Consider the following 110,000-nt stretch of genomic DNA (forward strand, 5'->3'; position numbering starts at 1 on the left):
TCTAACTCTGCTGAAATGCTGGGCATGCTGCTGTAACTAACCACAGAAATATGTGGTTTAGATGGAGCAGTGGGAACCAACAGGATAAATAAAAGCTTCCTTGCAGAGGACAAGGGCTGAGAGTAATTAAACACCAGTTCTATATCTGGATGCTTCACTAGGAAATATTTTTTTAGGCAAGTCTCACTATAGAAGGTTTTACGGCACATTTACAGTATGCCTTTCACTTTTAGCTATTGCACAGCTGTTGCATCTCATCATGGCACCCAGCTTGTCTAGCTGTGGAACAAAGAAAAGGCAACTTGCCCAACCATCCCTTAGGACAATCGGAGAAGTGTTTGTCTCCAGGCTTCCACATGAAAATCCATCCATGTGTTACAACTTCTACTGTACAGAGTCATAGCTGGAAGTTCTTGATGCTTGCTCTGAGTTTCTGTGCTCTTCACTCAGTGCAGCTGTTGCTGCATCTGGCACAGCTGTAGCATGAGCTGCCCTCATGCTTGTATCTGCTTGATGGACTGACTTCCTACTGGTGCAAGAAAGGTAACTTTTGAAGGGAGAGTAGTTTTGTGTCTGCTGTGACTTGTTTATATACATACATTCTGTTGAACTGTAAACTCTGAAATGCCAGGGTTGACTACTTTTTTTATTCCTATTTGACTCAAAGAGATTGATATTGATGTAAATTAAAACAAACAAAACCTCTTCTGTGGAATCGTTTGTAACTCACATGTCCTAGAAGGCAGGTTGAACTCTTTCTTTCATCTCCAGCCTTGAAATAGAATTGTTTTGGCCCGGAAGTAACAGGAACGGAGCTGTTTCTCCATAGAAGTGGTGTTGGACTGCAGTCTTGTCTTTTCCCTTGCTATCAGAAAGGCAGTGAAGCTTACAGTGAAATTACATACAGTTCTGTTGCTGGGGTTTTAAAATTGCTTTAGGAGGACAATGCTTAAAATTTAACTTTCAGGATTAGCTGAACTACGAGATGGGTAAAGGGTGAGTTTTGCTTTGAAGCACCTTAAGGGTAACTGTGAAGAATACAGAACTTGTCCCATGGCAGCAGAACATTGCATAACTTCGTGTCTAGTGGATTTAAATTAATCTCATCCATCTTACATACAAAGTTCCTAGTGATCTAAAGCTGACAACCTAAAAGAAGTGCTTTAAAGCACACTGTAGCTTTCATACTTATAAAGAGTTGACACACAGCATAATTTAGCATAACATCAGATCCATCCAAACTTCAGTGCAATTATAAAAATTTGATGGAAGTGTTCAACCTTGGAACATTTTTGTCAATCACTTGGTCAAAATTCACTGTTAGGTAAATGACACATTGATACTGTGGTAAATTTTGTTTAAGCAACATGAGGGTCTTGATGGAAGAATGTCTTATCTTCAGAAACAAAACACATTTCCAGTTTAATATATGACTTGTTTTCCTAGGCTAGACTTGGTGTTAAATTAGTTTTAGTCATCACTTGTTTTGACACTTCTGCCTCATTTTTGTACACCACTTCCCAAAAATGCTTCATTTTGGCAGTAGATGTATTTTCAGACCTCTAGATCTGAATGTTTTGAATTTCCAGTAATGACTACAGAATTATCTCATATGTTTGTACTTGTTTGTATCTTTTTATTGAGCTCTAGATCTACTTTTCCTTGACTAAGGCTTAAATTTTCTATCATTCAGAGTTGGACACAGCATATAAAATCAGTTTGGCAATCTGCTATGGATGTTGTTTCACTTTAAATATCTCAGTGCTGAGCTATTTTCTAGCTTTTTATTTTCTTCCTGCAGAATCAGTTTGATTTTACTGTCTTTGCTGTAAAGGGCAGGGAGCAGTTAAACCTTTCATAGGCTTTGTTTGAGTCTCTTGGACAATATTCTGTTTGACTACACAGTAAGAGTTTGTGGGGTTTTATTTCTTCTAGGAAGAGGTACTGTTCCTCTGTATGGAATAGTACAAAAGATTTGGCTATTCATTTCTTTCACCCTAAATATCAGCTATAATGTAACCCTGGCCTTGCAGACTTGCTTACAGATGGAAAGCAAATCCTTCTCCTGTAATTTATGGTTAAAGGTGAATGTTTCTTAACAGGTGCTCACAGCTTGGGTTTAAGCTTGCTTTGACAGAACCTGTGTGCCAGGTGAAGGGTTGTTTACCTGAAATCCCAAAAGCACAGAGGATGGAGACAGCAGAGAAGAAAGCTCTTTTTGTGACAGATCAAGCCTGGTGTAGCTGTGGGTTTGTCAGGAGGAGATCCTCAGCTACTCTGAAGTGTCCTCTCCCAGGGAGTGTCATTTGTCACCTCAGCAGTGCCTGAAGCAAAGGTTGCAGTGTGGAGGCTGCCATGAATACCAAGTGTTTTCCATCCATTCTAATGCTTTATCTCCCACAGAAATCCAAATCCCTGTTAAAACACAGACAGGCTACTGCTGCTCAGTGTAGGAGAACATTATCTGCTCTCCAACAGGAACAAGAGCCAGCTTGAATCTCCCATTTTAAAAAGCTGTGAGAATGCAATATTTTGAGCATGACAAAAATCTGGGGTTTAGGCAGGGTAATGTTTTGAAGTGTTTGTACAGCTATTTGTTAACAGCAGAAATGAAGACAAACCTAAAAGTTTTTCAGCAAGCACACAGGAGAATTTTTAGACGAGGTCGAAGACTTGCAAAAATGGTCAGTCATAGACCACTGTTAGAACACAACATAGTTAAGGTTGGAATAAATGGACCTAAAAGGCATGGGAAGGGATGCTGGATACATAATTTTGCCCTGCACCAAGGCCCATCAATTCCTGAGAAGTGATGAACAGGACAGGAAATGATGAACAGGACAATGAAACCAGCATCAATGCAAGGATTTTTTTTTTTTACCACTATCTGCAAGGGAAGATTTAAGCCCGTGGGAAGTGAAAGGGGCATTCCTGAGAGGCAGGCAGAGCTGTGGAGGGACTTGGGTGGTGTTTTTGTCCAGCTTACTAAAGGGACACCGAGCAGCTCTAGAGGCCAGCAGGTGAAGTATTCACTCTCCTTGCCTTTCCCCATGTTTGTCATTCACCTGTTGTATTTTTGACAAATACACAATCATATTACAAAAATGAATCAATATTCTCCTCTGGATTCTTCTGAAGTAAGCTGGCTTGCATTCCAAGAAGCACTTCTGCCTTTACCAGGCTGGGTTTCCCCAACACCTCAGTGCAGCAGAAATTCCCATGCAAATCTACAGCCCTCTATTCTTTCAAGCTGTTTTTCTTCACACTTTTGGGAGGGAAAAAATTTGATATACAACACTATTAGGGTTTTTTGTTGTTTTTATAAAATTTTTCAAGATATCACAAAATTACACACACTAAAAGCTTAAATCTGCACATTTTCCAATGAAAAATTGAAATATCTTAAATTTATTACTCGTATATACAATTTCAATCCAAATTTACATTCGCATTTTCATGGGTAGCAAAAGGCATGGATCAAACACAGGTTTGAGATGTGTCACTTCAGCATATTTATAGGATATTTACTTCAAATCTTGGTATGTGTTCATTAAAATTTATTTAGAACAGGCCACTGACAAAAGGCTGGATTTTGTGCTGAAATGGTATAAACTGTGGGGAAAGTCACTGCTACCATCCACTCCTTTCAGTGCAAACATCCATAATTTGTTTCAGTGAGATTCACAGCACAATGATTGAAAAATTAACAGATCCATTATAACCTCTGTGAGCTGTTAGTTTAAAGCTCCATCTATGGCTGTGCAGTCAGTTTAAGGCATCTGTGCTAGACATCACTTTATAACTTTTTAAAAGTTAACGGAAGTGATTCTGCAGTTAACTAACCAAAAAGCTGGAATTCCTCTCACCTACCCCAGAAGAGAAGTTTTTCACTTCGTTCTTCTTGAGTTTTTAAAAACAAAGTAGTGAAGTTAATAAGATATGACAGATTATAAACATCCCCCTCTTTCAGCTACAAAAGTGGATTTGTATTTGAGTAACTTACATTCAGTGAAATTGTCTTTAGACCTGTTTGAAATCATCGAGGTTTAGCAAGCACAATTTAAGCAGAACTTCATTCAGATATTGAAAAACAAAGTAAATTAAAATTAAAATTTACAAGGCATACTTTGTTTCCCTCCAAACTTATTAATTACTTTAAATACGGAGAACAAAAATTCAAAATTATGCCTCTCCTGCTACACTTCATAATCATAAGAGAATTCAAATGAAGACATCTCTCAAGCCCAGAGTATGAATAGTTGGGTATTTTAACAATCTGCACAAACTGTAGATACTGAATGTTAATTTAAGACACTACGAAATCAAAAGCTCAATTTTCCCCTGTAATTTTCTGTTGTTTGAGTTATTAAAGAACCAGCACTGAAGGAAATACCTGCAAAACTATCCCAGTTACATCCACTCAAACTCCATACTTAATAAAATACTAACTATGGAGACCCTGAAAAAAATAGAAACTCTATCTTTAAATAGAATCCAGAAATGCAGTTTCATATACAGCTGCATGCTCTCAAATGCGCTTTTGCAGAAAAACATACTTTTTGATAGTTAGCCTTGAAAGCAAACCTGCCACATAGATCCTTCCTTTCCATTTAATACTCTACATATAATGTAATCTTTTTTGCTTTGGTAAAATACAAATATGGGGAAATATGGGTAAGGAAAGCACAGTAAATAACATGGGTATACATCATACCTTTTTTTAAGAAATCTGAGCTGAAATGTAAGGCATCCCTCGAAGTATTTTTTTGCATATGCAAGGAATGCAGTTCTTTGTAAACAAAAGCTTGAGGAAAGCAATACTGAAGCCAAAGAATCTTCCCTAGCATCCTTCCAATGATCCCATAACCAAGAGCAACTCTCCTAGGACAAGTTTTTGGAACTATATCCCGTGAAAAAGAGCATCCCATCCTTTGTCTTTCCATACATTTTTAATCACGTAGTAGAGACTGCCTCGCCTTGAAGATCTCCAGATTAGGGGAGTGATGCCAAAGTTGATTCTCAAGGGCACGAGCTCATCCAAAGTCTACTTTTCTGGTACATCACTTTCTATAGATTTTGTGGCTTGCACAGTATTCCCACAGGAAATACTTCCCAGTGCCTGGGACTGACAGGCAGCAGCGGGTTTGGTGGTGGGAAGGGTTTTAGAAGAGTTGGGCTGATGTCTGCGATGCCCTGAATCCTCACCTGGTCTCCTCCTTCCAGATTCTTCACCAATAGGAGGCTGAAAAGAAACATGGGGGACCTGTTAGGTGTTTTGTCATAAAACCAGGTATTTTTTGCCTCTCCACAGACTTGTAGGACTGAAAGGATCAGGCTCTTTGAATTTATCAGGCTGCCGTTTCATGAAATCAAGCACTGCTCTCAGATTAGCTTGCAGTGAAAATATTAGTACACCAAATATAATTTAAAACAGGCATTGAAACTTACATCCACCCTGAAGTCCTCCAGTCTCTTAAATTTACTCAGGTATTCTTGCAGTTTGGGGTCAACAGCTGGAGTCTTGTGCTGAGAATATTTTAGGTAAGCCCAAAATTTTTCCAGTCCATACAACTGACCTAGTAAGAGAAAAAGATAATTTTACCTCTTGACAAAGGTCAAATTTAATTATAAACTTGATTATTCACTGGTAACTATATTTTTGAGAGAACTGAAGATAAAAAGAATATGAATAAAAGCTGTTCTTGGTTAGTTAAGAAGTCAATGCCAAGGAACTGGGATTATCTTCAACTAATGTTACTGCAGTGTGAGCAGTGACAGGCCTGTGATAATTACCAGCTTCATAGTCCCTCTTTGTTTCTTGTTGGAAATCCTCAAATATTTCTTTCCTGAATTTCTTTTCCAGGCCATAGCTGTAAAATCTGAACAAGCATTCCAAGCCGTACCTGGAAGAGAACAGCGAGGCACAAAAATCCATCTTGTCTCTTTGGCTCAGAGAAACAGAGGTGGGGAAACTGGGTGGAAGGAAGGGAATTATATCCAAGAGGTAAACAGCAACGACAATTTCATCTGTGGCCATTTTTCTGGTATTTTTGTAAGGCAAGAACCAGTTTGAACAAGTAAAATGAGTTTAAGAATGTCTTCTCCTACAGAAGAAAGAATCTGAGGAGTGTTAGTACAGAACTTACTTGTCATGGTCAACAAGTTAGAGGATTTTGTAGAATTCAGAACTGAATACAGGTCAGGAAATGCTGCACAGTCATTCAACTGCAAAGCACAATTATATAATGATTTTTTGCTATTAAAGTAACTTATACACACGGTATTTTAAAGATTTACAAAAAGTCAGAGGTGGTACAAAAAATGTTCACTGCAGATGTATGTACATTTCACTGTCATTGAAAGGGATGGTAAGGCCTCAGGAAAAAATACCTGTAGTGTTCTTTTGCATCCTCTAGAGCAAGCTGTTTGAATTCTTCATACATTTTCTTGTTGAAGTGGTCTCTCAGAAAAAAGGACCAGAAGCGAAAAAGTGTGTTCATTTCTTGGGACTGGCCAATTCCCAACCGTTTCCTCTCTGGAAGAAAATAAAGAAAGGGAAAAATAAAACCACTATTTTAATTTTTCACCAGAATATTTTAAAGTGCCTTGTCTTTAGTAAAAAAACACACCAGATCTTCTGGTAACTTCAGTTTAAATTTGAGGGTGATTTTTTGGTCAGGGAATGTTAAATGGAAAGCAGGGTTCCTGAAACAGAGGAAGCAAGCAAATTTTGCTTGCCTTTCCCAAGAAAAATTAAAGATGAGGAACAACAGGAAGAAAACTGTATCAGACAACATGTGAAAGCTTCTAAAAATTTTAGGAAGTGCATGGAGCAGCTTACCTGTTAAACACCTCCGCCGGTATTTATGGTACACCTGCTGAGTAAAGCCATTTTCCTTTAACAGTTCATGAGATGGATGCTGGAATTTGGGAAGAGAATTTGGAGTACAGCCATAACCTGCCAGTGGGGCTCCTTCTGAAGGTGAGGCATTGGAACTGCTGGAGAAAAAACCCAACATATTTCTGCCCTGTAAACAGCTTTTCTGCAGAATCGGTTCTCACCTGCCCTGACCTGTGCAAGAGCTAACGTACGGTCACCTGGGGACTGCTGCAGTGCACCTGGGTTTGGGTGCACTTCAAGAAAATCAGATTTTGTGCCAATATGTCAAAAATAAACCAGCTTTGGACAATGATCATTAAACATTACCATTCTGCTTGATTTTAAATGACCACCGAAGTGAACATCAGTGCCTCAAGTAACATTACTGCTGCTGTATCATGGATCAGACAACACTGTGAACACCAATCAGCCTAGCTTGTTTCCAGACATACTGCATTTCATATTTTTGTCTCTCTTGATCAGTCTTTTCTTGCTTCCATTGTATTTATAAATTGCCTTTTATAGCCTGCTTCTCCATTAGTAGTGAGAACTACCTGCAACTAAATTTTCAATAACAGCAACAGCATTTACCTCACAGAGGAAGTTCTTGGCCTGTGGTCTCTGGAATCCATCACCCAACCAACATGGCATTCCAAGGGAGGATTTGTACTGTGGCGTGTTTTTCTTTTTCTTGGAGCCTAAGAAAGTAAATGAAGGATTTATTTCCCTATTTTGACTTCACTCATTCTCGCCCATTTAAAACAGAGACCTAAAAGTTTTCTGTTATCTAACAAGTTATAAAGTCACAAGACCACAGCTTCATAACCTGAAGATTAGTCTTGTCTAACTAATCAAAAATCTTAAGCACCACAGTTTTGTCAGTAAGGACTTTCAAGGAAGAAGACTCGAAAATCCTTTAATAGAAATAAAACACTGAATATGGTAAATATTTTAGAGTTAAGCAATAGGAGTAGAAGCATTTAATTTTTTGCCATTTAATTCTTGATAAACTGTATGCACAAATGTGAATTTTGCAGGCTTTTGCTGTTTTGTTTTTTTTTTTAAGTATGTTTTTCCATTTACCTTTACATCAAAGGATCGTGCTTCTTTAACAACAGGGTAGAACCTGGGTGTTTTGTTGGGATCCTGGAGCCTTGGGGTGCGAGGTGTTCGTGGGGTGAAGCCAGGGTGGAAATGGGGGGAATCTGGGACTGCTGTTGGCAGCGATCGAGCCATTCCTGCTGTTGGAAGTACTTCAGCACTTAGGAAATTACAGGCCAGCTCCTCTGCTAAATATGGAGGCAGGAAGGAGAAAGTGGGGTGGTTTTACTGAGCTACTTTAGAGGTGCTATTAGCATGTAACCCAGTAAATGTTAATAGTACCATGGTATCAGAAATAGCACAAGAGATAAGATTTGGATGTTGTGACTGCTCAGTAATGGTATGATACAAGCAGTAAATTCTTCTAATCTCATTTCCTTCCATGCCTGTATCCCATAAAAAATGCTGGTTTCTATAAAATGTTTCACACATTGTAAATTCCAAGTCAAACAAAGAGCACCTGATGCTGGTGGAGAGTGACAACAAAGCAGAACAAGTGCCAGCTTCTTGTCACTCAACAGAAACCACACTACCCATGAACAGTTGGCAATTTGAAAAATTAGCAAAGAAAGAGCCCCCTCAGACTGCTGACTGAACCAAAATTAAAATACTGCACAGGCAGAAAGAGTCAAAACACCTACAGATTTGTTCTTTATTACAGAGATTCTAAAAAACCAAATGCTTCCATACTTACCTTTCTGTAACCCTGGAGGTCTGGGAGGAACTTCTTGGGTTGGATCACGAGTTTCTGGTGCAAAACTAACAAATTCATCCTTATTAATGAGGTTCAGCTTCTTAAAGTTCTCAATCTCTTGCTGAATTAGAGAAAGCAAATTGTAAATGCAAAGCAGGGTAATAGATACCATCCAGGGAGACAGATGCATTTCATGAAGAGAAAATAAACTAGAACTGACACACAAGTATCCACATATCTGTCTCAGGTGGGACATGTGCATGCTGAGCATGAAAAATCTCATCAAATCATTGTCAAGTCCACAACAACAAAAAAGGAAATAATCTCTCTTGCAGTTTGCTATTTTTCACTGCTTCCTCATGTTTGCTGGTTTTCCTGGTCCATTCTAATCTGTATTCTAAATTCTACCTTTAATTCTTGCTCATATTCTGAACAACCATTTCCACCTTTGTCATCTTGCTTTTGTGCAGACATGCTCCATTTGTCCATGCACCTACTTCCCCCTCTTTGTGCACAGAGGAAGCCCCTTTCCCTCACCACTCAGTGTTTAGATAACTTAATTCTAACTATTGTTCCAACAAGCTACAAGGCCAACAGAACCTTTATATAAAACTACTTTAAAATGACTGTATTACATCATCTCATCTCTGGCAGGTACCCCCTTCCCCTCTGGGTAAAGGTTTGCAGTTATGAAACAAAGTACTCACAGAACAAGAAAACTTGAACTATCTCCAAAATGTTACAAAAAATATTCATTTAGTACTTTTGGTCAAGTGTGTGGGATGAAAAACTTGGGTTTGCTTTCAGCTGTAAAGAAAATTCAGCAGACCTACAAATGACTATCACTTTCCTGTAGCATTTTACAACTACATAGCAGAAGGCTGAAGTTAATTTGGAAACTGTTTGGACAGGCATGGTTTTCTAGTCAAAAACTAAAGAGAATTACCTTCATGAGGGTATCATTTTCACTCTGATCCATCCACAAATCCTGCTCGTAGTAGTACAAGCCATCGTTGATGACTTTAGCAAGTTCTGATGTAATTTTTGCACGGCACACACGGTTGCCAGCGTGATCTCCACAAGGGTGTTTTTTCACATATGGTGGTGTCTGTGTTACAATTAAAATCTTGTTTACATCCTGATCGTCAATTTCATAATCAGAATCGCTATCTGACCAATCAGTAAATTTATTTTTCCGACACTGATTTTGTTCCATCTCTTCATCAAACAAAAATTCAAGTTCTTCCTGTTCTTGTTCCTCCTGAGGTGGGGGTGGCTGGGGTTCATCTGGTATTTGATCAGGTACAGGAACAGTCTCCTAAGTTGGAAAAGGTTTATGGATTATGATTTTCCAAACTTCATTGCATTCTCAAGCATCACATATGTTAAGATGCTTAAACCTTGGTTTACAGTGTAACCTCAAAGTTTATTTTGCATTTGTTTATTTAAACATAACATAAAGGTTTTTTATTTTACCTTTAACTTGACAGTGGATGCACGATGCCTCTTCTTCACTTCTATCCAAGGTTCAGAGTCCAAATCTGGCAAACTTGTGGACAGTCCTTTAGACATTGTCTGAAAATTACTTGATTCAGCATTTTCCTTTGGACTCAGTGGGCTCCCCACTCTCGGAGAACTTGGTGCAGACTCTAGCAGTAGAAAACAGTAGCTCAGTTCCTGTTGTGGATTGCTTTGGTTTTATTTTGTTTGTTTTTCAAATCTTTCACTAGTCTTTTAACCACAGCTACCGTTTTTCTACCTCTCTGGATAAACATAACACTGATCAGATAATTTTTCATTTTTAAGAGACAGCTTTTCAAAGTCTACTCAACACTTCAAAATAAAATCAATTCTAAGAATTTATTTCCATGGAAAGTTTCTTAATGGAAACTTTCTTTCATAGCCTGTGAGATATTATGTGTTGCTGGGGAGAAAAAAAAGAGCAGCATCATTAGGATCGTGTTTTCTCCGTGTCATTCTCTAACTCTGTGGATGGGTGTCTGACTCCATCTTCATTCTTCCCATTTAATTTCAGCCAATGTTTTAGGAAAAGATTTCCTTGACAAGAGTTGTCAGCAAACAAATGCATCTCCCTATTAAAAATATGAATGAATTTCCCATCTGAAACAAGGATGCCCCAAACAAACTTCCAGCTGCCACAAAAATGAAGCAGAGTTTAGGACAAGTTTAATACTGCTGTTTCTAATTCCACAGGACTGTAGCCCACCATTCTATATTCTGAAGAATGGTTACAGCCATAACACACAAGAAACATTTTTATCTACTTCACATCAGCCACATGACTTGGCAAGTGCAAGGCTGGCAGGCAGAGCAGTTGAATAAACCATTACCAAAAATACAACTTCTATTATGAAATCAGTATCATGAGGCAAATTTCCTAAGCTAGACAGACAGCCCTAAACTTATGTTTCTGTAAAATAAATCCTTTACCAGTATGAGAGCCAAAAGTTTGGCCTGGTATGAATTCTGGACAGTTGATGAGCTGAGAAAAGTCAGTTGGAGGCAGGTTGCATGGAGGAGGACCTGGAATCGGCCACTTTTCTGGATCAACCCTTTTTCTTAGTTTCTGATCCACAGTTTCAACTTCGGTACTGTCCTTTAGGGCCTGTGTGACAAGCATATTGTAACATTAAAAACTATCAAAAAAGAAAAAAAAAAAAAAACAAACAAAAACAAACAAACAAAAAAAAACCCAAAACACCAACTTGGCCGCGTATAGCCTCTTTATAGAACCCTTATCATTACAAACAGAAACTTTTCTTAACTTCATAGCTCTGAAGCTATGGCACCATAGAATTAACCAAGCACCTTTTCAAACACATCCTTCTGAATGATTTTACCTCCAAAATGAGTGCAGCATTCGTAGTCAGAGCTTGCATCCGACGGAAACTGGCGATCAGCGACACAGGCAAAAATCCCTGTTGGTCCATCTTCCTCCTCAGGAAGAAGTCTCTCTCCAAATTTTCTGTGCTGAAATAATACTCACTGCAGAACAAAACATACAAACCTGAGCTTATTCTACAGTTAAAGAAAATCCTAAAGCAGCAACCTAGATTCCTTGTTAAAGGCTTCCATTAATAAAACAGAGTATTTTGACATCAACAAGACCATTCTTCAGCAGAAGACCCAGAGAGCAGCAAGCATGCTCGACAGGTTAAGACAGACTTATGACTCAGTACAGCACAGAGGGGTAAAAATCAAAGCCTTGTTACATTTGCACAACCCAAAACTACACTCCAGTTGTCCTTCACCCACCCCCTCCCTCGTTACTTACATGGACAGAAGGGAACAACATTGTCTTGGCCTCCATAGAAATGAAGGACAAGCACTGCTTACAGTCAGAGCATAAGTTGTGTCCCACACAGCAGTACCAGTTCATCCTGAACTGCATCTTTTATTGACCCAGTTTCCAGTGCATTGGAAGGCTTAATATCCTATCTGAGTGCTGAGGCACAGATAGATATCCTGAACCATCAAGCATGCTTGTGGGAAGATGAGAAAACAAAACCAGTCATGTTGTATTTGGCATGAAACTGTACCAAAAAGGCACAACAGCTCATGGAGGAAAAAAGCTTTAAAGAATGGATGATGTTGAAGGACAGGGACATTACAGGAATCTGGTAATACCACAGAGATGAGGGACAAACAGCAGAAAGACCAATTTTCAACAATGAAGCCGCTCTAGGAAATAATCCAGGTGTCAAGATACTTAGTGAAGACAAAAAGTAAGGAATTCAAATAATGATCTGTCACACAGAGCAAGGGAATGAGAAAAGGTCCTATGGAAAAGAATGGAAAATGCCCTCAATTTACATGACAACTGAAATCTAGGCCTTTCATAGAGCTTACACATCATAGCATGATTTTGCACAGTACATCCAAGGAATACTAACTCCTCATTCAGAAAAACACAAGTAGGGAAAGACTTCATGGGAAGCAGTTAAAACTGTATGACAAAAATAGAGGTAATGCAAAAAGAAAATGAGAGGGTATTAAAATGTTGAGGAAACAAGCTGCACATGCAAATTGAAATAAAGATCATTCTACTTTAAAAAATGAATAAAAAACCAAGTCTCTCCACTGAAGCTTAGATCAAGGCCAAAGTCTCCAAGAGCAGGGCACTCTGATGCCACCACTGACTCAAGCAGCACCTTGATACCATTTCTTTCTCTAAATTTTGTAGCTGAAGAAATTTGAAGGAAAAGCTGGCTCTATGAAACACACAGATCACACACTGAATATTCTGAGCTGGAAGGACCCACAAGGATCCTCGAGTCCAACTCCCAAGTGAACGGTCCTTGCAGGGATCAACCCTGAGACCTTGGCAGCATCAGCGCCGTGCTCTGACCAACACCCAGCTCCAAGACAATGAATTTAAAGTCTCAGTGCTGGACAAGACAGGACAAATGGAAACACTGCTATTAAATCAAAGCAAACAGAGAAGAGAACAAGGCTTTTGGAGAATCAAGCTCTTACTCAGAGCCAAGTATGATAAGTGAAGCAACTGGGCACAAAGAGATAGTTTCTTTCAAGAATATCCTGTCTACTGTTCTGAGCTGCTACGTTCCTTTTCCCCTCCCAGAAGATAAGCAAGCACAAATGCCATAAACCAACATTTAACTAGTGTTACCTTTACAATCATACAGTAAAGGTAAAATCCTGTAACGATTCACCTAGTTAAAAATTCCACAAGCAGAAATGGACAATGACTGAACTTGACTCAAACTGCCTCACTTGATGTCCATCACTCTAGAAAAAGGAATGTGAAAGACCATTAATGATAAATGAAGACAATGCACAAAGTTTGCTCCAAGTAGAGGGACAAACCTAAACACACACACCCCCTCCAGCTTTTTCCTCATTCCTTATTCTTGAATTGATACTTGAACTTTTATTTGTTTATTTTCTAAAGCAAAAGGACTTTTTAAATAGAGTTCTCCTGCACATTGCAGAATGAGGAGCTGCTAAGCACTGAAACTTTTCAGGTTGACAACTTCAGCCTGTGCTTAAAAACATAGAAGATACTTTTGTATGCAATCCAAATATTACTCTCTTGTACATCAAGCTGGTTCTTGAGATAAGCATAAATTGCTTGATAGCAATGTGTTTCTTCCTGTAATTACACATCCATTCAGTTGGACAGTGTCTAATATTTTCTCTATTAAGCAGGTAAACTTTTAAAATTTATTCACCCACTAGGATTGAATCTCACTTCTATAATATATCTTGATTTTTCCTGGACTCCCAATAGGAGCTCTGAGTCATAACGATTTTGTGTACCTTTATTCTGTATATACTTCCCTCTTTGGCATAGTCACTTTAATATTTTATAGCTACATCATGAAAGGCAGGCAAAGCCACCCCAAATTTAGAGGCTCATAACAGGTAACTGATGAATAAAGTCTGTTTCCCATCATTATTAAAAGAACAGAATAAATAAAAAACACTGGGTTTTTGGTTTTTTTTTGGTCTAGGGAGAATAAAACTAGTGAAGTTCTTTTCTAAATCTGCTCAGGAATCTCCCTCTCATGGAAAGCAAACTCCATAACCAAAAGCCTTAGGAGTTCACACCAGGCAAGCAACCAATGGCCGTGGTTATCCAGCCATGCCAAGTCTTCTACCAACACCTGCCAACCTCTCAGTGCCAAAAGGGAGTACAAATATACCCAGAAGTCAGATGTGACCAGTGCTGTAACTGACATTTTTCTCAGCAGAGGGGACATCACCATGTCCTACCTTAGCAGGTCTGGATTCTACACTGCATGCCCAGAAATCTGGCCAACAGTGGAGTGGCTGTGATCCTCCCCCACTTGTCTGAGGACAGTGAAGGCCGATTATCCTGACATGGGGGTACATGTCCACTGTCAGGTCTCATAGGGGCCTGGCAGCAAGAGCAAAAAAAAGACTGCAATAGAAGTTTTGAAGTTGATAGCCACATGTCAGATACTTTCTGCCCTTTAAAGAGGCTTTTCTCTTCCTTTTTGCGTCAACTGTAACAAAAGAAGCGAGAATAAAATAAGCAAGTTGCTGTATGGAACACGAGGGCAATCAAAAACCACCACAGAAGCATTGCAGAGAAATGCAAGTACAGAAGATGAAATATCTGCCAGTGGTGGAAACTGTCTCTTTAGAATGAACTAGTGCTTTCCAGGCCCTTTTTGACTTGTCTCCTGGTGATAATCAGTCTTCCAGATGGTTTCTCATTGCCTAATGGTATACACAAGAAAGTAAACAGTTCAGATCATTGAAAAATCAAGTATCATTGCAAAACTACTCTCTCTCTCTCTCAGTTACATGTTCCAGGTGAAACACACTGAAAACATCAAAGTAATGAGACTTCTCAAAGTGAAATTGAGAGCAAATAGGGGAAAACATCACCCAAGAAGAGCTTTATAGGCAAACAGACTAACAGTACTCAAAAGCACAAGCTCAGAGACATCCATATCTCAATTACATGACAACATAAAGAGGGCTGTGTACCATAAATAAAGCAGTTATACGAGTTAGAGCCAGGCTACAGCACAAGATGTAGAAACAGCTTCCTTAAAACTCCTCCCCATTACTCAAGTTTTTTCACCCACTAGTGAATAAATTCAAGCTGACACTAGTAATGGTCAAAGTTAACTCAAACAGTTGAGCTGCAGTGCCTTAATCTCCAACTTGACATGGATAATAAGGATTCAACACTGTTTGAAATGAGTTATTTTATCTTAACTAGACTTCTGAAAATATTTATACATTAAGCAATCTACGTACATTTGGTGTTTAATGTATTCCTTGAGAAGCGCTTCATCCACAGAATACATCTGCACTCCTGTTCCGTCACCATAGTAATAAATCACACCAGGGCTAAGCTCAGGCTGAAATACTTGGTCAATTCCTTCACCATACAGCTCTTGATAACCAACTGAATAGTCAAAGTTCACTTCAACATAGAAGAGAACATAAAACAGCATCAGAAAATGAAGACAGCAACATTATAAGCATAGTTTTCAAACTTTGTGCCAAGTATCTGTTGGATTAGCATACTGCTGGGGTTTCCTCTGCCTCGTCCTCTTCCTCTGCTTCTCCCCCTTCCTCTGCCTCTGGAGAACCCTCGGACGCTGCCGCCCTCGCTCCTCACGCTGCACACCTCGTCATGGTCGTCTCTCTTGTCTCTATCACGACGCCAATCTCCAAGAGAAGAAGAAAACACAAAATATCTGCAATCACGATGAAACATCCTGGTGCCTCTAAGCCCCTCATGCCACCAGAGTTCTCAGCCTGAACCTGAGCAACCTACAGCCTCAGCTATGCTGAGGTGGTCAGGGCTGAAGCTGCAGGAGAGGAGCAGGAAAGGTGTGCCAGCCCTGCCAGAGGGTGGGCCAGGCAGGAGGGGTCAGCAGCAAGGAGGTAATGGATGGCAGTCAATCCCAAATGCTTCTGAAGCAACTGGACACCCTGGTGCCAGCTCGGAGGTCACAGTAGCCATGATCAGCTCGGGGCAGGAGGGAATGATCACAATAGTTCAGTCTCCTCCTGTGGACAACTCTCACCACTACTGGAATGAGATGAGAGCCACGGAATTGCAGAATGGCTTGGGTTGGAAGGACTCTTAAACACCATCTGGTTCCAACCCCCCCCTGCCATGGGCAGGGACACCTTCCACTAGTCCAGGTTGCTCAGAGCTTCACTCAGCCTGCTGTTGAACACTTCCAGGGATGGGGCAACCACAGCTTTTCTGAGTAACCCTACTGGATCAAACTGAGGGCTCCTAAATTTAACAAAGGACTGACTAAAGATATGTATTAAAAATGGTATTAAAAATCTTGCTTTCGCAACGATTCTTAGTGAACCCTACACATGTAGGTTCATACACTCAAGTCCTGTCAAATATGACTCTGAATTTACAGAGAATATAATCTGTATGTGTGTGGTTTTCAGTCATTTGACCATCCTAATAAAAAACTGCTGAAGGAAGTGAGAACTGGTCAAAATCCTCCACCCACCCCTATCCATCCTTCAGACACATGCAGATCAAACTCTTTCATCCACATTCCTAAAATGACTTCATAAATTCCGTATCAGTAGCATCCAGTACTTATTGTAATGAGTAAACATTCAAACTGGGAATGTATATTGCAACTTTAAAACTTAAACCAACAACCTTCCACTCAGCCTAAGACTTCTGCCACCTAACCAGCTGTGCTCACAACACCTGAGGACCAGAAGCAGCACCAGTTGTGGTGTTAGTACAGCTTTTTGCATAGCTGTGCTGAGAAATAGGTCAGGGAGATGAGGGAATCAGTCCAGCATGAAGGAAAAAACAACATCAGCAGAACTGCCAAAGCAGAGTTCAAAGTGTAGCTCCACAAGCAGCTGCTCTGGTAGCAACAAGCTGTGGGAATAGCAGCAGAGCAGGACAGAGCAGACACCTTCTGAGGCTTTTTCCAAACTTTCTTCATTGTAAAATCGTGGGACAAGATGGTGTAGGGTGCTATGAAGAGGAATATAATACAATAATTATATTCCTGCTGGTCACTGGCAAATATAAACACCAGGCTTTACCTACTAAGATTCGACACAAACTGCCAGCTCATGTGATATTACACTTTATTTGCCACCAACAGCAAGACCCAGAGAGTGAGAACTACTTACTTCTTGCCTCATTCCTTCTGTTGTTATGAGGTATTAACTTGTTTGTTTCCAGCATAAACCTGGAGCTCGTTCGAGAGCCTGCTCTGTCTTGACTGTCTGACCTCACATCGTCCAAGTGAAGCGGCACCCATTTCTGCTTGTTACCTTGAAAAGTTAATATATTACTCTTTATTATACTAATACTCGAGGTTTCAGCTCCTGGAAAGACTCCATAGAATTTTCCTTGTAAAACTAGCAACAGTTAATTTCAAATTTTAAAAAGTGGGAGAAGCTTAACATGGAAATTTTAAGATATTACAAATGACTAAATAATTAATGCAGAAAATAAGAATTTTTGAAACTGAAATATAACCTCACCTAAGCTGCAAATATAAGAAATAAAGGTAAGCAGTTTATTTAATGGCTTTTCAGATGCTCCATAATGAAGAATTTACAGCTATGTCAGTGTTAAATACAGACTTTAAATTACTTGCTATATAATTTCACAACTTGTATATGAAACTTTGAGATGAAAAAAAAAAAACATATAAAATTAACCACCACAATAAAAATTTCAATCGCAAGTCATACAAATTTTCCTGAGAATTTAGCTGTGATAACGTACTTTCACCTCAAGATATTCAAAGTTCATTCACATGCATCAAAAATTACTAGCAAAGCTTCATTTTGTTTTAGTTTCAGGCTGACCTAAATTATCCACCAACAAGTTATTTAACTAGAATATTAATTGGTATTGTGGGATCTATTATTTTATGACTAAGAAATATAAGCAAGTACATAAAATGTTTTCTCTGCACTGGAGGGGAAAAGAAAAACATATTTTACCTGTGGAATGCCTTGCTCTTAGACTGAAAAAATTAAAAGCACTATAGGTTTTTTTAATATATCTATGTATATAGGAAGATTAATAAATCTGAACAGAAAAGGTCTTTAGGGTCTGGAAAAACACCATCAGGGAAGCCAGACAAAAAAGCAGCTGATCTTGAAACTCTGCTGTTTCTCCAGCTTATTCCAATCTCCTGACCAAATGAGGTTTGCTTCCCATTTTGAGTGTAACAAACTGGATCAAAAGGAAGTAAATAACCTGGTTTAATCCTCAAATGATCACTTCAATGGGCAAGCTAATAGTAGAGCATGAAAATGGAAGTGCTGGTGTATATGCAATAACACACACGCACACATATATATTAAATTAAATTAACACAGTGCTACCTATCGAGGGAAACAAAGATACCAGAGGCAGAAATGGCTTGTACAGCCATAATAAAATCCTCCAGAAATCCTCAGAGCTCCAAGGACCAATCAACAGAGCATGAGCTGCTTTTCCCCCAGAATTCCTACTTGACTGAACAGAAGGCTCCAAACCCTGAGGGAGGCAGGCTGGCTGAGGCTTCCATGCAGACACCAATATATTCTGTATTCACCCAGCAAATGCACATCATGAGAAGTTTTATTGAGTCACTCAACTGGAATCAATGCATCTGTATCAACAGTGACTTACTGCATTATACACAGTGCCTAAACTCACCTTTTTTCCTTTGGTTATTAGTTTGAGCTTCATCTTCACTAATGTTATCTGCTGGACCATCTGGCTTTGCCTCCGGATTGTCCTTGATTCCATTATTGCTTTTTTGATCAGATTTCTCCTCCTTTTCTCTTCTATTTGTTGGCTTCTTACTATGACTTACAGTCTTACACTGTAAGAGACACAGGTAATTATTTCTGGCAGTACAGCTGCTGATACCAGGAGGTGCACATTTCCTTCAGCTATTAAAATTCCTTTTTTATTACCTGTTCCCAGCCCCTTCAGCAGGGTGAACTTTAAAAATTGTCTTGTTTTGTAAAGTCCATTTTTAAATAGTTTTATATTCTGCTAGCATGGCAAGAGCATAAAATTAATTTTTAGATTAAGAAAGGTTTTGGTTTTTAACAGAAGACATAAAACAGTGGTGTGCACAACAAGGAGGGAGAGAGGAAGGAAAGGAAGGAAAGGAAGGAAAGGAAGGAAAGGAAGGAAAGGAAGGAAAGGAAGGAAAGGAAGGAAAGGAAGGAAAGGAAGGAAAGGAAGGAAAGGAAGGAAAGGAAGGAAAGGAAGGAAAGGAAGGAAAGGAAGGAAAGGAAGGAAAGGAAGGAAAGGAAGGAAAGGAAGGAAAGGAAGGAAAGGAAGGAAAGGAAGGAAAGGAAGGAAAGGAAGGAAAGGAAGGAAAGGAAGGAAAGGAAGGAAAGGAAGGAAAGGAAGGAAAGGAAGGAAAGGAAGGAAAGGAAGGAAAGGAAGGAAAGGAAGGAAAGGAAGGAAAGGAAGGAAAGGAAGGAAAGGAAGGAAAGGAAAGGAAGGAAAGGAAGGAAAGGAAGGAAAGGAAGGAAAGGAAGGAAAGGAAGGAAAGGAAGGAAAGGAAGGAAAGGAAGGAAAGGAAGGAAAGGAAGGAAAGGAAGGAAAGGAAGGAAAGGAAGGAAAGGAAGGAAAGGAAGGAAAGGAAGGAAAGGAAGGAAAGGAAGGAAAGGAAGGAAAGGAAGGAAAGGAAGGAAAGGAAGGAAAGGAAGGAAAGGTGCTGAAGCTCCTCTCCCATGAAGACAAGCTGAGAGCTGGGATTGTTCAGCCTGGAGAAAGGAATGCTTCAGGGAGACCTTTCCATGGCCCCTCAATGCTTAAATGGGGATTGCAAAATGGGGACAGACTTTTCAGCAGGGCCTGTAGCAATAGGACAAGGGGAAATGGCTTTAAAATAAAAGACTTTCAGACAAGGTACAGGAAGAAATTTGTCACGATGAGAGTGGTAAAACAGTGGCACAGGCTGCCCAGAGAGGTCGCTGGATGTCCCTGGGACATCCTGAGAAACATTCAAGGGCATGCTGGATGAAGCGGACTTGATCAAGTGGACGATGTCCCTTCAACTTGGGTTGGGGGGGGCTGGACTAGAAGACCTTTAAAGGTCTCTTCCAACCCAAATCATTCTATGATCAGATATAATTTTTACCTGCAACATGGGAAGTTTTGCAGACATTTCTGCTACAGTGAAAGAATTTTCCTATGTTGTGGAGACAGCTTTGAACCTTGCTGGAATACATACAGTAGATACTGCAGTACTGTGCTATAATGAATTAGAACACAAAGCCTTCCCCTAGACGAATAAACTAAGTTTAAGTACAAACCAAATGTTATTTTGTTTTACAGACACTACATGAATTTGGGCACTTTCAGCTATGAAATGCATGTTGTTGAACCCAAATGTTCTGGTTTCCCTGACCAAAAGCACCACGTGGATGCTGCTGCAGAGCTACTGCACCATGAAATGGCACCTCAGCATTTGCAATAATCTGTGCTCTCTTCTTGTTTTAAATAGCATCAGAGAGATCTAAAATACACTATGCACTTATCACCTGAGATAAAGTGAAAGGAGGATAATTTGACAGAATAGATGTTAGCTTAAAACCCAGAAGAGGAAAAATATATCAGAGGAATAAGATAACTAAGAATAACTAAATTGTATTCAGACAATGGGCACTCTCTCTGAGCCACAAGAGAAGGCAGCATGTTCACAACTCCAAAGGCCTTCTCATCTGTGCACAAACAGCTGAAAACAGCAGAAAAGGTAAATTAAACTTTTTTAAACAGCGGAGTTAAAAAATAAGGCACTATTTCATGCACATATCCATGGCACACCACTAACAAATTCCAGCACCAGTGCAGACAGTTAAGAACACACGAGTATCCTGAATTACTGACAAAACTTCTACTGAAATCCTACAACACCTAAAGCATATTCTGGGGGGAACAGTATGAAACAGATAAACCAACATCGTTAAGAAAAATAATCCTGAGGATTACAAAAGACACTTACTTCATTGTTTGCTATTTCGCTCGGGGTCGGCCAGCTTGCAATATCACCCAAATCATCAGCCTGCAAAGGTGACAAACACTTTATATTCCTTCCTTGACTTAGCCCTTTTTAACACGGGGAAAATGTCAGTCACAGCTCAGAGAGGCAGACTACCCCCAGAGCAGAGCTGTCAAAAGTAGCAATTTCTATAAAAAGAAATACTACAGAAACCAAACACTCAACATTTGAAGGAGTTTTGAGCTCACATCAGACAATTCTCAGATTCAATGCTGTCCTACACATATGTGATTAAAAGGTGTCTACTGCTCAAGGCTTTCAGTTTTTGGAAAATCTTGAGAGCTATTAACCAACCTAAAAGGGGTGGCTGTACAAAATTTTAGGAACTTAATGTTTCAATGAAAGGACTCAGTGTCTCTTGTAATGGTAACTTTATGCACATAAAGGACACTCATCACATAAGATGCAAAGAGGATTTTCAAAACCAATCAAGCATCCCTTGTGCTCAAGTGATGCTGTTTCTTTGCAGCCCCTTCATAGTTTTATGCAATCCCACTTATTTTTTAAACAATAATGCCTTCCTTTATCCCTTGTCCATACACCAATTTAGCAACTCTCCTAATTTTAATTTCCCTTTTTTTTTTTTGGTCTCTGTATTAAAAATTGTCTATTACCAAGGCATAATATAACACTTCTGGTTGGAGCTTCAAAATACCTTGTATCTATTTATTAGAGCAGTATCAGCTATTTATCATCCTGAATATTTACAGGCAAAAATACAAACCTTGCTGCTTTTTCTTGACCTGGGTTTTCCCGCTTTTATCACTTTAGTGGAGTTTTGTAGTTCTGAAAAGGAAGAAAAACATTTTCAAGTGAGAAATAAGGCTACACTTTAAATGAGTAATGCAGGTGTGTGTTAACAACCCTGCCATGGTCTATCATACTACACCAAAGTGTTTCTGAGGGCTTGACATCAAAGTCAATGAACAATTTTTTAGTGAATAAAGTCACTAATAGTACATGACACTGAAAACTCACACTCACAAGGGCAAATCCTCTTGCAAACCAGGCGTACAAGATGCTGCCTTACCCCATATTTAAGCTTTTCTTTTTTTTCAACTAAGAAGATTAAAGCTATGTCAAAATCCTGGTATTTTAACCTAACAAGTGGCAAAGAAAACCTCTGATACACATTTAATAAGTCCTCCTATTAAAAGCTATACTTATAAGGCAGAATCAATTAAATATGTAATTATGCAAGCAAGGGGAAACAACCATAAAAACAACTATATATTCACAAATTCCTAGTAAATTTCTTTTATAAGTAATTACTCAGATGCCAAATAGAGTTTAGCCATATAGCTCAAATTCAAGCCAAAGTAAAACAAAAACCAAAACAAACAAACAACAAAGGAAAATATGCAAAGAGAAAAACAGTACGTAGTTAAAACCTAAACATTATAATATTGATCCCATCTGATCTCCTGAGCAAGAGGAAACCATCTCTTAATTTCTTCTGTTAAGCCCTGGTTCTCCCCAGTGCATGTCTTCCCATAGAGATGGGAGTCACAACTATTCCTTGAAACCTCTCATTCGGTGTTTTATTGCATGACAAGCTTGAAACGCTGAACGTGTCTGAAATCACAAGTGGATTATTTTATACAGGGATAACATCACCTCCTCAGCCCTTATCTCTTTCACATCCAGTGACTAATCTCCCTTATCAGGGCTCCACACTGGGAACCCCACCCTTGTGCCCAGTGACTCTGGAAAGCCTCTCTGTCTGCTTCCTGGAATACACAGTGAACATTACAAGCACAAACTAATGCTTACTCCACATTCCAGCCTAAATTTTAATATAATTTATAGCCATATAAATGATGAGTTTCATATATATGCTTCATACAACTTGGACATCTCACCAGACACGAATCCAGTGAATCCTGACCACCACTAGCCAGCAGGTTTTTGCCTCTCCTACAGATCTGCTTTTTAAAATAAAGACAAAATACACATCTCAATTAACTTCAGACTGAGAGCTCTAAGAAACACGCAGTGACCATGTAACCCTAATTTTCACTTGCCACTCAGTAGTAAACTAATTGCCCTTTTACAAAACAAGACAAACAACTGCAGGGGTGGAGCAGCAAACAAATTTGTAATTCTCTCCAAAGGAACTGCCAATTAGCCATGCAGGTAAACTGAGTGGCCACAGCGTGGCTGTAAACACACATCTCTGTCCAATTACCTGACTGAAGCCCTTTTTCCACCTGACAGCACTTTTACTTAAATTGCTGCTGAAGAGCTGTTCTGCCAGAACTGCTGCTCTGTGTGTCAGCAGGGTGTAGCGAGGCACCCAGAAGTGCAACACTCATTGTTGCTGCACTGTCTTAGTCATGGGAAATAATTTATTCCAGGTGGCAGGAAAGGCTGTCTGAATGGAGCAGAATGAGACCCAACTTGTTTGAAAGAATCTCTCTTATCTGAATGGAGTAATCCAAGACTTGGAAGATGCATTTGCAAGCTAAACAAAAAGAAAATATTAGGCAATGCCTGGTGGATGATGCCCTTTTGGAACTCGAAGGGCTTGAGATCTCATCTCACTCTGTGCTTCCCCACCTCCACAAAGTTCCTTTTCCTCCCAAAAGAGCCACGCTCAAAACCAAATTTACAAATTTACCAACAGGTCCTTCCTGGCCAGCTCTCTGGGGCTTATCACGTGGGAGCTGGACTTCAGTGTGAAGCATGAAAGGGAAGATAAAGGGGAAGGAAAAACAAGAAAGAGGGTGGGAGAGTAAAAGAACATAACATGAGATCACTGAAAGGTTTTACCCAGGTCACATCTGTTCTGTTGTCATAAACAGGCCTAGAGCCACAAAACACCTGAAAAACCATCTGAACACAGGTGAAACACATGTTCAGGTAACAGCCCTCTGCCTAACATCACTCCAGGGCTTGATTTTAACCTCCCATAACAGTGCTGGGTACCTAGAAATGGCATCTTTAGTCAAAATACTATTTCACTTGTTAATTCCAACACAACTGCATTAAAAATGTTTTTTTCTGTGGTATGCTATGAGGAACTTGTTAATTAGTGGTGTGCTGTGTCGATGAAGGAATTCACTGATCTTCAATGATTTTATTTGCTGGGTTTCAGAGTTTTGAAGGTGTGGGAGAAATAAATAAAGTATGAATTTAAACTGCCTCAGAGACAAGGCAGTTTATTGGCAATGATCATCTTTCAATCACTGAACTCCATCCAGTGGAGATGGCATTCACATGAAAACAGAAATCAGCCTCCAAAGCCATTTTTGTTATGGTTCTTCCAAGTTTCCTAGCAGACCACATCCCAACAGGAGGTACTTCCTGCAGAAAGACAAGGCAGTACAAACGTGCCATGAGCAGCATGTCAAGATCAATGGAACAACAAGTCTGAAAAAGAAAAGATGAATTTTCGAACCACCAAAACTGCAGTAATCCTCTGGGACAACAGCAATAGAGAAGGAAAAGCAGATTGCATGGCTGAGGATCAAAGTTTGTACCTAAGATCTCTCACCAAACTACCCCTGATCACAATCACAATAGGGTCACAAGTAATAGGACTTCAAAAAGGATGGTTTGAAGCTCTGCAAATAAATAGCAAGTAATTTTTTCTGATGGAAAGGGAAGATGATATTACTAATTTTTTATGAAAGCAAAGTCTATTAACATAGGTGGAATGTATTCTAATTTTTGATACAAACACTGTTTATGCTATGAGGCTTTCTAGACAATATTCAGGTTTTATTTTTACTTGGACTGCACGTGTGTTCTCTTTTGTGAAGGAAATAGCAGCACATAAATACCAGAAGTGCTTCAGGGAGCAGATAAAATCACTCAGCTCTTCAAAACTTAATTGGAGCCTGTGTGTTGAACTTGTACAATATTTTTCTTTCAATGCTCCATTTGAAACTAGACAGTATATTGTATTTTTAAACAAGGTTGTTTTAACAGATGAAGTATTGCAAATGTAACAAAAATGATCCCTTGGAGAATATAATTAATTAAAATCCAGAGCATGGATTACAGCAAAGATTCTGCAAAACAATTTTAAAAATCCCAATTACTATCCTAACATTCTGCTCTACAGGAGTTCTAGAATTTTATAGCAAAAACTACATTAGGTTGTCAATCTCCATGATATTTGAACAATTAACCAAGGCAGCAAGTTATGACACTTGCACCCTTCCATCTATTTATGTTCAAAACCCATCAATACAGCAAACAATAGTGTGGGGGGGGGCAGAATCCACAAAACATGATTGATTCACCATGATGCTATTTATTTTCCTTAGATTTAATTTCTCAGTTCATTTTTTTTTCTTAGCTTCTTCACAGAAAACTGCAACCTGTGACTCAATTTCTACCAAAGTTTTCATGGTTAAATGTAGCACATGCCACAGCACAGGGAGGTGGGTTTCAGTTTCATAACAGGTCTCCAGTTTAGAAACAAAAACCCCAGACAAAAAACAGTCAAACAAAATTACACATGCTGTTATGTATAATTAAAATACAGGCAGCAGCTTTGTATGGATAATGTTTTTAACCCTTTTAGGGTTGGGGAAATTGTCAATGCTGAAACTTCTGATAAGGCTTTCAATAAGTTTTATATGCTACTATTAAAACACTCCATGAATTCTTAAGAACTAATGAGCACACCTGAATTAAATACACCCAAAAGATTCAATAATCAGATCATTTATCAATTTACTCATCTAAGGTTTGCTATTCATAGCAACACAGTGTATCTTCACTAAAGTGTACCTTTACAACCTGTTTTGCTATCAAGCTAAAGCAAATTGGTTTATACAATAGCACTACAGTGAAATGGTTCTGGTACCAAAATATCAAACAGATAAAATGTACTCTTTGATGCCCCAAAATAAACACAGTAAGCAGAAAATAAAAGAATGAAGTGTGCACTTATTTTAATTAACTATGTCATTCAAGCATACACTAATAGGCAAACCCACTTCAACCACTTCAGCAGCACAAGTATTTTGCTCCACTGAATATTTTGATGAATTTCATGAACAACTTTTGAATAATAATCTAATAAGTCATTAGAGACCCACATCAGCTATACAAATCACACGAAGACTTGAGAACCTGTCAGGATCAGAATCATGGAATCACCAAGGCTGGAAAAGACCTCCAAGATCATCAAGTCCAACCTTTAACCAAACACCACCCTGTCAACTAAACCCTGGCACTGAGTGATTTCTTGAACCCCTCCAGGGACTGACACTGCACACCTCCCTGGGCAGTGTGTTTCAAAGCTTAACCACTCTCTCAGGGGAACAATTCTTCCTGAACTAGAGAGAAGCCTATTAATTTTTATGACTTATACTACCAGAAAATGTAACATTGGCAGAAGTATTCGGCCCAAGCTTGTTACTGCAACAGATTATATTATGTCTCAGATTAAAGCGAGTTTAATGAAGGCTTGAGTCAAACCTGAACTGTGGTAACAAACACCCAGATGAAGCGAAGTTTAATGAAAGGCTTGGTCAAAAACACTGAACTGTGGTAACAAACACACCATGAAAAGTTCAGGTATGTTTGCATTGGGTGTTTGGTTCACTGCAGTGACTAAAACCCACTAAGGTATCTGAGACAAAAATATAATCAGTTGCAGTAACAAGGCTTGGGCCGAATTCTTCTGCCAAAATGTTACATTTTCCTGGTAGTATCAGGTGAAGTTAATAGTTTGTTTCAGTAACAAGAACAAGGTTTGCCTCTATCACAAACCAATCCCATGATAAATTGAAAGTCCAAAGATGACAGGCTGGAGCCAATTTTCTCAAGTCTGTAACTATCACTGAACATACCATAGGTGCACATCTCAGGAAGTTTTTAACAAATTATGCCAGGATCAACAAGTCTAGCCGGATCCAGTCACTGCTTTGATGTGAGATCCTTTTCCATTTTATTATTCTCTTTACGGATAGTTCCACATTCCATCACAGTAGTACTTTTGCTCATCCACTTATTATTTCACATGACTAATTTCCATACTACAACATTCAAGAGGGCCTAGTGTGACGGATGTTTCTTTGCCAACGTGCAATTAGTGTCTTCAAAATACATCCCTTGTTGCGGGTGGAGGCACATGGCAATTTCTTCCTTCAAATAGCCAGGAAGGATCAGCTGCTTTGCCTTTTACAAGGGTAAGAATGGTAGCTTCCTCACGGTGCTTCTGGTGGTGGCCAAACCAAAACACACACCCTGGTGTGTGTTCTTCACCAGTGCCACTGCCAGCAATGCTGACTCTCTTATTTGCTCAGTTACACACCTGGCCACCGAAAATTATGTTCTAGTACAACTCCTCAGCTTAATTATTAATTCCATAAATGGTAGGCACAACTTCTTGCAGGAGAAAAACAATGTTAGGCTCTCCAAATTCACAAAATGAAGTATGAATGCTTGCTGCCTCCTCCTTCCTTCTGCAGCTATTTGTGTCCTTTATCTTTGCTGGAAAAGCAAACTTTACAGAGGTGAAGCACTCACGGTGCTAACACAAAAAATGCAGCTTTCCCACTGCTTCTGATGTAGCAGTGTTGCTATTGCTGCCACAGCAAGGCAAACGAGTGACAAGGCCCCTTTCATGCACGAAGCAGACCACAAGCTTCTGCCCAGCCAGCTGGATTTTGGAAGCTGGGCACAAACAGGTACTTAGGAGCGCGTCAGTACACATAAACAAAACAGTACAGATAATAAAGATGGGTATATATATGTTGCCAAAAGTTCTGCTCTTCAGTCAAGTAGAGATTTTGTGGTCTGGAATGTGGTCTCCGTTTGTATGACCTGTACGCTTGAAACTGTAAATTATATATTTTTCTTTGTCAAGGAAGTACGTGTTTAATTCAAGGATAAAAGTGACTGTGAGATCACAAAAAAGGTTTGTCAGGTGCCCTTGGGAGCAAGTGCTGAGATTGAAATTCTCGGGAAGCACTGGTTGAAGTATTTCTTTTGAGGTCAGCAGTTTACTCGCAGCCAAGAACAATACTCCAAGAAGCTACAAACTTCTAGGAACTCTTTGCTAGCCTAAGCACAAAGCCTGGCAAATTCAAGTTACATCCTTGACGACCAGCTTTGTAAAGCCATATGCCCGTTCAGTCAGCGTGGTGCCCATAAAGCAGCTTTATCTTACACGTAGTGATTTAAGGCCAGGAAATTATCCCGTGGCTACTCTCCCTGTGTAAACACATCAAATCCCAACAGCGAGCGAACTGTCTGCTTTGGTCAGTGCTCAGAGCCTCCGCAAGCCCGTTCTGGAAACCAAACCCAGCTAACGGATCGTTCCGAGGGCCTTGCTACAGGAGTAGCCAAAAGAGAGCTGCGGCAAAGCGGCGTTCCTGAAGGAGGCTAACCGAGACGAGTGGGCGAGCAGCCTCCCTGCGAGCGCCGGGGTCCGGCCGGAGGTCACCGCCAGGCCGGGGCGGCCACTCGCGAGCCCCGGGCCCTGCGGCCAGCCCGGCGCTGCCGTCCCCGGCCGTGTCCCCCGCCCCGAGCGCTGCCTCCCGTGCCCATCTATGCCAAACCCAGCGCGCCCGGCCCGGCTCCAGCCGCGCCGCGCACGGGCCCGGCTCCGCGGCCGCCGACAAGCACGCGCTTTTCCTTCCTAAAAAAACACCAAAAAAACCGAAGCCGCCCCGCTGCCACCGAGGCGCCGCGCACACGCTCCCGGCCCCGCACCTGGCTCCTGCGGTCCCAGCCGCCCGTCCGGCCCCGCGGGCGGGGAAGGGCTGTCCCGCCGGGCTCTGCGCCGCGTCCACGCGTTCTCCTTGGGCGCCGGGGCTCCCCTGCTCCGGCCGCCCTCCTCCGCCACCTCCTCGCCGCGGGGCGAGCCGGGCTCAGGCTGCCGGGGCTCCTGGGCCGCCCCCCAGCCCCGCCGCTCCGACACCTGCGCCGCGGACATGCCCGGCCGTGCGCCCGCCGGAGGGGCCGCAGCCGGGGCGGCCGAGGCGAGGAGCCCGCGGCGGGGGAAGGGGAACCCGCCTCCTCTCCTCGGCGCCCCGCCCCGGAGCCGCTGCCAGCGCCCCCCGGCCGGGCCGAGCGCCGCCGGGGCTCCCTGCTGCCCTCGCTGCCGCGGGGAGCGACGCGCGGAGCGAGGCACAGCGACCGCCACCGCGACCCGCCGGGGCCGCCGCCGCCTGCGGAGGGACGCGCGGCGCTCCGGGCGCGCCGCCTCGGCCGGCCCGGCCCCGCCCGCGCGGGGGAGGGACCCGCGGCTCTCCCGTGCGCCGTGACCTCACGCCGCCGGGAGGCTTTCCAGGCCCTTTCGGACATTTCGGCTCCGCAGGCCGCGCCCGCACCTGCACGGCGCGGGGAGGGTCTGGATAGGGTGGGCGGGAGGATGAGCGCGTCTCTTTGGTGCGAAGGGCACGGCCCCCCCGAGGCACAGCCTCGAGAACGCGCTCAACGGGGGCAGGAGAACGCGCTTGAGGTCCCAGCAGCGAGGGAATCCCGTATCATTTAAGCGTTCCAAGCAACAGGTACCTCTGCCTTCATGCCATCTCTCCTCCGCGTTTCTACTTTCTCCCGAAAATCCCCCAGAAAACCAGCTCGCAGTAGCACGTGCACTCATTTCAGGCGCACTGGTTATACCCACGCTCCTGCCACTACGGTCACAGGATGATGAGGAAAGCCACCACAGCACGACTTTAATCACTCCTTTCCCTCTTTGCCAGCTCCTAATGCTCCCACAATTCTCCTAGATTACACCTTAAGAAACCTGCTCCTCTTCCATTTCTTTCATTCACCTCTCAGCCGTGTTTTAATCCCTTTCTTACAAAACGTCTTCCAAAAAATAACACCAACACTTCTATAGTGAACTAAGCAAATTCCTAAACAGGCTTCTATAAAGCTAGTCAAATATTTTTGAGGTAGTGTCACAAATAAACAAATTTCCTGTGTTTTGCAGCACTAAAATATGTTCTGTTTGGGGTAATGATGTTTTCCGCTCTAATGAGATCATGTTGTTGGAGTTTTACCCCTTCATCAGGGAAAAAAAAAAAAAAAAAATCCACCACATATCAACCAAAACCTCAAACAATTCCCACCACAGCTGATCCCTCAGGCACTGAAACATTTTAGGGTTATTCTGGAACCAGTAGTAGCAGATCAGTCCCAGGCCAGCTGGGACTTCAGGAATTCTACACCTCAGGAACCTAAACAGAGCAGGAAACTAATTAAGGGCTAATTACGTGGGGGCAAAAAAGCACTAAAGTTGATCAGTTATGTGGTACTTGAGAAGTCTGTGACCATACTTGCTTTGCTAACTCTGTAGGATGGAGCTTCCTGCAGACTTTGTTGGACAGACTGGGACTGAAGAGGATATAAAAAACTGTTACAGTTGCTAGGACTCATTTTTGTCCTTTACATTTTGTCCACTTGTATCATCCTCTTTGTTACTCTCTAGTAGTGCAAGTCAGACTGCTCTGGCTAAACTCCCTTTCCTTCGGGAACACGGTACTTCAAATGCTCCTGTTTGGAAAAGGGGCTGATTTACACCAAGTGAAACCAGGAGAATAGCAATTCTTATTGGTGTTTTAATGCTCATGTTGTATCTTGTGTGGAAGCATCCAAGCCTACCAAGGAACACTGCAAATTCCAGGATTGCATGGAATAGCAGCATTTTACTTGTACAGGGTAAAAATTCAGGAGGAATGACAGGGTTACAGACCACCCCAAAGCTCCTTTCCATGCCGTGTAACTTATCATTACTGTCAAGCTGGCAGAGAACCTGTCAGTCTGAGATAAAGAAACTTCCCTGCCCAACCAACAGCAATTCAGATCAACATTTAAAAAAAACCAACACAAGACAGAAACAATTAAGATAAATTAAAAAAAAAAAAAAATACCTGCCTTAATGTGTTAGCAGCTATCAAGCAGAAATAGTATTCTGAGGATCCAAGGATTTTCACTCTTCTACTATTTAGAAAGTATCTCAATTACAGGCATTTGACATTCCAGTAGGAAGTATGAAAAAAGCAGCAAGACTCCATTCCTTCATATAGTGTTTCCTTTCTGCAGACTTTCTGGAGTAATAAAACTCAAGTGATCTATCCTTGCTAAAAAAAAAAAAAAAAAAAAAAAGAAAAAAAAATCCCGAGTGGTTCCTTTCGAGTTGTTGGGGGGGTTTTATTGGCTGTGGGCAAAAAAAATTAGAAGATGCTCCATCTGACAATTATTAGATGTGTCCTGCACTGGCAAGTGTTAAACTGGAATCACAATGGTATCTTAATTAGCTGATAAAGCTTATTTTCCTTACTAGGTTCCTAGGCATGTAGAAAAACATCAAAGCAGCACCAGTGTTTGTTATGAGAAGCTTTTATCTTGTCCTGTAGATTACCGGCTCTCCTCGTGCTACAGCTTTAGTAGGAAGAGAAAGGATGACAGTGGAATGCATTTTGAACACCTGTTAACAAGAGAGAACAAAAACTCCCTCACACTTAAATGTTTTTAGGACTTTTATTGAAAAAAAATTAAAACCAAAAAATTACCAAGACCAGTTTTACAATAAATTTAAGACAGACAAAATAGCTTACCTGCTATACAGAGGAAACCTTGTTACAATATTTCTTTCATGCAACTCCTGGATTAAAACCACATTCTCATTTAACATCAAAATGGATTATTTATACTTTTTAGGATTTAACCTTAAAATATGATTTAAAAAGTTGATTTCCCAAGGGTTAAAAACACACACACAGCAACATTCCCCCCAGACCATCTCCCTATGTCTGATAACTGGCAGAAATAGACCACTGAGCTAATTTTTACTTTTTTTTTTGTTATGCTAACCTGAGAAATTTCTTAAATAATGCTTACTGGGCTTTCATATTTGGCAACACGACTTCAGTTGCAGAGCAAGGTGTAGTTCCTTATTCTTGTCAGAAATTTGTCAGACTTGAAAGACAAATTTGTCAAATTTGAAAGACCTGCCAGTCTTTCACTGCTTGTCCCAAAAAACACTCTCAGAACCAGGAGCAGCATTTGTCCCAAAAGACACTCTCACAGCAGGAGTGGTATTAGCCTAAACCTCCTTCTGTGCCCTTTTGGTAAGTTAAACCTTGTTAGTAATACCATCAGAACACTAACCTCAGGATGCAGAGTTCCCATCAGTTGTGTAATTCCCAGTATTGTGCGCTTTGAAAATATTTACTTTGGCATGTTATACTTTGTAGCAGAGTTGATTTTTTTTTGTGCTTACTCCTGGCCTTTACAAAATCTGTCTTTTCTCTCTTGCATGTATTCAAGCCCTTTCTCCTGCCACCAGTTATCTCCCTTTCTCATAGCTGCAACAGAAGCAGGACACAAAGCACACAATTACATTTAAAATGTGAGAGCTACAAAAGCTGCTGAACAGCAGACAGTGCTGTAGTAAAGCACTTGTAGTTGATGAAAATGCTTGTAAACCCTGTGAATCTTCAATTTAAAACTGAAGTCAAGACTTTAATTTTAAATTTGTAAGCTTGCTAGTATTTAATTTCAAATCCTCCAAATGTTTGTTGTTTAAATGTGCTAGTCACTTCACACTTGCTCCCCATATATAGAACCAACATTCTCAAAAAAAATTATGAAAAACCATCTGAAGGAAGCAATTTAACTTCCATCAGACTAGAACCTCTTCTGCATTTTCAGTAAAATTTGCATGTTACATCATTTCAGTTATTTAAAATTGTTGCTCTTCAGTTTTATCTGAACACACCTGATTTTCAAATGAACAGTGATTTCTTCACAGTTACTAGTCCTGTCTACCTGACTAAAATCCAAGAGAATATATAAACTGAGCTTTGTTTACTCCATACTCTGCCCACTAAAAACCTTTACAGTAACCACGGAGATCAAAAGTGCTTGATTGGAAAGGTGCAGAAGTGACACATCCTGAGAAATCGCTGGATGTTTGTTTCAGAATAATCCTGGTCATGACTGTACCAAATACTGAAGTGTTTCAGTTTTCAACTTCTCTGCAGATCAGTTTTGAAAGAATGTTATGGGAGATTACAACAACAACAAAAAGAAAATGTGGAGAGATACCCACACAGTTGGTACATGACAACCTTTTATTCTGCTATAATTTGTTGGCATTTTTGATCCCAAAAGAGGAAACAACAGACTTTGGATTTTCTAAAATGTGCTCAAAATCCAAGTTTCTTTATTTTCCATCCAATTAAAAAAGACAAGTGTTGAAAAATAAGGAGCAAACCTAACTGTTTCAATAACCTTTAGTCTCACGTATCTTTTAAATTATACAGTGCAAGTGTATTTTGCATATCAGCATTGAGTGCACTTTAGAAAGGACATCTGTTGAAGTATTTCCAACAAGTCTTTATAGCACCATATAATCTGCTGTCAATTTAACTGCTTAGAATCAGCCAGTGCTTAGAAAGTAAAATTATATTTCTATTTCATCTATCAATCCAAAAAAAGAAAATAAATCTGGAAACTTATGTTATCCAACTGAATTAATGTAAACAATTAATTACCAGACACTTGATTTTCACTTACTCCAGTTTTGTGAACCTGGTTGATGAATTGCTACATGATTCCCCTGTAATGGCATGGTTTAATTTAGTGGAAGGAAAACTTCACAGACATATTGAATTAAAACATCTCTCTCTCACTTTTCCTTACATTGTCAAAGTCTCTCTTTCCAAGATGTGGTGCTGAGCCTTCTGCTAAGGCTCATTTTCAATTCATAATTGAAGACAAAAGCAGTGACAAACATAAGAGGCTGAGTGCTGGCAAAGCCACAGTACAACACAAAAGGAACAGTAAGGCCATGAGGAAGCAAGAGGTAACCGAGGTATCTGGAACAAACCAAAACTACACCAAACACAAGAGAGCAGCTTAGCTCCACAGTACATTTTACATTCTTCCAATACTTGATTGATCCATTTTCTACTGACACACAATTCAGAATTTATTCAGAACTTAAGGAACACACCATCTGATTAGACATGAAGTACATGAACCACTCATGCACTGACAAAAGCTGTTGTTTTTTCATAGGTAACGCCGAAGCAGCTGTCAGAATGGCACTGGGTTGAAATGAAAACAATGCTGGTACTTTATCACTTCTGGTAATTGTTACCTACAACAGTCAGTGACCATCTGCTCAACACTACAAGAGGCTTGTTTTCCAAACATGAGTTCCAGTAAGCTGAATTACAAATGAGATCAGTTTGAATGCATTAGAAAGATCACATGGTGTATTTCTGGAGGAAGCGGTCAAACGCATCATAAATTGCTTGTCTGAAAAAAGGAAAAGAGAAGAGAATTTGTGTTATTTGGGAAAAGGCAGATATAAGTGGCATTTTTCCATATATTTACAAATATATCTACAAAGCTATCAATTTCAAAACTGTGTTCAATAAAAATGTGGTATCAGGTGATATTTTCTCCTTTTGTTTCTGGGATTCCTCACTTCGATCTAGTAATATATTTGTGTTTCAGAAATGAGTGGGACTATTTTCCAACTTTAATGCGAGTGGAAATGTAGACAGATTAGGAGTTTTCTACTCAAACACATCAGAGGCATGCATAGCTTGAAAATTTTGAGCAACTGCCACAAAAGTAAGGCTGAAGTTTTAAATAGCAGTAAACTACTGGTTAGCATACATTGACCCAATATAATGCTATTTTTTTTTGTTGTTGCTTAGACTTCCTAAATGATGCATATAGTCTTCCTAATTCCTTGTATTTTAAAACTACCAGCACAAGTATTTAACTTTTTGAAAACTACAGAACTGCACTCATATAACTGCTTTACATAACTGTCTTTAGAAAATCAACACCTGATATTACTAAGGCATGAATTCATGTAAATACTACTTATTTAATTCTGATTAAATCTAAAATTTAATTTTAAACCTTTCTGTTTAACATTTAATTTTAAACCTTTCTGTTCACCTTACCTGAAGAGTCCTTGTTTAAAGAGGTAGGCACTGACATGACCTCCATCCAGATACCTGATTTCACACCCCGGCCAGATCTCCTGCAGGCTGCGTACGCCAGTGCGAGGAATGTAGGCATCCTCCTTGGCTTGTACTACTATGATTAAACTTGGGTCAACTGGAACTAAAGGAAAACAAAGCACAACTGAGTTCATCTGTTGTACGAAACAGAAACACAACAGCTGAGATTTCTGTTGTCAAAGTGTTATTTTCATAAAAAATAAATTATTCAAAGCTTTAATAAAATCACATGTTATAAAGTCTCCAGCAAAATTTATCTGATTTTTGATGTTACAGGAGTGAGGCCATCAGTGGAAAACCAAACTAGCCCTTACCCTTCCCACCCCTAGAGCAGAAATTCCTCAAAGACTTGTGAAATTGACAGGAGAACTCACTTTCCTCTTATCAACAAAACTCTATAGCATTCATGTCAGTTCCTTGAGATCCCATTTTATTGGCAAAAAAACCCCCTATTAAATTCAAGAGAGTTTCATATATTTTTTCCCCTCAGGGAGGAAAAAATACAGCATTTCATACAAGAGGTCAGAAAGTACAGCCTATGTTAATTTTCTTTTCTGTTTCCTACATGGTTTATTTGCAAAATAAAAATCCCAACATATTGTTATACATATTTATTACTCATAAGCAGAACTGCACCAATCAGATTACTAGCAGGAATAACACCAGTATGATGTTGAGAAAAATAACACCAAAATTATGTTGAACAGAGAACCTTTCTCCCTTCAAAAAGAAAATATGTGATATGATAAAGGGTGACCAGCCAAGATGTCTGGCAGTGGGGTGTCATAAATAATTTAAACCTTTCCTTCTTCTATATACTAAATCATATATAGAGAATATGCAATGCTAAGATAAATTCAAGTCTGCCATTCAATTTTCCATGAAATCTGAGCATTAGGCAGATTTTCTGAAGCTCTTGTCTGGCCTCACTCCAAGGATACCCTGGCAGGAGATGCAAAGTCTCACAGAATGACAAAACCTGGGAGACAATTGACACAATGGACACCATCTCTTTGACAAGTGCATCAGGGTCACAAATCCTCTTAAGTTCCAAGAAAGGTCAATGCTTAGCTAAGCTACACCTGGGTAAGTCTAGATAAATAAGAACGTCTGCACATGGAATAAAACTTACGGGGCTTTTTCTGTCTACTGAAGCAACTTAAAAGCTTTAAGGAAAGCACTTCACTGGAATACATCACAAGACATCTCTGGCTAGCAGTGAATCTACAAAAGTGTAGGTTCCTTATGTTGTATGTTTCCTTTTATTTATTTTTAACATTTATTTAAATCTAAACGCTTGCACCAATGGAGCACAGAACGCCAGGATTAAGAAATTAGGTGGTACAGGAGCTCAGTACCAAGAAAGCTTTGACACTAAAAGACAACTCTGTCTGAAGTCAAAGCATGTTGTAGGAGATGCCTTCAGCAGGTTCATGCACAGCCAAACCACGAACTGCCACAAAAGGAATTCCGAGCCCCCATTCCAGCAGAACCTTTTAAGGCGGCTCTAGGAAGCAATCACTTGTTAGCGTTGCTGGAGAGGGTTTGCCCTGAACGCCAAGGAATGCTGGACTACAGCTCCCCCTGTATGCTATGCCTGTCCTGGGAAACTATTTACCAGCCTGCACCACCCCAGAAGGACCCCCAAAATGTTCTTACTGGCAATATCATTCAAGCTTGGGGCTCAGCTATGCAGGCTACTTTCTATCTGAAGTCAGAATGAGATTTCTTCTTGAAAAACCTTATTAGCAGATTAATTAAGATCAATTACACCTAGGTATTGCATCACACGTGTTTTCTTCCTTTAGACAATACTAATTTGCACTAACTCATATCTGAAAAAGGCCACTGCAAGGAAGAAGAGAAAAATGGGCAAAGATACTGAGAGGAACATTTTTAATTAACTTTGTAATTAGTTAGTCATCAAGAAGAAACAGAAAAACAACTAGGAAATGGAGTAGTAAATAGATACTACAGAATAATGCTCACAGTATTTCCATACTTCAGCAAAGATTCCAGGAGGTTTACACTTGGAGAATTAAGAAAATTCCTTTCCCCCCACTGTATTTTATTCAACTTTCCAACGTGCACATTGAAACAAAGAGATACATACCTGGGAAGTTAGCTACATGGGTACATTCATCCATTACTCCCTTCATGAACATTAAGGATTCTCTCTGCAAAGTATCACTCCTTCTTGTATTTATCCTGTGTCCCTGTGGGCTGCTTAAGTCTTTATTGCTAGTGCTACTGGTGGAAAAGGTTTGATTTATGCACTGCATTTTAGGAGCATCTTGCATTAAGAGTCTTTCTGAGGAGGCACTTAGAGCACTTCTATTTGTGGCAAAGCTGTGAACAGATTCCTTAGATACAGTATCATTCAAGGACTCAAAGCTGAATATTCTGGAAGCCATGTCCATGTCCGCCAGACTCTCCACACTGTCAGGGAAGTTCTTCACAAAGTCTTGTCCCATCTTGAAAGAATCCGTCTAAACAAAGACAACAATTAAGGGTTTCCCCTTTCAACCGGTTGGTTTATTTTATTTTTAAGATGAACTCATAATTTAAAAAAAAGTTTAGAAATTTAAAAAAATATAGTACTAGCACTTATCACTCCTGTTTTCAACCCGTAGGTCATTCAATTAAATCCTGATCATAGTAAATTATTTCTGTCAGCTTAAAAAATGCAGGGGGTACTTACATATACAGAAGCTTGTGATATAAACAATTGTTTTTCTTTCTATATTAAACTCTGAATTTGTAATTACAATAATTTAAGCTCAAATGACCTAATAATAATAGAAAAATTAACATATGCAACCAGGTCTAATATTACGTTTAAGGCTGAAAAATTGACAGTCTCTAAATACTAGGGAGACACAATCTGAACATCTTAAAAAATCTTGCTTTTCATTTTTGTCTTCTCCATCAGTGTTGCTGGAGTGTAATGACAAGTGCCCAAGCTCTGCACCTATCTGCACCCCAGCTCATCTTCTCCTGCTGTGAGGTATTAGAAAAAGAACTATGAGAAAAGAAAGTATCTTAGGGAAAAAAAAAAAAGGGTTTTATCAGAATTTTAATAGAATACATTTTATGTTGTAGATTACACTAATTGTGATCAAAGGAGAAACTTGTAGCAAGGGCTACACTTTAAACTCATTATACAACCTAAATATTAGGTTTGTTTCTCAGGTTTTTCCTTCAAAGACTAAATATATCAAAGCATAAAGAAACAACATGTCAGTAAGTTCCAGCTTACAATTGTCTACTTTGAGAGGAAGTAAAAACAAGTTGGATTATTTGCTACACTTGCACGAGTAAATATTAATAGCTGAGTAAAATAAACCATACTTACTCCACAATATTCAAGCATTTGAATGATTTCTTCTTCATACACAGTTTGTGTAAAATACTGTTTCTCCAGCTCTCTCCAGTTCACCGCCTTACTCAGCACACCCTGAGATGATAAACAAAAGCATTCAGTACACAAGTAAAACCCAGAGGTCTTTCTAAAATAATGATACATGCAGGAAATTGACCCGTTCCTGTCCTGATTTTTTTAAGTGGAATTCTGTTCCCAGAGAGCCCTCAGAATTATTGTAATCAAGACACAAGCACATATTTTAACACAGGACATGGAATCCCACTTCCCTTGTGGCCAGCCCAAATATTTTAATTAACATTTCTCATCATAATCTAACATATTAACAAAAAATGTGTTTTATAATTTGTTAATTACCGTAGTGAAGACTGCAGAGGCTGTTGACCAGGAAAGACATGGAATCAATGGCAATGGTTTAGGCCAGTTTGTCACTGCCAGTGAAGCCATCTAAAATCACAAAGGCACATTTTATTACATATTTTAATACTGAATTCACAGTATGGTAAAAGGAACTCTCTCATCATCAATTTCTTTGTTTACATGGTATTTATGAAACTTGTGGTGTGAAAAGTTAAGGACTGTGGCAGCTGGATATACTTTCACCTATTTAGAAGTTACCACCTAGTCTCCAGCGATATTTTAAAATATAAACGTTGCTCTGGAAAGGACTCATTTCAAGGCTGAATGTGATTTGGTTATAAGAATTCCCAATGGAATATTACTAAATATTCCATTTATTACAATTAATATTCAATGAATTATATTTATAATCCATTAATTATAATTATAAAAACTAATACGATCTATTAGTTGTTTGAAACCATAAAAAAACTTCTATAAAGCTTTCCCACTAAGCTCTTGCAAGTTTATCTCAAGGCTAAACAAAGGCAATCTATGAGAAGGACTATTTAAAATTCTATACCTTCGAAATTTGTACACAGGAAACAAAATTTGAAGGAGAATTAATTCAACATGTTAAGCATACCTTTTTTCTGTCCTTTAAGTTTGAATTATTACTTTTGCATTCGTTCCCAGAATATATTTTTGTGACTATTCTGTTTATCCCAGAAAAAGCCAGAGCAATTAAGTTCAATGTACAGAAGTTCCCCATATTATATGTTCTTGACAGATTTTATTTTATTAATATGAAACACCTTGTGTCTGTTCTAGATGTTCCAATAAGTGGATTTATGCAACTGAACTATAATTCTATTCTAATTATTTTAATTTATAAAAAGTTACAAGAACACCACACATTTATGCTCTGATTCTCTCCAACAGCAGAAATCTCTCCCCTTTAGTAGAACAGAATCAATGCATACAAGCTTCCATTGTAAAACGCACTCTACAGAGCATCAATATAAAATATCACTTATTTCACAGAAGTTTCTCATTCAGCAGGGTGATGATGTAAACCAAAGGTACTCTGTACATTTATGACATTTACAGTTATAAAACTGTGCTTTAGGGGAATATTTTCCTTTTGGGAAACACTACCATTAGCAACATTATTTACTGAGCTCCTAACAAACAAAGAAAGGTGTGTTGTTTATGTAAGCTTTGCATCAGTGTCTCACAGAGCTGTGATAATCTGCACAGACACAAGCAGTAACATTTTAACTGTGCATTAGTCTTTCAAGCACCTTAGTGATACTCTGCTGGTTTAGTCTGAGCGTAACAGTGTCACACAGAAAATGTTCAGCACCTCACCACAGAATCTCTGATCAGTACCAATGATCACTGACACCAAAAAGTCACCACAATTACAACATGCCTAAAAGAGGGGGTATTTCACACAATACATTAAAACACAAAGGTTTAAGCAAGGAGAAAGGAGGAATAGAGGGAGAATTAGCAATCAATCAGTGCAGACTTTCAGCAAACATTTCTTCCCCCCACCCTTGTGGAAAAAAAACCAATTATGTGAGAAGTTTATATTCTTATTAAGCCTGCTGGGAGATGGCTGACAAAGGGCTCTATGATTTGTCAGTACATATTAAGGATTATACTAATTCAGCACCACAGAACAGGAGAATTGCCAACAATTTGTTTCTCATGACTCAAAGTGTTTATTTTAAAGCACTTCTGAGATCAACACTATAAAACAAATTATTTCCGTATGCTACATGATCAAATGAGAAGTTAAAACAAAAATTACTGAACAGGAGATATAAAAGCTTACATGTCCTCCCATGGATATTCCAGTCATCCCTAGTGGTCCATAGCCTTCTCTCTCTAGCCAGTGCAAAAGAGCTGCCGATTCTAGAATTAGAGCTCCTCCCATCACAAACAGGTCCGAGACATTTTTTAAACATGACCGTCTTTTCTCCCCAGAAAAGGAAAATAGAGGGTTTATTTTCTAAGATTAGACTCTTGACAGTTCTTATCATTCTATACATACTTTTATACACAGCTTCAGCACAATCCCAGAGAATTTTGGAGCTGAACTCCTGTTGATTCAACAGGAGGAAAAAACAAGCCCGTATTTTCTGGCACTTGTAATTTTTTGCCCACATGAGGACTAGAAATAGACACCTGCCTATGCTTTTAATGTAATATCACTGATAGCTTGGTCTTTTGGAAACATTTACCAACATTAGCATCTCATTAGTAAGCAATATTCTGTCCTGTAAAGTTGTAACAGATATTTTAAAAATAGAGTCAAAGTGATACAGTCCTAGGCATACACTACCTAGTTTGCAGAAACAAGTATTTTTTTTTTTTTTCTTATTTACCTGTTTTACATCATTGAAAAATTGCACACAACATTTGAAGAGCAATCAGTATGTCAGCTTTGGAAGCACTCATCAGTGTCACTGTAAGACTGAAACTGTAAAGTGGGAAGTTTGTCACAATATTGAGAAATTCAGGCAGTGTACTGCAAAGCACTAAAACACAGAAGACACAAAACAAGTAGAAATCTATTTGGCTGAGCCATCAGAGGGACTCTAAAAACAATAGACCTCTAACTTGGGGAGGGGGGCTGACTATTTTCAGTACCACAGCCAGGTTAAAAAGGGCTCCTGGCCTCTTCTGCCAGCATGCCAGTGCCACATTTGCGACACTCTGAAGCACAAGGACAAAGCTCACTGTGAAGTCACACAGAAATGAACACAGCTGCTGCACAGCAGCATTAACAGCCTAATGCAATTCTTTCCTACAGCTTAGTAAGATTCCTCAGCCCTCTGCAGCTGCTGTATTTATTGAACACTGTCACCTGTTACACTGGTGCTGTGTAACCCTGCATTGGATAGTGACAATCACCTATTGGGGCATTAGACAGCATCACCCCCTTTGAAACACTGATACACTGCACAACTGAGAACACAGTTATTTAATTTATTCTTCTGCTTCAGATTCCACATAATTGGAAATTAACCTACCAATGGATGTATTCCAGCACAGGCTTTCTCCTGTCATTTTCATATAACCTTACAAAAAACACCTTCTCTGTGTCTTCTAGTCATGTTAAATGTCTGAGTTAGGATTAAAAAGGATTAAAACACCAACTCATATTTGGACTTTCAGATATATTGGGAGACAAAGCTTTGCCTCAGACACATATCCTGTTAAATTCTGAAAAAAGGTCTGTGGTTTGGAAAATGTAAAAAGTAAAAAACCCAAGACTACCTAATTAGGCTTCCAAATTCTAATTTAAGAAACTGTCTGAAAAAAAACAAATCCTGTAAAATACTGAATATTGCATAGGGTCCTGACTAACAACCGATCAACACCAGATTTATTCATATACCTGTAAGTTGCTAAAAGATCTTGGAAAAACAGAATCCTAGCAATTATAATTTATTATATAAATGATAATGGAAATATGCTATCTGAGCAAAGATTATTCAGAGCTGACTGAAATATAACAGCAGCACTTGTACTGCAGTTGTGAGTCAGGAAATAAAATGGCCCTGGCTTATACTCACACAAGATGTTTGCATCTCACTCATACTGCAAGTTCATCTTGTGCAAACTTTCCTGATCCCTGAGATCTCCTAACACAACACCAAAGCAGTTTAGCAAACAGCAAACAATTTCACACTGGCAGGTTACAAGTGGTTTTTGAAATGTTTTTTTTCTTAATAAGCTATCAAAGTTTAAGCAACTTGTGGCTCAAAAGAGAAGAAAAGCAGTATTTAAAAACACGGTATCCATAAATGTAACAGGAATACTTACAGTTGATCCTTAGGTTTTCTACAGCCATGTAAAAGACTCCAGTTAAAGAAAGTAAAAAAGGCTTTATCAAAATTGGTAATTAAAAAAAAAAAAAGTAGATACAATAAATAATATGCATAAATAGCATGAATTAATTGAAATTTGGAATTTAAACTCCCACTGTTTAACTGTCACTACATTAATTTCAATCTATTTTAATGATGCAGTTTGCAACACTTTACTGTCAGATATATGGGTAGGAAAAAAGAGTAACTTAATGAAACAGAATAATACTGTTACACAAGATGACAGAACAAAACTTTACTGGTTTTTTTTTAAAAAAAACCCACCCAAATCTGAAGTGGTAACAGCAAGTTTCTCAGAAGTTAACCTGAGGTACCATAGAATTGTGCTTCACATAATGGCCATACTTTCTTTGCTTCTACCCACTGGGTACCAAAAAGTTGGTATTTTACAAGTGTGGTAACTCTTCTAGCTTCCAGAGAGGACATTAGGAATAACTACTGTGTTTTCCACAAAAGGATATAGTAAGGATTTTCTAGCAACAGGGAAGCCATACAAGCTTCTTTAATCATTGGCCGTGCCATTAATGTGCGTCTCCTCCAAAAGTGCTAAAGACAAGATGTATAAACAACACAGATAAGGAAAAATTTATGATTGGATTTCTCAGTAACAATCAATTTTACATTTTACACACTCACATGGTCTCCAGTGCCTGCTAAATGAATGCACACAGGTCTGTGCTTGCCATTCCATCTTCTGGGTATGATGAACTGAAATCTGTGAGGAAAAACATCTATTTTAACAGAGTAAGAATATCTATTAACAAGCTGTATCAAAAGAAATTAATTAAAAAGCAAAACCAAAACAACATAAGTATTTGTAACCCACGCAGGCAAACTGCCAGCAATTCAGCAACATCATTTTTCATGAACACATTAAGCAAACAAAGGAATCTGAAACTAGGACAGAAGAAAGGCCAAACAAGAAAAGGAGCCAAGATGAAAGATCATGTTCCTAAAAAAGACTACTACCTCATCATCACAATTTAAACTTTGCAGAGTGGAGAAATGCAACTTCAGATAAAGATCAGCCTAAACAAGCATGTCCAGCTCTCCTAGGCATCATTGCTATTTTTCTCCAGAAGGCACAACAGCTGAAATTGAAGATTAAGATGAGTAATAAATAAAAAGTAAATGAAAACCCCAGCATACAAACCATGAAATTATTCTATACACTCAACATTAATGCCTTCTGCTGCTACAGTTTAAACTACTGAACAAAAAAATCCTTTCTGAGCCACAGCTGTTTTCCCCACAAGATGGAGCACTGTTACCTACATGGCTGTTAAACCTCAGGAAATGCATTCACACCATCTTGAGGTAAATCTGTACAGCTTTTCAAACTGTCACAATACTAGCCAAAGTAACAGTTACCATAACTTGGCTACAAAGCACAAGAGATAAGGAAACAATAAGCATATTGCATTGTTCAGTATGGCACTAATTAATCTGATAAATGTTAACAGTTTCTTCCTCTAACCACTAAAGGTGGAACAGAACTGATTTACTGAATTAAACCTTTTCTCACATTCCTAAACATTACATGCTTAAGTACATATATAAAACCACAAACCAGTATTTCTGACAAAATTTACAATGTCAGTATCAACCCAATGTTTATGTTTAAAGTCAACTTTTATGTTTATGTTATTAAACAAACAAAGTCTGAGAAAAAAAATTCATCATAACAGTTTAGCTCCAAACTAAAAGCAAACAAATTATGCTCCATTTGCAAACCAACTCCTCATCTGCAAAGAAGTGTTAGTGTGAAACCAGCACTGTTAGGGAGCCTCCAGCTTCCTTTAAGAATGTGTTTTTTTAATCTTTGCTTGTTGCCAAGTAAGAAAGGAACCAGGTTCTCTGGCTACAATAAAGTAAGCTTGCTACTTTATCACACGTACATAATGTTTGTATTCAATGGAAATGGAAAGCTGGAATGGCTCCTTCAAATACAACATAATATGCTTTAATATAAACAGCTTCTTCTGCTACATATAGAACAATAACTACTGTTCTTCATTTCTAACATCCCTCTCATTTGCAAAAAACCAAACCAATAATTAATAAAACTCAGGGTATTCCACAGTTTTGTGCAATATGATTTCTACACTAAAAAAAAACCACAAACAAACCACCAAACAAAAAAAAATAATACTTTGCTTAGTCCAAAAGATTGAACTATCATGTGAATAAGATTTTACAGATTGTTTGCATTACAATCAATTAGTTGCACAATAAAACTACTTATAGACCATTATTTCTCTGCAGCACTAATTTCAGAAATACCTCTTGGTTTCTCTTACCTTGCTACAAGAGATTCGACTGGCAGGATACCTGGGACACAATGAGCCAAGGGGGAAATGAAGTGCCCCTCAAGGATTTTACAGTCTGATTGTCCCTCAACCTGCAGAAAGAATGGGACAATAGCAATAAATATTATGTGTCTTTAACTTGCTCTGAAAGCAAATCTCTTAAAGTAGAATTTGTTATAGCATAAAAAATTTGCTTAAAAAACCCCAAAGCTCAGGCCTACTCCTAAAAATAGGAGTACATGCTATAAACAGGGTCAAAACACTTTTTTTCAACTTTGCTTTCATTATATAATCTTTTACAGGAATCAAACAAAGGTGTAATGCTGTCCCATTTTAAATACATTCAATAACACAAACTAAGTTTTGAAAACTGAGTTTTAACATTTGATATATCACTGCCCAACTATTACACTACTGGGAAATGAAAAATGCAGTAGCTATACAGGCACTGCTTCAGTCTCTATTTCCTTCCATTCTCTTCTAGTAGCCTATAAAAGTAGTCTGGTGTAAAGTACCAAGTTATTTCACCTTTATATACCCTTAGGAAAATAAATTTAGTTAAATCACATCATCTCTTGATTTTAAGTACCTTGTCAATGAACACTGGGTAATCTTTTGAAACAAGCTTCTGGCATTTTTCCCTGTTCCCAATAATCTTTCTGAATTCAAATATTCTGTTGAAAGGAAACAAGTAGAGAAGATTCAACTTTTAATCTAAAAAAAAGAAGAGACATATTTATATAACATTTCAGGAGCTAAAGTAAGCCACAAACAAATAAAAGTTATGAAGTCAGCATTGCATTTACAGATTAATCAGGCCACCATAGGGTAGGTAGCTACCATAAGATGCTTTTAAGTTAAAAAAAAAAAGTCTCAGGTAAAAACCAAGGGACAAATTTGGTTGCTTTCTTCTGCTACTTAAATTGGCTACAGAGCCACACAGAGTAAATTAAACAAAACTCTTCTCAAAGGCATGCAGTGGGAGGACAAGATTACTGAAGGACATGAAGAGGCAATGGTCATGTGCTGCAGTGTAAGAAATCCCTTCTGGGGCAAAGTGAAAGATTGTTTTCACAGTAAAGCACATGAAAATATAGCCCAGGGAAACTATAAATGATCTTCATCCTCAAGGGATGAAGTGTCTGTCAGGTGAATGAAGTGCCAAGCGACTTGAAGAAACGAAGAAGTCAGCTTTGTTTTGAACAGGGATTTTGACTTGATGCCCTCACATTGGCTCCTTCAACCTTAAATATATAAATACTCTATAACTTGTTCATTCCTATGCTCATAAATACACACTTGACCTGACAAGCTAGAACAGTTTTGAGTGAAAAGTACAGAGGAATGATCTGTTCACCTACCCAACACTACAGAAAAACCAAAGAATGGATAGATAATCCAGTTTATCAGCACACAAAAAATAGCTCTGCTTTATAACCTTTGCTTTTCTTATAGAAAACAGCAAGTGCATTAAGTATTTCTGAGGAAGCAAGGGTAAAGATGTGAGATGCGAGTGTGGAGGGTAAGCTAAAGAGAGGTTTTGTTTGACAATAAAACTTCTAAAAATACTGCATTTATGTCATTTTTTCTAGAGTTAAGTGCATACTGAAGGCTAAATCTCGCCTCTACTGAGGAATTTCAACCCTTGCTAATGAGTTGAGGACAAAGGGAGGATATTACCATTCATCACATCAAGGGTGTGCACACAAAATTTCAGATTAGGCAGTCTGTCCTTCAATCTTATCCAAGATTGAATAATGATCACAGTGATGAGTTAACAAGTGAAAATAAAACCCCTCCTCCCACAAGGCAGTGTGAGAAGTCAAAAGGAGGTAGCATTCTTCCTTCTTCATCCAGGTCAAGCCAAGCTGCTGGGGAAGAGCTCATCTTCATCCCAGTGAGGGGCAGCACATAGAAGAAAACTTTCTTCCCCTCTGCAGACCAGCAAGCTTGCCTCCTGCTTCCTCCCCCTCTTTGATCTGCTGGGAGAGGGGTTTTCCCCTGAATGAAGAAGGAGGAACTGTAGCTGATATCAGTGTTACCACCAGCAAATTGACATTTGGTGTGGGTGTGATCACCCTCCAGAGCCCAGGCAAGCCTTGCATGGGGAGCAGCAGCATCAGTCAGAGGCTCCCTGTATAGAGACAACAGTTGGACTGCAGGGAGATGGAGATGGGGCACTGAAACCTGCCTGTGTCTCACCAAGAACCCAAAGGTCTTTAAAAGACAGGGTTTTGATAACATTAAAGTATCCTATTTTGGATATACACATGGAATAGAATACAGAAATACTGCAGTCAAAACAAACCCCACTGGGTTTGATTATTCCAACCAACGTCAACATTCCCATTTTGCAGGAAAGTCTGCTACTTAAAAGAAATATCAAATGAAGACAGACACACAATGCATTTCCAGATAAGATCTTGCACGTGGACTTCCAAAAAAAACCAAAAACAAACAAACAAACAAAAAAAAACCACCAAAAAACAAGCTCCCATAAAACTCCACTGCTATCCAGTGCACAACATTTTATTTCAGTAGCTTTCAAAAGTTTCTTCATTGATTTTCATATACATAAGAGTGAGCTTATTAAATGCAGGTTTATAATTTCCTATTTAAATCCTGCACAATGCAGAAAATATATATATATATTGTCACTTCATTTTTATACTTTAAGAAATACAAGTGCTCAACCTCAAGGTGTTAATCTCAATAGTAATTAACAAAAATAATCAAATGCTTAAAAATTAAGAGGTTCTTCCATTTTTTTCTTATTTTAAAGACAACTAAAAAGAAAGTTTACAACTTTGGGCTGTGACAGAAACTTCTGATTAAATCTTACAGTTTTAAAGCTAATTGGGAAGTTATAGAAAGATAGCAAGAACCACTTTAACAGTTTATTCTGCTGCAGAATTTCATCACGTTTTTTATTGGAAAACACTTCCAGAGATGCTGTTTCAAGTATGTCATCAGATTAACATAAGTAAAAATACAGTTGTACCTATAGACATTCCCTCAAGAAGAACATCTTTAAAAAGGAAAAAAATTCCAAATCCCTTTAAGGCTTCTTTTAAATCCATCTTTCTATCCTTGATATAGAAACACATGATTTCTGAAACAGAACCAACTTAAACCCTTTTGGTATTTTAAATAAAGGACAGCAATTACTGTTGCTACTTCAAGGGTTAGCTTATTTTCTTGTAATGGAACATATAATTTATGCAGTTACTTTTTAACAAGTCACCTTTTCAGATCCTCTGGTTTTCCCCATCCTCTGATGAAAAGTTTAGTGAGGAGAAGTTTTCGGTACAAGACATCTAATTTACTTACACCCATTAGCAGCACACTGTCATCTAGGGGAAAAAGCAGAGGTTAAAACAAGGCAGTTAAAGTCTACATGAGTGGCAAGTTCATTGATTGTAACACAAAGTGGTTTCTTATTCTGGTTTCTGCATTAAGGAAAAGCCATCTAATGTATTCCAAGAAAATTATCTTGATATTCAGGTCAACTCTTTTCATTTTGAACAAAATATAAAGGCAGTTGATACAACATGTAGGAATTTAAAATGCTGATTAAAATCAGATATTCATTACACCACTGATGACAAGCCAGCTAAAGAGGCACACCAGGAGTACATCAAAACTACATTTTAAAACTACATCTTCAACCAGTCCTAGCTGCACTGTACATGAGCAAAGAGTAGCACTGATCTCTGCCCTCTCAGTAGAGCTACGATGGCCAAACTCTTCAGCCAAGGTGGGCTGTCATAAACACATCTCGGAATGGGAGCTTGAAACAATGGGTGGGTTTAAACCACTAGAAGACTTCATCTCTTCATCTTCTTAGTGGAGAGAAGGAGAGAGAGAGAAAAAGAGGAAGGAGGGAGGAAAAGAAGGAGGTAAAGAATGTAACTCCAGTCACTGCTGCAGAGAAAGCTCATTTTTGTAATCTTGCCTTCCTTGGTGTGGTAAACATACATCCTAATCCTTATTTTATCTGCTCCTTTCCAGTTTTTCTTACAGTTATCAAACTGATGCTCCTCCCATTCCTTTCTGGGAAGAAATCACACCCTCAAAATCCCTGCCAGGATAATCACTCTTTCAACAAATACACCAGCTCAAACAGAGCTAAACCTAATGAGATTTTAGGCAAGCTGAGTATTATTTTCAAAGCAATACTTACTGACATGAACAGGGAGCCACTGCTGAGCTCTTCCAACGAGGAAGGGAAAAAAAAAACCACTACTAAAAACAAAAATTTGAATCTGGTTTCTTGGTCAGCAGGATACAGGTTACTCAATTAAAGTCCAGGATCTGTGTACACCTAAGAAAATAACAGATGAAATAATCAAACACTTGGTTAGTGAGTTTACTCCAGACATTTTCTAGTATTTCCAGATCCCTCCATACCAAATGTATTCAATAATCTCGTCACACTTCAAAGTAGTGTAATTTAATTTATGGGGTTTTTGAAATTTTATTTTCATCCAAAAGCACGTGTTCTGCCACACTCCAATATGGTAATTTTAAAAAATAAACTTGTTTGATTAAAACAAGTCAAAATTGAGATCAGATTAACAAAAACATTCCTCTGCACTTCTAGAAAGCCAACATTTACAAATCCATATACAGGAAAAAAATGAGAACTCTCTTTCTAGACAGCACCTAGAATAAATTAACATCAAAAGAGGAATTATAGGTACTTGAATTTTAGAACAAGCATGCTAGAAAGCCACAATGGGTGTAGGGTCAATAACTACAGGGTAAAAATAAATACGTGAAATTAGCAAAAAGTCATAAGGGGGACACTTTGTTTTAAAAACATGAAGGTGGAGATTTTGCTTTGAGTCCCAAGTCTGGCCTGAAAGCTCTCTGCTGCACCAAGGGAGTGCCAAAACAACTTTCTAGGCAAGTACATTATATTTAAATGAAATATTGATTGAGGCAAAAGCATTCTCTCATCCTCTCTTCTGCTTCATTGATGGAATGGAGACTCTGAAGTAACTTGAGATACTTCAATTAATCACAATCAAGATAAAAGCACTACTGGAAAGAGTATAGGAAGCACTAAAAAAAAATTTTAAAATATTCCTAGTATGCGAAGTATGCTGCATAAAACTTTTTAGAAATATCACTGAGATAAAAAATTTGGGAGGATGGCCCCTACTGTATATATGTATATATATAACAAAAGGGCAGGACATGCTCCAGTCACTGCCCATCCATGCCTACAAGGCAAGACAATCACAAACACCTTTACTGACAGGAAAGGCAAATCCAACTGCTGGAAGCTGAAGTTTTATAATTTCACATTAACAGGAGTATTTCAGCAGTGAGGATTTGAAATGAATGAGAGAATCAGGAAAGGCTACTTCATTCTGAAACAGCACACATGCCACATCCCGATCCCACTGTGACACAGGTCAGCTGGAAGCAGTGACCTGATAACGATGCTGTGGAGCTGCGTGGCCCAAGAGACAGGATCTGTGTCACGCATCTTGAATGAATATATTGTTAGCACAGAAAACTTCATATAACGTGACCTGTGAATGGAAACTGCACCAGATACAAAACACGCTAAGAAGAAACATAGAAACAGACACATAAATTCATCCAAAAGCCAATATATAAAATGTATATTGCTTTTTATCCGTGCAAACAGATTCAGTTACAAGAAAATCAGCCCTGGAAAGCACACGAGGGCTTCACATCCATGTATAGGACGGAAACTACACTGTGGGCCTTGTGTGAAAATGCTCCCTCCCAGCAGCCAACCTGAAAAAACCACGGAGGCTGTTGGAGAAGGCGGAGTTGTCAACTTCCCCACCCTCTCTCTCTATTTTAAAATACCTCTCTTACAGTTAACGCTAGGCCCTTTTCTTACAGGAGAAATTACTGCTTAGGAATCAAAGAAATCACACAGAAGTCACGCCAAGACAGACACACGCCCCACAGCAACTCCACAGAAGCGGACGGACAAACAACGGGGCCTGAAGCAGGGCTGCGAGCAGCTCCCCGCCAGCCTGCCCGAGCCCTCCAAGGGGCAGCCGCGACGCCGGCCCCAAATCTCTGCCATCCCTGCCCCCCGGGACCCGCGGGAAGGGGCGGCGGGAGGCAGGACACAGCCGCCGCGCCGTGAGGGGGCAGCGGCTCCGGCACCGCCCCCGGCCCGCGAAGGTCACCCGCTGCTCACCCGAGGCGCTGCCGGTGCTGAGGCACCACATGGGAAGGCGGGAGCGGGCAGCGGAGGCAGACGAGGAGGACGAGGAGGAGGAGGAGGAGGAGGAGGAGGAGGAGGAGGAGGAGGAGGAGGAGGAGGAGGAGGAGGCGGAGGGCGAGGGGCGGGACGGACGGGACGCGGCTCACGCGCGCGGGCTTGGCGGGCGCGCGTGCGCGCGCGCGCTCGGGCGCGGGGGAGCGCGCGCGCTCGGCGGGAGGCGGCCGGCCCCGCCCCGCCCCGCCCCGCCCCAGCGGCGGGCACGCGGCGCGCGTGAGGCGGGCGCGGGCGGGGCCATGGCGGCCGCGGACTCCGCTGCGGAGCGGCGTCCCGAAGGGCGGGAGCCCCTGCTGGGGTCCGCGGGGGCCGCGGCGGGTGAGGGCGAGGAGGAGGAGGAGGAGGAGAGCAGGTAGGGGCCGGCCGCGCGGTGAGGCGGCGCCAGGAGGTGGGGCGCCGCCGCCGCGGGTGAGCCCAGGCGTCGCCCGTGGGTGCCGGGTCGTTCCCCGCCCCTCACGGCGGGCCCGGGGGCGCCGCCCGAGCCGCTGTGCCCGGCGCTGCGCAGCCCGGAGCCCGCGGCTCGCACCGGGCCCGGGAGCGGCCCGGGCGCTGCTTCCCTCCGCGGGGAAACGCAAAGCCGCTCGCTTGGGAAGCGCCTAAAAAACGCCGAGTAGCGTTAATGTGCGGCTGGGTGTTTAACAGCAGCCTTCGTGTGTGGGCAGCTATTCGCTGCTTGAGGCTTTTTTCCCCCTTCTGACAGCAAAACAAGTGTTTTGAACTTAAAATCGCAGATGTGCATAAACAGCGTTTGTAAACTATGTTTAGGCATCTGAGTCTGCATCATCATCTGAATACCAACTTCGTAACTTAGTTGGTAGCTTCTATTTTAATTTTTTTTCAGCCCTTGCAAAAGACAGCAGTATCTTTTACACGCAATTTTTATGTTGTATGTTGTTATTTTTCTCATAAAAACAGACTGCCTGTAGCTTTTAGTGAAATCAAGAGTTGTTCAGGCTTGAGGTTCTTTTAAGGTTACAGCTGTGAGGGGTTTAACACCCGCTTTTTAAAGCTTTTATATGATCTGTGATCCAAAGTGTCTATACAAAGAGTTTGCAGAATTGGAGATCTCCCTAGATCAAGATCTCTCTGTGACACATTTGGTGTGTGATAGTATTTCTGTTGTGTTGTTTGATTTGTCAATCTAGTATTTTTCCACTGAAAAATAGTTTTATAGTCTTTGCTGAGCGGACATCCACTCCTGCTTAGCAAGTTACACAGTTGTATTGAGAGGTTGGTGAAAAAATGTTTTCAGTGTCATGTGGGAGCAGCTAGAAGAAGATCTGATTATTATTTCTTTCTCCCTCTTGCTTTTTGTTTTAAAATCAGGGATGTTGTGGAATCCCAGGAGCATTATAAGAGCAGGTGGCGATCCATCTGGATCATGTACCTGACAATGTTTCTCAGTAGTGTAGGTGAGTAAATACATGTGGAACTCGATGTTACTTGTTTAATTAATATACTTTGGTTTGAAAATGACAGGGCTTTCTAAATTCCAACTACAGAGCTTCTTTAATGCTACTGTTCAAACCTCAAAAACGGTGCATTGTTTGATTCCTCAAAAGTTAATGTATGAATCTAGCAAATCAAACAGAAAGTTACATCTAGTGGGATAAGTAATGATAAAACTGGTTTTACACAAAGTGATGGATTGCATAAGTCTGTGGATTATGACTCCCTAATACTTCGGTAGTGGCAAGGTAAGGGTATTGAACAAAACAAAGCTTGCAATTTATAATCTGGAGTGAAACTTCTAGGGAATGAAAACAGGAATAACGTGGAGTTCTTAAGAGGTAATATCTTTATGGGAATGTATGCTGTCTATTTCAAAACATGTATCAAAAATTGTTTTCTCCTACTGGACTTTGCAACTCCATTGCAGGACAAATTGAAATTTTATTCCTAAATAACTCCCCCCAGAAACAAGAATGCTGTTGATTTTTGACCTGTGGTGATATTCTGTGGGCCTAGAAATTATCTTGAATTTGATAGGATACTTCAGTAACTCTTTTTTTTATTATTATTAATTAAAATCTCTTTGACTAATCAATACAGATATGTCAGTCTATCAAGAAATTATTTTTACTTTACTTTGGGGACATTGTTTTCTTTCCATTGAGAGAACAGCACTGGGAGTTTTTTTGTTTAGTGTGTATGCACCTACAAAATGGTCTTTTGAAAATATTTCCTCCTGATAGGAGGAATTACCACTCCTTAAAAAAATCAGGAAATGCACAGGTTTATACTATAATACATTTAGAAGCAGAAGAATGAACTCGTAATAACTGTTTCAGGAAAGAAAATTACTGACAAAAATGGCAAATAAAATAACGTCATTTTTTATTGTGTTACAGGTTTCTCAATTGTAATTATGTCTGTGTGGCCATATCTCCAAAAGGTTTGTAAATATGGGGTGTTTTTTAAATGATTAAGAACAGAAAACTCCTGCTCAGAAAGTAGGTAACACAAAACCTGGCGTTTTATTTAGGAAAAGAAGAAGTAGAGGGAGGTGTGTGGCTTTAAGAGACTTTTATTCTGCCATCTGCTTAGACAGCTTTTATTATTTCTTGCAAAATCGGTCAGTTTTTTTTCCTGAATTGATAAAGGTATATCATACTCCAGAAATGTTGGTTTTCCAATATCATGATTTCCTGGACAGCAAATCAAAAGAAGTCTTGTTATTAAAACATAGTAGACAAGACTTGTCTGGGTTTTGAACAAAAGAAAAAAAAGAAAAAAAAAAAAAAAAGAGGAAACTGAAGGTAGAAGTTGTTTTGTAAATGTTACCTTGTTGCACATAGATCTTGGTATTCCTAACAGGGGACAGCCATTTTTCCTGCATAGTGATTTTAGTTTAACTGGGGGCTTTTCACCTCTTAGATCTTAAAAGCAGCACAGAAGTCCCTAAAACATCAGTTTAATCTGTGCTAGGATTTTGGTGCCCCTGGAACTGTAGAAGGCAGTTTCAAATGCAATTTTGGAAGAGTATAACCTGGGCAGGTACCTAGAGGTGTCATTGAAAGTGAGGCTGATGCTGAACTCTTGCAGAAGACAAGAAAATACATTGCCAGCCTTGTAAATCAGGACAGATTGAGGCGTATGCAGAGTCAGTGGAAGTGACTCCTTGCTCCTGGCATGGAAGGTGCCTGCCATGCTGCTGAAGTTCTGTCTCTAGCCCAGAACATCAGCAGTGCTGTACAAAAACAACTGGAATTTGCTGCAAGTGAGCCATTCCCAGGCTTGGAAGCAAAGCAGATTTTGTTGGTTTGGTGCATTGCTGGAGAGAGTGAGCCAGAGTTTATTACTCATGTGAGAGAATGCATGACAGTCCAGGGTCCTTGGTGTCCCAGGTCAATTCTAAAAGGGTGCTGCTGATAATATAAAACACTCCAGTGCTTTACCCACAGATCTGACTCTGTCTTCCTGCAGATTGATCCAACAGCAGATGCCAGTTTCTTGGGCTGGATTATAGCTTCATACAGCATTGGCCAGATGGTTGCCTCTCCCCTCTTTGGCCTGTGGTCCAACTACAGGCCCAGGAGAGAACCTCTGGTCATTTCCACTGCTATTTCAGTAGCTGCTAATTGTCTCTATGCCTACGTCCATGTGCCCCATTCCCACAACAAGTACTACATGCTGACTGCCCGTGCTCTCGTGGGGTTTGGAGCAGGTAAACGCAACAGGACTTACATTTCTGGAAATCATTACATTCTGTGTCTCATGTAAGATTGTTAATGTTAAGTTTTAATACCAGATTTACCATTATGTGAATGAGAACGTAATATTTAACAAAGCAAAGGGTTAGTGCATAGTGATTTGTAACAAAATTGTGCAATTGTGCTGTTGCATAAAAATACTGGAGGGAGTGCTGGCTTTTATTATCTTGCAAAATAAGAAACAAACTCCTAAAATAAATGTCACTCAACAGTTTAATGATATGAAGTTGATATTTGCATGAACCTTTGCTTGGTTTTGGATTTTTTAAAGGAAATGTGGCTGTAGTTCGATCGTATATTGCGGGTGCCACTTCTCTGACAGAAAGAACGAGTGCCATGGCCAATACCAGTGCCTGCCAAGCAGTTGGCTTCATATTAGGCCCAGGTAAAGCAAATCTTCTTTTCTCACTTCTCTTCTTAGGTTGAAATTGGGCATTGGAAGTAGGAATCCTCAGCAGCTGTATGCAGGGAATTTTAAGGCATAGTTTGTCAATGATATCACAATTGAATAAGTGGGATCCACTAGTCTGTACTTCTGTAAGCCAATATATATGAAAAATTCTTGTCCAATTGCTCTGCACCAATTTAAAATTTAATTTAACCCTCCCCCCGCCCATAGCATCTTTTCTCTCTAGTTTGCCCTTAGCACGAGGGATAATCCAGTCGTCCCAGAACCAAGATTTTCCACTAGGAGCAAGAGGAAAAAAGAGTAAATTGTTTGTCTGCTAAGAAAATTAACCATCAGTATACTCAGAATTCAGTACTATAAGTGTCATGGTGCTGTTTATACTGTTTATTTTATGTAATCATTTACTTTCCTGGCTAGCTGAGATCCCACTGGTATCAATTTTGTTTATGTAGAATAGGATTCTCAAAATGTAAAAGGTTGGAGAGGTGTAATACTTAAATTTTCCTTAGCAGTTAGAACAACTTTTCTTATGTGTTCTAATGCTTTCTTAATGATTCTCAAGATTTTCACAGTACATTGATGTTTTTAAGTTTTTCAGACATGTTTTACACTTATTGGAGAAGAAGGAGTAACGTGGAAATTCCTTTGTCTTCAGCTGAACATGTACACAACACCAGTTTTATTTGGGGCTCTCTTAGGAGTTATTAATATTATTCTCATCTTTGCCATATTCAGGTAATCAAGTAAAAAAAACCTTATAAATACCTTGTTTTTGTGGGTGACTTGTAGCAAATAATATGCTGCTCAGCAGGAGGAGTAATAAACGTGCTAAAACTATAAGTTGTTATTAATTTTTTGAGTGTTTCTGCCTTCTTTAATACCTGTATTTTTCTGATACTCATAAATGAATCTTGGTGATGTTATGCTTAGAATGTAAGCTAATTTAAAAAGTTAAAGATATTAGACTATTAGGCTTGATATAGTTTTAGTGTTGATAGTTGCTGCCCATGTTTTTCTCTAAGGAGAAATAAGGTTGGCTTGTCTGTAGGGATCTCTCTGTCTGTGTCTTTCCTTTAAGATTCTCAGGGGGCATTTTTATTCATTATTCCACCAGTGCAGATGCATATGAATATATGATATTCTCTTACTAGAATATTTCCTTTCTTGAATAGTGTTCAGTGCAGTCAGGTGACAGCTTTGTAGATTATGTTTGATGGAGCTGCAAATAATTATCCTATAGATGATACCATTTACAATTATTTTAATAGAAACTTGACTCAATAGCAGATCAAATAAATATGTGTATTAATGAAAAGAGTTCTGTATTTCTAGGGAGCATCGAGTGGATGACATGGGACGGCAGTACAAAAGTATCAATTCTGATGGAGAAGGTACCATCCTTGTTTCCTTGAAAACTTATTCTGTGATTATAATTTTGAAGTACTGTCTTATTACATAGAATCTCTCCCTAGCTGGTCCAGAAATTGCTTCATTTGTCATGTTGTGCCCATAGTGCTGTCTGATAGCAAAGAAGGAAAAAATAAAAATTGTATGGATCCTTCCATACTTTCACCCTGAGAATTCTGCTGTGTAATTTTGGCCTTTGAAGAGAATGTTTTGGTTTCCATTGTTCAGATGTTTCAAGAAGTTTGCTTATTTTGCAGTCATTCTGGACTCATTGGGAAAACAGACCGTGTAACCAGTTTGGAGATAATTTTCTCTAATTGACAGCAGAATTGAAATTTCAGCAACTCCATTTTGATGTAAAAACTTTATAATTTGAGTGTCAAAGTATAACTGCCTAGCTGCCCACCAACTTACATGCTAAATACTGGGAATACCAAAGGAATCATTGCTGTTTGTAATTTGTGATGGTATAAGAAAAAGCTCAGTGTGCAGTTCAGGTAATTATTTTGTGTTGCTGCAGGAAGTGATGTTCTGGATCAGAACACAGAAGGAAGTATTGACCACGTTGCTGTGGTAGCACTCAACGTTCTCTTCTTTGTCATCCTGTTTGTGTTTGCTGTCTTTGAAACGTGAGTTTGTCTATTTTTTCTCAAAATATTCAGACACGTAATTAGAGTGGGGAGGCACGTAAAGGCTTTTCTGTTCCACTCATCTTCCTAATCTCCTGAGTCCAAAACCATAGGCAATCAAGCTAATGTGTACTGATAATGTATCAAAGGTCAGTAATAACTAAGGTAATGAGTAAAGGTCAGCAATAACTAAAGAGATGTACCATTTGTGGTATAGAAAACATTAATGTAAAAGCTTTTGAATGGAGGCAAATCCATATCCTCAACTTTTTAAGTATTCAAAAAAAAAAAAAAAGCTTAACTTGGGTTGGTTTTCACTCTATCATCTTTTCATGAACTACCAGAAATAGATTAATGATGTTTCAGAGTGTGTCTGGTGCAGTGCATTGATGTTTGGGGTGATATATGTATGGACACTAATATATGGAAGAAGCTTTTTATGATTACTGTATTTTTGTTCTGTCATTTCAGTATAGCTACTCCACTGACAATGGATATGTATTCCTGGACTAGGAAAGAAGCTGTTTTTTATAATGGGATAATCCTTAGCATTATTGGCATTGAATCAGTTATTGTTTTCATGGTGGTTAAAACACTATCAAAAAAGTAAGTTTTTGGGATTTTGTTTCTTATGTTGGCTAAATGTGAAAAGCTTTATGGCAAGGCCAAATCTCTTAAGTTTTTTTTACTTGATAATGAGTCTGGGTTTACTATAACAACTAAATACTTCCAGTTTTGGCATAGCCTTGATGTTGTGGCAGTTCTTTATTCTGTCAATATAACCCCCTCTTATTTCACTGTCTTTTATTCTTGAATCACAAGAAAAGCTGGTTTTAAGTTACTGTGATTTTTAAACTTTTCTTGCTGATGTTTTGGTCAAATATCATTTCCACAAACTAGTGGGCTATGTCATTAGCCGCTACCTAAACTTTACATTAATTAAATGATACATTTAACTACAATTGCATTGTTTGGTAGGACTGGTGAGCGTGCCATACTCCATGCAGGCTTAGTGATTGTCTTGGTTGGATTCTTTATCTTACTGCCTTGGGGGAAGAAACTACCAAATATCCAGTGGCAAGGTATAGTTCAAGTCTTACTAGACCACCTTTGTAGTGTTTTTTGAAAGCCTTTCATTGCACTTTTGTTCTCAATGATATGAATCACTTATTTCTACAGAAATAAAGAACAACTCCATTCCCAGAACATCCCCCAGTGAAATGTTAGTGCCTTTCTGGAGTTTGCCAGAGCTGCAGCTGCCATCCAACCACACAGCAGAACCTGTGGGCTGCCCTGTCACACAGTCCTGGTGCCTGAACACTCCCATGATCTACCTGGCCCAGTACATCAGCTCTGATGTGCTCATAGGCTTGGGCTATCCTGTTTGTAATGTCATGTCCTACACTTTATACTCAAAAGTCCTAGGACCAAAGCCTCAGGTAAGCACCATCCCTAAATGGTTTATATAATTTGCCCTGCAAGACTCACACTCTGTTTATTAGAATGAGGGGTTTAGTTAAAATTCCTTTTGTCATCAGCCAAATAAATAGTGTGTTTTAAGCAGGGCAGAACTTTGCAGGAGCTCCAATCTTTTCCAAAATCAAAGGCAAGTTTCTAGGGGACTTAGAAAGCAATTCTTGTACTATTTTTGCAGATCTTACAACATGAAAATTTCATTACTGTTCTGACAGAGTTCTTTTTGTAACTACCAATTACATATTTGTAATATGAGCATGGAATAATGTCGCTTAAAGACTACAAATGCTACTAGACCCCCAGAATGGGCATTTTTTAGTAGTGAACACTATAGCAAACTTACATTCTTGCTTAACAAAATATTTTATTCCCCTTTTGCCCATTTTTTTCTTGTTAGATTTTGGTGAAAGAGACTTAATGCTTTGAGCCACTTAACACTTTGTTTTTTTAAAAAGCAGTAGAGTACCTATGAGTGGAGCCTTGGAATTAAAGCTTGGAGAGGCTGAGCAGTACTCTTGGAAACAAAGTAGTGTTTTAATGAATTTAAGACAGATAAGTGGTTGTTTAAATACTTCTAAATTTTCTAGTTAGGCTAATGGGTTGGAATTAATGGCAAGCTAAATAATGCCTGTATTACTTACGTAAGCTTTTGATCTGCTGTAGGGTGTCTACATGGGATGGTTGACTGCCTCTGGAAGTGGAGCACGGATCCTTGGGCCTGTTTTCGTGAGCCAAATCTACACTCACCTGGGGCCACGCTGGGCATTCAGCTTGATCTGTGGAGTAGTTGTAGTCTCCCTCTTACTCTTAGAGATAGTATACAAGAGACTAATTGCATTTTCTGTCAGATATGGGAGGATGCAGGAAGAGAATTGTTAATATGTATTTAAAAAAAAAGCCCAAACAGTAAAACCAAGCAGAAGTAATATTTAGTTTATTACTGCTTTTGAATGAGGAGTACTTAACCACTGACCTTGTTGGCTGTGTGCTAACAACTGTACACCTGTACTTACATGTTGACAGAACATTTTAACTTGGTCATACCCCAATACCTGGTTAACCCTGCTGCAGTTGGCTTCTGTGTCCTGCTTTTCTAGCAGCAGAGGAAGGAATGTGATGGGTCAGAGTGATATCATGGCACATATGAAGTGTGTACAGTTTATATGATGTACATATGCCCTGAGTGCAGCTGTGAAGGTCACAGGTTATGTGCATCCTTTCCAAAAAGAAGTAAAAGAAATAGTATCTTGATTCTGTGAATCAGGATTAGGAACTCTTTTGTAACTACGAGATTAGTTGAGCTGCATGCACTTTGTATGGAGACACCACTACTTGAGCAAACCTGACGTTGGGTTTGTTGGCTTGTAAGCACTGGTTAATACAGACATCTGGTTCTGGAACCTATTACATCTCTTCCAGGATTCCAAATGACAGGTGACAGAAACATAGAGGAAGGTAGGTGCCCTCCACACAGGTAGTTGATGTGGGATTTGGGTCTTTAATTGATCAAGAGCCATCTAAAATCAGTTTCAGCAGCTGTTACTTGAACTATGGTGAACCAAATGTGCACTTTTTCTTCTACTGTTTTGCTGAATGCCTTTTTGTAGCAAGAAGGATAACCTGAAGCTTTTTTTAACTACAAGAAAAAAAGTCTAAGCACAATAGTTTACACTTTTGTGCTTGGTGAGAATGAACGCACTGTGCTGTGCAGTGGTAAGTGGAAGGAGAAAACTGGCTCCTGGGTGTTCACTGTTATTTGCAGACTTCTGTTTTTTTAATATTAGGATACAAGAAACAGGAATTTACAGTGTTTTAGTAATTCAAGCTTTATTTTAAAAAGTAAGACTGTAATCTTCATAATGGGGCCTAAGCTCATCTGTACATGTTTGTTTAGCTGTTTTAATGCTACTGGGGAAAAAAACCTCTGGAGCAACTCCAATATGAGAATTGTGGCTGCTGTCTAATATGTCTACTATTTGAATTTAATAAATGTAATTATTATTCCTATGTACTCAATTGTTCAAACGCTGAGACTACTGAATTAAAATATTATTTTTTTCAATACTGACTGAAGGGGATACGCAAGTTTTATTCTTACGGGCTTTCCTGCTAAAGAATCACAAATTGTTGTGAAGGACTTCACTTTTATAAGCTAATTCATAATAAGTGCTACTTGTATGTTGTTCTTGATGTTCCTAGTGCTAAATTCTTTATTTGCAAGCTTATTTCCTTGATTTGGACATGACAAAGCAACCAAAGTTCTGTCTCTAAACAGCAACTGAACAAGGAAAACTGGTTTGAATCAGTGCGGCTGAGCTGTGCTTGCACACAGCCAGCACCAGCTCCTCTGAAGCACCTCATCCTCCCCCCTCCAACATAATTTTGGATCCCAGTCCATTTAAGATCTTTTCCTGCCTAATCAGGAAGTCATAGGCAAGTATTTAAGTACAGATACAAGCACCGTCAGGAGTGTTAGCACACTTGAAGCCAAATGCTTAGGAGAAAAGCTACTGTTAATGCTACTTCAGTTGCTGTAAGTATTACTCAATGTGCAAAACAAGGTAAAACCACCTGAAGTTACTAACTCTTCTCCTTTAGCCATTACTTGACCATAAAACAAATAAATAGATCCAGACAATTACCACTGCATTTATTTTTTTTTTTGTATAACATGCTTGTGCAGGGAAGTTTTAAGCTGCTGCTACAAAAAATAAAAACAGACTTATAAAACATATACATATTTACATATATTACTTGTAAGACATAAAAATATAAGTTATTTACAAATACAAATACTTGAACAGCACAGATGCATTTTCCTTGATTGTTGGCACTGAGTAAGCAGTGGAGTAAGAAAAAAAAATACAGCAGATTCAGATTATTTCCAAAGACTTAACACAGTCAAGAACTAAGTTCCTCAAAGTTTTGCTTTAGCAAGTTTATCCATCACTTTAATGAAAAGTATGTTTTTTATGATACTTCACACACAAGTTGCTACACATAAAAGAGAGTAACCCTCCCCTTCCTAACTTTTTACCAGATTTTGGAAGAATCTCTGTGTAAGCTGAGTAAGATCAGTCACTTTACTGGGAAGTCAGTGAGTGAGTTTATTAAGCTCTTGTGCCATGACACCCGGTTTTCTTTAATCAGTGAGGACCAGCTGGATTGGTAAACATTACGAGAATAGAAGACAGACAGTGAAGCTTCTCTTTGATGTATTCTGGCAGCTTATCATCTTCTCCATACCTAGAGTGGTAAAGCAGCATAGAAAAATTGAGATGCTTAAATAATTTCATTTAATGACAATATAGTTATTTCAAAACACTACTTTCCTCAACCTCCCTGTTTTGAATACTACACATGAATAGTGGCTGTACTCTGGAGACCAAGTAGATGCACTACCAGCTTGTTTTAGTAATTCATTATCCAGATAACACATGAATATTTCTTTGTTATCATTTGGCTATGGGTGCCTCTCTTTATTTAATAAGCTGACATAAGCTAACCCACTGTGAAATGATGGCAATGCTAAGGTTTAAAATTTACAAACTGAAGTCAGTAGCAGCTGTGAAGTTACCTGATGTACAACAGCCTTGTACTGAGTTACCTGGATATTTTTATGGCAGGAACAGACTCACCTGGTTGTGTGGCCATCTGGAGAAGTGTAAGTGATGGAAGAGACACCTGCTTGGGCTACCAGCTGGGATCCATCATTGAACTGAACCCATACTGCTCCACTGGTCAGCTGATGAGAGAAGTTACATTGTGGTTTGAGCATATAAAAATACAAAATTACAAACCTAGAACTTTTCTAATAATGGAAGCTGAAAGCTTTTTCAAAATTGCTGAAGGGACTTTGGTATTTTGGTCAGTCTTTTAAAGACAAAGATTGCATGGATATTACTTTGGAGGAAGCAGTCTCATGCTGACTTCCTCAGGTTTCAGATGCTTGGCTTTAGTTAACCTTGTCAATATCAGATATATAAAGAATTACCTTTAGCTTAACCACTCCTAAAGAAATCTTATGAAGGGCCAAACTCTAAAAAGAGGTCCATTTGTGAGAGTTCATAGCCATACACAATTTAAACTTCATACTTATATCAAGAGAACTTTTTCTTTTAGGACAGGAAGCTTACTTTATCTGGATAGCCAAGAACAATATTTTAAACCTAAAGCTTATCCAACAGAAAAGCAGAGAGGAAGATGGCTTTGCAAGGAAACAGCTTTTCCTGCTGTAGAGGAAGACACATTTATCTTGTGCAAATCTGGTATGTAGCTATTAAAAACTTTGTCATGACACCTTTGCATTAGTGAACAGAGAAGTTAAACAGTTTCAGTTTTTTACCAGAGTCAAATTTAAATGGCAAAGGATGCTGAAATTGGCAATAGCTGCCACAGGAAAACTGTGGTAACTGAGGTAATGAACTATTATTTTGGTTTCTTCTACTTACAAAGTTCCCATGGTTTTTATCTAAGATACTTATTTAAAAGTATCTTAGATAAAATTTGTATCTCTTCATACAAATTTTAGACTTAAGCTGTAGTGCACAATCGAATGATTCCTCACAAATCAAGTTTAAAGTTAATGACTCAAAAATACATATCTCAAATTAGTAGGAAAAAGAACAGACATGCCTCCTTTATTAAATTTCTCACCTGAGAAGCCCAACCAACGTTTTTCACAAAAACAGATTTGACAAGTTGGGCTGAATTTGGACTGCATTCCGTTTGAAGACCAGAGGAGCAGGTCTTTTCAACAGTGTTAGTCAGAAACGTAGGCTTTTCACAGGGCACCACCTAAAACCCAGAGATGCACAGAATTAACAGCCTTGGCATTAACCCTCCAGATGAGCTGTAGTGGTTAATTGCCACCTGTTCATGTATACAGACAGATTTAGCCTCTATGCTTCATTTAACAGCATTACAGCGTAAAAACCCCACAGGGACACAACTTTTTGTTGTCAGTTCACTTCAGTCAGGTGGAAATGGTCAGACTCTGTACTAGGGACACGAACTACACAATCAACCAGATGCAGATCCTACAAATGTAGATTGATGTATATTCAACAAAGTTCACAATACAAACTCAGTGTGCCAAGACCCCAGTATAATTCAGCCAGCTGAGGAAGTTTTATGAGGAACCAAAGCTTGGTGGGCCTTCTAAACAAACCAGATGAAATTGCTCACAAAGCCTTATTGGCTATGCATGTATTCTCACTTACCCTTTTTTTATATACACACTAACACTTGATTATTTCAGAACAACATCATCAAATGCCAATACTCTATGTGATACCATTTGTTATACAGCACCGCTGTATAACATTATATAACATTAGAGCTTTCAAACCAAAGACTGTGCTGTCTAGCACAAGTAAGCAATTTTCAAACTCTGCTCCCAAGAGGCATTTGTGGTAACATTTTGGAGTTTTCCGATTTTTCAGATGCTCTTAAATCCAGATATCAAAAGTTAGTTGAAATCAAAGCTAACATTTCTAGTCAGGATGCTGAAAAATGGCTAATAAAAGCCTATGTCCATACACACTAATTTTAATTAAAATTAATTTTCATTGACTTAATTCCATTAAGTCAAGTAAAACAGCAATATGGGAGATTGGTCTCCATGGTACATCCATCTGCACTTACAGGAGCACAATTTGGAGTCTGAACTGGAGTAGAACTGGCAGCTTGATTTCTATCCAATGACACAACTTCTTTTGAATAGTTTGTCTTGTCCAACAGTGGAGGTGCTACATCCTGTGGTGATTCAGTATTACCAGGTTTTCTGGAAAAATAATAAGAACAATGGGAAAAAGGTCTGTCCAAAAGGGATTAAAGAAACAAGTGAGGAGACATAGATCTTCCTTCGTTTTACCATGGACTGTCAAAAGCACCTGATGGCAGGAGTCTTCTGCAGAACTGTTTTTCAATTCAAATACATAAATATTCAATAAATATTCAACAAGTACATAAATATTCAAATACACCAGTGTTTTGAACTGAAAGATGTTACCTTCCAACAATTATTGGAAAAAATGGAGCACTTCCACTCCTTTTCTCTTCTTCCAAAACAGCACATTCCAGTGCAAGGCATATACGATGTCCCTGAAATGAGGAGTTTAATAAAGTTTTAAATTGAATTGTATAACTATTTCATACACGTTTAGTGTGGCAAGTAAGCCCACCCAAGGAAATTTCAACGGTACTCAATTTTTCAAGTTGTATAAAGCAGCTTCATCTGTTGTGTTAATCCTTTCACCAGACAGGCAACTCTGCTTTACACACTAGTTCCCCTCAGTCTTGCTTGTGAGGGATTGTAACCATTACCTCTACTCTGATATTTGCTCTTCCAGAAAACACCATCCTCCCTCCTTAATAGTGTAATGAAAGATGTGGAAAGCAACACAGGAAATACATTTGTGAAAGGGAAACTGAATTTTCAGGAAGTTGCTTGGAAAAGGTCTGTGTAAAACACCTTACTTCATTTGCATGATCCATATAAGCCTGGATTTCCTTCTTTAACCCTGCTTTGCTTTCTCCTTTCAAAGTGAAGGATTTCCCTGACTTTTCAATCACACGAGTTATACCAGCTGTCTTATGGATCTTTGCTCCTGCAAGAAAATGTGAACACTTTCAGTGTGAGCTGTATAAAATAACAGTGAAACCGTGGAAGGCTTGGAGCAGGGACATGCCTCTTAGTAAGCAAAGGTAGAGGTAAAGAACGCATTAATAAAACCAAAGTATAATTCAAAAAACACTTCTGCAACATATACTTCCTGAAGAAAATATCAGTAAGGAATTAAAGAATCAACTAATCTACAAGTGCTAAAATAAAGGCAGGGTGTCCAAAAAATTGCTTATAGCGCTCTATTTTCTTCCAACTGGAGGGGTGGTTGTTTAGTGTTAGGTAATATTTTAGTGCAGTCCTAAAATAATGATTTAGCTATTTGAATAACTGCAAAAATGAATACATACCATCATAGAAACAAATTTCAACATCTGCAGGGGGTGAATTTTCCATCAACATGCACTTGGCATATCTTGTATAAAAGGTCACTTTGGGGGTTTTTGTTCTCACCAACTGCACAAACTTAGCTGCATACTGGTATTTTTTCCAGTACTTTTCTAAAAAAGAAAATTAAAAAAAAAAAATAGAATTTATCAGATTAAGCACTGTGCATCAGCTTGAAGAGAAGTAATTTAAATTATGTATTTGATAGCTGAAAGTTGTGAGAAGTATTTAAGTACTTGACAGACATGTTTAGAGAAACTGACTTATTTCCACCAACAGCTCCCGGTATGAATGAGGAAAAGATTACAAGAATTTTGATTTTAGCACACTACACTCTAAAGGGGCAACTCCTTAAAGCTTCCATATAAAAAGAATCAAAACCTGTGGGTTATGCTTCCTTGTGAAATTTCAAAACATTTTTCCAGTTAAACTGTAGTTTGAATCTAATTCTGAAAAGAGTTCTACTTCAGAGTTATCTGAAAAGTAATAGATCAAAGCTATAAAGTTGCAAGATTCACTTAAAATATCACATTAATCATTGTAATTTTTAAGTAAATTTCAGGTTACCTGGCAAGTTGTCAAAATTATATGTGCAGATGCCTTCAGGAGGAGGAGGAGGTCTGTCATCAAGAAGGAATCCTCTTCCTTCATTTGGATGATAAACTGCAATCTACAAAAAGGGAACAAAAACTGTGTGTAGTTGCAACTTACTATAACACTCTGCACTTTTAACAGGTATGGAAATAACTCACATTTTAATTAATTACTGTGATTTACCAGGAAAGCTCTATTCCTTTAAGCAATTATTTAACAGCAGCACACTTTCACCAATACTTCACCTATTCCAAAAGTTCAATTTTTTCTTTGAAATAATTGCTTGTTCCCTATATTTATATGGCTTTATTATGGAGGGGCAGAGTTTACAGCTCTGCATATATAAACAGTGGATTTCAAAAAAAATAATCACTTAAAAAGAAAAAACAGCTCTGAATGAACTCCAAGCACTTCATAAAACAGTGAAGAAATCAAAAATATACTCACCACATATCCATCACAAGATATTCTGAGAACTTCTTTCACAAGTTCCTGTGAGCGGTGTTCTTTCAGAAACTCCATACACACTTCCCCGGTATCTAGAATGCTCACCTAAATATATTAAATATGAAGTTAAACAAAAAGACCTTTACTTTCTGCAAAAGGTAAGATACACTTTTTTTTCCCCACAAATGCTTTAATAAATGCACTTCAAAATGATAACTGCTTCTTACAGTAATTTTTGTATTAGTGCTATTTTTTTAAAGCAGAGCAATTCAAGATGACTGACGGGTATAAGCCTGTAACCTAACTAAGGTTGAAGCTTCTTAAGTGACAAACACAGACAGGTCTGCTCTATTATGCTTTAAGTATTCTCTATACAAAAGCTAAGATGCATCTTACTACTATGATTTTAAATTAAATTATTCTAGAATAAATTTCCTAAAAACATTTATTTCCATTTAACAAGTGAGTTTTAAGAGACAGTCACACCATATTAAGCATTCAATTGTTCCCATTTTTAGAACTGATACTTACCACTGCATTTTTGGTTTTTTGCCTGATGGGTTTCAGCCTGTGAGCAGTGAGAGGTGACACAACACTTCGCAGTGTTGGTTTCTGGTGTGCTGATGGTTCTTGGCCACAAGTTTGGCTTTGCTCTGGAGTTGACCAAAGGCCACATGGCATTTTGGAGTTCAGCCAGAGGCCAGGCTGAATTTTCTCGTTTTTGCACAGAACTCCAGGGATGCATTGCTTTGGGTTTCTCTGGTTTAAAGAATGTGGACAGTCACCAGATGCACTGTGATTCCTTATATCCTTTAAGGTGCTCCATGCATTCCTTGGTACATCCTGCTGCACATCCAGATGGTACCGAAAACCTCCCTGTGCATTACTCTTGCCAGTCAGGTCTGCAGGTGGTCCCAGAGGATCTGAAAGAATCACAAAGGGACACTGCAGGTTCAAAGAGTCATAGCCAGAAGGAAAAAAATTCTAGTATAGCTTCAAAAACTTTTTGAGGGATTGTCTTAGAAGGCTTATTTAAGAGAATGGGATTTCTTTAATCCTCAGTCCAAATCATCAGGATTTTTAGAACCATCAACACCAATGCTAGCAAAACTCCAGTGCTACTTAAAATAAGCTGTTGCTGCATTTCAGTTATGATGGTCTTTAGTTTTCACACATCACATAATTTTTAAGAATAATTTATAAACAAAATACTAAGACTTCAAATAGATTCTTACACAAGAATTAGTTTAATCTGTTGAAAAACAGCTTATTTACCATTCAGATAACCACTAGCAGCAAATTTCATAAAAGTTCCGGTTTATCTAACCAGTGTTTTACCATCTACCAGAGGTTTTAATACTCAAAATGTTAAATGCATACTCTGAATCCCTTGTTTTCTTTTCAAAATCCTTGTATTTATTTCTTTTAAACACCTGGTTTTATATTTAACCTTCCTATAACTCCTTCTCTAGTTTTGATATTTAAGCCCTTGATCAACTTTCACCTCACCCACATCATTATTGTGCTCCTTCTGCTGTGTGGCTGAACAATTGAGAAGGATCAAAAATTAAATAGGATTATTCAGACCATATGTTTTCTGATTCCAATTCCCTGTAGAGAGGAAGGGAAGGAGTCCGGTAATACCAAACCAAAAAAAGCCAGAATGGATTTATGGTTTATTCTTATGATTAAATTACTTTATTTGCAAATGATGTCATAGGATACACAACAAAGAATACCTCCATCCCTTCTGTGTCTTTGTCCTTTCCTCCACCCATCCTTCTGCAGCCTTATTATCTTTCTCATTCATTGAGGCCCCATCTTCTCTTATTTAGTTGTAATTGCACAACTAAATTAACAGGGTTTTCAAGTCACCTGCTAATATTTTATCATATACTTACTCTGACATAGTTACACAACTGAGTAATTCTATCAGGGTCTAAAATTCTGGTTTCATCTTTGTTTTGGGGTTTTGTTTTGTTTTGTTTTTTTTTTTGTAAAATAGTACTAGAAAATAACAAGCTTGTTTTAGGAAAATGTGTAATCAAATTCAATGTACAAAGAAATAAAAGAAGAATAGAAAATCCCACTGAAACCATTACAAGTCTCTAAATTGACTGCAAAAATACAGAAGTTATGAGTAACACACCATTCGTTTGCATACTTCCAAGCCACTGCTGCATTGTCTCAGCCTGGGACTTCTGCTCTAACAAACCAACCTGGGGCTTCACTGGGCACAGATAATTTGAGCTAGAAAATAAAAGTTACACATGTTATCAAGATTGCATCAAAGACAATTGCACAACAAAAGTTAAAATGCTACAGCTGCAGAAACCACAACACCTAGAACAATTAGGAAATGCAAGTGTCATTTTGTAGCTCTAGAACATGATTCTTTTTCATGGGGTAAAGAATAAGAAAATGAAATAGTTTTCAAATGGAATGCAAAGTTATGATAATGCTGCCAGCAGTAGCTGTTCTTACATCTAGCTCTTAATTCAGAGCCTTGGCGGAGATCCAATGATGGCATGACACCTTTGAGCCATCTCACTCAGCATAATAAATATGCAGCTGAAAGATGCCAATCCTACCACCCAAAATAATTTGAATTTGTATAAAATATAGTCAATCCCAGAAATTATAAAGATTTTTACAGCTTTTTAGATGATCACATATATGTAGACACAGGTGACATAATCCATGTGTTAAAGGATAAAGAATACACACAAAACCAGTTACTGCAGAGTCACTGATCTGTTGTAAATTCACACTAAGCTCCTGAGATTTTTCATTTCCATAGCCTGAACCTGTCTGCACTTTGTTGTAGTGATGATGACTACTTCACCATTGGCAAGGGCTCACCACCAAAACCACCCCCAAACCAAAGGATATAAAGCATCTAATTCAAGTCTTAGGACTTACATTTAAGATTGCAGTGCAAGCTAACTACAGGTGTAAGAGGCTTTCCTATAATCAATTATATAAAAAAAAGTTGTAATCATTAAGTTAATCCCCATACTCACATTAATATTCTCTCATGTTTACATTTAGCATGGCTTTGTAAAGTCATGGGGAACAAAAGTAAGCATTGCCATAACATTTGCATAAATTTTTGATTTATCAAACATTTCTTAAACTAGAAAGCATGCACATGCCCACTGAACTTTGCTTATGTCAAACACCTGAGAACAGTCAAGAAAGCTTCTTACTCTGTTTACATTTTTTATAGGAAAAAGTGCTTGTTTATCTTTTCCTTGAACTGATTTGCAAAGAGGAAACATAGGAAATTATGTCAGTTCTTAAAGTAGTGAGAAATGCAGGAACTAAGACATGGAAGTCCTTATATTAAACCATAAAATTATTCTTTTGATATTCTGATCATGGAAAGTCTATAGAAAGAAGCCAGGATTTTCACAAAGAAGTTACAAATAAGTAGAGGACTCCATTTCAAATAATTATCTATGACTGACACTTTCCTTCTGGTACACAATCTTTATAATCTATTGCCTAATCATTACTAAATTCCTTTTTTATCCTCTCTAAGCATAAGAAAAAAACACCTCAAGAGATCAGGAAGTAAAAATGTTGATAATTGCACTTTGAATGCCTTCTCCCCTCATCAGCTCTTCTACAAATAACAATTAGCAAGGCTCTCTATTACAATTACTGTGGGGAAAGAAATAATCAACTTTCTGAAGTGGAAAGAAGACAATAAAGGAGCTCTAAATTTCATCTGAATAAAAATTTGATTCTTACTGTGGTTGATCTTTTACAGGTGGCGATATCTGCTCTTCCAAAGAACCAGAAGTACTAGAAGTCTTCTCCTTAAATATTTCTCCTATATCAGTATAGCTGTTGGCAGGTGAAAAGTATTCTGTGTTGTCCCTTGGTCCTATTTTAGGCTTGGAAAGCACTTCTAAAGAGTGACATCGATCCATGATGTTGGATATGCCTTGAGTCTGGCTGTGGGATGTGCCAGACCTGTCTGAGGAGTGGGCTCTTCGGAGGTAGCGGGAATGTGGCCTCTCCTCAACAGGCTGTGTGGTTCTTCCCCTGCCATTTACTCCAATTTCCTTTCCCTGAATTCCCCACTGTTGGAAAGAACCACTTCCCTCTCCCAGTGAATTATTACTGGAATTCTTGTTTGTAGGAAAAAATGTAATTTTATTTGGGAGTGGCTGTCCAACTAACAGCTTCTTCTTTTCCTTCAAGCTACCACTGGTACTGATGCTGGAAGAGCCTGTGAAGGTTGTAGAGATGGTGGCATTTCCACTGTCCATGGAATCTTCTGAGGTTCCCAGATCTCTGCTCCGTGCAGAGCTACCCCTGGACATAAAAGGATGATCCAAGACCGAGGAAAGACTCAAGCGATCTGCGGGGTTTTTGCGCAGTAGCCTGTGAATGAGGTCCTGTGCCTCTCTCGACAAGAAGGCTGGCATTTCATAGTCTGCCAGCACCACTTTATTCAGCGTGTTCCTGACCGTGTCCGTGTCAAAAGGCGGCTTGCCGATGAGAAGAGTGTAAAACATGCAGCCCAGAGACCACACGTCGGACTCCAGCCCGTGCGGGCTCCTCGTGGCTATCTCCGGAGAAATGTAATTCGGAGTCCCACACATGGTGTAATGCTTCTCATGAGGCATCTTCAGCTGAGTCGCCAACCCAAAATCAGCAATCTTGACATTCATGTTACTGGTGAGTAAGATGTTGGAGAGGGTGAGGTCCCGGTGCAATATTCCATGGGAATGGAGGTACAGCATACCCGTGATAATCTGGTGCAAGAAGTGTCGTGCTGTCAAAACAAAACCAGAGGTTGCATCTTATATTTGAAATCATAGCTCTGAAGATAACTGAGCTTTAAGTCTGCTATTCATCTTGCTTCTATTTATTCTTATAAAAATAGAAGCACCTTTTTCTTTAGGTGTCAGACCAGTGAAACTGGTCTGACACCTAAAGAAAATTAACTTTCTGCTTTCTAGTTTAAGCAAAATGGCACAACTTTGTTCTAAGTTCATGAAAATTTATGTAACGCAGGAAACGGGACTGGAAATATTCTCAATTGGCCCAAACTTTAGAAAGTTAGATTCTTAAGAATTACAGCTAAGCTGCTCATCGCTTTTGGAAACAGATAGAAGTTAAACTAATGATGCCTTTATATAGCAATACCCCATTAATCCAGTCCTCTGCCCTGGGTCCCAAAACATGCCTATCTGTAGCAGTATCATGGAATTAAATTAGAAACTGATAGAGAAGTAGGTAAGCTGGAAGAACTGAGCAAGAGGTGAGGAGTGAGGTGAGTCTGGAAGCAGTAAAGGCAGAAGTTGACAATTTTCCTGTTCTTTCCTCTTACCAGTCTTGACCCACATTTCAACAGAATTTTAAGTACAAAGGCAAGCTCTGCTTTCTGTCTCTGCCTTCTAAGATCACCATCTTTTCATACTCCAAGTAGCACAAAGAGAAACAAATGTATATAGAAATGCAAGTGAATATATGCACAATAATAATCTCTAGATTATGACTTACCACAAGACATTAAGGTATAGAAACTGTGATGGCAAGTTTTAAACACTCTTCCTCTAGAATTCAATATTAATTGAGCGAGCTAAACATTAATGCAGAGGACTTCACAGACCAAAAAAATCTCACCTTCATCTTCTGAAAAGGGTTTCTTTCTGTTCTTTATGTATCTGCTCATTTCGCCATTGTGACATATCTCAAGTATCAAGTACACGTAGTTGCTATCTTCAAAATAGTTATAAAGCTGGAAAAAAAAAAAAACAAGGAAAAAATGAAATTCCATTTTGTAGACTATGCAGCAAGTCACATGTGCTACCCTCTCTACAAACCTCACGATTCTTACCTCGAGTATAGATGGATGCTTTAGCTGACAATGTATTTTCACCTCATTCTGAACCCTCTGTACCATTCCAACTTTGTGCATGGCTTTTTTGTCTATCTGTAAATGGATCACAGCAAAACTTAGATGTTCAGTGCATGTTTACCTGACAATTTTTAAGCACAAGCAAGTTTTCACATAGTTTAACTTAACATACTCTTTTAATGAACAAGTGTAATAGATAATTGGAGGAACACTACAACTGAAAGCAGTCAAGTGTTAACGTTATCAATACTAACACTTACTAATATTTTTTCTGAAATACTTAAGCAGAGAAACATAAATCTCATTTTGCTATGCAGATAGGCTAAATATAGTCAACACTAAAAAGCATTTATATTAGTTACTAAGTCTGTTTGGTCGTGGTGCATTTTTCAGGATCTAGTTATAATCTTAATGTTTGTTATTTACAAACATTCAACCCAAACACCAGTGCCCAACTGCATAACCCCAACCTGCTAACAACTTTGCATTCAATCTCCAGGGAAACAGATAGTTCCTTGGCCCGCTGCCTTACCATTTTGATGGCCACTTCCAGGCCGGTTTTCAGGGATACTGCTCTGTAGACCCCTGCGAAGGAGCCCTTCCCCAGGAGGTTCCCCACCTTGAAATCCTGCAAAACGAACAAACCAGCCTCGTTAGCCTGGGGCTTTGTCAGCCAGGCTTCGCAGCGCCTCTCCCGATGCGGACCCTCCCACCAGCGGAGGGGAGCCTACGCAGCCCCGAGATCCGGGCAAACCCCAAAGCGGCCCGGGGGTACCTGGACGGAGCTCTCCGGGGCTCGGCGGAGGGGCCCGGCAGGGCCGCACAGCCACCCCCGCCGCATCCTGCTGCCGGCACCGCAGTGCCGCTGGCGCTGCCCGGGGCGGCGCGGCCGGGCCGCCTCTCCCGCCGCGGCTCCCGGGACGCGGGATACACCCGCCCCGGCTGCCATGGCAGCGGCCGCGGCGCCGCCGCTCCCCGCGAACACGTGGGGACGGGGCGAAGGCGCGGGAGGAATCGCGCTCCCACCAACACCCGCCGGCAGCGGGACGAGCCCGCGCCCGGCCCCTCCGCGCCCGCGGCCGCGACGGGCGGGGCTGCGCGCCGCACCTCTATCCTCTCGCCGATGCAGGTCGCCATGGCGCCGGCCGTTCTCCCTCGGGTCCCGCTACCGGTCGTGCCGAGAGCCTGGGGCGCGGTTGCCCATCAGGGCGCCCCGGGCCGCCCGCCGCGGCGCAGCGCCGCTCGCTCCCGGGCCCGGGGCCGGCCGCTCCGCGCCCCCCCCGCCGACATTTTGAAAAGTCGCGCCGTTAGCCCCCGGCCCCGCCCCGCCCCGGGACGAGGCTGCGTCTGACGCAAGCGCGTCACGCAGCGGCCCTCGCGGCCGGGCCGGGCACGGCCGTTAGGGCGCGTGCGCTGTGAGGGGCGCGCGTGGCGCCTCAGCCCGGGCCGTGCCGGGCCGTGCCGGGCCGTGCCGGGCCGTGCCGGGCCGTGCCGGGCCGTGCCGGGCCGTGCCGGGCCGTGCCGGGCCGTGCCGGGCCGTGGGAGTCCGGGGGTGTCGGTGCGTTATCCTGCCATCGTCTGGGGCACGGACACACCCCCCAGGTCAGGTTACCCCACCTGCCTTGGAATTGGAATTGGTTTGGGCTGGGGAAAGGATTTTCCTTTTCATTGGGTTCTGTTTGTTTAGCCTGCCTCTGAATTATCCCGCCTCCTAAGCATCCTGCTGGCGCCTTCTGTACCAGGGGAATGCTCCCGAAGTTATTTTCGTTACGGCAGACGTCAGGATGCGAGGAGGAGGTGGAGTGATTTAGCACTTGAGCGTCTCCAGTGTTTGCCAGCTCGTGTCTGTAAACTCAAGCAGTTCCCCCACAACCTGCCAGATTTCATTGTGGAAATAAAATACAGAGGTGGCTTGCAATCAAGCTGAACTTGCTCCTTCATGCACTCCTTAATGGGTGTTAAATGGATTGTGGATAAGTGTTTGTGTCAGTCACTGAGAGTCCTTACAGATAAACCAGGAGTGTGCGAGTAATTAAACAGACCCAGTGTGTGGAGCTGCGGAACATGAACAGTCATCACTGGCTTGAGTAACTAAGGTGGAAGATTAGTAAGAAAGAGACTTTTAATTTAATTGCAAGGCTAGATTATTTGCCTGAAGAGTGGTGAAGGTGCAGCTCCACTGATGTCCAGTCTGCATCATGCAGTGAAATGAAGCTTTCCTGTCTCATGAAACAGGAACTCGAATCACTCTTTGTTGCTGGGTTGCATGTATGACTGCAGGGGTCAGCATCTGCGAGCAGAGCTTGTGAGGCGAACCAACGATGTAACAAATCCTTTGCTAACACTTCTTATCAGAGAGCACAAATACCTAATCTTGTTCTCAAGGCTTAAGCATTGAAAGAAACGCTATCATAAAGTCTTCTTCAAAGTTTTATGAGAGCAAAAAGACTCTCTTAAAATAGGACATGCAGGCCTTCCTTCAGCTTTAAATGACCAAAATGTAAAGATGTAGGACATACTTCATCAAGTGGAGAAGTCTGATTGGCAACAAAAGTAAAAAGGAACTGAGTAGGAAGGATGATAAAAAGCGAAAGGCAGCATAAAGTTACATTTTACAAATCGTAATACATGGTCGTTGGTTGCTCTGCAGCTTCTCTTGCATCTTGGCCACAAAGTTCATGACACTGATAGTTTCACTTATTTCCCATAGGAATATTTCTTTCTTATTGCTACTTTTCACAGACACAGGGGAGCTTTCTCAGATATATCTGGTAGTGCCAGTCTAGACAACAGAAGTTGAATCTTGGAAGCATCTCTGGTGTGTCCTTAGGTAGATGATGAATTGTGACCATGTAATGATCCATCAGTCTTGGCTTCTGTTTGACCACTAGGATTAAAAAAAAAAGTTAATATATCAAACATATCTGCATTGCTATGTTAACTGTCTATTCTAAATATTCAAATAAATGGTGCCTTGCCTTTCCCAGCATCTGCTCAGGAGATGGCTGTGACAGGGCGTGTGTTTCAGTGGCACTGGGGCAGGGGAAGCACAGCAGGACAGGCAGCCAGCAGTCCTCCGAGCCTGCCGGGGTGTGTCAGCAAACCGAGAGACTCGGTGCAATTGTTGCCAACTCCTCATATCGAGAGTAATTTATTTTTAAAAATTTAACTTTATAGTTATACAGTCACAAAACTTCAGTGGGGTATTTTCATGCTTAACACCATTGAAATGCATGTTTTGTTTTCCTATTTATCGTGACTGCCCTGTGAAAGAGAACCCCATTCCAGGTGCTGTTATAGATTGTTTTCTTCCATATTCTTCATTCTGGATGGTAATGCTAGAAAGCTTAGGGAAGGAGTGATTTACCCAAACCAAAATTGAATCAAATCCAGGTTATGTTTGTGGTGGGTTTGTTGTGTATTTTTTGTTAATTTACTTTATTCAAGGGAAAGTACATGATCACAGAGACTTGGATGCTTCTGTCTCTTTTTCACTAAATTGAATTCTCTGTTTCTACAAAGAATATAAAATTTTATCAAACGAGAATTTGCTTTGATTTTGTGCCCACCCACACAAATGCCCTTGGAGCTCACCTTTCAGCTTTGCTTTCAGAGATGAGAAACCCTACTCTTGTAATTTAGAATCACCTGTCTGATAAAAATTTGATCAGTGAAAAGCAAAATTTCTGTCAGTAACAATTCATTTGCAGCACTTGTTTCAGTCTGATATTTCAGTAGTTTGATCAGGAACTTTGGAACATACTTGCTGGATGTTTGCTGTTTACAGTGGTCTTCAGTCTTCATACCCTGCTTCTTAAGTTAAATGTAGTAATGTCATAATTGCAATAAGTACATCTTACAGATGAACAGAAAAAGGGGTTTTCACTCACATACTTTAAAGACACTGGGCCAAAATTTGTGAGAACAAAACTGTTTCTTGATTATTCTGAAGCTTGGAGTAAAACTCACTAAAAGTTTGGTTCTGACTGTGCTTCATTAGGAGCATATGACCTATTCCTTATGGCTATTATCCACACCTTCACTGTCTGTAAATTTATTTTGTGCTGTAACTTACAATCTGGCCAAATAATTTAGTGTTCTTCTATGACTCAGAAGATAACATGGGGAAAAAAAACCCAAACCAAACAATAAAATACTTAATTTTTGGCTTATGCAAGACACATTCCACCTCAGACTTAATCTGAGCTGAATTCAGCCTGGAAAAATGAGAAGACTGCAGCATCAGTTTATTGCCAATGCATTTTATTAATGTTAAGGCTCTCCATCCATCTTGAGCATTACAATATCCAGAGGTGATGCTGGTCTCCAGTTTCTCCTCAGGTGGAATTTTACCTGTTTATCTCCTGCTCTGTAAACCTTTTCAGCTGTGTCTCTTTGCCTTTTCTCTTGGCAGCTGAGTGCCAGGGTCACTGGAAGTGCAGCCCTGCAGGAGGCATTGGGTGAAGTGTGCACTCAGTGTGGTTTGGTGTCCGAGGATTTGCTGGTCTGTTGTTTTTATCTTTGCCCAATGCCAGCATTGTTTCCACCTTCCTAAGAGTTTATGTAGGTGTTGGCTGGAGTTTTCCTTGGTCATCATATTCCTTGATGAATATTCAATTGCCAGCAGTGGGTGTAGCTGCCAGTATTGACAGCTAGTCTTACTCGCAAAGGTGGACTGCTCCCTTAGGTACAATTCCTTTGTTAATGGTGTTTCCAAGCCATGTGGAACTATGCAACAGTCGTGAGAGTAATTACTGTCTTATATTCTAATCCTTTTCCTAATTGGCATTTGTTATTATATATGTTTTCTGAGCTCAGGGATTAGCACTTACCTGTACACTGAGCTTGCTGCAAACACATGGAGTTTTGTCTGTATTCCACAGAATGCAAAAAGACCTCTGAATAAAAAACAACTGGATTTTGAATGGCACTTTATTGTCTCCATGCAGGAAGATACAGTGAGAAACAGTTTTTATATTAAATAAATAGATCATATCTCAACAGTATTTTAGAGTTAAAAAGCCCACATCTTATTGAGTACAGATCTTCTTTTAAGACATCCTGGGTAAAAAGATTGAGTTTGTCTGCCTTGGTAGAACTGTTTATTCATTCTTCTGTCAGAAGAGGATGAATGGATTTACTCTATCTTTCTGCTTCACACAAGCAGCAAAGGAGGAATCATACGTACCTGTCACATGCAGCACAGTATGAGGTGTACTGTGAATATATAGGATTATTCACTCAGCTATCAGGCATCGCCTTGTGTCACATGAAGCATAGTAGCTTTGTTGTGGCAATGAACAAGCTGACGTGACCACTGCTGTATTCCTGGGATCCCAGACAACCTGTGACATTCATGTAGCTGCTGGGCCATAACAACCTCAGCTTCCAAAATAAGAGTAGCTTAGGAAAGAGAGTAAGATTTCTGTCAGTTTTGGCAATAGAACCAATCCCTAACTAAATTAATGTGGTTATTTCCCATCATCTTGGCTGAAAATAAATTTGAAGTGCCTGCTTAGACCATGCAACTCCTCTGAAGCAATCATTGGACAGCTTTTTCCAAGGGCAGAAACTGGAGTGGACTATTTTCAGCTCTAAACATAAGCAGCTGTAGTTCCATTGAAATTAGAGAAGTTATATAGCTTTGTAGAAAGGTATAATTTGATTCCTAGGCAGGGATTTACATTTTTCAAAAGCAGGGATGTTATATTTCTTCTGTGACATCTGCAGCTCAGTAGTGAGCAGTCTTGCTCATATTGAATAGCAGGTAAAATCAGAATAATGGGATTTTTTTCCCCAGTAAAATTCACATTTGGTTTGTTTGGGTTTTTTTTCTGCATGTTCCATTCTCAGAAGTACTTTGAATTAATTGCTTCACATCTGTGTCACTTCCATTACAACCATAGGTGCCTGGTTTTACTGGAGCCTGAGACTGGACTTGTGTTTTGAGGAATAAGTAGCCTGTGCTGAGCTCTGTGCCGCTGTGACTGCACCAGGACTCAAACAAGGCAGTTGCAAACTGCCAGGGGTGTATTTGCAATGTGCCTGAAGTTTGGAGGTATGTGAAACAGTGTGTTCAAAGCTTACCTTTGAAACTCCTTTCTTAACCAAAAGCCTATGCTCAGCTTTAATTATTGAGCTCTTAGTTCTCCTCCCTGATATTCTCTCCTACCAGGGAGACCGGACTGGTTTCCTTGAGAACTTTCCATGGTATGTTTATTGTTTAAGTCTGACTAGCAGCAGCATAGCTACAGTGCAGTACAGTCTCTGTTTTCACTTTCAGTAGCCCAGGTTTTGGTTGTTTTTTTTTTTAAACTTTATCCACTTCATATTCCTCATGTGGCTGCTCAAGAGAATGACATTTCTCTCTTCAGCATGCTCAGAGGAAACATGAATTCAGATGGCAGAATCTTTATGTTGAGACAGGCTGGGAGTGAACAAGGATGTTGAGACTTGGATCACTTTTGATGCTTTGCCTCACACAGGAAAGGGCTGCAGCTCTCATCTGTCTGTATGATGGCAAGTTCTCCAGAGGGAACATGTTTCAGACAGAAAAAATAACGGAGAACAACTTCATCCTGGGACTGACTGTGCCACTGCTGTGCTGATCAAGAAAAAATATGTGGAAAAGTTGTTTACTCACCTCCCCTACTTCCTTGGTAGTGAAATTCAGTTTATTTCAGAGAAGGATTTTTTTATTTAAATCTATATCTTTAAGAAACAAGTCAAACTTGTTAGCCATGTGATTTAGTTTACTCGTCTGTAAAACTGACATATTTCATCTTTGGCTGAAGGGAAGTAATTTGTAATATAAGTGAAGAAAAAAATAGTTTGTTGAAAGAATGATTGTTTCTGAGAAGCTGGCTATTAAATATAATCTGTTTTGAGTAAATTCCTTGGTGTGGCAGAAGGCTTTGCTGCACTAACACATTTTTATGGACATTCCAACTTTGAACCCTCCTATGAAGTTAGTGGCCCTGTAGCAGTGGCCTTAAGCCTATGCTACAGAAATACTGTGTATTAGTGCTGTCAAAGACAGGTGGGTATTTTTTTTTTGTACTGGTTGTGTTGGACTGTAATGGCAGCATTTGGTAGCCAGTGGTACTTTATCATTTATGCCAGCATAAACTTTTCCCCCCTCAGATCTTTTGTCCATCTTAGTGAGTTAGAGAATTTTTAACTGCGTGGTATAGTCCAGCCTGTCTCTGTGGATACCAAGGGTGAGCTTAGTCAGTGATTTAGCACTAGAGCCAGGCTGACATCATGCCTGTGTTATGGAAACAATGAGGTCGTTGGAATGATTTGCTAATTTGGCTGATGCCTCTGTTGTAGGTGTCTGTATTTGTTGCTGTATGGAACACAGCCCCAGATTTTGCCCTGTTCCTGAGCAGGACATGAACTGCTCTGCAGGTTTTTCCAGATGCCTTGTCTGTGATTCTTCTGATTGTACTGCGCTTGTGAGCACTAAGTGATAGTTTCTAATAGAGAAAACTTTGGCAAGTCAAAATAAATTCCTAGAAAAAGGATGGTCTCAGTATTTGACCTGTTTTTTAAGAATTATCATTAAATCCATCGCACAGTCTGCACATTTTCCATCTCCACTCTCTATGTTAAAATCACCATATAAGAGTATTTTGTCCTGCATTGATATTGTAGACAAGGCGGTACAGGTGATGGAGTAGGTGAGGAGTATTTATTGCAACAGGAGCATCTGAAAGATGTGAAAAGAGTAAGTAAAATGGGAAAGGTTTTTTTGGTTGAGAAAGGAAACTTCTTGGGCCACATCTTCCTTTAGTATTGTCATGACAAATGTTTCCTGTTTTGTTTTGTCATTTTATTTTCTAGTAATTCTGCTGGTTGCTGCCATGCTCCACAGGAGGAACTCAAAGGTCTGGCTAGGATTTTTTTGCTGGTGTGTTGCCTTCCTGGTGGTGTTGGCTCCTTTTCTGGGAATGTAGCATGTTTTTTCCACTGCAGTAGATATTTTGTGGCTTGCATGAATCACTTAATTTCACTGTCCTTCAGAGGCATAACTAGTAACCCACATTTACTTTTGTCTGTTCAGTGCTTATAAAATGCTCAGTTTTATTCCCGGAGTGTTCTCTTATGTAAGGATAAGGCTGTTTTCTTAGAAGAAATTTGCAAGTACTCTTGACCAGTAGTTTTTAAACATTGTGTTTGCTGTGGAAGGTGTCATTTTCTTCTTTGTAATTGTAAATGCTTCAGCACCACTGAAAATCTAATTAACCTTATAAAAAGAAGAGCACACTGATATTTGTAGGGAGAATGAAGAATGTAGAACAGAGTTAAGCTGAGAAAGTAAAGGATAATATTTAGTTGCAGCCATGGTAATGATCACGGGGACACTCTTGTTTCAGAAGCTCTGTGACAAACACAGTCCCTTTGAATAGATGGCTTTTATTCTGCAAGCAACTCATTTCTCCCTGAAACTGCACCCAGCCAGCCCCATGAGGCAGTGTTAAGGATATTACAGTTCAGAGAAGCTAGTTTTCAGGCAAAATCTGAAATCCAGGGCCTCACAATGTACTTAAGCATTTTGATGGAAAAACTATTAGCCTTACATTGTGGCTGTGTCTTTAATTCCTTCAGTTTTAGCTGGCTACCTTCAGCTGACAGGACCTGAGGGAATGGCTCAAAGCTGTGTCAGGGGAGGATTAGGTTGGATAATAGGAAAATGTTCTTCACCCAGAGAGTGTCTGGCCACTGAATAAGCTCTCTATGGAAGTGGCCACACCACAAAGCCTGACAGAGTTCAAGAAGCATTTGGACAATGCTCTAGGGTAGATGGTGGGAAATGCTGGGGTGTCCTGTTTAGGGCCGGGAGTTGCACGTGGATGATCCTTGTGGGTCCCTTTAAAGTCAGGATATTCTGTGATTCTTTTCAACATTGACCTTATTTTGCTAGAACAGTCCTTTTGCAGTGTGACAATGGGATACTTTTCCTGGTGGTGAACATCCTTGCACAGCTGGTAACTACTGGAGTGTGAAGTGCGAGTGTGGTTGAGTGGTCTGAAATGCTGAGACAGCAGAGTAGGTTAAGGGCAGTATTTTGCACTGTACTGATAAGGGGAAGTTGATTTCTGGTGTACATTTTTACACTTGCACAATATATGTACATGTATATACATGAAAATATATGCAGTTTTTTTCAACAGGAAGGACCTTTCCCCACCCCAAAATTCCAAACCTTGCCTCTGAAATTAATATAGCTGAAATATCTTATTATTTATTGAGATCTAAGTATGCAAAGCCTGGATGAAATACAGACTTTGAGGAGATTTTAAAGTGTACCAAGGAAGATGGATATAAAAATGTTGAATCATGTTGTTTTGGTGCTTTTGTGTTGGTTATGCAGAATTCTACAGTCATTGCATCCTGGTGGAGGACACAGGGATTCCTGTTACACTGCTAGCACAGAAAAATTCCTGGAGGAATGCCACAGGTTGCTGCTGTGCATCTGCTCAGAGAATCAACTGTGCCCAAAGCCATCAATTTCCCCCAGCAGTTCAACACACAGGAAAACCACCTGGAACTTGTATGTTGCAGTAAGTCATTCATGAAAGATGAATTACTGGGAAGTTGGGAATTTGTGTCCATCCAAATGCAGAGATGAGATGGCAGCCGTGTAAATAACTGCAAATCCCCTGAGGCAAAGCAGTGCTACATTTGAGCTGCAGCAGCCTGGGCCAGAGAAAGTGAGAGAAACCACAGCAGGACAGGTGAGGCACCAAAAATGCCCTTATCTTACCTGTGGCCTTTTGGACAAACTCACATTGTATTAACCCACAACATCAGATAAAGCTACTTTTAAAAACACTAATGTAAAAATGAGGTCTTGGGTGGTCATTTCTGGTTCAAGTAGCGGTTTATATATTTATTATAATTATACACAACCTTGACAATCTGTATTGCCATTCAAAAATAAATCCAAGTCTTGTCAATTGCACATGATCTTTCACTACTAAGGATCCCATTTACATACATGGTAAACATTTTCCATACTTAAACACCGCTTTAAATTCTGACGCTCCCATTTCCTCCCTCCTCATCCCCTGGAGTTATGGTTATCAACTATGGAAAGAAACTTTTCGAAACACTGCAACGTTCAGGGACTACCACCTTTTTTGATCAACTTAATTAAACTATTTCAACACTTGGTAAGGTGGCTGGTGGGTATAGCTCTTAACTACATTTTTGTTTAAAGTTATTCTCGCTGGATTTCATTGCAGTGATTCCTGGTTTTCACTGCTTGACATATTTCCTTCTGACCAGGAAAGAAAGAAACCAAGGTTAACAGCTGTGTCAAGTAAGTCACATCAAGCACATTCCTGGTTTAATATTGTGCAGTGCCAAGTCACATTTACTTTTTTCACTGTTATTTACATGTGTAGTAAGTGGTTGAAGTCTTCAAATTTCAACTGCAAAAAATTAAGAATTCAGCTAGGAGTCAGCCCCCACACACTTTCTGCAGCTACTAAGAGCTTGTGTTTATACTCCAACTGCTATCTTGGGAGCTGAAATTATAATTTATGAGGCATTAACACCTTTTGTTAAGCAACATTTTTTTTTTTCCCCACCTCTTTTGAGTTTCTGTCTCCTGGTGCCTGAAAGATGAGAGAACTTAAGAGTAGCAGAAGAAGCAACAAAATATTCCTCCATCCAATTAATAAACTCACAGCTAGTGGCAACTAATATAAACATCCTTAGAGCAGGCAGACCTTGTATCAGCCCACAACTCAAGTTTGGGCATCTGAGCTTCACTTGGGAAGGACTCACAGAAGTGTGGAAGTACTACAGTGTGATTACACAGCACTGAAAAGTCCTGTTTTGAGGAATGAAGTTAATGATGGCACTGATCTATGGGAATTGCATTTAGCTGCTTTTTCTACAGTAGCAGCTGGGCAGGGGATTTGAACCAGCAAACACAGCGTGTTTGCAACACAGATTCAAGTTTTAGATGCAGCATTGGTTAACTGAGAGGCATGGAAAACCAGAGCTCTGACAAGTGTAGATTCCACATTTTGTTAAGGCTGTTAATTTTTCACACTGGTGTCAAAAAATAATTGGGAAGGAAACCCTTCTGACAGCTCCTTGCTTGTTTCCTGAAATTACATTCACATAATCATTACAGGAAAACCCAGAATGAAATATGGAGCATTTGAGAACTGTCATTAGCAATCTGTAGGAGAGATTGGCGTTCAGCACACAGAGATGTTGTAAAATACTAAGGAATTTCAAATGTTGAAGATACAAAGAAATATCTCATCAACACAGTGATTGGATGCTTTACCTTAACAGCTTCCACTTGTAGGTGGAGGAAGCAAAACCTCCATCCCACACACCCCAAGGTGTCCAGAACGCCAGAGCTAGACTGCAGACACTGCACTGCCCTTCCTGTGCTGCTGTGCCAGAGCCAGGGCATCTTCCCCCTCGCTCTGCCCTGTGGCCTTGGGAGGGAATACAGGTTGTGGAATACAGGTTGGGTGTTTCCCAGCTGCCTCTCCAAGCATTCAGGACCAGCTGCTTACTGTTCTGCAAGCATGCCCCAAAGGCAGTATTTAAGCAGTGCAAGGACATTGCCAGAAGCTAGCAAGAGAGAGGAGTCTTCCTTCAAATTCAGACATGCAAAATCAAATCCTTCACTCAAAATCAAGGGGTGTTTTGTCATGAAGCAGCAGCTTCAAGAAAGAAGTGCATAAAACCCTAACTTGAGTGTTACGAATCTGTTTATGTTACATTTGAAGTTTGAAGAAACTCCCTGGAGTCTAAAGTACTGTAATAAAAAAAGTGGAAAGGAACTAATGAATCAGTTCTGAACTAAACTTAGTTTAGTCAAGAAAATTAAAACAAAATATGTAACACTTCTGAACCTGATTTACAAAACTTTTGTTTTTTAAACAAACTCTACTGCCTTTACAAGGCTAGTGTTGCTTCCTTTTTTTTCTTTTTGTGGGACAGAGGGAGCGTTTTCAAATACTAGAAATGTATCTTGACATCAGCATAAAGTAAGACATTATCAACAAATACCTACTGTTATAATATAAGATGCAGAGCAGTACACTGCTGCTGGTTCCCTACCAAAACTTTTTGTTGCAAAAACACTCTGGTGCTGTCAGGGGAGGCAGAGGGTCCTTTCTCATTGAGTCTGACACACAAAACCTCAAGTTGTGCATAGTGTGTAAGTACTTAAATCTGTCCTGGTAAAATCTCCTCTTTGTAACAGGAAACAGATTACATAGGAGCAAATCATATATTAATGTGAACCTCACTGTGGAAAGATCAACTCTGCCATCCCAAATGGGATTCCTAACATGGACCTCAGAGCCAGCTTCTGTGGGCAGCAATCCTCTTCAGCAGGGATCTAGAGACAGACCAGAGGCACAGTAAAAAAAACCAAACCTATTCTAGTAAGAAAATTTGATTACAACTCTTAGTCTGAACGATATCTGCTTTTAAGCGTGCAGAATTATTCTAGCCTTTATCCTAAGCATTGCCTCAAACATCTGTGATGTTGTATTAAGCATCTGATGGCCATGAGCAGAGGACACTGTTCTTGCACATGACCCTTTAGCTACTGGAGAGCTGACACTGGAGATTTCTGCAGTTTTGTGCTCTTCTGCCACAGGTTCCAAGAAGTCTACCTAGACAAATTATTGTGTAGCTGGATTTTAGGAAGCCAGTACTTGAGAATGCTGCTCATTACACTGCTGTGGTAAAAGCCATTAGGATAGAAATGGTGTTAAAGCCTACGAGACCAAAGCCAGCCCAGCCTGACTGAAAGGACAGCTGATGCTGCAGTACAGTCACCCCTCAGCACCAGAGGTGCGACTACCATGGTGGAACTCAAGACTGAGGTTGCAGAGGAGCTGCAGAACAGCTCTCCTCAAAGTCACTCAGTTTTTGTTCAACACGTAAACTTAGTGTCAGACCATCCACACTGATTGCATGAAGAGGAACAGGAACAAGAGCAAAGTTCATTCATCTCAGTCACCTCATGTTAGTCATGAAGATGCAATTCCAGCACTTTAACTAGTCTGGCAGATTTATATACAGGCAGCAATGATGCTTCCTTTTTCTGTAAAAATATGGGAGAGTTGAATCCACCTCTACCAGGGGTCATGAGTTACTTCCTGTAGCATGAACAGTGGTAGAAGATGAAGGGCACAGCTGAAGAAAAAATGGCTGCCAAAGGCAGAAACAAGATTGTGGTTCTTCACTTCTTTACAATAGCAACAACCTCCTATGGGAGAGCTGCTGTAGGAGTGCCTGGTTAACATCTGAATTTGTTTCTGGGACAGAGTTCAAATCACTGCAACTTATTTTAGTTTCTTATGTTAGGTAAAGAAACCACTTTTCATAGTTAGAGTAGCTCATTCCCACTCTGGTAACAGAAGAGTTGTTTGAAGTCAATAGTGACTGGCTTTAGCAAGTGCTGCAGCACTTCAGTGACTGACAGAAACATTTGGAATATATCTGGGACATAGACTGGACCTTGACAACGTTTAAGACTTATCAAAGAAAACAGTGATTCTACTGTGTAATATATTGTAGACACTTTCATTAGAAAGCTAAATGACCAAAGCTAAGTGTAAGCTATGCAAGTTCATCAGGTAGATTCCACCTTTGGGGTACTAATATCCAGTTTTGAAGTTCTTTTGTTTTGGTCTTTGACCAAAAAAATTATGTGCTGAGCATCAAGGCTTAAATAAACTCTGAGCATTTCTTTCAAGTTTGCACCAAACAGCATTTAAGCCACCTCAAAATCAGGGTGGTGATACCAAGGTTGCACAGCACGGTTTCTGTTGTTTCCCCTCCCCTGGATGAGATACAATCAGATGTAAATTGAATTCAAAACAAAAGAAACGGAAATAGTTCCATGTGCATTTTCAAGGGAAAGCTATGCAGCAGGCCTTGAATGGTCTCCTCTTTCATCCTGTTCTCACCAGCATCACGCTGTCCTAAGCTCAGTAGGGTATGTACAGCAATGTGCAGAGACCAGGGATTCCAGCACACAGCAGAGCCACAGTGCTGGAGCAGTTTGCAGTGAAGACTGGCAGTGGTATGGGAACCCAAAAAACGCTTAAGCTCGTATTATTCAGTTCCTATGAAAAAGACTGCACAATTCTCATGGTACATCAACAAGATGGGACCGGTATGCCAACTAACCTCTATTTTAATATTTAAATTATAACAATACAATAACTAGAAAAGGTCAGTGCTTCAAGTGACAGGTTTTGCCACTTCAATTCCAATATTTTTTCCAAAATAAAGATGCAATTAGATCTACACTTGAGCATCAGTAGTGCAATACAGTATCCTTTCCTGAATAAAGGAGCTGAGGTTTATCCACAATAAAAGCTTTAAATAAGGTAGATTGTTGCCATTTATATATCAATTCTGTATGTTTGATATAAAATATATTGGGAAAGCTTCAACTGACTTATACAATCTACATTTGGCTAAAGCTCCACATAAGCAGCATCAGTGGAAATGAACATCAGAGGTGTACTTAATATAAAACACTTTCAAAACTACTCAGCAACAAATGACAGAAGTTTGGCTAAGAATAACTGAACATCTGAGGTGTGTACCAGACAAAAAGAATGGACCCTGTGGTTACTTGCACTATTTTAATGAAGTAAAAGAAATGCAAGGTTTAGTCCACTTCCATTTCTCCGGGGGGTTTGGTCTGCTGAGGGTTGTCCTTGGCTGGTTCGGGTTTTGTTTCAGCAGCGCTCTGTCCGTTCACTGGCCCGTTGTGCTCCCCGTTAGCTTTGGCCTGCCCGTCACTAGGAGGTTCTATCTTCGGCTTGGGCTTGGACAGAATGGGATTACAGAAGCTATCCAATTCCTAGTTGTGACACAAGTGAGACAGCAAGGTCATTTGGTGGCACAGCAACTGCACTCAACCACAATGTTCTAATTTGCTTCTGGTCCCTAATGGCCTGGAATTTCATTGTCAAGGACCAGACTTCTCTATTCTTTAGTCTAGAAACTTCAAAAAAAGCCTCTCACTATCTGAGGAACTTCTGCTTTTCTACAAACCTGTATGTAACAACCCATTCTATAGAAACCTGGTGCTGTAACTCAGGGTATTTTAAAAAGGCTTGTGCAGAGGTACTACTGTAAATCAAGAGCCAGCACTGAAGAGTGCTTTAACTGCTGCCCCCTCTGTATAGATCTTTTAATAGCTTTAAAATGTACGCAGATGTATAATTCTAGCTCAGATCTAGGCTAAAATCTGGTCCAGGAAAAACTGATTAGAATGCAACAAGTGCAATTATTTTTTTTACCTTAGATTTTGCTAGTATTTCTGCCACTTTGACAACTGGATCCTGAGTTAGACTGAGCTTGTTCTGGGCATTCATTTTGCTGTTCAACCAATTCATAGCCTCATTAATGTATTTTTCAACTTTCTCCATCTCAGCAGGATCTAGGTGGTCATATTTTTCATCCTAAGGGGAGAGAGAGATATTTGTATCACTAATTAAAATATGCTGCTCACCAATTCAGTTAATCTTTGAAGTTATAGAAACACTTGTAACAGCTGTAAGTTCAGAGATCTATTTCAGGTGGTACCACCCACCATAAAAACACATACATCTCTGATTTATGTTCTCATTCTGCTAGCAATGCTGAACAAGTTTAGAGTTCTCAGGAGCAGAACTACAACAGCCTTTCTAAAGCAGTGTAAGAGGTAACTTTACAGGATCTGTTTAAACACAGAAGACTCTATGGCCGAACTCAAAACACCTACAATCACTGAACAGCTAAATCATTTAGCTTTACCTTATTTTTGTATGCTTCTACTGCTTTCATAAGGAGCTGAATCTTCTTCCCCAGTTCATTTAGAACTTTTGGCCTCTCTTCATGTTCCATGCATCTTTCCTGGATAGGCTGTCCAAATTTCTGGAATAAAAAGCACAAGCACCTTTACAAAACACGTATTTCCTTTCGTCTGCTCTAAGAATACAATGCAGCATGGGTAGGAAGGCTGCCTTTAACTCCTTTTCTCACCCCTTCAAAAAGCCAAGTCTTTGCATATTGCTTTAGTCCAACAGCAAAAAAAAAAAAAAAAGCAAAGTTTAAACACAGGAATAGTGACTGTCCTTTTTAGGCTTGGTATTTTGCTGTTTTCTGCAAGAAGAGCATTTGGAACAGGAACTAGTTAGGCTTTAATTTTCAAATAGTTAATCTGAAAACTTCTTATTCTATCCACTGTTTGCTTTTTCCTTCTCTTGAATACTGGTATTTTACATTGCTGTTTCCATCAGTTATTCCTCCCCTTGAGAAAATGTGACTGGAGAGTAAATACCTGGAACCCAAGGGCTACACACATACTTCAACTTACAACAAAGTAGGTAGTTATTCATCAGAACTCACGTTTTCCCCAACAGATCCTTAAAATCTGAAGCATTTAGGGGGTGTCTGTCATTAATAATCAAATTATACAATGGAAGCTACTATTAAAGCATTCCAGAGCCTTTACTGTTGGATATTAGACCCAAAAATCGGTCTTACTATGCATCTGAAGATCACTGAGAACAGGGAAAACAGAATATATATTCTGGAATGTAATTATCATTACCCAGGAGTGCAGTCAAACTACTCAAAAGCCTCTTTCAGACTGTAAGAAGTCTGACAAAAAATTCCCATAGCAATTAAATCTATTGTCATTAGTGACAGTCTGCTTCATTTCAACCGTTTTCAAATTAGGATCCAACTCACATTAAAATGTACTTCTAGTTCTGAATATGAGTGAGTTTTCTAGAAAACAACTTAAAACCTTACCTTTAATTCCTGAAGCTTATCCATGTATACTTGTTTTGGCTGGTCCTCTCCATCCTCATAAAGCCAGTTTTCTGTGTCCTCCAACATCAAGGTCAGCTTGTTTGAGTCCTACAAAGCAAATTATGGACACTCCCAAGTCAGAAGGGATTCATCAAATAAGACTTCTCTCCCTGGCACAAATCCACCCTACTCAAAAAAGGACTTCATCAGCTTAAACTATTCAAAGTGAGAGTGGAGGAAAACAGTAATTAACAGACTTCAAAGCCACAATTTTACAGAGACAAGAGAGGCAGGACAACCCTACTCATGTGATTTGCAGGTGAAGTTTACCAGAGTTATAAAATCAGCCCTGAGGCTATTTAAGACAGTCCATGGACCTCTGAAGAGTGTTCCATATTATCTGTTCATTGCCTTTTTATTCCCACCCACTCATGCCACTCAGAAGCTTGTGGTGAGCTGTCCTACTTTCCTATGCTGACCATAGGGTTTTTACTTTCTGCCTGCATCCCTGCTCCTTCCTTGCCACTGAGGAGCTTCTCAGGCAGTAAAGAACTCTGCAAGTCAAATGCCAGGTGTAAGCATCAACTTGAGCTTTACTGCTGGGAAGTCAAGACATCTCCTATTCCAAAACTAGTCCAAGAGACCCTTGCAGCCTCCACAGAACTCACACTCAAAATTTTTAAAGACAAAAAACTTTTCCCAACAGTTGAAACATAAGCAAGTCTTACTTCTTCAGTGATAAATTTCTCAAAGGCTCCACACAGCTTGTCTCTGAATTCATACACATATTCTTCAACAGCATTCTTCGCATCATTTCGCTCCTTCTCAAGTTTGTCTTGCATCATCATCTTCCCCTAGGGTGGAGAAAGGCACACTGAAAACTGAAAGCATTTTTAGTTGTTAAGCTTAGTGACTACCCTTGAAACTACCAGGGAACCTGGCAAAGGCCTGATAACTCACAATTACTGATAAAAATGTTCACCTCTGTGTAAGTCACCACTACAAGCACAACCACAATCGTCTAAGTTCAGTCCAGAGAAATTGAGTAATTTCACCAAAAACCCAAACCACAACAAAACCTGTTGCAATTATGGGCAACTTCCTCAAGAATTCTAAATTAGAATTATTTATTTATCTTATTTACAGAGACATTAATTTGAGTAGTCACCTCTTTATGCTGCTTACCTCATTTTCTATATAGGAATTAATCAGATCTTGTCCCAGCTGCCTACAGAGGCTTGCCTGTATTGGGAGGTCAATACTCTTCACTTTGGTTTTAGACTTTGGCTGGGAGGGATTATCTTGCTTTTCTCCAAAGGTAGCCTACGAAAAGAGTGACACTAGTAAGAAACTTCCAGGAATTGAAGTATTACTACATTTATGCTCAAAAAAAGAGAGACAAATTAAATTAGTTAAGACACCTACAAATTAATCTTATGTAAATTAAACACCTAATTATTCCTCTGTATTCAAAATCACTATTACCTTAGTTTGGAACCAAACACGTGAAGTTAAGTTCTTTAAATAACTGTTAAGTAAGCTTGTTCAAAAGCTTAAAGCACTGCATATTATTCTTCACAATGTTTCCGTATCTCCCTAAATTCCACCTTCATTATAAAACCAGGTTTAACAGCAGAAACCTACCTTAAAGCTGTAATTATGCTATGTTGAAAATTAAAGTGCTATGGTAGGACTCCTTACTTATCCATTTCAATATAAAAACATTCCCATGTTTTCCAACTAGCAAATCAGTTAAGTGTAGGAATACTGGGCAAAAAATATCCTATCAATACTGAATACAAACCTTTGTTTCAGTTCCGGCATTTTCAGTTTCCTCATCTGCTTGGTTCTGTTGTTCAGCTTGACTTTTCTGCACACCTTCCTCTTGATCAACCTGCATTTTATCCTGCAAAGAGTTACATAACTGAATGCAAAGGTTTGCTGGAAGATTTAGGACTGATATCAATTACAGCGAACCACAGACAACATATGAGCTTCACAATAGATCTTAAAAATTTATGCTTCACCATGTTTAATAGGTGTTTTGATTTTGTATTTCTATTTGTATCTTTCAAATTAAATGAAAATTCTACTCTGCTGCTTCATGTTGCTGTCTGTCCCCATTACATAATTACACTAAGCCTTGTGAATACTCCCTTTAAATTAGAAACAAATACATATAATGAAATCAAAGAACATTCTAGCAACACACCACCAACACAGGAAACAACAATGGGTTCTCTATGGAACAGCCAGAACTCTTGACCTCCTATCATTTTGACCTGAACTTTAAAGTCTGCAACCCAAAACAGAAGTCATTTAATCACTGTAATTATAATACTGCAATTATTACCTGTATCTGTCTCACAAGAATGTGAAATCAATAAAAATTAGCTTCTGTAGTGGTAGCCTCTTGGGAGTACATGAGCAACTATCTTCCCTCCTTGCCACCCAAAATAAAGAGAGGCTCACTTAAATTTTTCAGTAAGTTTGTTTATCTCTTATGCCTTGTTCTAAATTTAACAATCTGATTGTTAAATTACTAGTGCAGATCACTTGGTTTAAGTAATACAGCTCCATGTCATCACTCAAAAACACTTTTAATGACATAGTAATGGGTAACCCTGAAGTTTTCAGGATGATTCTAATACTCAGAGATCTGGAGCATTAATGACCATCAAGCTGTAGCTAAGGTCTGAAAGGTCCAAGATTGCCTCCATTACAAGGAATTTGTATTTCTGGATTCACAAACGACATATGCATGTAGAATAATTTACTACTAGTTCTGCAAAATAATAAGAACAATTGTCTAAGGATTTCAAACTCTAGCACACGTTGCAGTTTAAAGTGGAAAACAAGAAGACTACTTCGACCAAATTTTAAGTTTTGTCACATGATAGTAGAAAAAGTAATATCTAAATCCTCACTTGCTGTTCTTACTGTTCACACAGAGAAGCCAACAACTGGAAGGAACTGCTTTGCCTACAGGAAAGAGCCAGAGAGGGGATAACAGGACACACAGACAAGACAAACCTCCTCCTCAGAGTCGAGGGGATCATCCTCAATACTGAAAGGTAATTGCTGACAAGCACCATTGTAAAACAGAAGATGTGTTAGATGAATGAGTGAAGTGCCACAAATGGAAAGCCTGAGCATGGAAGCAGCTACTCTCAAACTGAATTCAGCAGACTCCCAGTAAGCTCCACATGCCTCTTACACTAAATGCCAGCTCCAGCACTTCCAACCTTTGCTCACTTGATTACCAGCATCGCATATGGAGCACTTGCCTACAGGGAACTGCACCATGCTCAGCATTTCAAATATGCCCACATTCCTGGAAAGCAGCGTAGTTTTTAAGAAGTTGCTTATACCAATTATGTTATGCTAGTTGCGTAACCATTTGCTCTAATTCCTGTAGAATTAGCTAAGGCCAAATCCTAGGAGAAAGGCTGCCGGGGTCACTGCTGGTGTTGCTGTTTCCAGTTCCAAAGCTTTCCCTGGCACCCAGTCCTCAACTCTGCACTGCAAGGGGGCACAGCTGCACCTCACTGGGAGCTACTTTCAGGAGGCAGTGTAGTTTTCCATGTATAAATACCATATATTTTTTACTCATTGAAAATGTACTTTGTGAGGAAATAAATACCTTTAGATTTAATTTGTCAACAGATCTCATTAAATACTCTGCCTTTTGCTAGTGACACTAGGTAATGCTAAGACTAATAGAGAGATGACAAAAACAATGAAAAAACTATTTTTTTAGAATCCATTTTTCCATTCTTTGTTCTTAGTGCCACACTTAAGCAATAGACAAGAAGAAAGATGTTACATAACCAGAGAAGTAATTTAAGGGTGGAGAAGGTTAACTGTCAGAAGCCAAACACGGCCATTTACCCTGCAATTATCAGCTCTGTTGCCACAATGACAGTGAAGGCGTTTACAAGCTTTACATACCAGCTCCTCATCTCTGCCTTGGTTCTTACTTGCTGACTCGGTGTCCATGGGGGTGTCGTTGTGATCCCCCTCAAGGCTCTGCTTCTCTATGATGGACGCGCTGGCCACGCTGAACAGCCCGTGGATGTTGACGCGCACTTTCACCTTCACCTTGGAGTTGTCACCGTCGTGCTGGGGACCAACGTTCTGAATAGTGAAACGCCCTTGGAAACAACAGATGTGGCTTTAATTGTTGCCCCAAAATGCAGAGAAAGAAGGGGGAAAAAAACCCCAAACACATTCCATTAAGGGTGTTAATTTAAATGGAAACTTCATGTTGTAACTGAAACAATTTGGAAACTTTCTACTTAGCTGACAATTCTACAGTGTAAATTGCAGGGAGATAAACTAAAAGCTGGTTCCCCAATTATTATTAGCTCACTGATAATTAATTAAGATGTTTTTCCCTTATCTGTATTTCATAAAAAAAAAGACAGTACTTTACTAGGTGTTCTACTTCTCTGTTGCCTTCTGTAACCACCACACTAGAAAAACTACTCTGATTCATCTCAAATGGTTTCTTTTGTCCACGTAACTCAAACTTCACACTGAAAAATAAAACGTTAACAGAGATAAAATATTCTGCTTAAATTTGATAACATGGCTGCACTACACTTTCTGGAAAACGAACAGTGCTTAGCAAGGTTTTTGAAAGCAGTGAGGTTGATACTTTATTTTGCAACTTGCTGAAAAATTAAGTGTAGATTATGTCCATACAAAGGAGAATGTTTCTTCCTCAGAAACACAGACTTCTTGCATAGACAGCCAAACAGATTGCAGCAACTTTGTACCTGATTCATAAATCAGTGAATAAAATGAATTAAATACCATGAGGAGTGTACTAATAACTGCAAATAAGGTAGCATTAGCAAACAGGAAATTATATATGTCATCTAATTTGTTAGACTCTACTACAGATGCTTAAACTCAGGAAACACCTATATTTTATATTCTCAGATTAATAGAATGAGACATGACAGATAGCATGAGACAAGTTATCTGTCCAGACAGGCAGCAGGTCCTTTGATCCAATTTCTTTGAAAAATCCAGGCTGGCAGGCACATAAGATCCTAATCAATTTTACAGAGACTAAAAGAACCAGACAATAGATCACTAAACTCTTTGTTCCTACTTCTTTTGAAGCACTCAGAAACTGTAAAGATAGAAGGAAGAACGCATAATTTTTTTTAGGCATGTCAAACAGAGATGTCAATATGGTTTGCTCACCATACTTAAATCAAGAAGCCTGTGCTGAGCCTAAGCTTTTCTGTAAGCTAGAAAATATGGAAGTAACATATCTTACAAGAAAAGGGAATCACTTTCTCCTGTATCAACAGGAGTTAGGGATGAGGGTTTTATTCCCATGTCCTTACCTATTCTGGAATCAGGATAAGGCACTTCATGTGGATGGGTATAATAAGCTTCCAAGTCAAAAGGCTCTTTCTTGTGGAAGGTAATTACTTTTGAGAATGGAGCAGCGTGGTTCTTACTGAAGACTTCGCACTCCCTAAAGCAATAAACATTAGACAACATTAAACCTCTGAGCATAACTTCACGGATAATCAAAGTCAAGGTATGTTAACAATCAGCAGCCCTGCTAAGCAAGCAACTGAGTGATTTAGTTTAGGTCAGTTTTTAGCAAGAGTTGGAGTTGCTAAAAAAGAAAATTAAAATTTCAACATTTCTCTTTATATCCAAACATACTGTAGACACTGTTTTGTAGGCACTCTACAACTTACCCTGTTCCTTCTTCGTAAGATGATTTCCATCTCAATGTTATAGAGTAAGGAACAACATCTGTGATGGAAAACTCACGTACTTTAAAAGCTGGAGAAAGAATTGCACACTAGAGAAAAGAGACCAAAAATGTATTATATCCATGTAGTCAAATAAATAGCAAGTACAAGAATAATCATATAGGTCATATGGAGGTCCTGCTTATCAGACATTTTTTTAAACAGAAACTTCCTAGAGCTAATTGAACTGAAAGACTTAACTAAAGTAATAGATGTTATTTCCTCAGTGATTTTCAGTAAAGATACCCAGCAAAGGTTCCAACTGACTACACAGAAGTGGAACAGCAGAATTTAACAGGTCTTTTTAATAAGCCCATCCTTCTCACATGACACCGCAGCAAATTAATGAATGTAACAAAATAATTTCTGACATGGTCACTGCCATGAATTAGTGCAAGTAAGAACAAGTAAGACTCTGCATCTTGTTTCAGCTGCAGTACCTTTTGCTTGTGGTTAGCTGAATTTCATTAGTACACTATGTTAAAAGAAGCAATACTAAAGTTTTATTTCAGGAACTATACCTGCAAGGCACAGCCTCTTGCAACAGCTTCATCAGCATTTAGCGTGGTGCTTATCTCTTTACAGAAAAAGTTAGAGATCTGTTCCTTCACTGATGGAATTCTAGTAGCCCCACCTACTATTTCTATACTGTAGATATCTTCACGCTGAAGTTCTAGAAAAGAGAGTGCATGCCCTTAAAGTTATCATCAAGGTATCAGAAAGCTATCTTTGGACAAAAAAAGAAGAAAAAAAATATAAAAGTTCTATTATCTAGACACTGTGACAAGCACTGAATGTATTAATGGCTGACAAGATATTTAAAACTCTTTGTCCCTCCTGTAGGCTACAAAATTTTCTAGTTGCATGAACCTGGGAAATGCAGAAGCCAAGCATCTATGAGAACAGCTGTTCTTTAAAGTGTGTTGTCCATGTGCATCCCCCTTTTGCTGTGCATGAACTCAGAAAGGTGAAATTGGGTCCTCTGCACTACTGGACAATATCTCACCTCTCCCAAACAAAACGAAATCCAAATAGATCTCATTTCATGTCTGGCTTGATTTTGCTTGCCAAAAGAGAAAAGAAAACCTTTCAAGCCAATAGATCTAAAAAATAAAAAATAGCACATTGTGCTTGAAGGTTAACTTTTTAATTCTGGAATCAGGATATGTGTATGAAGTAATCTCAAACAATTGTCAGTCCTCGAACAGCTCTGCTCAACAGTTACTCAGTTTTTTAATTCCTGTATTTCCTATTGAGCCAAGCCACAAGATCAGCAGAATTCTTCCCTTTTAGTTGAAGGTGCTGAAATTAAGGGGTAAAACCTTTCCTGTTGAAGTGTAATTCTCTCCTTTACACTACATTAGGCAAGAAACAAAAAAATTACTTTGTTATTGGCACATGCTTTAGGTAATTCAATTTAAGAATATACTGCCAAATTACCAGGTCAGTGAGGACATGTAAGTACTACATGGAACAGGCTGGCCAGAATGTTGCAGTTATGAACAGTATCTTTTACCATCATCGTTTTAGTTTGGTTGTTTGGTGTTTTTTAAGAAATTCAGATTGCCAACCTTTTCCATGACACAGGGTGAATAAGGGTCAATAACCAAAGTTGCAGAGTAGCATGTGCACTAAATGAGGCGGGAATGGGATCATGCATTCATGGCAAGCATATGAATGGAACTTACATTTAACTTTTCAGTATTTAGCTTTGCAATTCTAATAAATACAAAAATACATTGAAAAGATAATCATTAAAGAGATCAGGAATGACTGGATTACTAGCAGAACCTCAAGTAGCTTCTACTTACTGGCTTGATCCATGGCTGCTCTTAGAGGAGGCTCCACTCTGGCCAGAAGGGCAGCACACAGCTGCTCGAACTGAGCTCTGCAGGGCAGGGAGAGTGCATGGTGTTACCAGGCTGCTCAGAGACCACAACCCCCAGCCCCTCAGTGGGAACAACACCCAGTACCTGTTCATCTTACTGGAGACATCCAGGTCATTCATGAAGCACTCGATATTGAGGGGAAGGTCAGATGCATTCGCACTCATCAGCTTCTTGAGCTTCTCACATTCCTGATACAATCGCAGCAGTGCTCGGGGATTCTCTTTTACATTCAGTTTGTATTTTGTCCTAAATTCTTCAGAGAAGTAATCTACCAAAGCCTCATCAAAATTCCTGCCACCTACAAAAGGGTCAAAGGTAGTGGCCAAGACCTGGCAGGAGTCAAAGAACAAGACCAGAAATTATGAGACAAGGTTTGTGCTGTGTCATTTACTCAACAAAGCAGCAAGTGTCATCATCGCCTTCCACATGGCTTCAGATGGCATTTGGCTACCAGAAACAGGCCCACAAAAGCCTTCAGCCTTTAGTAGGTCACAGACAAAAATGTCTCCAAACCAGGATGCAACGAATGTTCAGCTTTGTTTCACATCCCACTGGATTTAGACTTCGAACTCCCATGGATGGCACCAAAAAAAAACCCAACATTTCAGAGCGTCTCAAGATAGCTCAAGAATCTCCCATGAGTGAGTCAGTTGCACAACTACAATATTTAAGAGGCTTTCTGAATATGCAAATATTTCAGGGATATGACACAAAAACTCTGCAATGTCCTTAATTATCAAGCATGTTCCAAAACACACTTTAGGATGCTGCATTTCTACATTTTACAAAAAGTGATTTGATGTAACAAAACCAGCCAAAATGTAACAGAAAGGTTTCATATTCCACGTTTAAAAAATATTTTTTATGGATGTCTACTTCTTAAAAAGCTAATCTTTCCTCAGAGTAGTATTTTGAGTTTTAAATACTTCAGGCTTTTAATGTATGACTTAAACAATTACCTTCAGTTTTCCCTTGTTAAAAGCACAGATGGAAACTTGATATGCAGAATGCCCCATATCTACAAAGACCACATTTCTTGGCTTCTCTTCCAAGGCTGGCAGATCTTGCTTGTATATTCCATAGGCTAATGCAACTGGAAAACACCAACCCGTGGAAGGTTAAGGGGATGGCACACACAGCTGCAGACCATGCAATGAAATCACCACCAAGAGACAGACACTGCCCATGTTCACCCTTTCTAAAGACCTTCATAACTGTTATTAAAAGTCAAAATCATGTCGAAAGCACATTTTTCACTAACAAGAAAGATGTCAAGTGAAGGTTTAGCACTAATAGAGACTCTCCCTATATTTTAATTCTACTTGGTGCCAAATTAACACTGCAATTCGTGAAACTGCACAGACTAAGAATCATGCCTACACCTCTCCCTTGAAATACCTTAGCTTTGAAAAATTCAAGCATGCCCAAGAGATAAAGGAAATGTTCTGGAAGACTAGTTTACACAAATCTATGCTTTCACAACCAGCACTCATTTGGAAAGCTTTTTTGGACTTTTTAAAAGCAAAGAGAATCGAGAAAAATAAAATTTACTGATTTAAGCAGCTCCAACTTTAGTCCCCATTAAGTGTTACGTCTTTTCTATGCTCTACCTTAGAATTCACCAAAGCCAGAAGAGAGGAGTAAATTACTTTATAGAAATAGTTGTGCCATTGCTACAGCTGACAGGACTGCCACAACTTTACAGATCCCAGGTTTATTTCCAGGTTTATTTCCAAAGGCACTCCCAAGTATGACTGTGCTCAGGTTAGCAAACCCCAGCACTCATGCTGCCTCTCAAGCGCTGCACACCACCCCACTGCTGTGTTTCCAGTTCCCAAACTGGAATGGGCAGTACTAGCCTGGACAGCTCTCTGCCAAGCTCCCAGTTGTGTAAGAGCAGGGTGTCATCACCCTCACATTCAACAGTCTGAATGCCTCAAAGGACAAAAAAAAGTCCCAGCCCTTTACCTGCTGTAGTTTCATTCATCAGCTTCAGACAATTTAATCCTGCAATCTGTGCAGCTGCCATTACAGACCTCCTTTCAGCATCAGTGAAGAAACTGGGGACCTGTTTCCAAAAATAATGACATTGGATATTATAGGATACAAATTTTTTAATTTAGAGTAGTCAGACTTGCCCATCAAGCTATCCTATAAATTACTACAAGAAACTGTTATAAGCTAACCTCAAACTAATAGGGCTGTCTGAATAAAACAGCTAGCTAATTCATTTTAGTGCATATTTTAATTAAAAATTCAAAACATGACAAAAATGAAGTTGCATCCAGGGTTGTTTTAAATAAAGCAGATTTTAACACACACACAAAAAAAAAAATCCTGAAAATGCTTTCTCAGATTGTTTGAATGAGTCTTTCATCTTAAAATCATCACCAGCTCCTGGAAATATTCGTGCAGGACAAAGTAAACCCAACAAATACTCACACACAGCCCCAAATAAGTCAATGGCAGAAGCACTGCAGCGATTCTGGAATCCAACTTGAACCTGCATCCCTTTTTCCAGCTATCACTGCCACCACAGTGCCAGCTTAGAGTGTGCTGCAAGGTTCAGTGCCACCAAAAATAGCCACAGCAGCATCGGAGCCCATTGAGGATCTGGCTGCAATCTGCTGGCACCTCTTCAGCAGACACAGAGCTCCATTTTGTTGTGTGTTTTGTTGGCTACCACTGTGGGGCATTGCCAAGGATCCCTGGGTGTGTGGGAGGTATTCTCCCAGCGTAAGGAAGCAAGGAAAAATATCAAAGCAGATTTCTAACAGCTCATGTACACAGCTTTCCAGTTCCCATGGCTCTGCCTGACAGAGAAGGGATAACTGCAATCCTTCATGCCCAAACCTCCCACCAGGGCCAGTAAACAAAGGCCATGTGAAAAGCAGACACAGGACATCGTATCCAACGAAATAAAATGACTTTTTCAAATAAAGCCAAGTGGTTTGGGTGTGTCAAATTATCAGCATAACCCACAGATCCCTAAGTTCAGGTGACTCTCAACTGCACTGCAACAGGGTTCACCCACACAACAGGAAAGAAACTGAACAAGAATTTAAGAAGGTTCTTTGGAAGCAAGTGGGATATGCTTACACCTAGGACAGCTCCCATTTGTAACAAGAACTACAGTAATCAGAAATACTGTCTGTAGCCCTTGGAGACAGACAGACTGCATCAGCTTAAGCACTGTGTCCTTTCTGAAAATACACTCTTGATTTAACAACCTTTTCATCTCCTCACACATGCTTCAAGAACTATTCTCATTTGGAAAACTTGTCAAAAAGGCCCATTTTTGGGAACATGACTTCTATCCACTACGTGTACCTCTTACTGCACCATGGTATAAATGGTCTTAGCTTGCATAGAACTGCCTGTGGATTGCAATAAATATGTGACAACTTACTGAAATCACACAGTCAGCCACTGGTTTCTTCAAAGCACTTTCCGAAGTCTCCTTCAGCTTGGCCAGCAGCATTCCTGTGATCTGTTCCACTGCAAACAGTCTCTCTTCATCCAGGTATCTCACCTGGAACAGAGAGTTGGGATTCTGGGATCAACCATCTCAACTTTGCTCTCAAGATAAGCAGCTTGGGCATTATTTTTGATGTTGAGTATTGAGACCCCCTGAACACCAAGACACAAGTCTAGGCACCCTGTCTCTTGATCTGTGCTCCCCACAACAAATTCTCAACAGTTTCGTGGTTTTTTTTTTTTTTTTTTTTTGTGGGAAGCTTAACACCTCAGTTATCTCAAGGGACTATTCACAATGATATGGTATTTCTCCTGCTCGTGCATTTTAAATTTAAAAAAAATAGCAAAAAAAAGAGCATAATATATATAGGATCACATTGTGCTGTAACACAGGCTAAAAATACAAGTTTTGGAGCAAGCCCAAGGAACATTTGCTTCCTGCAACAGTCACTCAAGCACAGGAGGCAGGGAAGGTGTAAACCAGGCAATTCCAAAGACCTGCTCTGCTCAGGAAATGTGGTTGAATCCTCAGCCTCCATGGGAGGTTCTGTGGCCTGAATTCCTAACAAGCTATCATCTCTCCAGCAATCCCAAGCACTCCTGCCATTTAGTTTGGAATCAAATTAAAGATAACTTGCTCAGATTTCATATTCAGAGCATTATGTTGTTTTCCTGGCACTTGGCTTCTGCATGTCTGATGGGAACTAATAATCTCACACTGTAATTATACAGATTTGAAGATAAATCTAGTAAGGCCAAATGAAAAGCTGATATGACTATGGAAAACTAGTATGATAGATGAGAAACATCAATGGACATTTTGGAGAAAGTACAGACTTATTCAGAGACACAGGAATGTATTTTGTTTTCTAAAGGAAAATATAAGTGACCACGGAGGAAGTTAAGTGACAAGAGCCCACCAGAGAGATTCCACCCAAAGCTCTCACTCACCTTTACTCCTACGGAGCCATTTGGCATCTTCTGAAGTTCATAGGGAAGTTTGGCCCTCTCAGCCTGGATGTAAGGATCTTCAAATGCTCTTCCATGCAGTTTCTTGAAGCCATGTACTGCATTTTTTACGTTTGTGACGATCTGTGGCAAAGATATTTTCGTTACTCATGACATTCTGACACAGAGGACCGGGCAGAAAGGAATTTTTCACGTTGTGCTTAATGCACACACTGACCTGTGTCAAGTCCCACACATTTACTGAAAAGCAAAGTGTGAGAAGAGTGAAATAATCTACTTTTTAATCTATGGGCCCTAATAGAAAAATTCACACGTACTTCTCTCTTAATATCTATTTAACTTGCTGCCACAAATTTTCACTGTACTTTTTATTTTAGAAGAGCTTTCTGATACAGCATGAAGTATTTAAGATCCTATATAGTTGCAGTGGCTGCCTGCAGGAACTAATGAAGTTATTACCTACATTAACCTTAAATGAACCTTCAACAAATTAACACATTTCCCTTCCTTTAAAGCTCTCCTCTAATTCAGATCCCATCTGGATGTAAAGCCTCCCCACACCTATTCTCTCATCAGTGTTTCAACCTAGTTATTTTCAGGACAGACTTTTAACCAAAGAAAGAACCAAAACAAACAAACCCCAGCAAGCACACTATTTAAGCTATCAAAGGAAACTACTGCAGGACAACTTGAACTTGTTTATCAGTGAAAAAAGGTTTTGATCCATTTACCTGGCTCTTTGCTGCATTCCCGATGGCTCGGGTCTTGGATCCTAAAGATATACATGCTCTAAGTAAAAAAACAAAAAAAACAAAAAAAAAAAACAGCTTTAAAAAAAAACATCATATGTGTTCTGAAGTATCATTCTGTAGAACACCCACAAAAATTCAAGCAGCAGAACATGGATGTGTTAAATGACAGCATTACTGCACGAAGCACCAGAACCAGAAGTGGAATTCTAGTTATTTTGTTCTTTGTAAATGAATTTAGAAACAGCAAGCAACTGCAACTGTTGCCATTTTAATGGCATTTAAGGAATTCTGTAAAAGCTGAAACGTTCCACAGATCTCATCACGAAGGGAAGGCACCGATAGTTACTTCTGGGTCATGGGTTAAAACAAAACCTAAGAAGCCTGTGAGATTCATTCAAACCCCTGAACTTTACCTGCCGGGTTCTATTGACTCAACAACCCTTGAGTCTCAGGGCCACATTGACACTCCAAGAGCCCTTAGCAGCAATCCTGAAACAACCATTAAAGCACCCACAAACCAGAGCTGAACGAGCTCTGAAGTGCTTCCACAGCCAGGACTGGCAGGTCCAGGCACAGAGGGAGAGACTTGGGGACAGCTCCCAGGCAGGCAGGGCTCTCGGGAAGCCCTTCTGTAATCCACAGCCCCCCGCAGCTTCTTGGCTACCAACAGCACCCCCCTGCATCAGCAAAGGCTGCCCAAGGCTCCAGCCACCATCTGGCCTCTGAGCAATGCCTCTGGAAATGTTCGTTTCTGTTCTGGAAGTTACTCACATTGCACCTTTGCATCACAGACCCGAAATACAACTCTGCCCCAAAAGGCAACCACGACCATTCGGGAGTGATGGAGAAGCCCAGACTGCACACAGCCCAAATGTAATTGTTTAATGCACTCGAGCAGACTGATTCCTGCTTCCTCTCCATCACTGAGGGCACTGCAATTTGGCAGTATTTTCTAGCAACCTCTTCTCTGTGACATCCAAAAACCTTCTCCAGATTTAACTGCTCCAAACACACGAGGCATTTCCCTGTATTTTCAAATAGGCAGTGCAGCTTTCACGAACAACTTTTTACGATTTTTAAAGTTGTCAAGACGCTACAGTTCCCCAATTACGCCTTGTGATAATTAGGGGTAGTCAGATAAACGAGCAATTTCCACGGCAAGCAAATGATTTACAAACCAATGCTATTGCATCACACCTTTTCAGTGCGGGAATCTGCCTCTGCTCACAGCACAGCCTGCACATTACCCCATGCAGAACCAGCTCAGAGCCAGCACAGCTCCTGCCATGGGTTGTTTCAATTACTTCCAGCACAGGGGGATGGATGGTTTTTCTCGCCTGCTGTTGGGAAGCTGAGATGCCAAAAAAATAAATGTGCCCTCTTCGGCTTCAAAAAATTCAGTCGTTTCCAAGATTCCTTATTACATCATCTTAATTACAGCATGTGATCACATTAATCACACCTGGTGTGAAGTAAGTCATGAGCTATCAGCAACTGTCATGTTTTCCCGAAAAACCACAGTGGTGAGGCAGAGCACCTGAAAGGGCCACTTGCCATGAGTGTAACGAGCCAGAGGCACTGGAAATGTGTTCAACAGCCCTGCTGAAGTTCCCAGCTCAGGAAAAGTCAAGGGTCAGTTTTCAAAGAGATGCAGGGCCAAAAGCCAGGAAATATCCAATTTCTACTGAAATGCATGGCTTAACTGGCAAGATCTTTTTCCCTTCTTTGTAAAGTGCTTGTGCTAAAGCTTGCAGGATGAAACATGGTTGTACTAACACTGACAATCCCAAGCACCGGATTATAGAATGTAATTAACTAATAGCTTACTCAAGTACCTGCATGATGCGGCCACCTCCATAGGAACATTCACATATGTTAATTTACTGTGTTGCTACGTGCAATAAGGAAAGTTCTGATGATTGAAGACTTAGATCTGTCTGTATTACTCAAATCCCACTTGAAGTAAAGATTTAGCTACTATGAAAGACTTACATAACAGTAATGAACCTGTTACTTTTCTATTTACCTCTATTTGATTTCTCTCAAGGCAGTGACACTAGAAAAGACGTTCCTCAACGTCTCCTGTATTGCCACATTTTGAGACAGAAAAGGTCAATGAAAATGTCACTTAAAGTGTGACCGTATGTGCACTCCAGATGCTGTAATTGCTAACGCGAACCTCTTTCATAATCACTTTACAAGTATCTTGAAAGTACAGTTAATCAGACATTAGTGTAAAAAATAGCAAATGCAGGTAAGCCTACCTGCAAACAACACACTCCAAAAACTACTAAAAATTGGAAACGCTCTTCATCACAAGGGGGAAAGAAACTGCAGCTGCTTGAGGATTCTGTGGGCAACAATTTCATGGGATACTTTGCATTTGAAAGGCCCGAGAATTTCAGTTCTCTCTGCATATCTAGTGCACAAAAGAGAATTACTTCCCGAGTTAATACGAGAAGAATATTCTTCTAAGAATAAAATGAATTTTTAAGTGTATTCCCATTAAATCAGACGACATGCTCTTCAGCAATCACCTTCTTTGCACTTTTTAGAAAGCAAACCTACATTTCTCCGAGACAAGGGCAGCAGTGCTGAAGTTACTACAGTCTCGCACAGCAGAAACATCTTTCTCAGTTGGCTACAAGCCCCTTTGTAAAAAGAGAAGCAACAACCAACCCCCGATTTTTACGAGTATTACACGAATTCCCGAATCCTCCTTCAAAATTATGCACAGATGGAGCTCTAAGAATCCTAGACGTATCCCATAGAAACAGGAGCAATATCTCCACCTACTCTTGCGTCTCCCATCATCACGGACGTTGCCCAGTGCCCCCCCCTCCCTCGCCAGACCTCGGTATTCCAGGGCCAGCAGATGCGCTGCAAGCAGGAACAGGTTTAGAGCAAGGGAGCTCATCGCGCCGCTTCCCTGCTCAGTCAACCTCCTCCTCCTCCGTCTCGCCACCACTCGCGCGATTGCTGCTGGAAGCGCTCCGGAGGAAAGCGCAGCCCCGCGGGGAGAGCAGCGCGCCGGGCCCGCGGAACCGCGCGGCTGCTGGGCGGCGCGGCGCGGCGCTTCAAGGGCACGGCGGCAGCACAGCGGCGCGCCGAGCGCCGCCCGGCACACGCGGTCCCGGGAAGGGGCGCTCCGCCGCCTCCCGGCTCGGCCGGCCGGCGCATCCCGCGGGGAACGCGCGGGGAGCCCCGCGGGGCGGGCGCGCCGCTACTCACGGCGTGCAGCGGTCGCTGTACTCGTTGGCGATGGTCTCGATGCCGCCGCTCCGCGCCACGCCGATGTAGCAGTTGAGGAAGCCGAGGTCGATGCCCACCACGGACATGGCTGCGCCCGGGGCTGGCACTGGGCTGGCACCGGGACTGGCCGCGGCTCCGCGCCCGCCGCTCCCCCACTGCGGAGCGCCGGCACCAACCGGCAGCGGGCGCGCCGTGCGCAGGCGCCGCCGGCGGGGAGCCCGCCCGGCCCGGCGCCGCCTCGGCTCTTTCCGGCAGCGCTCGGGCGGCGCTGCCCTTCCAGAAGGATCTGGAACGGGAGCGGCGCCGCCCAGAGCGGCAGCGCTGCGCAGGGACCGCCCCGCCGCCTTAAAGCGGCCGCGCGGCGCCGCCGCCCGCGGCTCCCGGTGCGGGAGGACCGCGATCCGAGCCGCTAGTGCAGAGCGGGCACCGGCGCGGCCGTGCTTGCAGTGAGCCCCGCGGAGCTGCTGCGAGGACAGAGCCCCTGCCTGAGGAGGGCAGCCTGCAGCGGCTGGCACCGGGAGAGCCCCGCGGTGGAAGCCCGGTTATGCCCAGGCCGGCAGGCACAGAGCCGGGCACGGCTCTCGGTGCCGCTGCCGGCTCCTGCCTTCTGCCCATTGCCAACACCGATGGAAGAGCCGTCCCAGCCGCGCTTGGGCCCTGTGCATTTCCAGAAACAGCCTTGTCTGTTTTCTTTCCCTGGGGGAAAAAAGTCAGCCCGAGCCCCAAGTATCTCTGCTTACCCCGTGTTTTATGGGTATCTGGTAGTTGTGGATTGAAACTCCACAAAACCAACCTGCAGGCTGGAAAAGTTTCCCAAGTAGTTATTTGCTTCTAAAAATGACACTGTTTCAGACAGCAATGTGACGTCTTTGTGACACAGCATGTGACACTGCACAGTTTTGTTCCACTGGAGAGATTAAAAATAAGCACAAAACAACTAAACTAGTTCAACATCCCTGTCAAGAGGCTGGATTATCTCTCTCATTTGTCACAGTCTCAATAGTCTACTAAACAACCAGAATATTCCTAATCAAAACATACTCTTTTCCTCTAAAACCTCCAGAGGCAAGGGAAACCACTGGTACACAGAAATATTTGTAACACAGCTACTCTACTTGCCTTAATTATCCCATCTTTACTTGCTAGGATGAGGATCAGAAAGGCAAATCAGGTCCCGTCCCATCTACAGTAGCCAGGGAGGCAGATCCCCCAACTCCAATTCCTTCTTTGCTCTTTCCACCTGTTAGGAAAACTGTGGTTCAAGGTATTGGCAGCACCACTTGAGGCTGCCTCCCCACTGAATAGAAACCTGGGGGACAAAGAGATTAAATAAATGCAAATGCTCCTGTGTGGTTGTGCAAGCCAAGCCAGCTGGTTCGAAGCTGCTCTCGGGAGCAGACTTGTGCAAACATTCCTGACGGCCACCAGAAAGTGCCAGTGGACTTTTTATTTGCTTTGTCTAGAGCTGGAGATTGAGAGTACAAGCAGGGTAAGCCAGACTCTTGGAGGCATTTCCTAAAAGTCGTCTGTGTGCTTCAGTGTCACACTGATGCCCAGCCTGGGAGTATGAACAAAGCTCACTCCAGCCAGGTAAGCCACAGACATACCTGAGCACAGCCCCCTTCTCATCATGGACTGCCCCTGTAGCAATTTTGGGACTGAGGTTGCCCCAGTCTTTCCAGTTCTTGGCCCATGGATTACATTTGGTATGTCAGCAGCTCAAAAAAAAAAAAAAAAATTGTACATATTCCATGAGCCAAGGGTTTCACGTCAAACTTAATGGCTTGGGTGAAATCTTAGGAACGCTGCTGGGCTTCATTTCTTTGAAGCCAGACATTTAAATGCCTCCCAAACACTTCTTTTGGATCCTAAATTACCAGTACTCCACAAGGTTTGGTCTTTCCCTCTTGAAAATTACTACCTCAGAAATAAGAGTTTTCTCATTTATGTACATGCTAAGATTTTTCCTCAGTACTGAGAAGGATCCTGAGCCATTTAAAATTTTCTCAAGAAATATTGTACTAAGTGTTCTAGGTCTCTATATGCTTGGCTCTTTATATTTTTGGGCTGTGTTTTAGGCTTAAAATGCTGCCAGCCAGCTAAAAGCCTTTTCAATGTTGTTTTAGTATCAACAAAATGGAAACATTGAGAATTTCAAACAAGAGGCAAGTAAGTATTTTCTTGGATTCCATGGTCTTTCTGTAGTAAAGAACACTAAGCAAATTTTCTCCTAACGAATCACTCCAAAGGAGGATCCTTTGACCATTAAATATTTATCTGGTGTCACACTCTGTTAGCTGGTACCAATGGCTAAATTTAGAAAAGCTGTGATCCTTCTTCTGATGCTTTTTTTAAGCTCTACTGGGCAAGTAGAAGGCTTAGGAATTAAATGAGGTCACTCCAGTCCTAAGGGTGCTCTGAATTCTTTCAATGCTGTTAAAACTTGCATAGCTCATTTTTTTCCTTCTTTAGTATGAGTGAAATAGTTTTATACCAAGTACATTGCAGTTCATTAGTGATCAATAGAGTCCTCTAAAACATATTAAGGGCTGTATTAAGAACCATCACTGTTTTGTTTTTTTTTTTTTCTTCACTAGCAAAAAACATGCACACTTTTTTTTTTTGGGAGAGACAAATCCAAATCCCTCTCATTATGTCAAATTATACTGGGGAGAAGATACTTTTTTTTTTTAACTGAAGATTTAACCTAGCTACATCTGAAATCAAATCCACTTGCAATGCCAAGTAAGGTTCTAGGTCCTCCATAACGGCAGAAAGATAATTTTGTCCAATTCAGGCCACTGATACACACATATGAAATATATGCTTACATGATCAATACAAATAAGTGTCCCAACATAGCTAAAAAGCATTTAGCATATCTTGTTTTGGATCAACATTAATATATGCAAATGAGAGGCTATTTGATAATAGTTGTTGCTGCTCAGCTGACAGAAACCAGTTTGCTGAAAGCAGCTACTGTAGTAGGTTTGTTGATTCAGAAAGTTATCCCATCTGGAAAACACAGTCTCAACTGGAGAAATAACAGGTGATATATTTAATTAAAGGTCTCCACTGGGATCAAAATAAGCAGCATGATGAGAAGTTGTTAAAATCATACTAATCAGCTTCATTTGCATCTTCAGAACAACATGAATGAAATAAGGATCACTCACAAAATACACATACACAACAATACAAATCCTCTCATTCTCACATTTTGTGCTAGTAAACCCATTACCTTACTCTAAATTGTTATAATTTGTGTTTTTAGTAATCTTGATACTCTTCTCTATTCTCGTGGTAAGTTTATGACCAGAAGCAGAGGCAATTCTTTGGTAAAGCCTCAAGGGGCACAGCACTCTGAAATAAAACCAGCATGAACTGCAGGCCTGCTGCTCAGATAAAGCATAAAACAGTGAAATCACCTTTAGTCTGAAAGGCAGACATCAGTAGTGCTAATGGGGTATGCTTCAAGGTTTGTGATATTTAGGACAGATTACCAGAGGTATGCAGGGCCTTATGTAAGAATTTAAGTATCCCTGGTATTTTCTCAAATGACCTAAGCAGGTTCTATGCCAACATTTATTCAGATTTTATTTGACTTCCTGGCATACCAAGAGAGGAGAACCTTGAAACACAGCACTTTGGAACTAACAACTCCTTCCTGTTATTGGGTGGCAAAACTTCCCCAGGGATGCAGGGAACAAAGTCCCTGTTTCTCAAGAACATTTTTGTGGGTTTTTTTCTAAGAACTATTTATTTGAAGATAATCTTCACAGCAAGAATTAGTATTATTAGATGTATTTCAAATGTTAATGAACAACCTAGTAAAATTATTCTACCCACAAATCTGTCCTACTCCAAATACCTGGCTCTGAGCAGGAAAAGGAAAACCAGTCCTTAGTTTTCTACCAAAAGCTTTCAGCAAGTTGTGAACTGAATATAATTCTACAAAACAAAAGTGGAAGCCTGTACAAGTTCTGTAAAATGCACATCAAATCCAGTAAAGAAATGTAATTTTGATCAATTTCTGTTCATCCTACTGTAGAAAGCCTTGGCTCTTCAGTAAGTCTGTCAGGCAGAAATAACTGTA

The 110,000-nt window shown here is 40.0% G+C and overlaps 5 protein-coding genes and 1 long non-coding RNA gene across 10 annotated transcripts; 2 read left to right on the forward strand and 4 right to left on the reverse strand.

Moving 5' to 3' along the window:
• Nucleotides 1–3,300: 3,300 nt before the first annotated feature.
• LARP1B (La ribonucleoprotein 1B) lies at nt 3,301–29,172 on the reverse strand. Of its 4 annotated transcripts, none has more exons than XM_021541617.3 (19): nt 28,907–29,172; nt 21,954–22,015; nt 21,173–21,232; nt 18,862–19,030; nt 17,334–17,477; nt 15,726–15,869; nt 15,453–15,621; nt 11,537–11,681; nt 11,127–11,301; nt 10,152–10,324; nt 9,622–9,993; nt 8,676–8,796; nt 7,964–8,169; nt 7,472–7,578; nt 6,842–6,996; nt 6,391–6,535; nt 5,794–5,903; nt 5,449–5,576; nt 3,301–5,242 (listed from the first exon to the last, which is right to left on the reverse strand). In XM_021541617.3, the coding sequence occupies exons 1-19, from the start codon at nt 29,127–29,129 to the stop codon at nt 5,045–5,047; spliced, it is 3,006 nt and encodes a 1,001-aa protein (XP_021397292.2). In that variant the 5' UTR covers nt 29,130–29,172; the 3' UTR covers nt 3,301–5,044. The 4 variants fall into 4 exon arrangements, with proteins under 4 accessions (XP_021397292.2, XP_021397291.2, XP_021397294.2 ...); XM_021541616.3 differs by having other exon boundaries at nt 6,842–6,999; XM_021541618.3 differs by lacking the exons at nt 3,301–5,242; nt 5,449–5,576; nt 5,794–5,903 and adding an exon at nt 6,147–6,225 and having other exon boundaries at nt 6,842–6,999; nt 28,907–29,170.
• Nucleotides 29,173–31,670: 2,498 nt separating this feature from the next.
• Nucleotides 31,671–51,414, reverse strand: ABHD18 (abhydrolase domain containing 18). Of its 2 annotated transcripts, XM_077783042.1 has the most exons (14): nt 51,322–51,414; nt 49,312–49,452; nt 48,373–48,481; nt 45,718–45,802; nt 45,120–45,220; nt 43,456–43,534; nt 43,279–43,365; nt 42,755–42,780; nt 40,758–40,896; nt 38,933–39,022; nt 38,549–38,650; nt 37,307–37,682; nt 35,134–35,296; nt 31,671–34,471 (listed from the first exon to the last, which is right to left on the reverse strand). In XM_077783042.1, exons 3-14 carry the CDS (start codon nt 48,462–48,464, stop codon nt 34,420–34,422), a joined length of 1,392 nt encoding a protein of 463 aa, XP_077639168.1. In that variant the 5' UTR covers nt 48,465–48,481; nt 49,312–49,452; nt 51,322–51,414; the 3' UTR covers nt 31,671–34,419. The 2 variants fall into 2 exon arrangements, with proteins under 2 accessions (XP_077639168.1, XP_077639169.1); XM_077783043.1 differs by lacking the exons at nt 45,120–45,220; nt 45,718–45,802; nt 48,373–48,481; nt 49,312–49,452; nt 51,322–51,414 and adding an exon at nt 43,789–43,893.
• A 219-nt stretch (nt 51,415–51,633) lies between these two features.
• Nucleotides 51,634–61,114, forward strand: MFSD8 (major facilitator superfamily domain containing 8). The gene is made up of 12 exons (XM_021541624.3): nt 51,634–51,754; nt 52,729–52,814; nt 53,754–53,797; nt 54,829–55,069; nt 55,387–55,500; nt 56,115–56,259; nt 56,857–56,915; nt 57,452–57,560; nt 58,032–58,166; nt 58,539–58,642; nt 58,740–58,999; nt 59,700–61,114. The coding sequence occupies exons 1-12, from the start codon at nt 51,642–51,644 to the stop codon at nt 59,913–59,915; spliced, it is 1,626 nt and encodes a 541-aa protein (XP_021397299.2). The 5' UTR covers nt 51,634–51,641; the 3' UTR covers nt 59,916–61,114.
• Nucleotides 61,115–62,100: 986 nt separating this feature from the next.
• On the reverse strand, nt 62,101–74,157 carry PLK4 (polo like kinase 4). The gene is made up of 16 exons (XM_021541609.2): nt 74,075–74,157; nt 73,500–73,595; nt 72,947–73,042; nt 72,733–72,847; nt 70,846–71,878; nt 69,239–69,339; nt 67,621–68,012; nt 67,090–67,194; nt 66,616–66,718; nt 66,012–66,161; nt 65,517–65,647; nt 65,050–65,141; nt 64,683–64,821; nt 63,693–63,833; nt 62,675–62,781; nt 62,101–62,282 (listed from the first exon to the last, which is right to left on the reverse strand). Exons 1-16 carry the CDS (start codon nt 74,102–74,104, stop codon nt 62,183–62,185), a joined length of 2,931 nt encoding a protein of 976 aa, XP_021397284.2. The 5' UTR covers nt 74,105–74,157; the 3' UTR covers nt 62,101–62,182.
• A 331-nt stretch (nt 74,158–74,488) lies between these two features.
• LOC144246234 (uncharacterized) lies at nt 74,489–94,599 on the forward strand. Its single transcript, XR_013339902.1, has 5 exons — nt 74,489–74,569; nt 78,874–79,025; nt 82,344–82,533; nt 92,731–92,853; nt 93,568–94,599. It is a non-coding gene; the product is annotated as an uncharacterized LOC144246234 (long non-coding RNA).
• On the reverse strand, nt 82,835–106,080 carry HSPA4L (heat shock protein family A (Hsp70) member 4 like). Its single transcript, XM_021541626.2, has 19 exons — nt 105,884–106,080; nt 102,632–102,689; nt 101,883–102,023; nt 100,864–100,986; nt 99,423–99,522; nt 98,414–98,547; nt 97,539–97,783; nt 97,377–97,453; nt 96,087–96,238; nt 95,509–95,615; nt 95,143–95,276; nt 93,731–93,933; nt 91,584–91,685; nt 90,965–91,102; nt 90,508–90,633; nt 89,780–89,887; nt 88,778–88,897; nt 88,282–88,443; nt 82,835–87,839 (listed from the first exon to the last, which is right to left on the reverse strand). The coding sequence occupies exons 1-19, from the start codon at nt 105,988–105,990 to the stop codon at nt 87,645–87,647; spliced, it is 2,532 nt and encodes an 843-aa protein (XP_021397301.2). The 5' UTR covers nt 105,991–106,080; the 3' UTR covers nt 82,835–87,644.
• Between the last annotated feature and the right edge of the window lie 3,920 nt (nt 106,081–110,000).

This window comes from Lonchura striata, chromosome 4, assembly GCF_046129695.1.
Source record: "Lonchura striata isolate bLonStr1 chromosome 4, bLonStr1.mat, whole genome shotgun sequence".
NCBI lineage: Eukaryota > Metazoa > Chordata > Aves > Passeriformes > Estrildidae > Lonchura > Lonchura striata.

What these genes read in the sequence shown, in the direction of transcription:
- LARP1B (XM_021541616.3), bottom strand. Translation starts at nt 29,129, where the DNA reads ATGTCCGCGGCGCAGGTGTCGGAGCGGCGGGGCTGGGGGGCGGCCCAG. An exon ending in ATGCTGCACTCATTTTGGAG is followed by an intron (nt 11,302 to 11,536) that starts GTAAAATCATTC and finishes CTTGTCACACAG; the next exon opens with GCCCTAAAGGACAGTACCGA. An exon ending in CCGGCGGAGGTGTTTAACAG is followed by an intron (nt 6,536 to 6,841) that starts GTAAGCTGCTCC and finishes ATTTTCTTCCAG; the next exon opens with AGAGGAAACGGTTGGGAATT.
- ABHD18 (XM_077783042.1), bottom strand. Translation starts at nt 48,464, where the DNA reads ATGGGTGTAAGTAAATTAGATGTCTTGTACCGAAAACTTCTCCTCACT. An exon ending in GTCGAATCTCTTGTAGCAAG is followed by an intron (nt 43,535 to 45,119) that starts GTAAGAGAAACC and finishes TTTTCCTCACAG; the next exon opens with ATTTCAGTTCATCATACCCA. An exon ending in CCATGTAGCTAACTTCCCAG is followed by an intron (nt 35,297 to 37,306) that starts GTATGTATCTCT and finishes GTTTTCCTTTAG; the next exon opens with TTCCAGTTGACCCAAGTTTA.
- MFSD8 (XM_021541624.3), top strand. Translation starts at nt 51,642, where the DNA reads ATGGCGGCCGCGGACTCCGCTGCGGAGCGGCGTCCCGAAGGGCGGGAG. An exon ending in TATCAATTCTGATGGAGAAG is followed by an intron (nt 56,916 to 57,451) that starts GTACCATCCTTG and finishes GTGTTGCTGCAG; the next exon opens with GAAGTGATGTTCTGGATCAG. An exon ending in ACCAAATATCCAGTGGCAAG is followed by an intron (nt 58,643 to 58,739) that starts GTATAGTTCAAG and finishes TTATTTCTACAG; the next exon opens with AAATAAAGAACAACTCCATT.
- PLK4 (XM_021541609.2), bottom strand. Translation starts at nt 74,104, where the DNA reads ATGGCGACCTGCATCGGCGAGAGGATAGAG. An exon ending in AGCATCCATCTATACTCGAG is followed by an intron (nt 72,848 to 72,946) that starts GTAAGAATCGTG and finishes TTTTTTTTCCAG; the next exon opens with CTTTATAACTATTTTGAAGA. An exon ending in AGACTCCAAATTGTGCTCCT is followed by an intron (nt 63,834 to 64,682) that starts GTAAGTGCAGAT and finishes TCTGGGTTTTAG; the next exon opens with GTGGTGCCCTGTGAAAAGCC.
- HSPA4L (XM_021541626.2), bottom strand. Translation starts at nt 105,990, where the DNA reads ATGTCCGTGGTGGGCATCGACCTCGGCTTCCTCAACTGCTACATCGGC. An exon ending in GATGAATGAAACTACAGCAG is followed by an intron (nt 98,548 to 99,422) that starts GTAAAGGGCTGG and finishes GGTGTTTTCCAG; the next exon opens with TTGCATTAGCCTATGGAATA. An exon ending in CAAGAGGCTGTGCCTTGCAG is followed by an intron (nt 95,616 to 96,086) that starts GTATAGTTCCTG and finishes TCTTTTCTCTAG; the next exon opens with TGTGCAATTCTTTCTCCAGC.